At 41.6% G+C, this 144,179-nt stretch overlaps 1 protein-coding gene and 1 pseudogene across 3 annotated transcripts; one reads left to right on the plus strand and one right to left on the minus strand.

Annotated features, from left to right (window-relative positions):
• Positions 1-4,221: 4,221 nt before the first annotated feature.
• On the minus strand, positions 4,222-8,474 carry LOC309622865 (uncharacterized protein). Of its 2 annotated transcripts, XR_014241165.1 has the most exons (3): positions 7,970-8,474; positions 6,247-6,982; positions 4,222-5,259 (listed from the first exon to the last, which is right to left on the minus strand). XR_014241165.1 is itself a non-coding variant. In XM_082379152.1 (2 exons), the coding sequence occupies exons 1-2, from the start codon at positions 8,221-8,223 to the stop codon at positions 6,352-6,354; spliced, it is 885 nt and encodes a 294-aa protein (XP_082235278.1). In that variant the 5' UTR covers positions 8,224-8,474; the 3' UTR covers positions 6,222-6,351. The 2 variants fall into 2 exon arrangements, 1 of the variants encoding a protein (XP_082235278.1); XM_082379152.1 differs by lacking the exon at positions 4,222-5,259 and having other exon boundaries at positions 6,222-6,982.
• Positions 8,475-13,047: 4,573 nt separating this feature from the next.
• Positions 13,048-63,066, plus strand: LOC309622847 (myelin expression factor 2 pseudogene; annotated as a pseudogene). The gene has a single exon. The product of its transcript is annotated as a myelin expression factor 2 pseudogene (transcript).
• Positions 63,067-144,179: the final 81,113 nt, after the last annotated feature.

Here is a 144,179-nt window from a genome sequence, read left to right on the forward strand (position 1 = left end):
ATGTTCCGTTCCACAATGAGAGTTCCACCCACCGTGTTCCATGTTCTGCTCCACAATGGGTGTTCCATCCACCATGTTCCATGTTCCGTTCCACAATGAGAATTCCATCCACCTTGTTTGTTGCATGTTCCGTTCCACAATGAGAGTACCACCCGCGGTGTTCTATTTTGCGTTCCACAATGAGAGTTCCACCAGCCATGTTCCATTTTTCGTTTCACGATGAGAGTTCCACCCGCCGTGTTCCATGTTCCATTCCACAATGAGAGTACCACACGCCATCTTCCATATTGCATTGCACAATGCGATTTCCACCCTTCCTGTTCCATGTTCCATTCCACAATGAGAGTTCCACCCGCCGTGTTCCATGTTCTGTTCCACAATGGGTGTTCCATCCACCATGTTCCATGTTTCGTTCCACAATGAGAATTCCATCCACCGTGTTTGTTGTATGTTCCGTTCCACAATAGGAGTTCCATCTGGCGTGTGTGTTCCATATTCCGTTCCACAATGAGAGTTCCATCTGTCGTGTTCCATGTTCCATTCCACAATGAGAGTTCCATCCGCCGTGTGTGTTCCATGTTAGTTTCCACAATGATTGTTTCATCCGCCATGTTCAATGTTCCTTTCTACAATGAGAGTTCCATCCGCCATGTTCCATGTTCCGTTCCACAGTGAGAGTTCCATCCTCCGTGTGTGTTCCATGTTCCGTTCCACAATGAGAGTTCCATCCTACGTGTGTGTTCCATGTTCCGTCCGACAGTGAGAGTTCCATTCGCCGTGTGTGTTCCATGTTGCTTTCCACAATGCGAGTTCCATCTGCCGTGTTCCATGTTCCGTTCCACAATGAGAGTTCCATTCTCCGTGTGTGTTCCATGTTCCATTCCACAATGAGAGTTCCCTCCGTTGTGTTCCATGTTCCGTTCCACAATGAGAGTTCAATTCTCCGTGTGTGTTCCATGTTCCATTCTGCAATGAGAGTTCCCTCCGTTGTGTTCCATGTTCCGTCCCACAGTGAGAGTTCCATCCTCCGTGTGTGTTCCATGTTCCATTCCACAATGGGAGTTCCACCCGCCGTGTCCATGTTCCGTTCTAATATAGGATTTCCACCCGCCGAGTTGCATGTTCCGTTCTATTATAGGAAATTCACCCAGCTTGTTTCATGTTCCCTTCCATAATGAGAGTTCCACCCGCCGTGTTCCATGTTTCCTTCCAAAATGAGAGTTCCACCCGCCGTTTTCCATATTGCATTGCACAATGAGAGTTCCACCCGCCGTTTTCCGTGTTCCATTTCACAATGAGAGTTCCATCCACCGTGTTCCTTGTTTCCTTCCATAATGGGGGTTCCACCCGCCGTTTCCCATGTTCCGTTCTATTATGGGAGTTCCACCCCCTGTGTTCCATGTTGCGTGCCACAATTAGAGTTCCCCCTGCCATGTTCCATGTTTCGTTCCACAATGAGAGTTCCACCCGCCGTGTTCCATGTTCCGTTCCATAATGAGAATTCCATCCACCGTGTTTGTTGCATGTTCCGTTCCACAATGAGAGTACCACCCGCGGTGTTCCATTTTGCGTTCCACAATGAGAGTTCCACCAGCCATGTTCCATTTTCCGTTCCACAATGAGAATTCCACCCGCCGTGTTCCATGTTCCGTTCCACAATGAGAGTTCCACCAGCCATGTTCCATGTTCTGTTCCACAATGGGAGTTCCACCTGCCATGTTCCATGTTCTGTTCCAGAATGGGAGTTCCATCTGCTGTGTTCCAGGTTCTTTTTCGCAATGGGAGTTCCATCCGCCGTGTTCCATGTTCCATTCCACAATGGGAGTTCCACCCGCCGTGTCCATGTTCCGTTCTAATATGGGATTTCCACCTGCCGAGTTGCATGTTCCGTTCTATTATAGGAAATTCACCCAGCTTGTTTCATGTTCCCTTCCACAATGAGAGTTCCACCCGCTGTGTTCCATGTTTCCTTCCAAAATGAGAGTTCCACCCGCCATGTTCCATGTTCTGTTCCACAATGAGGGTTCCACCCACAGTGTTCCGTGTTCTGTTACACAAAGTGGGTTCCAAACGCCGTGTGTGTTCCATGTTGTGTTCCACAATGAGAGTTACATCTGCCGTGTGTGTTCCATTTCTCATTCCACAATGAGAGTTCCATCCGCCTTGTGTGTTGCATGTTCCATTCCACAATGAGAGTTCCATCCGCCTTGTGTGTTGCATGTTCCATTCCACAATGAGAGTTCCATTGGCCATATTCCATGTTCCGTTCCACAATGGGAGTTCCATCCGCTGTGTTCTATATTTCATTTCCCAATAGGAGTTCCGTCTGCTGTGTTCCATGTTCTGTTCCATAATGGGAGTTCCATGCGCCGTGGCCACGTTCCGTTCTATTATGGGATTTTCACCCGCCGTGTTGCATGATCCATTCTAGTACAGGAAATTCACCCAGCTTATTCCATGTGCCGTTCCAGAATGAGAATTCCACCCGCCGTGTTCCAAGTTCCGTTCCACAATGAGAGTTCCACCCGTCGTGTTCCATGTTGCATTCCACAATGAGAGTTCCACCCACCGTGTTTCATGTTCCGTTCCACAATGAGAGTACCACCTGCCGTGTTGCATATTGCGTTGCACAATGAGAGTTCCACCCGCCGTGTTCCATGTTCTATTTCACAATGAGAGTTCCACCTGCCGTGTTCCATGTTGCGTGCCACAATTAGAGTTCCCCCCGCCATGTTCCAAGTTTCGTTCCACAATGAGAGTTCCAGCCACCGTGTTCCATGTTCCGTTCCACAATGAGAGTTCCACCCACCGTGTTCCATGTTCTGCTCCACAATGGGTGTTCCATCCACCATGTTCCATGTTCCGTTCCACAATGAGAATTCCATCCACCATGTTTGTTGCATGTTCCGTTCCACAATGAGAGTATCACCCGCGGTGTTCTATTTTGCGTTCCACAATGAGAGTTCCACCAGCCATGTTCCATTTTTCGTTTCACGATGAGAGTTTCACCCGCCGTGTTCCATGTTCCGTTCCACAATGAGAGTACCACACGCCATCTTCCATATTGCATTGCACAATGCGATTTCCACCCTTCGTGTTCCATGTTCCATTCCACAATGAGAGTTCCACCCGCCGTGTTCCATGTTCTGTTCCACAATGGGTGTTCCATCCACCATGTTCCATGTTTCGTTCCACAATGAGAATTCGATCCACCGTGTTTGTTGTATGTTCCGTTCCACAATAGGAGTTCCATCTGGCGTGTGTGTTCCATATTCCGTTCCACAATGAGAGTTCCATCTGTCGTGTTCCATGTTCCATTCCACAATGAGAGTTCCATCCGCCGTGTGTGTTCCATGTTAGTTTCCACAATGATTGTTTCATCCGCCATGTTCAATGTTCCTTTCCACAATGAGAGTTCCATCCGCCATGTTCCATGTTCCGTTCCACAGTGAGAGTTCCATCCTCTGTGTGTGTTCCATGTTCCGTTCCACAATGAGAGTTCCATCCTACGTGTGTGTTCCATGTTCCATCCCACAGTGAGATTTCCATTCGCCGTGTGTGTTCCATGTTGCTTTCCACAATGCGAGTTCCATCTGCCGTGTTCCATGTTCCGTTCCACAATGAGAGTTCCATTCTCCGTGTGTGTCCCATGTTCCATTCCGCAATGAGAGTTCCCTCCGTTGTGTTCCATGTTCCGTTCCACAATGAGAGTTCAATTCTCCGTGTGTGTTCCATGTTCCATTCCGCAATGAGAGTTCCCTCCGTTGTGTTCCATGTTCCGTCCCACAGTGAGAGTTCCATCCTCCGTGTGTGTTCCATGTTCCATTCCACAATGGGAGTTCCACCCGCCGTGTCCATGTTCCGTTCTAATATGGGATTTCCACCCGCCGAGTTGCATGTTCCGTTCTATTATAGGAAATTCACCCAGCTTGTTTCATGTTCCCTTCCACAATGAGAGTTCCACCCGCCGTGTTCCATGTTTCCTTCCAAAATGAGAGTTCCACCCGCCGTGTTCCATATTGCATTGCACAATGAGAGTTCCACCCGCCGTTTTCCGTGTTCCATTTCACAATGAGAGTTCCATCCACCGTGTTCCTTGTTTCCTTCCATAATGGGAGTTCCACCCGCCGTTTCCCATGTTCCGTTCTATTATGGGAGTTCCACCCCCCGTGTTCCATGTTGCGTGCCACAATTAGAGTTCCCCCTGCCATGTTCCATGTTTCGTTCCACAATGAGAGTTCCACCCGCCGTGTTCCATGTTCCGTTCCATAATGAGAATTCCATCCACCGTGTTTGTTGCATGTTCCGTTCCACAATGAGAGTACCACCCGCGGTGTTCCATTTTGCGTTCCACAATGAGAGTTCCACCAGCCATGTTCCATTTTCCGTTCCACAATGAGAATTCCACCCGCCGTGTTCCATGTTCCGTTCCACAATGAGAGTTCCACCAGCCATGTTCCATGTTCTGTTCCACAATGGGAGTTCCACCCGCCATGTTCCATGTTCCGTTCCAGAATGGGAGTTCCATCTGCTGTGTTCCAGGTTCTTTTTCACAATGGGAGTTCCATCCGCCGTGTTCCATGTTCCATTCCACAATGGGAGTTCCACCCGCCGTGTCCATGTTCCGTTCTAATATGGGATTTCCACCTGCCGAGTTGCATGTTCCGTTCTATTATAGGAAATTCACCCAGCTTGTTTCATGTTCCCTTCCACAATGAGAGTTCCACCCGCTGTGTTCCATGTTTCCTTCCAAAATGAGAGTTCCACCCGCCATGTTCCATGTTCTGTTCCACAATGAGGGTTCCACCCACAGTGTTCTGTGTTCTGTTACACAAAGTGGGTTCCAAATGCCGTGTGTGTTCCATGTTGTGTTCCACAATGAGAGTTACATCTGCCGTGTGTGTTCCATTTCTCATTCCACAATGAGAGTTCCATCCGCCTTGTGTGTTGCATGTTCCATTCCACAATGAGAGTTCCATTGGCCATATTCCATGTTCCGTTCCACAATGGGAGTTCCATCCACTGTGTTCCATGTTCCGTTCCGCAATGGGCGTTCCATCTGTCGTGTTCCATGATTTGTTCCACAATGGGAGTGCCACCCGCCGTATTCCATGTCCCATTCCACAATGAGAGTACCACCCGCAGTGTTCCATGTTCCGTTCCACAATGAGAGTTCCACCTGCCATGTTCCATGTTCCGTTCCACAATGAGAGTTCCACCCACCGTGTTGCATGTTCCGTTCCACAATGAGAGGACCACCTGCCGTGTTCCATATTGCATTGCACAATGCGAGTTCCACCCGCCGTGTTCCATGTTCCATTTCACAATGAGAGTTCCACCCGCCGTGATCCATGTTCCGTTCCACAATGAGAGTACCACCCGCCGTGTTCCATATTGCATTGCACAATGCGAGTTCCACCCTTCGTGTTCCATGTTCCTATTCCACAATGAGAGTTCCACCCGCCGTGTTCCATGTTCTGCTCCACAATGGGTGTTCCATCCACCATGTTCCATGTTTCGTTCCACAATGAGAATTCCATCCACCGTGTTTGTTGCATGTTCTGTTCCACAATAGGAGTTCCGTCTGGCGTGTGTGTTCCATATTCCGTTCCACAATGAGAGTTCCATCTGTCGTGTTCCATGTTCCGTTCCACAATGAGAGTTCCATCCGCCGTGTGTGTTCCATGTTAGTTTCCACAATGATTGTTTCATCCGCCATGTTCAATGTTCCTTTCCATAATGAGAGTTCCATCCGCCATGTTCCATGTTCCGTTCCACAATGAGAGTTCCATCCGCCGTGTGTATTCCATGTTCCGTCCCACAGTGAGAGTTCCATCCGCCGTGTGTGCTCCATGTTGCTTTCCACAATGCGAGTTCCATCTGCCGTGTTCCATGTTCCGCTCCACAATGCGAGTTCCATCTGCCGTGTTCCATGTTCCGTTCCACAATGAGAGTTCCATTCTCCGTGTGTGTTCCATGTTCCGTTCCACAATGAGAGTTCCCTCCGTTGTGTTCCATGTTCCGTCCCACAATGAGAGGTCCATCCTCCGTTTGTGTTTCATGTTCCATTCCACAATGGGAGTTCCACCCGCCGTGTCCATGTTCCGTTCTAATATGGGATTTCTACCCGCCGAGTTGCATGTTCCGTTCTATTATAGGAAATTCACCCAACTTGTTTCATGTTCCCTTCCACAATGAGAGTTCCACCCGCCGTGTCCATGTTCCATTCCACAATGAGGGTTTCACCCACAGTGTTCCATGTTCCGTTACACAAAGTGGGTTCCAAACGCCGTGTGTGTTCCATGTTGTGTTCCACAATGAGAGTTACATCTGCCGTGTGTGTTCCATTTTTCATTCCACAATGAGAGTTCCATCCACCTTGTGTGTTCCATGTTCCATTCCACAATGAGAGTTCCATCTGCCGTATTCCATGTTCCGTTCCACAGTGGGAGTTCCATCCGCTGTGTTCCATGTTCCGTTCCGCAATGGGCGTTCCATCTGTCGTGTTCCAAGATTTGTTCCACAATGGGAGTGCCACCCGCCGTGTTCCATGTCCCGTTCCACAATGAGAGTACCACCCGCAGTGTTCCATGTTGCATTCCACAATGAGAGTTCCATCCGCCATGTTCCATGTTCAGTTCCACAATGAGAGTTCCACCCGCCATGTTCCATATTCCGTTCCACAATGAGAGTTCCACCCGCCGTGTTCCATGTTTCGTTCCACGATGAGAGTTCCACCCGACGTGTTCCGTGTTCCGTTCCACAATGAGAGTACCACCCTCCATGTTCCATATTGCGTTGCACAATGTGAGTTCCACCCTTCGTGTTCCATGTTCCATTCCACAATGAGAGTTCCACCCGCCGTGTTCCATGATCTGTTCCACAATGGGTGTTCCATCCACCATGTTCCATGTTCCGTTCCACAATGAGAATTCCATCCACTGTGTTTGTTGCATGTTCCGTTCCACAATAGGAGTTCCATCTGCCGTGTTCCATGTTCCGTTCCACAATGTGAGTTACATCTGCCGTGTGTGTTCCATATTCCATTCCACAATGAGAGTTCCATCTTTCGTGCTCCATGTTCCGTTCCACAATGAGAGTTCCATCCGCCGTGTGTGTTCCATGTTCCGTCCCACAGTGAGAGTTCCATCCGCCGTGTGTGTTCCATGTTGCTTTCCACAATGCGATTTCCATCCGCCGTGTGTGTTCCATGTTGCTTTCCACAGTGCGATTTCCATCTGCCGTGTTCCATGTTCCGTTCCACAATGAGAGTTCCCTCTGCTGTGTTCTATATTCCATTCCACAATGAGAGTTCCATCCGTCGTGTTCCATGTTGCGTTTCATAATGAGAGTTCCATCCTCCATGTTTGTTCCATGTTCCGTTCCACAATGAGAATTCCATCCGCCGTGTTTGTTCCATGTTCCGTTTCACAATGAGAGTTCCATCCCCCGTGTGCATGCTCCATTGCACAATGAGAGTTCCATCCGCCGTGTGTGTTTCATGTTCCGTTACTCCATGAGATTTCCATCTCCCATGTTCTATGTTCTGATCCACAATAAGAGTTCCATCTGCCATGTTCCATGTTCCGGTCCACTATTAGAGTTCCATCCGCTGTGTTCCATGTTGTGTTCCACTATGAGACTTCCATCCACCATGTTCCATGTTCTGTTCCACAATGAGAGTTCCACCCACCGTGTTCCATGTTCCATTCCACAATGAGAGTTCCACCTGCTGTGTTCCATGTTCCATTCCACAATGAGAGTTCCACCTGCCGTGTTCCATGTTCCATTCCACAATGAGAGTTCCACCTGCCGTGTTCCATTTTCCGTTCCACAATGAGAGTTCCCCTCACCGTGTTCCATGTTCCATTCCACAATGAGAGTTCCATCCGCTGTGTTCCATTATCCGTTGAACAATGAGAGTTCCTTCTCCCGTGTTCCATGTTCCGTTCCACAATGAGAGTTCCACCCGGCGTGTTCCATGTTCCGTTCCACAATGGGTGTTCCGTCCATTCTGTTCCATATTCCGTTCTCCAATAGCAGTTCCCTCTGCTGTGTTCCAAGTTCCGTTCCACAATGAGAGTTCCACCCGCCGTGTTCCATGTTCTGTTCTGCAATGAGAGTTCCACCTGCCGTGTTCAATGTACCGTTCTGGAAATAGAGTTCCATACGCCGTGTTTCATTTTCCATTCCACAATGAGAGTTCCACCTGCTGTGTTCCATGTTTCCTTCCAAAATGAGAGTTCCACCTGCCGTGTTCCATGTTCCGTTCCACAATGAGGGTTCCACCCACCATGTTCTGTGTTCCGTTACACAAAGAGGGTTCCATACGACGTGTGTGTTCCATGTTGTGTTCCACAATGAGAGTTACATCTGCCGTGTGTGTTCCATTTTCCATTCCACAATGAGAGTTCCATCTGCCTTGTGTGTTCCATGTTCCATTCCACAGTGAGAGTTCCATCGGTCGTATTCCATGTTCCGTTCTACAATGGGAGTTCCATCCACTGTGTTCCATGTCCCGTCCCGCAATGGGAGTTCCATCTGTTGTGTTCCATGATTTTTTCCACAATGGGAGTGCCACCCGCCGTGTTCCATGTCCCGTTCCACGATGAGAGTACCACCCGCCGTGTTCCATGTTCCGTTCCACCATGGGAGTTCCTGCCGTCATGTTCCATGTTCCGTTCCACAATGAGAGTTCCACCTGCCGTGTTCCATGTTCCTTTCCAGAATGGGAGTTCCACCTGCTGTGTTCCTTTTTCCGTTCCAGAATGGGAATGCCACCCGTCAATGTTCCACGTTCCGTTCCATAATGGGAGTTCCACTAGGCGTGTCCATGTTCTGTTCTATTATGGGATTTTCACCTGCTGTGTTTCATGTTTCGTTCTATTATAGGAAATTCACCCAGCTTTTCCATGTTCCGTTCCACAATGAGAATTCCACCCGCCGTGTTCCATGTTCCGTTCCATAATGTGAGTTCCACCCGCCGTGTTCCATGTTCCCTTCCACAATGAGAGTTTCACCCGCCGTGTTCCATGTTCTGTTCCACAATGAGAGTTCCACCCGCTGTGTTCCATGTTCCGTTCCACACTGAGAGTTCCACCTGCCATGTTCCATGTTCCGTTCCACAGTGGGAGTTCCACCCGCCGTGTTCCCTGTTTCCTTCCATAATGGGAGTTCCACCCGCCGTGTTCCATGTTCTGTTCTATTATGGGAGTTTCACCCGCCGTGTTCCATGTTCCGTTCTATCATGGGAGTTTCACCCACCTTGTTCCATATTCTGTTCCACAATGAGAATTCCACCTGCCTTGTTCCATGTCCGTTCCACAATGAGAGATCCACCCGCCGTTTTCCATGTTCCTTTCCACAATGAGAGTTCCACCCGCCATGTTCCATGTTCCGTTCAGCAATGAGTGTTTCACCCACCGTGTTGCATGTTCCGTTCCACAATGGGAGTTCCTCCTGCCGTGTTCCATGTTCTGTTCCACAGTGACAATTCCACCTGCCATGTTCCATGTTCCGTCCCGCAATGGGAGTTCCACCCGCCGTGTTCCATATTCTGTTGTATTTTGGGAGTTCCACCCACCGTGTTCCATGTTCTGTTTTATTATGGGAGTTTCACCCATCTTGTTCCATGTTCCGTTCCACAATGAGAGTTCCACCCACCGTGTTCCATGTTCCGTTCCGCAATGAGAGTTCCACCTGCCGTGTTCAATGTTCTGTTTTGGAAATAGAGTTCCACACGCCGTGTTTCATTTTCCATTCCACAATGAGAGTTCCACCCGCTGTGTTCCATGTTCTCTTCTACAATGAGAGTTCCACACGCCATGTTCCATGTTCTTGTCTACAATGAGACTTCCATCCGTCGTGTTCCATGTTCTGTTCCACAACGAGAGTTCCATCCGCTGTGTTCCATATTTCTTTCCACAATGATCGTTTCATCCGCCGTGTTCTATGTTCCTTTCCACAATGAGAGTTCCTTCGGCCGTGTTCCATGATCTGTTCTACAATGAGATTTCCATCTGCCTTGAGAGTTCCATGTTCCATCCACAATGAGAGTTACATCTGCCGTGTGAGTTCCATGTTCCGTTATATTATGGGAGTTCCACCCACCGTGTGCCATGTTCCGTTCTATTATGGGTGTTCCACCCACCGTGTTCCGTGTTCCGTTCCACAATGAGAGTTCCACCTATCGTGTTCCATGTTCCGTTCTACAATGAGAGTTCCCCTCGCCGTGTTCCATGTTCCATTCCACAAGGAGAGTACCACCCGCAGTGTTCCATGTTGCGTTCCACAATGAGAGTTCCATCCGCCATGTTCCATGTTCGTTTCCACAATGAGAGCTCCACCCGCCGTGTTCCATGTTCCGTTCCACAATAGGTGTTCCGTCCATTGTGTTCCATATTTCATTCCCCAATAGGAATTCCATCTGCTGTGTTCCATGTTCCGTTCCATACTGGGAGTTCCACCCGCCGTGGCCATGTTCCGTTCTATTATGGGATTTTCACCCGCCGTGTTGCATGATCTGTTCTAGTACAGGAAATTCACCCAGCTTGTTCCATGTTCCGTTCCAGAATGAGAATTCCACCCGCCGTGTTCCAAGTTACATTGCACAATGAGAGTTCCACCCACCGTGTTGCATGTTCTGTTCCACAATGAGAGTACCACCTGCCATGTTCCATATTGTGTTGCACAATGAGAGTTCTACCCGCTGTTTTTCATGCTTCATTTCACAATGAGAGTTCCACCCGCTGTGTTCCATGTTCCATTCTACAATGGGTGTTCCATCCGCCGTGTTCCATGTTTCCTTCCATAATGGGAGTTCCACCCACCGTTTTCCATGTTCCGTTCTATTATGGGAGTTCCACCCCCCGTGTTCCATGTTTCGTGCCACAATTAGACTTCCCCCCGCCGTGTTCCATGTTTCGTTCCACAATGAGAGTTCCACCCGCCGTGTTCCATGTTCCGTTCCACAATGAGAGTACCACCCGCTGTGTTCCATATTGCGTTGCACAATGCAAGTTCCACCCACTGTGTTCCATGTTCCATTCCACAATGAGAGTTCCACCCGCCATGTTCCATGTTCTGCTCCACAATGGGTGTTCCATCCGCCATGTTCCATGTTCCGTTTCACAATGAGAATTCCATCCACCGTGTTTGTTGCGTGTTCCATTCCACAATGAGAGTACCACCCGCAGTGTTCCATTTTGCGTTCCACAATGAGAGTTCCACCCGCCGTGTTCCATGTTCCATTCCACAATGAGAGTTCCACCTGCCGTGTTCCATGTTCCATTCCACAATGAGAGTTCCCCTCGCCGTGTTCCATGTTCCGTTCCACAATGAGAGTACCACCCGCAGTGTTCCATGTTGTATTCCAAAATGAGAGTTCCATCCGCCGTGTTCCATGTTTGGTTCCACAATGAGAGTTCCATCCCCCGTGTTCCATGTTCCGTTCCACAATGAGAGTTCCACCCGCAGTGTTCCATTTTCCGTTCCACAATGGGAGTTCCATCCGCCGTGTTCCATGTTTCCTTCCATAATGGGAATTCCACCTGCCGTTTTCCATGTTCTGTTCTATTATGGGAGGTCCACCCCCCGTGTTCCATGTTCCGTTCTATTATGGGAGTTTCACCCACCTTGTTCCACATTCCTTTCCACAATGAGAATTCCACCCACCTTGTTCCATGTTCCATTCCACAATGAGAGTTCCCCCCACCATGTTCCTTGTTCCGTTCCACAATGAGAGTTCCACCCGCCGTGTTCCATGTTCCATTCCACAGTGAGAGTTCCATCCGCCGTGTGTGTTCCATGTTAGTTTCCACAATCATTGTTTCATCCGCCATGTTCAATGTTCCTTTCCACAATGAGAGTTCCATCCGCCATGTTCCATGTTCCGTTCCACAATGAGAATTCCATCCGCCATGTGTGTTCCATTTTCCGTTCCCCAATGAGAGTTCCATCCGCCGTGTGTGTTCCATATTCCATTCCAAAATGAGAGTTCCAGCTGTCGTGTTCCATGTTCCATTCCACAATGAGAGTTCCATCCGCCATTTGTGTTCCATGTTAGTTTCCACAATGATTGTTTCATCCGCCATGTTCAATGTTCCTTTCCACAATGTGAGTTCCTTCCACCGTGTTTCATGTTCCATTCCACAATGAGAGTTCCATCTGCCATGTGTGTTCCATGTTCCGTTCCACAATGAGAGTTCCATCCGCCGTTTGTGTTCCATGTTAGTTTCCACAATGATTGTTTCATCCGCCATGTTCAATGTTCCTTTCCACAATGTGAGTTCCTTCCACCGTGTTTCATGTTCCATTCCACAATGAGAGTTCCATCTGCCATGTGTGTTCCATGTTCCGTTCCACAATGAGAGTTCCATCCGCCATGTGTGTTCCATGTTCCATTCCACAATGTGAGTTCCTTCCGCCATGTTCACTGTTCCTTTCCACAATGAGAGTTCCATCCACCGTATTCCATGCTCCATTCCACAATGAGAGTTCCATCTGCCGTGTGTGTGCCATGTTCCATTCCACAATGAGACTTCCATCCGCCGTGTGAGTTCCATATTCCGATCCAAAATGAGAGTGCCATCGGCCACGTTCCATTCCACTATGTGAGTTCCATCCGCCGTGTGTGTTCCATTTTGATTTCCACAATGAGAGTTCCATCTGCTGTGTTCCATGTTCCGTTCCAAAATGAGAGTTCCATCCACCGTGTGTGTTCTATGTTCTGTATCACAATGATAGTTCCATCCAGTCTGTTCCATGTTCCGTTCCACAATGAGAGCTCCATCCACCGTGTGTGTTCCACATTCCATTCCACGATAAGAGTTCCATCTGCCGTGTTCCATGTTCCGTTCCACAATTGGAGTTCCACCCGCTGTGTTCCATGTTCCGTTTTATCATGGGATTTCCAACCACTGTGTTCCATGTTCTGTTCTATATTGGGAGTTCCACCCGCTGTGTTCCATGTTCCGTTCCACAATGAGAGTTCCATCTGCCGTATGAGTTCCATGTTCCGATCCACAATGAGAGTGCCATCGGCCATGTTCCATGTTCCGTTCCACAATGAGACCTCCATCCACCTTGTGTGTTCCACATTCCGTTCCACGATAAGAGTTCCATCCGCCGTGTTCCATGTTCCATTCCACAATGAGATTTCCATCCGCATTGTTCCATGTTCCGTTCCACTATGAGAGTTCCATGTGCCATTTTCCATGTTCCGTTGCACAATTGGAGTTCCACCCGCCCTGTTCCATGTTCTGTTCCACAATGGGAGTTCCACCTGCCATGTTCCATGTTCTGTCCAACATTGGGAATTCCATCCGCCATATTCCATGTTCCATTCCACAATGGGAGTTCCATCCGCCGTTTTCCATGTTATGTTCCACAATGGGAGTTCCCTCCGCTGTGTTCCATGTTCCGTTCCACAAGGGGAGTTCCATCCACCATGTTCTATGTTACGTTCCACAATGGGAGTTCCATCCGCTGTGTTCCATGTTCCGTTCCACAATTGGTGTTCCACCCGCCATGTTCCATGTTCCGTTGCATAATGGGAGTTCCACCCGCCTTGTTCCGTGTTCCGTTTTATTATGGGATTTCCACCTACCATGTTCCATGTTCTGTTCTATATTGGGAGTTCCATCCGCTGTGTTCCATGTTCCATTCCACAATGAGAGTTCCATCCGCCGTGAGAAACCGGGGTGCATCACCTTGGGCCCAGGAGGAGGAATCTGACTAATCATCCCTTACACCAGTGGGTCTCAACCGGGGACAGTCCCTCCCCCCCTGCCCAGGTGACATTTGGCAATGGACTTAGACTTTTTGTTTTCACAGCTGGCAAAGGGGAATGGTATGAGTGTGCTACTGGTATCTCGTGGGGAGAGACGAGGGATGCTGCTAAATACCATAAAGAGCACAGGGCAGCCTCCACAGCAAAGAATGATCCAGCCCCAAATGCCACTAGGGCGAAGGTTGAGCTCCACTGCCCATACCCATCTGGTGATTTGATCTTTGTAACACATCGTGAAGCTGGATGAAAGGGAGCTGATACTTAATCAGGGTAAAAGGACCTCTTTTGTGCCAGGCATTGAATTAGGCTAGAGTTGGGATAATAGATTTTAATCTGCATGCCAACTTGATCAATTGGTAGGGGCTTCTTGGATCACTCTAGGGACAAGCATTCTGAGGCTCAGCAGGAATGCTCCCAGCTCTGCCACTTTTCAGCCACGTAGCACTGGGCAGTTACTTAACTTTTCTGTGCCTTAGTTTTCATATTTATAAAATGCCAATGATAATAGTATCTACCTCACTGGGTTGTCAGAGGATTAAATTAATATTCCTAATATACAACAGTGCCTCGTACACTGTTATCATCATCATCATCATCATCACCTTCACTATCAGGGACATAATCTTGCCATATATTTACCATCCTTGTTGTACTCAAATTATATACAATCTCTTAAGTAGGCAAGACTTGTATAATTGGTCCCATTTTTTAGGATGAGAAAATTGCATTGCAAGCTGGTTAGAGCATTCAGAGAGATGATTCCGAGTGTTAAAATATAGAGGAGAGCCTTTGCAGAGAGTGCCATCTTAATTCATGAAGAGTTTTGTCAACCAGCATTATCCCTTGCCCAACTCTGAAATGTCTGTACAGATCCTCAGGGGCTGATCTTTACTGCATGTTTGTACTGCTCAGGTTGGTCTGAGCTGTGTTCCTGTCGTTAGGCAATAAAGGGCACTTTGCTGCTTACTGATCTGACCTGCCCGTGGGGCTTCCAGAACAAGAGCAAAGTGGAATCACTGAGACCATAGGTGATAGGGGCACCTCTGGCTCACATATGGGCAGCCCACATATGGCATTATTTTGCTTGTTTCTCTCCATTTTTCTTAAATTTAAAACTTCGAATTTTCTTTGTTTTCAAAAACGAATTGACAATGGAAATTTTTTTTTAACATCTTTATTGGAGTATAATTGCTTTATAATGGTGTGTTAGTTTCTGCTTTGTAACTAAGTGAATCAGCTATACATATACGTATATCCCCATATTTCTTCCCTCTTGCATCTCCCTTCCTCCCACCCTCCCTACCCCACCCCTTTAGGTGGTCACAAAGCACCGAGCTGATCTCCCTGTGCTATGCAGTTGCTTCCCACTAGCTATCTATTTTACGTTTAGTAGTGTATATATGTCCATGCCACCCGCATGACGGGAATAAAGACACAGACCTACTAGAGAATGGACTTGAGGAAATGTCTTTTTAAAAAAAACTTTTAGCCCACCGCTGCCACTACTGTAGCACTCAGGGCCCCTCAACACAGGCGGCAGAGGCGGAGGCCTTGGCAGTGGGATGGCCGACGCGACAAGCCCAAGGTGCTTAGGGCCGCTGGCGATGACAGCCCGCATCCACAGCCCGTGGAGCCACCGGGGAAAACCTCACCCAGCCGCGCAGGAGAAGCAGCCGCCGCAGCACAAAGGCAGCTCCAATGGCGTTAAAATGGAGAATGGTGAATCAAAGAAGAGAAACCTGAATTAAAAGAAAAATCTGTAGGAAATAAGAGGGCCAATGGATTTCATCCTCATTCAAAAGACAAGAATTTAGGCACTGGAGAAAAGAAGGGTCCAAATCGTAACAGAGTTTTTATTAGCAACATCCCATATGACATGAAATGGCAAACCATTGAAGATCTAATGAGAGGAAAAGTTGGGTCAGGTTACATACGTGGAGCTCTTTAAGGATGCGGAAGGAAAATCAAGGGGTTGTGGTGTGGTTGAATTCAAAGATGAAGAATTTGTCAAGAAAGCACTAGAAACTATGAACAAATATGATCTTAGTGGAAGACCCTTGAATATCAAAGAGGATCCTGATGGAGAAAATGCTCGTAGGACATTGCAACCAACAGGAGGATCATTTCCAGGAGGACAGGTACCCGACGTGGAATCAGGATTGATGAATTTACCACCTTCCATTCTCAATAATCCAAACGTTCCTCCTGAGGTTATCAGTAATTTGCAGGCTGATAGACTTGGTTCCACAATTTTTGTTGCTAATCGTGACTTCAAAGTTGGTTGGAAGGAGCCAAAGGAAGTGTTCGGTGTAGCTGGAACTGTAAATCGGGCAGATATTAAAGAAGACAAAGATGGCAAGAGCAGAGGAATGGGCACAGTCACTTTTGAACAGGCAATTGAAGCAGTTCAAGCAATTTCTATGTTCGAGGGGCAGGTTTTCTTTGATAGACCTATGCATGTGAAAATGGATGACAAGTCTGTCCCTCATGAAGACTACCATTCACATGATAGTAAAACACCACAATTACCACGTGGTCTTGGAGGCATTGGAATGGGACTTGGTCCATGTGGACAGCCTATTAGCACCAGCCAGTTGAACATAGGTGGTGGAATGGGAAATTTAGGTCCAAGTGGTATGGGAATGGATGGTCCAGGTTTTGGAGCAATGAATAGAATTGGAGGAGGAATTGGGTTTGGTGGTCTGGAAGCAATGAATAACATGGGAGGATTTGGAGGAGTTGGTCAAATGAGAGAGCTATACCGTGGTGTGATGACTAGTAGCATGGAGAGAGATTTTGGACGTGGTGATATTGGAATAAATCGAGGCTTTGGAGATTCCTTTGGTAGACTTGGTGGTGGAATGGGTGGCATGAACAGCGTGACTGGAGGAATGGGGATGGGACTGGATTGGATGAGTTCCAGCTTTGATAGAATGGGACCAGGTATAGGAGCTATCCTGGAAAGGACTATCAATATGGATCGAGGATTTTTATCAGGTCTGATGGGAAGTGGAATGAGAGACAGAATAGGCTCCAAAGGTAACCAGATATTTGTCAGAAATGTCATGTAATGTTTGCAGAAATAAAAATGGAGAATGGAAAGTCAAAAGGCTGTGGAACAGTCAGATCTGATTCCCCAGGATCAGCTGAAAAAGGCTGCAGAATAATGAATGACATAAAAATCACTGGCAGAGAAATTGATGTTCGCTTGGATCATAATGCATAATTTGAAACCACAGTTGGAACATTCTTACGTCTGTTTTGCTGAATCTCCTAGTAAAAGTCATTTTTTAAAGTAATACTGTATGCTTACAGAAGTTGTAAAAATGTACTTTAAAAACTCCCACCAGCTTTTAACAGTGTAGTGTTAAATATACTCTGATTTTTGTTAATCTCAGGTTTGGATTTTTAAAGACAGCAAGTCTGGTCATTCAGTTTAAATGAATGGTTATGCTGTTTTTAATGAAATAAGCCATTTTCATGTTGTTTTCAGTTCTACGTAGTGGGATTTGTTTGTTCAAGTGTCCCCAGCTTTTATCAACATATTGTAAGGTAAAACATAGATGGTTTTTTCAAAACTTCTGTTTAATATATGTAATTGTCCTTGAAAAGAAAGGGCTCAGACAAATTAGGATATGATTTTGGTTGCTTTTAAATTACTTTTTTGTTGGTGTTAAAGAATTATTGTAAGTTTTAGATTCTAAAGTTCAGAATATTTTTTATTTGACTTAAATGAAGAAATGGAGTTTTCCTTCTCTACCCTTCCCCATAATTCACATTTTCCACATAACACTATTAACATTAACCTCCACAGCCCCTTATTTTATTATTTCCAATAATTCCAAGTTCATATAGAACTGATAATGTTGCAATACCCAAGTATAATAATAGGCAGACTACTCCCAACTTTCTGTCTAGTTTCCAGCCATTAAGGTGAACTGCTAAGAAAAGAAAAATAATTGAAATGTTGAGAAAGATGGTTATGTAAGTTAGTCCTCTACTGTTCACTTCTACAGGAGTGGATGCATTTATAAATGCAATTTTAATAAACCATGGGACACCTAGGCACAGCATATGGAACACGTTGGATCCCACAATGTTAGACATAGCCATATCTCCTTTGCCTGCAAAAAAAAGCATGTTGTTAAAATATGTATACCAATACTGTACTTTATTATTTATAAGCTTCATAAGAAAAAACACTGGATACTTCTTCTCTTTGTTTTGGAAAATTGTTGTATTAGAGCAAAAGTTACTGAATTTGTATTTTTGAATTTTGGGGGGGGGTTAGTGTTTGAAGTCTTAACATTTATTTATCCAATAATTATTTATTAAACCATTTTTCAATAAAGTATGTAGATTACTTGTTGCTTTTCATCGTAACATGGTTAATTATGATTTACTGCACATTTCAGATGAATATTATTTGGGGGTTTAGATTCAGTGAAATTAATCTGCTATTAAATAGTAAATCCTTCCTCTTGAGTCACTCCTTTTTTTTTCTTCAAAGTATGTTACTGAGGAAATAAATATTTTAAAGGTACCTTTGCTCAGTGTATTTCAGCCAGGCTTTTAAGAATGGGCATTGCAGCTTGACGGACCTACTTCTTATCTTTTCTTGGAACAAACACACTTGCGATCATGTCTGGTATGCTTGTTCCTGCTGCTAATAAAGTAAGACCCATTACTGTATCTGGAATTTCTAATGTTTCCCCTGTAATAAACATAGATATTACAAGTTCCAAATCTTATAGATTCACTAACTGTTCTCTGCAGATATTTCAGATATTTCTTTCCTGAAAAAGAAAATAGGCATATTTAGATTTCAGAACCAATATGTACTTACTTAGATTTTAGCTAGCAAAATATTTGAATAATATTGGTGAATTGGTAACCCAAGTAGCACAGATTTTTAATGGCAGATATTGTTATTTGATACACAAAATTCTACCAAGGAGTAATTTCCCTACCTGCTATGCTACCAGAAGTTTTGGATGTCCACTGTTATCAAGGCTGTTGCTTAAAATATGCTAATGAGATTGGTCATTTTCTCTTTTACTTTTTAAAAATATTTCCTAAAGAGGTCAGATTTAAGCAAATTATTTATAGCTGTTTTTAAGCTGTAAATGTGTTAACATGGTATGCATTTTTAAAGTCCCACTTTAGTGACAGACCTTAGTTTAGTGTTTTCTTTGGGAAATCATAAATCTGAGGAAAACAAAATAGGATTCTGCTTGAGTCTTTCTAACTTTATGGTCCCAGTTTAATACTTCTGTTAAATCTGATGTCAGTTCAACATTTTTCATAAACATATTCATTTTGGGAAACAGAAATAGAGGGAAGTTTAAAAATAAAAGTAAATGTAACTGCTCTTAATATTGTAATTGAAAACTTACTTTAGAATTTTTTTCTTAAAATGTTAATTAAAAGAACTTCAAGTAGCATGTTTATTGCATGCTTATATGTTGATATTGGAATTGCAGTTGGTTGTTAATTTTGTTACTGGTTTGCCAGAGTTCATATGTACATAAATAACACTAATATTTATCAAAAAAATTTTTTTATTTTATATTGGAGTTTAGTTGATTAGCTGTTGTGTTAGTTTCAGGTGTACAGCAAAGTGATTCAGTTATACGTATACATGTATCTATTCTTTTTCAAATTCTTTTCCCATTTAGGTTATTACAGAATATTGAACAGAGTTCCCTGTAATATACAGTAGGTCCTTGTTGGTTATCTATTTTATAGAAGTAGTGTGTATATGTCAATCCCAAACTCCCAATATATCCCTCCCCCCCAGCTTTCCCCTTTGGTAACCATAAGTTTGTTTTCTAAGTCTGTGAGTGTGTGTCAGTTTTGTAAATAAGTTCATTTGTATCATTTTTTTGAGATTCTGCATATAAGCGATATCATATGATACTTGTCTTTCTCTGTCTGACTTACTTCACTTTAGTATGATAATCTCCATGTCTATCCATGTTGCTGCAAATAACATTATTTCATTCTTTTTAATGGCTGAGTAGTATTCCATTGTATATATGTACCACATCTTCTTTATCCATCTATCTGTCAGGGGACATTTAGGTTGCTTCCATGTCTTGGCTATTGTGAATAGTGCTGCTATGAACATTGGGGTGCACGTATCCTTTCGAACCATGTTTTTCTCTGGATATATGCCCAGGAGTAAGATTGCTGGATCATATGGTAGCTCTATTTTTAGTTTTTTAAGGAACCTCCATACTATTCTCCATAGTGGCTGTACCAATTTACATTCCCACCAACAGTGTAAGAGGGTTTCCTTTTCTCTACACCCTCTCCAGCATTTATTGCTTGTAGATTTTTTGTCTCGTGTGAGGTGATATCTCATTGTAGTTTTGATTTGCATTTCTCTAATAATTAGCTATGTTAAACATCTTTTCATGTTGCTGTTGGCCATGTGTATGCCTTCTTTAGAGAAATGTCTATTTAGGTCCTCTGTCCATTTTTTTTTTTAAATACTACTCTTTATTTATTTATTTATTTTTGGCTGCTTTTGGGTCTTTGTTGCTGCGTGCAAGCTTTCTCTAGTTGCCGTGAGCGGGGGCTACTCTTCGTTCTGGTGTGTGGGCTTCTCATTGTGGTGGCTTCTCTTGTTGTGGAACACGGGCTCTAGGCACACGGGCTTCAGTAGTTGCAGCATGCAGGCTCAGTAGTTGCGGCATGCAGGCCCTAGAGCGCAGGCTCAGTAGTTGTGGTGCATGGGCTTAGTTGCTCTGCGGCATGTGGGATCTTCCTGGACCAGGGATCGAACCCGTGTCCCCTGCATTGGCAGGCAGATTCTTAACCACTGTGCCACCAGGGAAGTCCCCTGTCCATTTTTTTGATTGGGTTGTTTGTTGTCTCTCTCAATTTTTAAAATTTGAATTTGTGGTCAACATTTAAAAATCAAAAGATAGCTAATAAAAATGTAAGGTTCCAGTGTCTTTGAAAATGAGAATATCTGGTTATACTCAGCCCACATTACTGCATGGTAAAAATTGGCTGGGGTAGCCTCTCTCCTCCCTTCAGTTGCCAGACTTGCTAGTTTTCCCCACTCCCCACCAGGCCTCAGTCTGTTCCTCAACCCTGAGACTGAGTGGCAGCTGCTATCTGTTCACTCACACTTGGTCTGCTTTACTTGTTTCCATTGCCTACCTGGTCCTGCAGACATTGGAATTTGCAGCTGTTTGCACAGAGCTGATTATAGTTATACTCCTTACATTCAAAGGATGTGTTGACCTTTGCTACCTGTGAGGAAGTCAGGGCAGGGATTATTGTGCCCATTTTCCAGATTGGGAAACTGAGGCCCAAAGTAAAACAAGTTGCCCAGGATCACATAGCAACTTTAGCGCTGAGATGGGAGTAGTTTTATGGATTCTCAAGCTTTGCATTTGGTTTGTAATCTTTGACTATGAGAACATGGAGACATTTAATTTTTTCCCACTGGTCCCACAACTATAAAAAGAGAATACTGGTTTAGATTGGTAATTTCCAGACTTCACGGATTTCTGAAATTCCCAAAAAATTGGGGTACCCAAACACAGGGTTGTCAACATTGGTGTCAACTTACAAAACAAAACCCCAAACCAAGTACCATTTGCTACCACCACTATTTCATAAAAGAAGGGATAAATAATAACTATAAAAGAAGGAAGAACATAGTCTCAGAATAAAGGAGGTTTCTTTCAGGAAAGTGTCTGTACATATGTACAAATATTATTAAACATTTCCTTAATTTTTTATTTCACCATGGCAGATAGAGGCACTAGTTTTGGGGGAGTCGCTGGCTTGGGAGATCTTTAAGGTTATGTCTAGCTTACTCATTCTAGATCTTTCTTTTTTCCAGTGCTGTAGTGAGAGCCAGTTCACCAAGCCAGCCCCCAAATAAACATCAGAATATCTACAGTGTCCTGGGCAGTTATTTGGGCACCCACCCTTCTGGTTTCTGTTCTGCTCCTGTTTCCAGATCCTTTGGCCTTCATGAGTAGAAAGAAATCACCTGGTCCTTATGAAAAGATTATTCAAGAGTTGGGAGTTAGTTTCTGGTCACAGATGGAGCTTTCACCGAATAGAACCATACTAAGGGCTCTCTGAGGGGGTGACAAAAAAGAAGCTGGACACAGGGCCTGCCTGATCTCAGAAAGCACCAATTCTGAGAAAACAGTCTTAGAAAACTGGAGAAAAATAAGCTTTACAGGAGAGGTCGAGAGAGAAGTGGTTGAGTTCCAATTCTGCTAACAATTTACTGTGCAGCCTTGGACAATCCACCCCTACTCTGTGCCTGAGTTTCCTTCTCTATAAAGCAGAGGGATTGGATTGGATACTTTAAGTTTTCTTTTAGTTCCCATATGCTATGATGCAATGTAATTCAGTTCATAAAATCAAAATATAAATGAGGAAAGCCCTTACAGGTCATCTAGTAGAAGTACCCTTCTGTCTATTTAACTACATGCAAATGAAACCTCTCAGCCACAGCTTCAAGGGACCCCAGATGTCCCTTCCATCCCTCAGAGCAGTGCTTTGCTCTGAGAGAGGCAGGGAGGTGGAGTGGTGGAATTACCCAGTGTGCCTTTCGTGGGTTAGGAAAGGGCCTTCTTGTTTCATTAAGAGCCCAACTTTCCTGTCCCTGGGCTACAGGGCTCTTAGGAGGAGCAGTCTTCCTGTTCTGCTGTGTTTGTTGACTCCAGTTTACCTTTTCTTTTTATTTTCAGTTAGGAGCAAATTATGACCACCTCTGTGGGTTTACTTGCTGAAATTTTTTCTTTGGATCCTCAGGGAATGTGGGGTAGAAGGGGTGGGTGGGACTCACGGGTCCTTAGAATACCAGGGCTGGAGAGACACACAGAGAGGATCCAGTTTGGATCCCCAGCTGAAGTGTGAGTCACTCCAGTTACCTTCCTATCAAATGCTTATCCAGCCTTTCCTTGACTACCAAAGAGAAGCGCTCTGTATTTTGGCATAACACTGAGTGATGCTCCTTTTACTGAGCTGAAATCTCCTTTCTGTGATTTTTTACCAGTTTTTTCTGGCTCTGTCCTCTGCAGCCACTCAGGAGAAATCTGTTTCCTTTTTCAGTTCTGAGGTCAGACCTGTAGACTTTTCTTGCAGCTGAGCATTTCCTGCACCCTCACCCATTTCTCTTTTGATATAATTTGTAGACTTCCTCCTTGGGCCTCACCCTGATTTGCTTATTCAGTTTCTTTCAACAAGTGAGTAATTTGTATCATATAACAAATGAGTAATGTTTACTAAGTGCCTACCGTATGCTAGGTATTGTGCTGGGTGTTGGTGATGGAGTGGAGATTAAAACCCGCTTCCTGGCTTCTGGGATGTGGTGGGAAGAACATGCGTTGAGTGAGGAATTCGAAGTTAGGGTGGTTGGGTTTGAACTCCAGCTCTACCGCTTACCATTTCGTGCCATTGGACAAGTTGTTCAACCTCTCGGGTCCGCAGTTTCCCCATCTGTTGAATGGAGGGACATAATAATGACTACTTCATTAGGGTTGTTATTAGTAGTTAATAAATAAAAAGTGCTTATCTATTTTGATGATCTATCCCTCTGTTTCTAAATACTGAAGGATAAAATAATTCAATTTGCAAAAAAAAAAGTGCTTAAAGTCAAGCTTGGCACATTCTAAACACTGAAAAAATGTTAGCTCTGGTTACTCTGATGGAGCAGAAGACACTGAGGTGTATAGACTGAGGAATTCACTAAGCTACTTCACTAAGGAAGTAGCTTTTAAGCTGAGGTTTTGCAGGGCGGGCAAGAGGTGGTTAGGTGTCAAGGGAGAGGAGAGCAGTTCAGACAGAGGAAACAGCATGTGCAAAGGTCCTGAGGAGAAGATCTTGGCATGTGGCAGGAGGTGAAAGCAAGCCAACGTGGATGGCGCTTTGTTAGTGAGAGAGGGAGAGCAGTGGGGGACATGGGGCTGGAGTGGTGACTAGGGCTGTGTGATGCAGGACTGCATATGTCATTTGAAGTACTTAGGTATTCTAAGAGCAATGGCCAGTCAAAGGGCTTTAAGTGGTGGAGAAGCATGACAAAGATTTGCTTTTTAAGATCACTCTGGCTGCCCAATGGATTCTGAATACATGGAATTCTTTGGAATCCATGTCTTTTAATTTGTACCCTCTTATTAGCGCAACCAAGGATCATATTTGTTCTTTAGGCGGTCTTAAAAAAACAGTGGCTCATATCCAGGGTCTCATTACAGAGGCCTTGCTTTCACTTACTAGTCTTCAAACTCCCCAAAGAATTACGTGATAAAGACTTAAAGTATTATCCTATATAGAAAAGTGAAAATCGTTTAGGTTGGAAATCTTTAGATTACGGGAGCACAAATCCCAACTGTATGGGTTCAGGCGTTGTAACCGGTGGTGGCGAGGAAGATCTTCAGATAGTCCTGAAATCCCGAGGTGGTCTGAGCCCTCTGCTCTCCAGGCTTGGGTGCCTTTGACTGTGCACCATTTTGAGATGCCCATGGAGTTGAGTGAGGCCTTTGAACCAAGTCTTGGGAGGAGAGACAATTCTTTTATGAGCTACACCATGCCCCCACTCCTTTCCGGTCAATGGAACTAAAATAATAGGGCAAGAGTTAGGTGGATTGTAAGTGACCCATTGACATCAGAATGACAGATCAAATAATTTATTTTCTTCTAAATCTGGATTATGCTGCTATAACTCCCAGGAACTATTTTTAGCATCCATCACTCTTGTTCTACTTGTGAGCATTTGTTGAGGTGTGCACACACACACACATACACACTGCTTAAAGAGACACACACACTCACACAGCCTCAAACGGAAGCAGGTGTGAGCATGTATACACGAGTGACGTTGATCACAAGAGCACGTCCAGCCTCCCAACTCACAGGGTCTCCCCTTGACTTACAGACTCACACATCCCTGAAAGCACATCCCACACAGGCCTGCCATTAGATCTGCAGAGGTCGTTTGGCCATCTCCTGCTTCCTCTTGGGTCCTGGTTAACTGCCTGAGAAGTGGTTAGGATCTTGCTGCTCAGACTGATGTTGGTGGACCAGCAGCGTTGGCTGGCATCACCTGGGGGCTGTTAAAAAGGCAGACTCTCAGGCGCTACCCCCAGGCCTCCTGAGTCAGAATCTGTCTTTTCACAAGATCCCCAGGTGATTTGTATGCATGCTGAAGTCTGAGAAGCCCTGAGCTAAAATATTTGCCTTCTTTGGCAAACACAGCTGCAGCTCCAACCAGAGGAACTCTGCTTTTATGTTTTACGCCAATGGCTTCCACGGAGGATTTTGCTGGAAGAGAGGGCTCTCCTGCTAGGGTGAGTGTGAAACTGCCGCACCACACTGTGGGCTCTCAGGCTTGGAGGATATGGTCTCCTCTCAGAGCTGCCTCTGTGGCTGCATTTTTCTATATGGGACCTTCTCATAAACTTTTCCTGGTTGCTGGAACTTTCTCTCTCGCCTCCTCTCCCTTTGCACGGCTAAATCCCATGCAAGAGCAGATCTCTCAGTTTCAATTTAGCCATTTCATAGGCTCCCAGTTCACTGTGTGTCTCCTTCCTAATACTGAGCACACTTGGAATTATGTGCTCAAGTCCACCTCTCCAAGAGATTACAAACTCCATCAGGTGAGGAATTACATCTGTCTTGTTATCTGTATAGGCACACAATAAATATGCATTCAAAGAATGAATGATAAAGGTAGCTTATTCTAAGAGGAGTACGAGTAAAAGTCATTCATTCATTCATGCAGAAAACATTTCTTGAGCATCTACTGTGTACCAAGCAGTGTATGGAGTCCTGGGGACATACATAGCTCAGGTCTGAGTCCTGACTGTTGCTCATAGTAGGTGGAGATGGACGTGTAATCCCCTAGGTACAGGTGGAAGCCCATATCGGTTACCATGAGACACAAAGGAAGGAGGGGCTGATTGTATCTTGTCCCTGAGATGGTTTGTTAATATCTCAGCCAGGCTTTGAGCTGCTCTGTTTCTCTCTTAGTGAGGAACTGGCTATTCCAAGGAGCTTTCTCAGAAGGAACCCTTGGCTTAGAGGACATTCTAAATCTTGATTCTGAATTTTTCTTAATTTCCATGGGTAAATTTCTCAAGCATAAATATTGACTTTTAAAGAATAAATCTCTGACTTCTCTTTTTTTTAAAGCAGTGCTCTTCTATTTCAGTTTGCTGGGGGTGGTTCCCTATCCTTCCTTTCTCCCCAGAGGTCAGATGTAGAATCAACCCAAATATAAAGACAAAGCAAAGGCCTGAATAAGGAAAATCTTGGAGAGCTTAGGCAATTTCTTCTTTCTTTCCTGCTGTCTCTCTTTCCATCCCTCCATCCTTCTTTCTCCTTTCTTATGTTCTTAGGATTCAGTATCATTCACCTCCACACATGGCTTATCATCTTAGCGGAGCAAGGAGATAAATAAGCAGTGTAGCTAAGTGTGCCATATGTTCTGATGGGAAGAGCAAGTTGCTCTGAGGGCACACAACAGAAGTATCTGTCCTAGTCTAGAGTCAGGCTCCTGGAGGAAGCGACATTTCAGTTGAGAACTGGGGGATGAATAAGTGTTAGGGGAAGTGTCAGAGGTTGAGGTCAGTGTGAGGGCAGGGGGGCAGTCAGAGTGGTGGGAGTGTTGCAGGTAGCACAAAGCATGTGCAAAGGCCCAGAAGCAAGAGGGAGCACAAAATGTTGGGGGAGCTGAGAGAGGAGCAGCAGTGGCTGGGACGTAGGAGCTTGGAGGGAAGGAGTTTGGGGGTGATGGGGAGGCAGTGGCCTCATGGTGCAGGACTCAGTAAGCCACTTGCAGTTGTTTGGACTTGGTCCTGGGCAAATGGGGAGCTAATGAAGGGTTTTAGACTGAGGAGTGGTATGACCAGATTTGAGTATTGGTGAGATTGCTAGTATGGAGAACATATTCATGGGATAAGTCGGAAGGTAGGGCAGCTAGACAAGGGTCTGTTGTAGTTGCTCCGGATGAGCAAAGTAGTGAGTGTGCTCCTGGAGACGGGGCTTAATGGCATTAAAGGCCACCTTGACCCTGACCACCACTCAGGGAGCCCTTATCTTCTGCCACGTTTGTGCTAAGTGCTTTGTAATTTGGCTTCATTCAACCCTTGTGTAATACTGCCCAGCATTTTTACCTCCATCTATGAAAGGGACAAAGATCCATGCCTTGTGTTTCTTGGCCGGGGGGCGGGGGTGAGGGGGGAGAGTTGTGCGGTGGTTTGGCAACTACCAAAATAAAATGCCTTTTAGGAAAGTGTTTTAAAAAATGTAAGCTGCACTCATAAGGATGATTCTAACTGGGAAGTGAATTAATGACTTCCTATGACTCCAGGCCACCCTGGAGGAGGTCCCCAAATGGGAAAATAGGGGGTGAGTTATGTGGAGGGATTTCAGAGACCTCCAAAGTCCCTCTGCCCTGTACCACTTTCCCTCACATCCTGTAGATGTCTAAATTCTATCACTGACACCTTGGCTAACACACAAATCCAAATGGACCTGTACTATTAAGTTAAGGTGTAACGAATGTATTTATGTTGCAGAAAAACACTTTTTGTGCCTGCATGGATTTGGTCCTGAGTTCTTTCCCTTGCCTAAAATTCTCTGTCTGGAAATAATGGATTTTCATGTATTTTCTCCCATTGATCTGCAGTCCTCATAAAATCCATAAGAGGTGGGTGGAGAGGTCTGGGATTATTATTCCCATTTAACAGATGAGGAAGTGGAGGAAGGCTCCGGAAAGAAACTGAATTGCCCAAGGTTAATGGCAGAGTTAAGACCAGAGCCTGGGGCCTTCCTCCTGCAATGGCGTCCTCCCTACTCCAGACACAAGTCCAAGTGCAGAGTTAGCTGACCCAACCTGAAACTGGAGGAAGGGGCGAGCAGAGGGCTGGGGAGAGGAGAAGGGTGCAGGCATCCATCTGGTGGGAGCCCACCTGTCCGAGACTTTCTGGCGGTTCCTTTCCCTGCAATCTCTTTGGGCAATCTCCCAACCCAGGGACCTTCCTGTGGGCTCATTCATCCTATTTGCTTTCTGCTCTGCCAGTGGGATGGGAGAGTCAAAAAGCAATTGCTATAGGCTTTTATTTCACTTATTTACTTCTTAGATGAGTGAGGAATGGAAATGGATCAAGGGGGGAAATGTCAGGCCAGAAGAGGGGAGACAGGGAACATCACTGATAAAATATTAGCAGACCCTCTGCACAAGGCCTGTTAAAGGAGAAATAATGACATTAAATATCTTTGTGTCAGCAAAGTTCTTTATGGCCCAGAAAACGCTTCCATCTCCATCTTCTCACTCAACCCCTTTCTAGTACTTTCCTGGTAGGTTTGTTGAAGGGAAGAAATGAGATAGTGTCATAAAGTATGTAGTAGAAGTGCCCAAGTATCACGAACACCTCGTCTTCCTCCTTCATCCCTCCGTTGCACTGGGTACAATTTCAGTGATAACATTCAAAATTGCTTGCATTTATTGAGCACTTACTATAAGCCAGACACTATGCTAAGCTCCTTGCAGGCCTTATCCCATTTAATCTTCATAACAGTCTTCTAAGGAAGGGAATATGACACTTCTTTTAGAGATGAGAACACGGAGGCCAGAGAAGTAAGCCTGCTAGATAAGTCAGCACAGCTATATTGTGGAAGAGCTCGATTTTGCATCCAGGCTGTCTTCAAGCTCCTTGCTGCCTCTCAGTCAAAAGTATTGTCTCCTTTCTCCTCCTCAAATCTGTCTGAGCTCCCGCTACCAGCATCTTTGCCCTTAAAACAGTGGTTGTCAACCTTGGCTGCACATTGGAATCACCGGCAGAGATTTAAAAAACACTGATGCCTGGGTCCCACCCCAGATACCCTGATGTAAGTGGTCTGGGGTGTGGCCTGGGCCTTGGCATCTTAAAAGCTCCCTGGGTGAGTCCGTTTTGTACAGCCAGGGTTGAGACACAGCTGTAAAGTGTTTGTAATGGCATTTGCCTCTCCCACTTTTCACAGGTTGACTAGGTTTTTGCTTACTCATGGGACCTTAGATACCTACAGGGATCAGGCAGGTAGAAAGTTTAGTTGGTAGGCTTTTTTTTTTTTTAAACAACAAAGTGAAAGTGTGATAATAAAGACAATTGGGAGGATGTTAGGGAGTGGTGGGGACAGTGGTAAACTTAAGAGCCCTTACCCACGTAAGGAGGAACCACGCTACTCCAATCAGTTACTGCCATCTGGGCCCAGAGTGGCCAAGTCTTATTTTTCTCAAGAGAAGATGAAAGTCATTATTTATTATGGGAAATCTCCCGATTTTTAAATGTTGACAATCCCTTTTAAATTTTTTAAAAAATTTATTTATTTATTTTTAGTTTTGGCTGTGTTGGGTCTTCGTTTCTGTGCGAGGGCTTTCTCTAGTTGCGGCAAGCGGGGGCCACTCTTCGTCGCGGTGCGCGGGCCTCTCACTATTGCGGCCTCTCTTGTTGCGGAGCACAGGCTCCAGACGCGCAGGCTCAGTAATTGTGGCTCACCGGCCTTGTTGCTCCGTGGCATGTGGGATCTTCCCAGACCAGGGCTCAAACCCGTGTCCCCTGCATTGGCAGGCAGATTCTCAACCACTGCGGCCACCAGGGAAGCCCGACAATCCCTTTTAAAATATTAAAACACCGTCTGGGACTTCCCTGGTGGCTCAGTGGTTAAGAATCCGCCTGCCAATGCAGGGGACATGGGTTCGAGCCCTGATTCGGGAAGATCCCACATGCCGCGGAGCAACTAAGCCCATGCGCCACAACTGCTGAGCCTGTGCTCTAGAGCCTGCGAACCACAACTACTGAAGCCTGCGTGCCACAACTACTGAAGCCTGCGTGCCACAACTACTGAAGCCTGCACGCCTAGAGCCCGTGATCTGCAACAAGAGAAGCCACCGCAGTGAGAAGCCTGCACACTGCAACGAAGAGTAGCCCCCGCTCACTGCAACTAGAGAAAGCCCATGCACAGCAACGAAGACCAAACGCAGCTATAACTAACTAACTAACTAACAAAAAAACCCATAACACCATCTAGATTAAAGATGTTTAGTTTTCAGATGTACCTTGTGGGCCCCTGGTTCATGTTCGCTCTCTTAATATTTTTACTCTACAAACTACTCAGAACCCTGGTCCTTAGGGTTTATTTATCTGACCACAAATCACCTTGTGTTGTTAATTTACGTTAAATAGCTTATGATTTTTAAATTGATAAATGTAATACATGTATTCATTATAGAAAGTACAAAACATACACATAAAGGACAAATAAAAATCATCTATGTTCTTTCTACCCAGAAATAAACATGTTGTGAATACGTTCAGTCTTTACTTCTCTATCACATACAGATCATTAGATATGGAACATGGCAAAAATACAGATTCCTGGGTTCTGCTCTTGGGCCCATTCAGTAGTCCTGGGGGAGGCCCGGGAATCTGAATGTATAACATGTTTTGAGTTGATTATGATGTACAGCTGGCATTGTGATGCTCTTTTCTTAAAAAATAGGCTTTCAAAAAATGCTTTTCTTATGTCATTTAGTATTCTGTGTAATTAATGCTTATGTAACATTTTATCATTTGCATATTTCACAAGCTATTCTTTATCATTGGACATTTACAGTATAAACAATATTTTATATATTGAATAATGGTGAAATGAACATCTCTCTAAATAATCTTATATACCTGTTTCATTAGGATAAATTCCTACAAGTAGAATTATTGGATCAATAAATATGTATATATTCAGGCTTCTGATACAAATGGCCAAATTGTCTTCTGCAAAGACTTAAAAAAATTAAACAGTTTACATGTTTGTCTTCTGTAGAGAGCAGAGAATCAGTTTCTCTAAGTCTCTGTTAAAACTGGGCATTAACATTTAAAACTAATTCAGTAGAAGCAAATGCAGCTTATTTTTATTTGAATTTGCTTGTTGCATGCTAGAGAGGTTGAACATTTTTTTCTTTTTCTTTTTTGCCATTTATATCTCTGTTAATGATTGCTCCTTTCCTACTTATTCTTGTTTATATTAAGGGTTTTATATCTTTTTCTGTCATGTATGTGAAACCCCTTTTTCCAATTTTAAAATTTGCCTTTTGATATTAAAAAGTGTTTTTCATTCTGAAATTCTAATTCAGTATAGTCAAATCTGTAGATGTTTTTTCTTTATGTAGATATTTTTTTCTTTATGTGCGTGAGTATTTATATAATCTCAAGTTTAAAAAACTCACATACATTTTCTTCTGCTTAAGAACTACATTTTAAATTTCATTCTTAAACCCATTGCAAATCATTTTTGGCATATAATGCAAGATGCCATTCAAATTTTTATTTCAATTTCTTCCTTTGCTATTAAAATAGTCAAGTTTTTTAAATGTCTTTTTGAGTGAATTTTGTTGATTTATCTTTTCCTAGAAAATAATCTATTTCAATGAGATTTAAAAAATTTATTAGTGTTCTTTACACTGAAAAAGAAAATCTTTCTCATTTCTAATATTTTACATTCGCTTTAGATTTCTTCTCAGATTTATAGAAGTATTTATTAAAATTGGATGGTCCCTTGGATAATTTATTCAAGTCAACTTATCAATCAATTAAATTCATTACTTTTTGCTGTTGGATTTATTATTTTTGCTTACCTTAGTTTATTATTTTTCTAATATCTTCAATGCTTAATCCATTTATTTCCACTTTTTCTTGTTGAATAATGACACATGTGAAGTTATAAATTTTAATACATGTACAGCTTTGGCTACATCTCATATAGTTCGATATGTAGAAGTCTCAAACTTTATTATTCTTGAAATAATTGGTAATAATGATTTTCATTTTCAGTTTCACTCAACAGCTAGTATTTAGGAGAGTATTAATAATTTCTAAGTTGTTATTTTAAAAACTTAAATCTAATTTCTAGGTTTATTGCATTATGATCTGAAATGTGATCTATACATATATTTTTGCAGCTTATTGAGGTGTTTATTGTGGCTTAATAAATGATCATTTTTTTATGACTCTTTCATAAGTGCTAGAAGGAAGCTGCATCCCATTATTTTAGGGAAGCCCACTTTGTTAAATCATAATTAATTTACGTTATTTATGTCCTTGTCTTAATTTTTGTTCACTTTTCCAGTCAAAGATTTAGGTGTATTTAATGATCTCAGTACTAATTTTTCTCCTTAATATCTAATATCTATATAATGTTATTTATTTCAGAGAAATTTCTTGGTGCATAAAAATCTGGTATTTTTCACTATGCGTTTTATTCTTTCTAACATATTTGTTTTATTTTCTTTAAGGCTTCTTTTTTTGAACACTGAACTCAACTTTTCTGGTAACGATATTGTGATCCCAGTTTTTTTGTTAAGTTGTCTATCATGTCTTTCTCCATTTCTTTAGTTTTAAAACTTTTTCCAGGTGTATATTAGTAGGTTTTAGAGATGCTTTTCAACAAGATGGAATTTAGTTGTGTGTGTGGTGAGTGTTTACTCACTTTGAGAGTTGTTAGTTAAGAGAGTTGGTAAACCCATTTGTATTTATTTTTAATGTCTATTATACAGTCTTTTATTTTATGTTATTTTATACTTCATTGTTTTATTCTCTGTGTTTTATGGAGTATATGTTGCTATTTTTTTCCTAGTGTTTTTGAATAGTTATATCCTATTTGTGATTACTTAAAATGTTTGTGAGAACAATATATAATCCATATTTATCTAATTTCATCAAGAGCAAAACTGTATTTACTTTAAAACATTTATTACGTGTTTAGTAAACTTCTGATCTCTTACATGCACATCTCACTCTTTGTTAATATAATCTTGGGATTTAGATCTAGAGTATTCATGCTAAATTAGTAATTTTTATATTCTACTTCAGTAATAATTTTCACATTGTTTGTTCTAGAGTTGTAGTTATGGAGATTCATCTCACTACCTGATTTTAGTGTTTACTGTTCATCTTTTTATACCATCAATCCTCTATTTCTGAAGTCTTCCTTTTTTTTTTTTTCCTCCTTTCTTTGCTCTTTGGGGTATACCTTTAAATAATTTTCTAAAAGAAGTGAACACAGCATGTTTTTCTGAGCCCTAGCCTACCAAGTACTAATTGGCTGAGAGTGATTCTTAGGTTATAATTCATTCCAGAGTAGAAATATGAGAACTACCTGATTTTTTGTTCCTTCATAGAAATCCCATTTTTTTCTTTTTAAAATCACTGCATACATATAGTATTATTCCCTTTATTCATATAATTTCTAAAAAGATGATGGCACTTTTTTATATGAGGGTGCCTTTTAATTGATCAGGAAACCAGTGGACCTTCTCAGTATGTATATTCATGAGTCTTTTCTATCTGAGCACATTTCATTTTTGTGTTATCTTTGGTTATTGCCAATATTTCTTTTTTTCTAATGGGATTTTCAGAAATGCTAACTATCCACATATTAGCTTTTTATTTTCTTTCTTCCAATTTTCTCATGGTTTTTATCTTTTGCCCTTTCTCTTTGCAGTCGTGGGAGAGCATCTCACATTACTGTTATGATTTTCTACTTTATCAATTATGCTTATTTACTGCCTCTCCTGTGTAGTTTGATTCTGTGATTATATTTTTAGTTTTTGTTAAAACTTTCTAAAAATCTCATCCATTTTTACTTCATTCTATCCTTTTACCTTATTGGGTCATATCGTATTTATTACCTTTTCATATTGGCCATCTGTCCTCATGGCTTTCTGCTTACTTCATGAATGCTATATCTTTGTGTTCTCCGTTGAGAATATAAAAGTTTTCTCAAATTTTCTTCTGTATCTTGCAGTAGATTATTTCTGGGGTCTTTAGGATAATCTTCCTTTTCCTTTGTTCTGCATTTTTTCCCCCATGAAGTCTGTAACTTTTTTTCACACTAGTTATCCTTCTAAGTATCTCAAAACCTTCAGTTTGTCAACATTCAAGGATATAGCCTTCCCCTGGCTCTCATCCAAGTGTATTTCTGTGGTGATGGGTCAGCTTTACAGCTAGAGGGCAATGTGATGTGAATAGCTCACCATATGATTTCTAGTTTCTTAAATATTCATCTATGACAGTGGTCCTCAACTGAGGGAGATTTTGTCCCTCAAGGGGCATTTGATAATGTCTGGAGACACTTTTGGTTGTTACAAATTGGGGAGGAATGTGTATCTAGTGAATGGAGGCCAGGGATGCTGTTGAACACCCTATAATGTATAAGATACTCCCCACAAAATAAGAATTATGTGACCCTAAGAGTTCATAGTGTCAAAATCGAGAAACTCTGATCTATGACAGATCTATGATCTGTTCTGCTAAGGTGGCATTTCATCCTAGTCCCTCTATCTTTCTTTCTGATACTCTGAATCAATGGAACACATGTAAAATCCAATTTTCAGTGTCTATTGCTTCCCCAAATCCTTTTTTTTTTCTTTTCCAGATTGAATAACTTTATATATACAAATGACATGTTCCAGGATGCAGTTTACCATTCCCAGCTCTCCCTGCTTCATGCCCACAGAAGTGCTGTCTCTCAAAGGGTATAGAATTAGGGCGTTAGGAGTAGCAGTATGAGAATGGGTGGATCAGGGAAGGGCTTCTTCATTCATTTAGCCATTTAGCAGATATCAAATTAGTGTGCACTGTGTATCAAGCACTGTGTTATGGCCTCCTCAAAAGACAGCATCCATGTACTATCGAGATGGCTGTTTGGTGATTTGCTCGAGTCTCTGGGTAGGGCAGAGAGTAGGGAGATATGTTTTTAGGGTTTCAGGAGATGAAACCTGGTATCTTGAGGCAATACTTTGCTAAATTTTTCTCTAGCAAAATCAGTTGCCTCACCATTAGTAAACATTCCTACGAGAGTCTGTTTTTTATTTTTATTTTTATATGTTTTCCTCTATTGTCCGGATATTTTAGTGGGAAGTTGACAAAGACTGCATCAGGGGCTAATAAGCAGAAGCATTTTAGAGTTCTGTTTGATTTTTTAATAAGTACATATTATGTCTCCCCTACCAAACTCTTCCCTCCTTGAAAGAATGAGCTACATTTTGTCTGTCTTTGTAACCCTCATGGAATCCTGTGTAATGATATTTGGCAACTACTTGTTCAGTGATACGGTTTTATCTGCATTCATAACATGGGGACCAGAGAGAATTTACCACATACCTCTTTGGACTATATAGTGTGGCTGAAGTATGGGTTAGTGATTTGGCTCTAGAGACAGGGTTTGTAGAGAATCTGGACAGTGTCACCTGTAGCTCTGATGTGGACATTTTGACTGTCATCTCTGTGGAAGATTTTAAGCTGCTTTCCCCATCATCTGCAGCAAAGCCCGTATGTGGCCCAGCAGCAGCAGCAGTTATAGCTGCTTCCTTTTTGTATCTTACTGGTTAGAAATACATTAACTGCAGAACCATCTGGCCAGTAAGAAAAGGCCAAGGCAGGCACCATAAATATGGGGATAGATCATCTGTGATAGCCACAGAGTAACCTTTTTCTTTTGCTCTTAGCCATGTCTGAAACTCCCTCCCTTTCCAGGTGAGCCCTGCAGCAATTATATCAATGACATGAACATCTGGAGCCCCTCAGGGAAGCATGACATGGAGACGTTATATAATTCAATGGGCTAGACAGTCTTTAGGACATGTCTGCAAAGCACTTGGGCACGGAAGCTGAAGAAAGACAGCAGGGAGGATAAAGGGCAAATAAATATTTCTCACCCAGATGAAGGCAAGAGTGCACACCTGGTTATTCCAAACACCATTTTCCTGTGCATTTCCCAGTAAGAGGACTTGTTTTAGGGTCGAGGGTCACGTCCCTGTGCCATAATTTCCATTTATAAGTACCTGGCCTAGTGCCTATGACCTTGGACTTGGGTTTGGAAATCCTGGTTATAGTCCTGACTGCCCCTCATCAGCTGTGTGACCTTGGGTAAGCTCCTTTCCCTCTCTGGGCCTCAACTGCCTTATGTGTAAGTAAGGGGATTGGATAGAGAATCCACAAACTTCTGATTCTGTGACTTGGAGAGGCATTTCCTATCATTGTATAGGAATGAGTTTTTGGTCAGCAGCTTTGGCAGGGCTATTGAGAGTTTTGTCACACGGGTAAGCAGATGCAAGCAGAGGGTCACACCAGCTGCAGAATCTATGTATGAGAACAAAGCTGCTTCTTTTACTTTCTCTCTTTTCAAACCCCTTCCTTCCTTCTACCCCCAGCACATTGAACAAGTGACTGATTCCACCCACTGCCTCTTAAGCATTGACCTGCAAGTCACTGAAAATCCTGTCTGCCTCAGTACCAACCCTGTCACTTGATTTTTAAGGACCACAGTCATCCTTACATGGTGGGGTGTCGGGGCTAGTCACCATTATAAAGATAATACTATAAGGATGACACTATTATATATTTGGACTTTATAGTAAAGACCATCATTTATTGAATACTTATATGTATCAGGAATGGTACCAAGGGGTTTACTTAAATGACCACACTAATAATAGCTAATACTTATTCAGGCTTATTAGGTACCAGTGCCAGCCAGGTACCCTTGTAAATACTTTACATATATATTTAATCACTGAATCCTTATAACGATCAATTGCAGTAGGCACTGTTATTATTAGCATTTTACAGATGATAAAACTGAAGCACAGAGAGGTTAAGTGATTTTTCCAATGTCACACAGCTAGTAAAGAGTAGAGCTGGGCTTGAACCCATATAATCTGATGACAGAGTTCATGCTTTTAACCACTACATTATATAGGCTCCACTGTCTTTTTTTAGTTCTCTCAACCCTGTGAAGTATTGAAAATATAATTGCCCTGGTATTACAGATATACAAGCTTGGCCTTAGAGAAAGTAGGTAACTTGCTTTAGGTCACACAGCTAGAGCTAGGATTTAAACTCAGGGATGAGTGACTTGAAGCCCAGGTTTCTAATCACTGAAGCTTGTCAACAAATTCTTCACTGATGAAACAGCCCCATGAGCTAGCTCTGTCTGATCTTACCCTGGCCACCCATCAGATGAGAGAGTGGAGGCTCAGAGAAGTGAAGTATCTTACTCGGGGTCCCGCCGGACTCTATACTTCCTTCTTCAGTCCCTGGTCATTCATCCATACCTATCCTACGGCCCCAAAGAATGACCACGTTCCATTCGTCACTGAGAGATGAGGCTGGACATGAAGATATTTATAGCAGAGAAAATATGGTGACTGACATTCTCACTTTGCTGGAAAGGACAGATATGAGATGCCTTTTCTGAAAGCAGCCTTTGATAAAGGGAGAGGAAGACAACATGAAGACATCAAGTCCCTGGGTGGGAGGAGAAGACATGATGGATTTCAGAGAGTTTGCACCGAAGGCGGAGGCTCTGGGGGGTTGACGTCAAATCTGCAGCTGCACAATTTTAACTGGGAACGCGTTTCATTTAAGGTTGCACACCTTTTTCTGCATTGAATCACGTTTCTCTCTGTAAAGTTGGGTTTCCTGCGGCACAGATACTTTTCCAACCCAGCCTCATTGCCAAGAGTCCAGTTTCCATCCAGAGAAGAGGGAGGGGGTTGGATCTCCATCCATCTCGCCGAGGGCTATTGAGCAGCCCCAGCTCCAAGGCGAGTCAGCCGCGCAAGTGCGCGCCGGAGAGGACGCATGGGTTGGGTGGCGGCGGGGATGTCGCAGATGGAGGTCGCTGGGCTGCAGTTGGGGTCGAGCGGAGAGCTGAGTCCCCTCACCCCCGTCTGGCAGCCCTGCAGCCCTTGGTTGAGGCAGAAGAGAGTGTTTGGTTCTTCTGCTCCCAACGATGCGTGGTTTGGGAGACGGCGAGAGAGGACCGTCGCAATGCAGAGGCGGCTAAGGCAGTCCCCTGGGCTCTCATGCTGGAGGTGGAGCCAGGCAGAACAGAGAGGGTGGGTGACCTTTCAGGAGCTGGACAACTGGTCAGCAAGTGTGATCATTCAACCCATTTTCTTTTATGGGGTAGGAGGCAGGTGGGGGTGGGACAGAGCATTATTCCCGTAGATCTGGGATGATTCAGAATGAGGCAGAGGTCAAGGATCAAGCAAGAGCTGAGGACGTCAGCAATGGGTGACCTCCATGACTTGGGTTATTAGGGCATTTTCTAGTCGCCATAGAGACCCTCAGATATTTTGGATTGAAGGGTGGTGACAGGGAGGGGCAAGCATCCTTTATGTTTGGCGTCTGGGAAAGTGAAATAAGTGCCTTAAGAACTAAATTTGGAGTTAAGAGAATGAGGTTTGCCTTCTTGCCACTGCACTAATTTGCTCTGTGACCTGAGTGAATCATGTCACATCCCTGAGCCATCTGCAATCGGGATATTAGCTGCGCTGCTTCCTTCGCAGGGTTGACACAAAGATCAAGGCAAAGCACATCTCAAACAGAGATTTGGTATAACATCGTGAACGTGGCAAATCCCACACCTTGTTCTTTGTGGAAAACTGTAAAGTGACTAACAGAGAGGGCTGGGATCAGAGAAATGTCACACCTCCCCAAACTTGGGATTCACCTGTGCCCCTCATGAGGCATTGCATTGGTGGTGGGGTCTTATACAGGTAATGACAGAGCCAGAATGAATTAGCCAGATCCCACTTTGTGATGGGCAGTGACCAGAATCCCAACCTCCAGTCCTTGGCAATGGGGCTCTACCTGATAGGTAATATTGTCATCCTAAGCTCTTGAATAATGGTGAGCTTTTCTGCACCAGGGCAAACATTTCCTTGCTGCCCCTGGCACAGACAGTTGTTTGCCCTGGACAGCAGTCTGAGCAAGTGACTGATTCTCAATGACATGATGCTGATCCACAACTGACAAACATGACTGACCAGAAAATGGGCAATAGACCCGGGGAAGAGCGGGGTTGGAGGAGACTTATGGGTCACCTAGCCCAGCTCTCTCATTTTATTGTAAGGCTGGTTTCGGTGCATTCATCACTTACTATGTGCACGTGATGCTTGTGTTCTTCCCTTGCATTATCTCATGTAATTCTGTGAAGTCAGGACCTTTACTCCGTCCTCTACAGATGAGGGACTTGAGTCATAAAGAGGTGAAGTAAGATCTGAGGTCACACAGCCAGAAGTGGAAGAGACAAAATTTGAGCCCAGGTAGGGTGTGCTGTTGGCTAAGTGTATCCAGCCAGTGACAGAGCTGGGTCAGAAGCACAGAATTTCAGAGCTAGCAAGAAATTTAGGGCTCCTCAGCCTTCATTTCCTCCTTGTGTAGGTGAAGATACCGGGATGTAGAAAGGGTAAGGCTGTTCAGAGGTCCGTCCCCCAGTGAGTCACTGGCAGAACTAGGTTGTGAACTCACGTCTCCTAAAGATCCACCAGTGCTTTCTTTCACTTAGGCTCCCCAAGTCCAGATAATTCCAGACTCAGTGACTTCCTTACTCATTCACCTCCCTAAGAAACGAGAGAGCAAAAGAGAAGTGACAAATTCTCTCTTCTAAGGTCACATATGAGACAGCTAATAAAGGGGACTTTTAAAAACAGGTGAGTCTTTGAGCCAATCATTATGTGGGCAGAAACCTGTTGATACAATCCACTCTCTCAATGTGGAATTGCATCAGAGATCCATCTTGCAAACTGAGAAACATGCTTAGCCAAAACAAAGCAAAATAGTCAAAACGACAGTCACAACAACAATAGAGGCATACATGAGAAAACAACAATTTCAATAGTCAAGGCAACCTGACTACCATTCCCTCCTATGATGGAATGCTCTAGAGTACACATGAGATGGGAGATGTGAGAGACACGGGTTCAGCCGGTCTTGATTTCTACAGTTTCTCTTAGTGTAAACTTTGCCACACTAAGCGATATGCCAGTGGTTAAAGATTTGAATTTTTACATATAGCATGGTTGTTGCCTATACACATTATCATCCAGTGTTGATATAAAAGATCACATTTGCTATATTATATTTAAAGAGAGATTTATGGGGTTTTCAAAGATAATTTTGATTAATCATTGTTTTCACTCTTTTCTCTAACTTCAGAAATTAACTCCATCTGTGAGTATCCCAGAAAGACTTTCTTTGCTGCCCAAATGGCTCCTAAGCCAGACTACCCTGGTGTCTGATATTCCATTGCTATTCCCTTGTTTAAGGCAACAAAGACTCATGTGAAGAAAACCCTCGGGACGTCATTAATACTCTAGTATGGACTGATTTTCAAAAGAACTTGAAGCCTGAGGGCATGAGATGTGGTACAGATATATTTTTGATTATGGAGGATAAGTGAAGAAAGGGATAAAGAATATGGAAGACTAGATTAGGGATATCAAGCTAAAAGGGGAGACGGGAGAAGGCAAAACCCATATCCCCCATCTCATAGGTTGCTTCAGGGCAGCCCTACCAATGTCCCCTCCCCCAAATACTTTCTTTTATTTGGTTTTCCTGCTGTCCCGGAAATTGGCACCTGTTATTTGAGTCCAACTTCTTTCTGCCATTCCTTGTGCTTTAGGAAGTGAATTATTCCCTGTCACAGGCAATGATTCTTCACTTTCATTATCTACTCCCTTGAGTTTGTAATGAAAACTGTGGAATCTCTTCTGGGAAGTATGCACATATCTCTGAAGTTTACCTAGATATACAGAGGGTCCTTTGGCCCTTAGAAGCCTCTAGTTCATCTCGTGGAATGTATAATGAATGTAGAGTTAGGTGGTTAGGTCCTAGCCCTGGTTTTTACCAATTACCCACTATGTGTATTTGAGGAAATCCCTTCTCTGAGCATGAATTTTTCTATTTTTAGAATCAGGGGATGACTCAAGATGATGTCGATAGTGCAGTTCAAACCCTAGGCTTCAGAGAAGCCCTGGGAGAAGGAATTGGGGCAGGGGGAGGCTGTGGGTAGGGCTCCTTGCTCTCCATTCTTGAATCTGAGCAATCTCTGCCCATTGGAGTTCTGTCTGGTTACTGCTGGCAGTCAGAAGGGCTCAGTGTTATCTGGCTGGTCCTCTTAGCCCTTTATGCGGTGGGAGGGGGTAGTCAGGCTTCCCTTTAGGGTAAGTGACTCTCAATGCCCCTGGCCACGCTTGAATATTCATGGGCTTTCTTTTGCCCACTGCACTGTTCAGTCTTCCCAGCTGGCTTGTCTCCTGGGGCTGAGCCCCTGGCTCCTTTAGGAGAAGGTCAGGCTCTATTACTGCTGGGTGGAAAAGCTTGATTGTGTTTAATTGCTCCAGAAGAATGGGGCCCAGATTGAAGAGGCAGGAGGTGGGGAGAGACTGGGGGATAGGTGCCCTAGCTCAGCTGTGGCCCTTTTGAGAGATGAAAGGAAGATTTATGATGCCATTCGTCACCTGAAAGATGGATGGAGGGACCCAGACTGTGAGCTCGTGTTTGAAACAGGAGGTTATGGTAATAAATGGGGCCCCTGGAGATATAGCTGTTGGCGGTGGGGATCACCTCTCTTAACAGGGATGATTCCCAAGCCCCCTCCTTTCTCTCTCTCCCCTAATGGGCATTCTTTGTTCCTCTGCTGAGTCTGTCACTCTTTGAGCACAGCCAACTACTGATTGATTATCTGTGTTCATAAAGGGGAGTGCCATCATGCTGAGAAGAAATCTTTCATGTTAGTGTCCTGGAAAAATGGAACAATGAAAAATACAAAAGCAGTTTATTCTTGGGTTCAGAATCCTCATGCTTTGAACTATTGGGAACAGCCTGTATGCATATGATTGCCCCTTATTTTATGTCCACCTCTGATCTCCCTCCATTTAGCACTATCCAGTCAGGAGCTAGAGGATAAAGAGGACCTGGAAATGCTCTCAAAGAATGCCCCTAGAATGTTCAATGGGACGATACTCCTGGGAAAAGGGCTCTGAAAACATGGACACCAGGATCAAATACTCTTGGGAACCACTGTATACACATCATGGCCTTACAGAGTTAAAACCCACTCTGGCATATGAAAAGGTTGGGAAAGTCCTGTAGTGGAGAATACTGAGAATACAGTTTGAAAGTTTCCCATCCTTTTGATTACAGATCTTTTTTTTTTTTTTTTTTTGCATGACACTTACTAACCACCTGCAGGTTTAGTCTTATTCAAACCTTACTTTGGAAAGTGTTAATGTTAATAAGAAGAATTGGCAATAGCTAATATCCAAACCAATCCAGTCCTCCAAGTGGAGTGTGGATTAGATGTTTTCCAGCTTGGCATTGGTGTAGACTTGATGTATGACTTTTGCAAACTTGCCATAACTCATTTTTAAAATAATCCTAATATGTGGCGTTTATCCTGTTTAGAACGAGCCCTTACTGGACTGTGGTTATGAGTGGATTTGTTGTGGTAACACTTTTGTTTAAAACCTGAAGTATAATTGATATATAATAAACTATGTATTTTAAGTGTATAATTTGATATATTTTGCCATATGTACACATCTATAAAACCATTACCTCAGTCAAGGTACAAGGTGAACATATGTATCACCCAAAAAGTTTCCTCATGCCCCTTTTTATTATTTATTATTTTTATTTTTTGGGTGTGTTAGTTTCTGCTTTATAAAAAGGGAATCAGCTATACATATACATATATCCCCATATCTCTTCCCTCTTGCGTCTCCCTCCCTCCCACCCTCCCTATCCCACCCTTCTAGCTGGTCACAAAGCACTGAGCTAATCTCCGTGTGCTATGCAGCTGCTTCCCCCTAGCTATCGGTTTTACATTGGGTAGTGTTTATATGTCCATATATACACTACCACTCTCTCACTTTGTCCCAGCTTACCCTCCCCCTTCCCCGTGTCCTCAAGTCCATTCTCTAGGAGGTCTGCGTCTTTATTCCCGTGTTGCCCCAGGTTCTTCATGACCTTTTTTTTTTTTTAGATTCCATATATATGTGTTAGCATATGGTATTTGTTTTTCTCTTTCTGACTTACTTCACTCTGTATGACTGACTCTAGGTCCATCCACCTCACTATAAATAACTCAATTTCGTTTCTTTTTATGGCTGAGTAATATTCCATTGTATATATGTGCCACATCTTCTATATCCATTCATCTATTGATGGACACTTAGGTTGCTTCCATGTCCTGGCTATTGTAAATAGAGCTGCAATGAACATTGTGGTACATGACTCTTTTTGAATTATGGTTTTCTCAGGGTATATTCCCAGTAGTGGGATTGCTGGGTCATATGGTAGTTCTATTTTTAGTTTTTTAAGGAACCTCCATATGTTCTCCATAGTGGCTGTATCTATTTACATTCCCACCAACAGTGTATGAGGGTTCCCTTTTCTCCACACCCTCTCCAGCATTTATTGTTTCTAGATTTTTTGATGATGGCCAGTCTGACCGGTGTGAGATGATACCTCATTGTGGTTTTGATTTGCATTTCTCTAATGATTAGTGATGTTGAGCATCTTTTCATGTTTGTTGGCAATCTGTATGTCTTCTTTGGGGAAATGTCTGTTTAGGTCTTCTGCTCATTTTTGGATTGGGTTTTTTGTTTTTTTGATATTGAGCTGCATGAGCTGCTTGTTATTTTGGAGATTAATCTTTTGTCTCTTTCTTCATTTGCAAATATTTTCTCCCATTCTGAGGGTTATCTTTTTATCTTGTTCATGGTTTCCTTTGCTGTGCAAAAGCTTTTGAGTTTTTTAAGTCCCATTTGTTTATTTTTGTTTTTATTTCCATTTCTTTAGGAAGTGGGTCAAAAAAGATCTTGCTGTGATTTATGGCATAGAGTGTTCTGCTTATGTTTTCCTCCAAGAGTTTGATAGTGTCTGGCCTTACATTTAGGTCTTTAATTCATTTTGAGTTTATTTTTGTGTATGGTATTAGAGAGTGTTCTAATTTCATTCTTTTACATGTAGCTGTCCAGTTTTCCCAGCACCACTTATTGAAGAGGTTGTCTTTTCTCCATTGTGTATTCTTGCCTCCTTTGTCATAGATAAGGTGACCATATGTGTGTGAGTTTATCTCTGAGCTTTCTATCCTGTTCCATTGATCTATATTTCTGTTTTTGTGCCAGAACCATACTGTCTTGATGACTGTAGCTTTATAGTATAGTCTGAAATCCGGGAGCCTGATTCCCCCGGCTCCGATTTTATTTCTCAAGATTGTTTTTGCTATTCAGGGACTTTTGTGTTTCCATACAAATTGTAAATTTTTTTGTTCTAGTTCTGTAAAAAATGCCATTGGTAATTTGACAGGGATTGCACTGAATCTTCGATTGCTCTGGGTAGTATAGTCATTTACACAATGTTGATTCTTCCAATCCAAGAACATGGTATATCTTTCCATCTGTTTGTATCATCTTTGATTTCTTTCATCAGTGTCTTACAGTTTTCTACATGCAGGTATTTTGCCTCCTTAGGTAGGTTTATTCCTAGGTATTTTATTCTTTTTGCCACACAGACCATTTTGGAATCCCACTATTATGTTCTATGCATACAGCACATTTCTTCAGTGAAGGATCAGATAGGGTCATCTGCACAGTGCAGTGCCGTGTAAGAACAGAAATTTCAACACCACTAATAGCAGAATAACCCTGCATAAAGCTTACCCTCTACCTCTACCTTGAGTAAAGAAATTCATTACATGTCAGAGTTGGAGAAATTTTAGAAAAGAAATTTTAGACTTTAAGTCTGTGGGCCACATATTCATAGACATTTTTGTTTTGTTTGTAGAGTATTTTAAAATATTTAAATTGGTTGTTAATATTTTTAAATTGGGAGATGCTACACAAAAATGCAGATTTCCAGCCTCTCTTGTAGGAACAAAACAAAACAAATAGAACTGGAAACATTTCATTAGAAGTAAGGAGCAGCTGCCTCTTTTGAGTGGGTTAGGTGGGGCCTCAGTCTTCAGTTTGGTCTTGCCAACATTGAGGTTGAGTGGCAGTGACATTTATCATTTTGCATGTGCTTTTTTTGTAGTAGAGTTAAAAAGAATATAGTTATTATATATATTTCTTTATCACAGTGGGAAAGTGAATGATGGATTGAGAGGGGCTAGTTTTCAAGAAAAATGGGAGAACATAGATTATTTATGGAAATAAAGAGCAAATATTTAATTTGTGTGATAAATTATGAGTTAAGATGCTACTGCAGTAAAACTCAGTTACCTCATCCATGTACACTGCTTAGGCATTTGAGTTTGTACCATGCTCTTTAGAGGTCCACTAAGAGCTGGGACTAGGGATGAGATATGGACCTTTAAAACTTCTAAGTATATTTAGTATTTGTAGAATATCATGTTTCAAATATTTGCAATATAAACATTTGTTAGAAGTTGTGACACCCCACCTTGTATATCACAGAGTGGTATTAACATAATAGTTTATAAAAAAGGCAGGAATAGAAGCTGTTTTCTCACCAAGGACTAATATACCAATGTTCTTTGCTGGTCTATACTTCTACTCAGGCAGTGTCTCTGTGAATTTAAGTTGTACTTCACTGGAAGTGCTGGGCAACATGTTCAGTGCTATGGGAATATAAAGCTTAAGACCTGGTCTCTTCTTTTGGGAACTTATATCTGGTTGAGAAGACAAAGTATATGATAAGTGTACAATAAGTAGAACTGACATCATTCATTGCACTGAGTGGAGAACATCAGTGAGCTTAAGTGGTTTGCCAAGCCTTCCTGTAGAAAGAGGTAGGACTAGACCAGTATAGGATTTGTATGGACAGAAGATAGTCACATGAATAAATTATGGGAGGAAATTTGAGGGATAGTGAAATGATCTCAGATATAACCTAGTTTAATATGTTCAATTTAGAGATAAATCAAGGCCCAGAGAAAGTTAAGTGTTTCTCATGGATGAACAGTAAGTTTTTCCTAGAAGCGAGGTCTCCGAATTCCTGCTTCACAACATAGCCATGTATCACCCCCATCATAGGCCTTGCCAGTCTATGCTTTGCTTTTTATTATTGTCCTTTTCATTTTCTAATTCATCATGCATACTCTTTGAGAGAAGTGACCTTGTCTATCTTGGTTACTACTGTATTCCCAGTACCTAAAATACAGTCCCATCCCCGGCCCCAACACAAAGACACTTCCCAAGCCTTAAAGGAAAAATCCAGAGAATTAAGTTCTCACTTGATAAATTCTGAAATTCGTATGTGAAAAGGTTTAGATGTGGACAAAAATTTTAGGGAGCCGAGAACAAGTCTTAGACTTTAAGTCACAGTAATGCAACTCAATTATAGCCAATAAATATTCAGTCAAGTTGTTCTTTGGTATACATCAAACAATCTCATTACCTTAAGTATGTAAGAATGAAAGGAAACAAGATTTGTAAGTACTGGTTGGGAAAAAAAAAATCTAGCCCATGAAATGATGAATCAAAAGAAGAGAATTGGCTATAGAGAAGCCCTGGTTAAATGACAGGTGGTGAGCATAAATATAGAAAGAAGACTAAGTAACTGGAAATTGTGATTATAAATTGCAATAGAAATGCTACACACATTGACAATGTGAAATAATGAAACTACAAAAAATTAGAATGTGGAAGGGGACAATAAAGCGTAAGAGTGTGAATTCTGACATTTTTATCATAGAGACTCAGATGACACTATCCAAAATTAAAACGTGGTTGTAAAAAAAAAAAAGATCATAACTTCGAAATGATCTTTCATACTTTCCCAATTAAGAAAGATATTTTAAGAGATACCATTTCTTGGAGTAAAAAAATCTGTTTTCTATGGTTTAATAATTCCTCATAATTGCTTAATTATTTCTGTTAAATTCTAGTATAATTATACTTACTACACTTCATTTTAAACATAGGTCTATATTATAATCATTTTTATTAAGTTATATTCTATGCATATTATACATACACACACACACACACACAGAAAGTCATATACATATAGAAACATCTGGAATTATGTTCATCTAATGTTAATGATAATATATAGTAATAGTGGAGTTTAGGTAGCTATTTTTTCTCTAATTTGTTTTTACTATACACCTTGAATTTTTCATCATAATAATTACTAAATACAAAATTATTTTTTAAAACCACAACCCAGGGAAAATCAGAGTGTGTTTCCTTCCATTATCTTTTACATTCATAAACATATATTTTTACGCATTTTGAACCTTATCATATATATTTATATACCCACATTTGTTGTACCCTCATTTTTTTAAAAAAATAAATTTATTTATTTATTTATTTTTAAATTTTTGGCTGTGATGGGTCTTCGTTTCTGTGAGAGGGCTTTCTCTAGTTGCGGCAAGTGCAGGCCACTCTTCATCGCAGTGCGTGGGCCTCTCACTATCTCGGCCTCTCTCGTTGTGGAGCATAGGCTCCAGACGCACAGTCTCGGTAGTTGTGGCTCACGGACCCAGTTGCTCCACGGCATGTGGGATCTTCCCAGACCAGGGCTCAAACCCATGTCCCCTGCATTGGCAGGCGGACCCTCAACCACTGCACCACCAGGGAAGACCCCCTCATTGTTTTGGATATTATTCTATTATAGTCGTGTTCTGATATCACAGCCAATTTTCAAAATATTAACATTCCTTTTATATATCATAATTTAATCATTTCTTTAGGGACATTTATATTGCTTGTAAAATTTTGCAAATGTAGTTACAAATACTATAATAAGCATACATATTTGCCTATATCTCAGATGATTTTTTTGACACATATCTGGAAGAGAATTTATTGGATCAAAATATATGAAGATATTTAAAGCCGTTGAAATACAGTATTGAATTGGTTATAATGGTAATCTACAGGAAGGGTTTGGAAATGTAGATAAGAGCCATTTGGGGAAAGATGAATTAGATGAGTCATATCATGGGAGTGGAAAAGAATAGGCCTTACATGGGAATCAATTCTGTAGGTCATTTTGTATATTTTGGGAAATGAAATTTTGGTAGCAGAATGGAGACGTGTTCTTGAGGGACAAGTCAAAATATCTTGCCAGCTGCAAAGGCAAGTCAAATGATAACGTCTAAGGTTGCTTATTTGTTCTTAACCTGCGTGAAGACAGTTAGTCAGTCAGTCAACAAATGTGTATTAAATTCAGCTCTCTCAGAACTTTGTGGACCTTGCTGAAGTATCTTCTGACTTTGGATGGTTCATTAGTCTTATTGGGCCTCAATTCATGTCATTGGTGGCTGGATTTAAACTTACATTATTTTTTTTTTAAGAAGGACGTGCAGGTTTTGTACTCCCTGAATTCTTCCATGTTAAAAACAATTGCCTTTATACTTGAGGGATGAGTTGGTAGGATATAGTATTCTTCGGTCCTGACTTTTTTTTTTTAGAACTTTGTATATGCCCATTTATTAGCTTCTGGCAATGGATGTTGCTGGGGAGAACTGTTAAATGAGCTTGACTTTTTTTTTTTTTGTCTCATAGAAGAAAAAAAGTAGAAAGTACATTACATGTATTACATAACATTACATGTAATTTTATGTAATGTATATTTTACATAATATATATATGCATATACACATATACATTAACACCTGGGTTTTGATACGTATGCATCAATTTTTGTTTTACTCTTGTGTGTTTTTTCAGTATACGGATTTACTTCATCATTTAAGGAATAATTTTTGATTTTATGGTATTTTCAATGGTTGAATATCTTTTCAGGGATACTAGTTAGCCCCAAGTTAGATCACCTTTGTCCTCCATGTTGATTATCTTGTAATTGTTTTGATTTTGTTCTTTTTTCATTCATTGTGGTTACATTAAGCCTTTGTTTCATGTCAGTAATTCATTTTACAGCTGTGTTTATCTGCTTTCTTTTGTTTCTAATTTACTTAACAGTTTTTTTAATAATGGCATCTTGGCTCTTAATTTGTTTCCATAGCTATATAAACAGCCATTTAGTCTCATTCTGTTTTTTCATCATTTGGCATCTGAGTTCTTATTTTAAGTCTTATTCAAATTTTAAATCACATGAAGCACTTGTGGGCAATTTTCCTGTTTCATAGAGCATGTTTTCTTCCAGATAGGGTTCTTCAACTGTCTTTTGTATACCACCGTCCATTCTTTTAATATTTTACTGTAGCATATTTGTACATTTGCCATACTCTTTTGTTATTTTTAAAAATGTTGCTTATACTTAATGGGAGAAGTTCTAGTTAGTCTTCTAGTTGCTTGATATAACATGAATGAATTTTCCATGTGGAATATATTTTCCACAAATATAATCTATTTGTCCTTTTTGAAGGGTGGTGGGTCCAGTAATTTTTTTTTAAACATCTTTATTGGAGTATAATTGCTTTACATTGTTGTGTTAGTTGCTGCTATACAACAAAGTGAATCAGCTATACATATACATATATCCCCATATCTCCTCCCTCTTGCGTCTCCTTCCCACACTCCCTATCCCACTGCTCTAGGTGGTCACAAAGCACCAAGCAGATCTCTCTGTGCTATGTGTCTTCTTCCCACTAGCTATCGGTTTTACATTTGGTAGTGTATATATGTCCAGCCCACCCTCTCACCTTGTCCCAGCTTACCCTTCCCCCTCCTCATGTCCTCAAGTCCATTCTCTAGTAGGTCTGCGTCTTAATTCCCATCCTGCCTCTAGGTTCTTCATGACCATTTTTTTTTCTTAGAATCCATATATATATGTGTTAGCATACGGTATTTGTTTTTCTCTTTCTGACTTATTTCACTCTGTATGACAGACTCTAGGTACATCCACCTCACTACAAATAACTCAATTTCGTTTCCTTTTATGGCTGAGTAATATTCCATTGTATATATGTGCCACATCTTCTTTATCCATTCATCTGTTGATGGATGCTTAGGTTGTTTCCATGTCTTGGCTATTGTAAACAGTGCTGCTGTGAAGATAGGTTTGTGTGTATCTTTTCAAATTATAGTTTTGTCTGGGTGTATGCCCAGGAGTGGGAATGCTGGATCATATGGTAAGTGTATTTTTAGTTTTTTGAGGAACCTCCACACTATTTTCCACAGTGTCCACATCAATTTACCTTCTCACCAACAGTGTACAAGGATCCTCTTTTCTCCACACCCTCTCTAGAATTTATTTGTAGTTTTAAATGATGGCCAGATAGCAGAATGTACTCTTGGAACTGGAATTGTTTCTCAAATTTCTCGTGGTAACTTGAATCTTTTCTTCTGAAAAAGGAAGTTAACTCAGTTTTCAACCTCACTTTCCATCAATCATTTACATCAGTCCCCTCCATATTCTTTAAATCAGAAGGAGGAAAATAAGAAAAACTCTTTCACAGGATGGCAGGGAGGTTATAGAACTTTTTCCCCTTCCTACCACCTCACAGGCCTGGATGATACTCGTACCTTTTACATGTTTATTGATTTTTACAATTTTGGGGTACTTTCTAAGTATTAGAGGAATACTTTTTCTGCCATATCCACTTAGACTTCTTGGCTGTTTTATTTATGAATAATTTAAACATTAAAATAACATTTGTATGTGTCCAGGTGTTTCAAGATAAGCTTGTATTACTTTAATGAATTAATTTTTTAAATTGAAGTATAATTGATATATAACATTATATTAGTTTCAGGTTTATAACATAATAATTCAGTATTTGTATATATTTTAAAATGATCACCACAGTAAGTTTAGTTAACATGTCACCATATATAGCTACAAAAATTTTTTTTCTTGTGCTTAGGACTTTCAAGAACTACTCTCTTAGCAAGTGTCAAATATGCAATACAGTATTATTAACTATAGTCACCATGCTGTAAATTACATCCTCATGACTTATTTATTTTATAACTGAGAGTTTGTACCTTTTGATGCCCTTTACCCATTTCATTCATACTCTAACCCCTTGCCTCTGGCAACCACCAATCTTTTCTCTGTATCTATAATCTTGTTTTTTTTCCTTTTTAGATTCCACATATTAGTAAGGTCCTATAGTATTTGTCTTTTTCTGTTTGACTTGTTTCACTTAACATTATGCCCTGAAGGTCCAGCCATGTTGCAAATGGCAAGATTTTCTTCTTTTTTTTATGGCTGAATAATATTTCATTTTGTGTGTGTGTGTGTGTGTGTGTGTGTGTGTGTATGTACCACATTTTCTTTATCCATCAATAGATGCTCAGATTGTTTCCACATCTTGACTATTATAAGTAATGCTTACAAAGAACATGGGGATGCAAATATCTTTTTGAGTTAGTGTTTTTGGTTTCTTTGGATAAATACCCAGAAATGATATTTATAATTTTTTCAATTTTTTGAGGCACCTTCACACTGTTTTCTAATTAGTGGCTGCACTACTTTATATTCCCACCAACAGTACACAAGTGTTCTCTTTTTCCACATCCTCACCAATGCTTGTTATTTCTTGTCTTTTTGATAGTAGACATTCTAACAGATGTGAGGTTATATCTCATTGTGGTTTTGATTTGCATTTCCCAAATGATTAGTGACATTGAGCATATTATTATGTATCTGTTGGCTATCTGTATGTCTTCTTTGGAAAAATGTTTTTCAGATCTTCTTCCCATTTTTAAATCAGGTTATTTTTATTTATTTATTTTTTTGCTGTTGAGTTGTATGAGTTCTTCATATATTTTGGATATTAACTCCTTATCAGATATATTATTTACAGATATTTTCTCTCATTCAGTAGGTTGCCTTTTCATTTTGTTGATGATTTCCTTTGCCATGTATATTACTTTTATAAGTAAAAAGACATTTCACATATTTTATTTTCTGTCTCTTCTTCAAGGTCTACTTCAATTGCTATTCCTTTCAAAAAACCTTCTCTGATATCCCTCACAAAAATAACTTCTCTTTTCATTGAGTTTTCACATCATCTTTCTATTCATTTAAAATATATTTTATTAACTGCTATCATGGGCTGGGCACACTTTTAGGTGCTTGGAATATAATATGTAAAACATAATTTCTGTCTTCATGATACTAACATTTCAGTGATTGGAGGCTGGGGAGGGAGCTTAGCCTATCATCTTTTTTAACTCTTTGGTTCTATACGTTTTAGCTTTCTGAAGTTAGAGTATTTTATTCACTGATGTATCCCCCACACAATCTCATACAATGTACAGCACACAGTAGGAACTGATAGATACCTGTTGAATTAACAAACTCGAAACGAATGTCTTATTAGCTGGGATGTGGGAAGGCAGTGTTTCAGAGACAGAGGCAGGTAAGATTTTAGGCCTATTTGGCTAAGAAGATGCTTTCGTGGGCAACTTTAATAACCTCTCAGTGGTACAGGCATGTAAAAAATAATGCGAAGCTCAAGTGAGTGGTCAAGGCTAATAAATGATGGGTGCAGGGACTATTAATGATTCTTGGAGCAGAAGGAGCCAGGCCAGGTAGCCCTGAGAGAGTCCCTGGAGTAGGAAGTTTAAGCCATATTTCAATGTTCTACCCCCTCTCCAGGCTGTAAATTTTTGTCCACATTACTCAGCACAGAAAGTGCAAAATCATTTATAACTAACTCTCAGGGGGAAAGGCATGAGTGCACAGAGACTTAGAAAAAGTTGAATTCTCACAGTTAATTTCATTCTGGAAAAGCTAAGCTGGGAACTTTTCCCTTTTTTTATTATAAGGCTGCCATGTGGCTAGCTTTTGGCAAGATAGGGTTGACATTTTTCCAAAATAAGGATCTTCACAGCCTTCTCATTTAGAGCATTAAGTAATGAAACATCATTCTTTGTTATTATGTGGCCAAGAGCAAAAAGGAACCAGGCATGGGAACTAAAGAAACCCACAAGGCTGGGCTAATATAAGTCTTCCCTTATATTTTGCTTTTAAAAAAATTAATATCTAGGCTTCATGTAAAGCACTCTGTATAAGGCCTACTATATAGTTAGTGTTCAATAAAGGTTATAATTTTTTTATTCTAAAGGGAACTGAATATTTTACCATTGGGGATTTGTCAATATAGACAGCAAGAGAAAGTTTTAGGGAAGAAGAAAAGGACATGAGGAAGACCTTGAAATAAATGGGGAAAATGGACTCAGACCTCTGGAATGAATGCAGTTTTGAATAAGCTAATACATTTTGAAGACTATTTGACCATAGAGTTGAAAGGGTCATCTAGTCCAGTGTTTTGAGGAATGTGGTGATTTTAGTTAGTCTACAGTTGAATATCACTTTAATGATTGTGCATATACTTTGGAGTGTATTAGGGGAAAATCAACTCCAAATTCATTTATATGAAAAAGCAGTCTAATTTAAAGGAAATATTGAGTAAATAACAGTACTGGCAAAATTTAAAAGTGGAGATTATAGCTTCCAGAATAAAAGTGGAGGTTATGGCTTCCAGCAGCCTAGTGCTCTATAGAATGTCTCCAAAGGATATTAAATTAATCAGCCAAGGATTATTGTACATTTTCCTGAACATCTTTGAGCCTTTCTCTAGGGTGTTTGGATGGAGTTTCTATGATGAAATTGTAGCAGGCAAAGCACTGTTACTGTCATACAGATGGCAAGTGGAGAGACTCCAGATGGGCAGCATGGACTCAGCATCCAGAAGTCCAGTGGATTCTCTGGGAATATGAATACACGCTGGCCTGAGGATGGGGAGCTGTGCTCTATGCTCTGTTTAGAGAAGGCTTAAGTTGGTAGGAATGAAAAATCTGTTTTTTCTATTGTACTCTTTCAGAATCAAATGGCAGCCAAAAATCCCAGAATTAAAAAATGAGACCTCTCTTTAGAAGGATAATTGAGCAGGAGGAGAGCAGACCGAAAAGATATGGCAAGCGTACATAGTTACCAAGGTGAGGGATTCATCCCAAATTAAAGTTCATATTAGATGACGAAGATCACACACACACAAAGTGGGTCTTGAGTTAAGTGTGAGAAATGTAATCTAGACCAAAATCATGTTCGGTGTAGGAAGATAGTAAGCAAAGAATGAGGTGGGGTGGATGGATAGGAGATACCTCCTCACAGCATACATCTCTTCAGTATTAGACAACTCCAGTCCTTGTTAGAGTATCTGAGCTGTGTTGTTTTTCCCTTTAGGTCAAACATTCCTAATTCTCATTATTATTTCTGATTTGACATTGTCTTTATTGCCTTTACTCTGGATGATATCTAGTGATATTATCATAGAAAGATAATGACAGAAGGAAACTTAGGCATCACCTGATCTGGTGTTTATCAGACTAATAGCAGCAGAACCCCCTTCCTTATCTTTCTCCTCTTTTCAAAAGAAATTCTTTGTAGGACTGCAATTATAAGAGATAAGAAAGGAGCTTCCCTGGCTGAAGTGGGTGATGAGGAAAGCATAGAGCCTGACAGGCCAATCTATTCCCCAGCAGGGTTTTTTTGTTTGTTTCTTTGTTTGTTTGTTTTTGAATTCCACTGTTCTATGAAACACAGTCTGAAAAACATTAGTTTCCATTACATATTGCTTGTTGTTTTTGATTGATACATAAGCGATCCAATTTTTAGTGGCTTCAAGAATAATTTATTATTATTTCTCATGTTTTGTATGTTGACTAGGGTCAGCTGAGTATTTCTTTGTTGAGGTCTCTCATAAAGTTGCATTCAGACGGCATCTGTAGCTAGAGTCATTGGGAGACTTTTTCATTTTTATATCTCTGGCTTGAGCTGGGATGGCTAAAGGAGCTAAGGGTTGATTGGGTAGCTCTCTTTTAACCTGGCCTCTTCATATGACTAGACTGGGCTTCCTCACAACATGTTGGTCTCATCTTGCATGGTGGCTGGACCCCCAGAGTGAACATTTCAAGAGACCCAGACAGAAGCTGCAAGGTTTCTAGTGACCTGTCTTTGGAAATTACACAATATCAATTTCACCATTTTTATTTGTCAAAGAAATAATAGAACAGTCCAAATACAAGGGGGTGAGGGAATAAATTCTATCTTTCAATGGGGAAATAACTTGTGTATAGGGAGGGAAGATATTAATGGTAGCCATTTTAAGACAACCTACCATGGGTAATATTAAGCCCAGAGAAGGCAAAGGCTTAGCCACAGAGCCAGTAATGGCAGAGCCGGGATTAGAACAAAAATCATAAAAGATGAAATCCACCTTCCATCACAGTCTCAGTTCCAAATCCTTTCACCTGATACTAAAAATTAAAAATCTTCCCTTGCTGATTGTAGATGAGGGGAACTTTGTATTAAAGATGTCATTATAATTTGCATGAATTTGGAATAAAAAATTTACAAGATACAAAAATTGATAGGTAAAGAGAAGAAACCATTTATAATTGTATTAAAGAATATCAAGGGCTTAGAAACAAATCTAACAAAATATGTGAAAGGCTTATAAAGAGAAAATATAAAACTTATTAAAGACATATTAAAGAATACCTTAATAAATGAGATATTTATTTAGGAGAGATATACCACATTCATGGATAGGAATTCTTAATATCATAGAGTCAATTCTCCTAAACTTGTTCTACAGCTTCAATGGATTTCCAATGAAAATTACAGCGGGTTTTTTTATTTCCCTCACAAAGCTTGATTAAGATAATTCTAAATTTTATATGAAACAGTAAAGGGCTGACAATAGCCAGGACACTTCTGTAGAAGAAGAACAGAACGAAATGTAAAACAGTGTTCACAGCAGCACTGCTCATAATGGCAAGAAGCTGGAAATGGCCCAAAAGGCCATTTGAGGGAGTGTGTATGAATAAATGGTGTTATATTCACAGAGTTGAACCTTATACAATAGTCAAAGCAATGAAGTACAGGGACATGAAACAGTGTGGATGAATCTTAGCAACTTAATATAAAGGATTTGAAAAGCAAGTACTCACATTTTCTTGCAACTTGATAATCATTTTATAAAATAAAAGTAACTATAATAAAATACTTTTAAAGAATTCATGTAGATATTAAAAAACTGTGTAAAAAAGAAAGCAAGCGGCTTATGAACACAAGATTTAGGGTGATGCTTATCTCAGATAGGAGAAGAGAAGCAGGATAAGATGGGGTTCATGTGATTAGATGTAAGTTATATAAAATGTGTATTTTTTATTTTGAGTGATGGTTTGGAGATACTAAATACATTAAAAATATATTACAAATAACCAAATGCATGTCCTTTGGTCATTTTTTAAACTGGATTATTTGTGGGGGTTTTTTTTTTTTTGCTATGGTGTTTGTGAGTTCCTTATATATTTTGGATATTAACCCCTTATCAGATATATGGTTTGCAAATATCTTCACCTGAGTAAACATTTTTCTGAAGAAGACATACAAGTGGCCAGTAGGTATATGAAAAGGCACTCAAATCACTAACCATTAGGGAAATGCAAAATCAAAACCACAATGAACCACTTCATACCTATTAGAATGGCTATTATGAAAAAGATAAGAGACAATAGGTGTTGGTGAGGATGTGGAGAAGAGGGAACACTTGTACACTGTTGGAGGGAATGTAAATTGGTGCAGCTACTATGAAAAACGGTATGGAGGTCCCTAAAAAAATTAAAAATAGAACTACCATATGATCTAGCATTTCCACTTCTGTGTATGTATCCAAAGGAAACAAAATCAGTATATCAAAGACATATCTGTACTCATGTTCACTGCAGCATTATTCACAATAGCCAAGATATGGAAACAACCTAAGTGTCTGTTGATAGATAAATGGATAAAAAAACGTGGTATGTATATACAGTGGAATATTACTCAGTTATAAAAAAGAAGGAAATCCTGCCATTTACAACAACATGGATGAACGTGGAAGATATTATCCTAAGTGAAATAAGTCTGACAGAGAAAGATAAATACTGCATTGTATCACTTATATGTGGAATCTGGGGGAAAAAAATCCGATTTCATAGAAATAGAGAGTAGAATGGTGGTTGCTGGGGGGCTGGGGGAAGGGGAAAATGAGAAGTTGTAGGTCCAAGGGTACAAAATTTCAGTGATAAGCAGAATAAAATCTGAGGATCTAATGTAGAGCATGGTGACTATAGTTAATGATATGATATTGTACACTTGAAATTTGCTGAGAGGATCACACACATACACACACACAGAGTTAACTATACAATGTGATGGATGTATTGATTGAGGTAATTATTTCATAATATAATGACTATGTATATAAAATCATCTTCTTTTTATTTAAACTATATATACAGTTACATTTGTCAATCATTCTTCAATAAAGCTTGAAAAAATTACCAAATACATAGAAGCAGACCATGTTAGGGCCAATGATGAGACCAGGAATTATGATTAATCTCATTCTGTGCATTTAAGGTCTAACCAACCAACCAACCAACCCAACCTTGATAAGTATTGTTCAACCTAGATAATCTGCCCCCTCGATTGAAGAAGGTAAGCTGGCCTCTGGCAGAGTTATGAGATTGGGTAGCTTTGTCTTTGCTGCCTGCCCACTGGCAGAGCTTGTGCCTCTTTATTTCTATCTCATGGGGTGTAGAATGATTGACATTTGGAGTTGGAAAGGTCCTAATATTCCAAATACTCTCCCTGTTCTTTTTTTTTTTTTTTTAAACTTTGGGTGTTTTAAATTTATTTATGGCTGTGTTGGGTCTTCGTTTCTGTGCGAGGGCTTTCTCTAGTTGCGGCAAGTGGGGGCCACTCTTCATCGCGGTGCGCGGGCCTCTCATTATCGCGGCCTCTCTTGTTGCGGAGCACAGGCTCCAGACGCGCAGGCTCAGTAATTGTGGCTCACGGGCCCAGTTGCTCCACGGCATGTGGGATCTTCCCAGACCAGGGCTCGAACCCGTGTCCCCTGCATTGGCAGGCAGATTCTCAACAACTGCGCCACTAGGGAAGCCCACTCTCCCTGTTCTTAAGAGGAGGAAACCAAGGATAAGAGAGGTTATGTGGCAGTAAAATACAGTCAAGCCAGGACAATAATATAAATTATATTACTCCTTGTCTGACTTCATATTTTTTTATTAATCAAGTTTTAAATCATTGATGTGCCATTAATAGGTTTGTACAAGGAACTGAGTGCCAGAAAAGGACAGATCACTCATTCTATATACATATATCAGAATGATTACCTCCATCAGATTGGTAGGAGAGAAGTAAGTCAGGTTTACATTTATTAAAAGGAAACTGAGAAATAATTTTCTCATTTTGTAACTGAGGAAGGCCGCAGAGGGAGGAGGTATTTTGGGGGTAGTCTGGAGATAGCTCTAATTAATTATGAGAAGATGATGGACCGACTTGCTGTGACAACTTGGCTAGGCTAAATATTCAGCTATTTAGTCAAATACTAATCTAGGTATTTGAAGGTATATTTGAAGGTATTTTATAGATGTGGTTAACATCTACTATCAGTTGACTTTAAGGAAAGGAGGTTACCTTTGGCAATGTGGATGGGCTTCACCCAATAAGTGGAAGGCCTTCAGAGCAAAAACACATTTCCAGAGCAAAAACACAGAGGATGAAACTCTGTCTCAAGACTGCAACTCAACTCCTGCTTGAGTTTCCAGCCTGCTGGCCTGCCCTACGGATGTAGGACCTACTAGTCTCAGTGATTGTGTGAACCAAATCCTTAAAATAAATCTTTTTATGCACACACACAGGCCCCATTGATTCGTTTCTCTGGAGAAGCCTGACTGATACCCTTGCCTAGCAAGGAACAAGAGTACTGGAAACTGGAGTTCTTGTCTTGACTTTGCCATTAACCAGTTAGGTGAACTTGGTCAGTCTGTAGACTCCTTGAGGGCAGGGACTGCCTTTCCCCACTGATGTTTCCCTGGCACTTATGTAGTACTTGGCATACAGTGGTGCTCAGTTAAGTATTTGGTGGGTGAATGAATGATCTGTCTTTTTCTGGGTCTCAGTTTTGATTTCTGTAAGATGAGGATGTTGGTCTAACTAGATTCTCTGAGGCTCTTCCAGAAATGTAGAGTGGCAATTAAGAGACTGGAGTCTGGATTTAGGCATAGTGGGTTGGGATCCTAGCCTTACCACTTAATGACCTTGAGTGAGCTACTTTAACTAGTCTGGGTCTCAAGCTCATCACCTGCAAAATGGGAGTTTTAACAATGCCTTTATCATTAGACTTGGGGTGAGGATTAAATGAGGTGGTGCTTAGTGCTGAGTGCTGTGCTGGCCCAGAAGACATATCACTAGGTATTAGCTACTGTCACCACCACCACCAGCACCATCATCATCATCATCTACCCTTGTGATTCACTCTCTCTTAGGCATCTTTCTCTAGGGTTCTGATTCTCTGGAGAATGTTCTGACTGGGGAACAGGGATAGAAGAGGTATATATACAACTACCAAAAGTTAGAAGTTGAATCAGAGGGCCAATATGAAGGCTGAGAAGGACACAGCAGCCCAAGAAAGTTGGCATTCAGTGTCTCAGAAATTCATAGGTAAATTCTGGTAGTGTTGGATGTTTTATAAACTTCCTTCTATAGAGGGAATTCAACTCACTGTGTCATTAGCCCTGAGCCTGCAAGTACATGAATGCTTGGATGATGAGGATTCAGAGTGATCTTGCAGCAGAGATTGGTGTGGTTGAATTGAATTTACAGAGCATGTACAACTAGATCTCATAGTCTTGGGGCAAGTCTCACCATGGTCCCTTGCCATTCTACAGGAAGTAGAGAACCTGAGTATAGAGCAACATCATTTCCTGACTCAAGTTACCTAGCAAGTTGATGGAACAGCGAGAACTTGACCTTGCAGACTCTGATTGCTTTGTCCAATCTGTGCTGCTAGAGCCAGGACCTGCAAGACTGGGCCCTCTCTCTCTTTGTGGATAAGCCCTAGGAAGGCAGCGTGACATGTAGGATCCAGGAGCTGGTGGTTCTCTTTCTGACTATATGGTAAGGGCACTCAAGATGGCTGTTCTCGTGGTCTCTGTACACCCCTGCCCGACCGGGGCCTGCTGTACCTCTGCCCTACGCGCATGACTGACCTTCTTACATACTTGCCCCAGGCCCCAGCTAGTGATTGTTCTTATCAAAGGGGTGGTGAGGGGTGTGCCCCTCTGCTAGTTTCCCTGGTAACCAATGAGCCAACCTGACTTCAATTCCCCCTATAAATGGCACCCCCCACCCCCAGCAAAGACTGCCACCATGTCCTGTTTCCTGTCTGCCACACACGGTGGGGTGTTTCTCTAGGACCTTGCTTCAGACATGTAAGCTCCCTATCCATTAAACCATTGATGTCTCTGTTGTTAACTCCAGGCTATTTCTTCGGTCTTGAAGCTGGGCAAGCACAGGCCTTGTAGGCCTGCAGGGTACAACCCAACACTGACTCTCCCACTGGCTAATCCCTTCCCATCTCTGGGTCTCAGGTTCCCTACCTGTTTAGTGAGGACATGGGAGTAAATGATGTGTATATTTCCTTCTAGCTTCAAAAGTCTAAGCTCTTCTTGAGTGATACATGTGCCCTGACACTCTAAGTGCTTTAGATATGTTATTTTATTCCATTCTCACAATAGATTTGACAGGTATATGTATTATTCCTATTGCATAGGTGACGAATTGAGGCTTAAAGAATTAAATGAATGGCCTAAGGTCACACGGCTGATAAGTGGCAGTGCTGGGTTTCAAACCCAAATTTGTATGATGTCCAAATCCATGTTTATAAATATAGTCTCTCCAAAAGATTTGTCTAACGAAGATGTGAAGAACTCTGGATCAGGCTTGCTTGTGATGTTCATGGGTGAAACACTATTATTTCTGTTTATTCTCCCTGGAGCATATCCTGCTCTGTCCCAATACACTCAACCCTTCTTTTCTGGGCAAGGCAGATGGAGGGGCAGGAGCACGTGAGAGTCTTTTCAACACAGCAGAGACATCAGTGCTTCCTCCTGTTTTCCTTGCTGGTCTGGGTCACAGCCAAGTGTGCTGCCAGAGACATTTGGCAGACTAACCTCAGGTTCAGTTAGGTGTGTAAAGAATAAGTAAATAGATCAATGGGCAACATAACAAGGTCAAACATGTGAACTCAGCCCTCATATGTATTACACCCTGAGCAATGGGATTTGGTGTTAAATGGAGTTGGGGACATGCTGGGTCACAAGTAGGAGCTGGAACTCAAGCTTCGTTTCTCATCTCTGAAATGAATCAGGTTGGGTACCAGGGTCATAGGGATTTCCCATGAGGAGACACTGAACACTATTCCACGGGGAGAAACATAAAAAATCTGTCTAGATTTGATACTAAGTCAGAAACCAGAGTGGGAACCAGGCATCTAAAATTCTCCCAAAAGTCTGCTGCTGTCTCAACCAGCTGCATACTCTGTATCACGTTGTCCTATGTTATTGTCTTCACATCACCTAACATCACCTGACATTATTTTGTCCATTTATTCATTTGTGTATTTATTGTCTGTCTCTCTGACCAGAATATAAGCATTTCAGAGCAAGAACCTCCTCTATTTTGTTCACTGTTGGATCATCAGCTTCTAGAATAGTTGGTTCAATCCTTTCTCTAGGGGACATCTGAAAGGCACCAGGCAACTGGTAGAGATGTAGATTAGTTTTGTTCTTTTTCTTGGCCACTGACCAAACACCTTTCAAGATCATGAGATTATAGGGGAAAGGAAAAGTTTGGATAAAAATTGCTATAGTCCCTCTCTGATCTAAGCTTCAATACACTATGATTTATCTTCTAAAAACTCCCTTCTAGTGCTAGTCAGTGATTTTTTATGCTTAAAGTTACAAGTTTATGGAATTAATAGAGAGGAACCAGGGAAAAGAAGGTTACATTTTATTTTTTTTAACATCTTTATTGGAGTATAATTCTTTTACATTGTTGTGTTAGTTGCTGCTGTATAACAAAGTGAATCAGCTATACATATACATATATCCCCATATCTCCTCCATCTTGCGTGTCCCTCCCACCCTCCCTATCCCACCCCTCTAGGCGGTCACAAAGCACTGAGGTGATCTCCCTGTGCTATGCAGCTGCTTCCCACTAGCTATCTATTTTACATTTGGTAGTGTATGTATGTCAATGCCACTCTCTCACATTGTCTCAGCTTCCCCTTCCCCTTCCCTGTGTCCTCAAGTCCATTCTCTACATCTGTGTCTTTATTTCTGTCCTGCCCCTAGGTTCCTCAGAACCTTGTTTTTTGTTTTTGTGTTTTTAGATTCCATATATATGTGTTAGCATACAGTATTTGTTTTTCTCCTTCTAACTTGTTTCACTATGTATGGCAAACTCTAGGTCCATCCACCTCACTACAAATAACTTAGTTTCGTTTCTTTTTATGGCTGAGTAATATTCCATTGTATATATGTGCCACATCTTCTTTATCCATTCATCTGTCGATGGACACTTAGGTTGCTTCCATGTCCTGCCTATTGTAAATAGTGCTGCAATGAACATTGTGGTACATGACTCTTTTTGAATTATGGTTTTCTCAGGGTATATGCCCAGCAGTGGAATTGCTGGGTCATATGGTAGTTCTATTTGTAGTTTTTTAAGGAACCTCCATACTGTTCTCCATAGTAGCTGTATCAATTTACATTCCCACCCACAGTGCAAGAGGGCTCCCTTTTCTCCACACCCTCTCCAGCATTTATTGTTTGTAGATTTTTTGATGATGGCCATTCTGATGACTGTGAAGTGATACCTCGTTGTGGTTTTGATTTGCATTTTTCTAACGATTAGTGATGTTGAGCATCCTTTCATGTGTTGGTTGGCAATCTGTATATCTTTGGAGAAAAGTCTATTTAGGTCCTCCGCCCATTTTTGGATTGGGTTGTTTGGTTTTTTTTGATATTGAGCTGCATGAGCTGCTTGTATATTTTAGAGGTGAATCCTTTGTCAGTTGCTTCGTTTGCAAATATTTTCTCCCATCCTGAGGGTTGTCTTTTCATCTTGTTTATGTTTTTCTTTGCTGTGCAAAAGCTTTTAAATTTCATTAGGTCCCATTTGTTTATTTTTGTTTTTATTCCCATTTCTCTAGGAGGTGGGTCAAAAGGATCTTGCTGTGATTTATGTAATAGAGTGGTCTGCCTATGTTTTCCTCTAAGAGTTTTATAGTGTCAGGCCTTACATTTAGGTCTTTAATCTATTTTGAGTTTATTTCTGTGTATGGTGTTAGGGAGTGTTCTAATTTCATTCTTTTACATGTAGCTGTCCAGTTTCCCCAGCATCACTTATTGAAGAGACTGTCTTTTCTCCATTGTATATCCTTTGTCATAGATTAGTTGACCATAGGTGTGTGGGTTTATCTCTGGGCTTTCTATCTTGTTCCATTGATCTATATTTCTGTTTTTGTGCCAGTACCATATTTTCTTGATTACTGTAGCTTTATAGTATAGTCTGAAGTCAGGGAGTGTGATTCCTCCAGCTCCATTTTTTTCCCTCAAGACTGCTTTGGCTATTCGGGGTCTTTTGTGTCTCCATACAAATTTTAAGGTGATTTGTTCTAGTTCCGTAAAAAATGCCATTGGTAATTTGATAGGGATTGCATTGAATCTGTAGATTGCTTTGGGTAGTATAGTCATTTTCACAATATTGATTCTTCCAATCCAAGAACATGGTATATCTCGCCATCTGTTGGTATCATCTTTAATTTCCTTCATCAGTGTCTTATAGTTTTCTGCATACAGGTCTTTTGTCTCCCTAGGTAGGTTTATTCCTAGGTATTTTATTCTTTTTGTTGCAATGGGAAATGGGAGTGTTTCCTTAATTTCTCTTTCAGATGTTTTATCATTAGTATATAGTAATGCAAGAGATTTCTGTACATTAATTCTGTATCCTGCAACTTTACCAAATTCATTGATTAGCTCTAGTAGTTTTGGTGGCATCTTTAGGATTCTCTATGTATGGTATCATATCATCTGCAAACAGTGACAGTTTTACCTCTTCTTTTCCAATTTTTATTCCTTTTATTTCTTTTCCTTCTCTGATTGCTGTGGCTAGGCCTTCAAAACCTATGTTGAATAATAGTGTCAAGAGTGGACATCCTTGTCTTGTTCCTGATCTTAGAGGAAATGCTTTCAGTTTTTCACCATTGAGAATAAGGTTTGCTGTGGGTATGTCGTATATGGCCTTTATTATGTTGAGGAAAGTTCCCTCTATGCCTACTTTCTGCAGGGCTTTTATTATAAATGGGTGTTGAATTTTGTCAAAAGCTTTTTCTGCATCGATTGAGATGATCATATAGTTTTTATTCTTCAATTTGTTAATACAGTGTATCACATTGATTGATTTGCATGTATTGAAGAATCCTTGCATCCCTGGGATAAATCCCACTTGGTCATGGTGCATGATCCTTTTAATATGTTGTTGGATTCTGTTTGCTAGTATTTTGTTGAGGATTTTTGCGTCTATATTCATCAGTGATATTGGTCTGTAATTTTCTCTTTTTGTAGTATCTTTGTCTGGTTTTGGTATCAGGGTGATGGTGGCCTCATAGAATGAGTTTGGGAGTGTTCCTTCCTCTGCAATTTTTTGGAAGAGTTTGAGAAGGATGGGTGTTAGCTCTTCTCTAAATGTTTGATAGAATTCAACTGTGAAGGCATCTGGTCCTGGACTTCTGTTTGTTGGAAGATTTTTAATCATAGTTTCAATTTCATTAGTTGAGATTGGTCTGTTCATATTTTCTATTTCTTCCTGGTTCAGTCTTGGAAGGTTATACCTTTCTAAGAATTTGTCCATTTCTTCCAGGTCGTCCATTTTATTGGCATAGAGTTGCTTGTAGTAGTCTCTTAGGATGCTTTGTATTTCTGCGGTGTCTGTTGTAACTTCTCCTTTTTCATTTCTAGTTTTATTGATTTGAGTCCTCTCCCTCTTTTTCTTGATGAGTCTGGCTAATGGTTTATCAATTATTTATCTACTCAAAGAACCAGCTTTTAGTTTTATTGATCTTTGTTATTGTTTTCTTTGTTTCTATTTCATTTATTTCTGCTCTGATCTTTATGATTTCTTTCCTTCTGCTAACTTTGGGTTTTGTTTGTTCTTCTTTCTCTAGTTCCTTTAGGTGTAAGGTTAGATTGTTTACTTGAGATTTTTCTTGTTTCTTGAGGTAGGCTTGTATAGCTATAAACTTCCCTCTTAGAACTGCTTTTGCTGCATCCCATAGGTTTTGGATCGTCGTGTTTTCTTTGTCATTTGTCTCTAGGTATTTTTTGATATCCTCTTTGATTTCTTCAGTGATCTCTTGGTTATTTAGTAACGTATTGTTTAGCCTCCATGTGTTTGTGTTTTCTACATTTTTTTCCCTGTAATTCATTTCTAATCTCATAGCATTGTGGTCAGAAAAGTTGCTTGATATGATTTCAATTTTCCTAAATTTACTGAGGCTTGATCTGTGACCCAAGATGTGATCTATCCTGGAGAATGTTCTGTGCGCACTTGAGAAGAAAGTGTAATCTGCTGTTTCTGGATGGAATGTCCTATAAATATCAATTAAATCTATCTGGTCTATTGTGTCATTTAAAGCTTCTGTTTCCTTATTTATTTTCATTTTGGATGATCTGTCCATTGGTGTAAGTGAGTGTTAAAGTCCCCCACTATTATTGTGTTACTGTCGATTTCCTCTTTTATAGCTGTTAGTAGTTGCCTTATGTATTGAGGTGCTCCTATGTTGGGTGCATATATATTTATAATTGTTATATCTTCTTCTTGGATTGATCCCCTGATCATTATGTAGTGTCCTTCCTTGTCTCTTGTAACATTCTTTATTTTAAGGTCTATTTTATCTGATATGAGTATTGCTACTCCAGCTTTCTTTTGATTTCCATTTGCATGGAATATCTTTTTCCATCCCCTCACTTTCAGTCTGAATGTGTCCCTGGGTCTGAAGTGGGTCTCTTGTAGACAGCATATATATGGGTCTTGTTTTTGTATCCATTCAGCAAGCCTGTGTCTTTTGGTTGGAGCATTGAATCCATTCACGTTTAGGGTAATTATTGATATGTATGTTCCTATTACCATTTTCTCAATTGTTTTGGTTTGTTATTGTAAGTCTTTTCCTTCTATTGTGTTTCTTGCCTAGAGAAGTTCCTTTAGTATTTGTTGTAAAGCTGGGTTGGCTGTGCTGAATTCTCTTAGCTTTTGCTTGTCTGTAAACATTTTAATTTCTCCATTGAATCTGAATGAGATCCTTGCTGGGTAGAGTAATGGTGGTTGTAGGTTTTTCCCTTTCATCACTTTAAATATGTCCTGCCACTCCCTTCTTGCTTAACGAATTTCTGCCGGAAGATCAGCTCTTAACCTTATAGGGATTCCCTTGTATGTTATTTGTTGCTTTTCCTTTGCTGCTTTTAATATTTTTTCTTTGTATTTAATTTTTGATAGTTTGATTAATATGTGTCTTGGCATGTTTCTCCTTGGATTTATCCTGTATGGGACTCTCTGTGCTTCCTGGACTTGATTGACTATTTCCTTTCCCATATTAGGGAAGTTTTCAACTATAATCTCTTCAAATATTTTCTCAGTCCCTTTCTTTTTCTCTTCTTCTTCTGGGACCCCTATAATTCGAATGTTGTTGCATTTAATGTTGTCCCAGAGGTCTTGAGACTGTCCTCAACTCTTTTCATTCTTTTTTTCTTTATTCTTCTCTGCGGTAGTTATTTCCACTATTTTATCTTCCTGCACACTTATCCGTTCTTCTGCCTCAGTTATTCTGCTATTGATTCCTTCTAGAGAATTTTTAATTTCACTTATTGTGTTTTTCATGATTGTTTGTTTGCCCTTTCGTTCTTCTAGGTCCTTGTTAAACGGTTCTTGTATTTTCTCCATTCTATTTCCAAGTTTGGATTATCTTTACTATCATTACTGTGAATTCTTTTTCAGGTAGACTGCCTATTTCCTCTTCATTTGTTTGACGTGGTGGGTTTTTACCTTGTTCCTTCATCTGCTGCATATTTCTCTGTCTTCTCATTTTGCTTAAGTTACTGTGTTGGGGTCTCCTTTTTGCAGGCTGCAGGTTCGTAGTTCCTGTTGTTTTTGGTGTGTGCCCCTAGTGGGTAAGGTTTGTTTAGTGGGTTGTGTAGGCTTCCTTATGGAGGGGACTGGTGCCTATGTTCTAGTTGATGAGGCTGGATCTTGTCTTTCTGGTGGGCAAGACCGCATCCAGTAGTGTGTTTTGGGGTGTCTGTGAACTTCGTATGATTTTAGGCAGCCTCTCTGCTAATGGGTGTGGTTGTGTTCCCGTCTTGCTAGTTATTTGTCATGGAATGTCAAGCAGTGGAGCTTGCTGGCCATTGAGTGAAGCTGGGTCTTAGTGTTGAGACAGAGATCTCTGGGAGTGCTCCCACCAATTGATATTACGTGGGGCCAGGAGTTCTCTGGTGATCCAATGTCCTGAACTTGGCTTTCTTACTTCAGAGGCTCAGGCCTGACACCTGACTGGAGCACCAAGACCCTGTCAGCCACATGGCTCAGAAGAAAAGGGAGAAAAAAAATTAAAAAAATATTATTAAAATAAAAAAATAAAATTAAAAAGAAAAAAGAAAAAAAGAATAGAGCAACCAAACCAATAAACAAATCTACCAATGATAACAAGCGCTAATAACTCAACAAAGATAACCATATAAATCAGAAAGTAGTCAGTCTCATACAGCAAACCCCACGTCTACAGTTGCTCCCCAAGTCCACCACCTCAATTTTGGGGTGATTCATTGTTTAATCAGGTATTCCACAGATGCAGGGTACAAGGAAGGTTACATTTAAAAAATGAGTGTGTATGGTTTTATTCAGGCTATCCTTTCCTCTTCCTACAATAGCTGGGACAGAAAACAACCAGCCTTTAGTTTAGGGTTCAGAAATCTCTGCTCTATCCTTTTTTATGTCACTAGCTCTCTGGGTGAGATTGGGAAGCTTACTGTGCCTTTCTGGATCTTGGTTAATATTCACCCCATAAATTTATGTTGTGCCCTTACTGGATGGTGTGTGTCAATCTGGATGAAGGGGATACATCTATGGTGAGAGGGGGAACCCAGTCTTTACCCTCATGGAGTTTACCTGGCCAGAGTTGGGTGGGGGGGTGGAATAGACAGTAGAAATGTAAAGAAATAAGAACATTTAAGGTAGTGATAAATGCTACAGAATAAAAATATGGATAGATCATAGATAGGTAGGTAGATAGAGAGAGAGAGAGATAGACGGATGGATAGATAGAAAGGGAAGGAGGAGGAGGGAGGGAAAGCAGGGAGAGAGGAAGGAAAGAAGGGAGGGAGAAGGAGAAAGAGAAGGAGAGAAAGAAAGAAGGAGAGAAAGAAAGAAAAGCAAACCAAGATAAAAGATTACGTGGACTGAATAGGTAGTAGGAGAGGGAATGCCTCTTCATGGAAGCAACATAAGAGCTCTGAGAATTAAGTGACAAGAAGAAGTCAGCCAGAAAGCCTGGAAGAAGGTCTTCCCAGACAAGTCCAAAGCTTTTTTTTTTTTTTTTAATTAATTAATTTAATTTTGGCTGAGTTGGGTCTTCATTCCTGCACACAAGCTTTCTCTAGTTGTGGTGAGTGGGGCCTAGTCTTTGTTGTAGTGTGCAGGCTTCTCATTGTGGTGGCTTCTCTTGTTGTGGAGCACGGGCTCTAGGTGCGTGGCCTTCAGTAGTTGCAGCATGTGGGCTCAGTAGTTGTGGCTCGCGGGCTCCAGAGCACAGGTTCAGTAGTTGTGGTGCATGGGCTTAGTTGCTCCACAGCATGTGGGATCTTCCCGGACCAGGGCTCAAACCTGTGTCCCCTGCATTGGCAGACAGATTTTAAACCACTGTGCTACCAGGGAAGTCCCAAGTCCAAAGCTTTGAAGGAAGAATAAGTTCTACTTGTTTTAGTGACAAAATGATGTCCAGTGTGGCATAGTGAGTAGGGGGGAAGGCAGGGTATAAAGTCGGAGAGAAAGACAGGGTTAGATCACCTAAGGCCTCTAGACAAGGTGTTTCCATTTTTTTCTAGCTCCATGGTAAGTGACCCATTTTATATCTGATTGGTTTCTCCTTTTCCTTTACATCTTTTAACTACAGAGTATCCCAGGGCCCAGTCTGTGGACTTCTCTCTCCTTTTCCTATCCTGGCTCTCCCCCCAGGAGGTCTCATCCAGTTCCCTAACTTTAAGTACCATCCATATTATCTTTTTATCCCTGATTTTATAGCTGCAGAGCAGACCTGTCTCCTGCGTTACAGACTTGTATATACAATTGACTACTCAATGCCTCCACTTCAGTGTCTAAAAGGAAACTTAAACTTAACATGCAAGTCTGAATTCCTGATCATCTCCTACTGTCCCACAGTCGGCTTCACCCCACCACCTTCCCTGTGTCTGGGAAGGGTGAATCCACTTGTCCAGTTTCTTGGATATCCTTGATGTCTCAATCCCCAAACATGCACTCTGTTAGCAAACTCTGTTGGTTCTGCCTTCACATTCTATCTAGGATCTGACTCCTCAGCACCACACACATTACTTCCCCTTAGTTCAAGCCCCTTCATCCATATCTTTCACTAACCTCTTACCTGATCTTCCCGCTTTACCCTTCTTCACTGTATTCTCAACATAGCAACCAGAGTGTACTTTAAAAATGTAAATTAGGTCATATTGCTCTTAATCAGTATCCTCCAAGGTCTCCCCACCTCACTCAGGGGAAAGGTCAGAGTCCTCAGTATGGCCTACATGGTCCTATATGACTGGGCCTCCCGTTCCCTTCCTGAGCTCCCCTCCCACTGCTCTCTTCCTGCTCACTCTGCTCCAGCCATGTTGGCTTCTCCTTCCTGCTTCTGGAACATGCCAGGCCTGCTCCTGCTTCCAGACGTGTTGCCTCCATCTGGAAAGCTTTCTCCAGATGTCCACATGGCTTACTCTGTCACTTGCCCAGTTCTTTGCTCAGATGCTACCTTCCCCTTGAGGCTGTTCCCAGCTGTCCATATGAAAATTGCACCCCCAGCCCTCCCCATGATTTGTATATTTTCTGCCTCCCTAACTAGGATGTGAGCTCCCAAGGGCGGGCATGTCTGTTCAGTTTGTTCACTATTACTGTATATTCCTAACAGCTCAGACAGGACACCATGAATGCTGACTGTTGGATGAATGAGAGGATTTTGAGCAGGGGAGTGAAGTGATGTATTTTACAAAGATTGTTTGGTTGTTGTATGACAAGTGGACTGTAGGGGAGAGTGGGAGGAAGCTGGGACATCCCTTAGTGGCTACTGAAGTAATGAAGGAGCGAGGTGACGATAGTAGCTTATTCTACGATGCTTCAGGGGAAACTGCCAAGAAATGGACAGGTTTGGGATATATTTTGGAAGAGCTGGTAGGATTTTCTGATGAACTGATTGTAGATTGATGATGTAGAAGCAAGGACAACTCTTAGGTTTTTTACCTAAACAACTGGAGAGACAGTGGTACCATTATCCAAGATGAGGAAGATTGAAGGGAGGGCTGGCTTTTATTCATGATTTATTTATTTGAGGGTGGATTAAGAGTTCTTTTGGAGGCATATTCAAAGTCCCTTTATTTATTTATTTGGATTCAACACCTGTATGAATCTAGAGCTCATGGGTGAGAGCTAGGCTGGAGATATAAATTTGGAAGCATTAGCATGTATAAAACAAAGGAAATTGGATGAATATGTCATCCCCTACTCTGGAAGAGTGCTTTGGGGAGAGGCTAGAGGGGTGGGGAGAAAGTACATCCAAGTAAAAAGTAAAACAAGTAACAGAGAAATGGTACTGTCAGTCAGTCATCGAGGGACTTTTCTATGGAGCACCTGTAATGCACCATGCACTCTGTCCAGTGCTGGTATTCCTGGGGTAAATGAAATGGACGTGATCTCTGCCTTCAGGGACTTACGGGCTATAAATTCATCTGCTTACTCCTAGCTCAAGAAACATCAGGGCATAAGGGACAAGAAGACTCTATCATTTACTTTGATAGAATGAATGGATTTTCTTCCCACCCTGCTAGGTTAGAGAATTCTGATAATTAAGTTTGAAGCATGTCCAAAATTTATCTCGGCATAGATGCATGTGGCTATGCAATGATTCTAGCCAGGTGAATGTTGCACTCAAGTAATGGGATGATATCCCTGGGCTACCCGGATCTCTCTTAGGTCAAGGCCATGGTACAAAGTAATTGTCCTTTATTTCTAATTCTCTGTGATAAAGGGGAACAAACATTTATTGAACCCTTAGTGTGTGTTATGTACTTAATACCATTTACCTACATTATTTAACCCTCCCTGTAATGTATGAAGTAGGTGGCATTATCCCCATTTTGCAGCCCAGGAAACTGAGACTGAGATGCTTAGTAAATCTTCCAACATCAAAGAGTGAGGCATTGGTGGATTCAGTACCTTCCCTGAAATCTGACAGGAAACACTGTGTTCTTTCAACTCAAAAGCCCACAGGAACACACAATAAACTTTGTATTCCTTTCAAATTATAACAAATATTTAAATTCAGTTTACTTTTCCTTCCCCAGATGCCTTTCCTTGGGCTAAACATCTTCAGTTCTTTCAACGAATCTGTGAGTGACTTGTTAACTGTTAAAGTACTTGGCAAAGTGCCTGGCATGTAGTAAGTGCTTAACAACTGCTAGTTAATGTGATTATGCCACTTGAAATAGAAGGGAATAGAGCTGTTTGAAATGGCTAAGGAAAGAGAGTCTCAGAGAAGGAAAGGGACTCGCCCAGTGTGCCACACTTAATTGCCTGCTCCACTTCTAAGTCCTAGGCACAGCCTACCTTTATCAGTGTTTATTTCTGATATGCAGTCTAACTAGAATAAAGCCATTCCTCTCTCCCCCCTTATTCAGACCTCTATACTTCTTTTAATGTGGTCCTGAAATGTCTCAGATTTCTTTGGTTTAGTGCAGCAGTTTATTTATTCATTCACTTTCTGAAACTGGAGCTGGCTGGCTGGCAGAATTTAATCAGAAGATTGTGTAAGCATGGTAAGAGGCTGCCCAAATCCATAAGTATAATGAGAGAATGGGTGACAGGAGAATTGAGTTAAAAGGCAGCTTGCTTTGCAAAGGGGAAACTCCAACTCCCCCTCCTCTTCACTTCTCACTATTCACCTGTGAGAAGAAGAACCGAAACTGAAGGTGAAAATGTGGAGGGAGATGAGTCCTGAGTGACCCCAGGGAATTTCTAAAGCGAGAGGGTTAATTAGACACGTGGAGTAGTCTTGAATGATGGAGTCTCTGGAAGAAATGAGATGGGTATCACAATCAGCTTACAGAGAAGTGGAATCAAAAATGGGTTATGTCCAAGACTCCCTGAGAAGAACCCTGATTCCTCACTGCATTTTCCCACCTATTCTGGTGCCAGAGTTTTATCCACTTGGCAGTCACTGCTTTAGCTTAACAACCACAGCAATATACATGCAACACTTAGGAATGCGAAGTGCTATTTCATATCTGTCTTCTTATTTGAATCTCATAGAAATGTGAGGGGCACAGGGCAAGAAGAGTTGATCCAGTGCAGGAGATCTGAGCAAAAGTTTGGAGTCGAGAGGACCAAATTGTTATGGGGACCTTGCCATGGTATTAAATCTCTCCAACTTTTGGTTTTCTCAATGTAAAGTAGGTATAATAATACATATAGCTTGGGGGTTTGGTGAGGATTAAATAACATAATACAAGTAATAGTGCCTGGCATATACTAAGTACTCAGTTCATGTTTGCTATTATTATTATCCCCATTTGACGGGTGAGAAAACTGACAATTAGGTTTAGAAAGTGACTTGCCCGAGGCTGCCAGAGCTGGATGGGAGCCCATGTCTCCTGACTTCCAGCCAGCTCTGCCTGCTCCAGCCTTAATTCATCTCCCTTCACAGCAAGGACAGTGCCATCAGGGTGAGGATGCTGTCAGGTTAGAAGGGGAAACACTTTCTGTTTCTTCCTAAACCAGATTTTACTTCAGGGTCATTAAAATGCTGCTATGGTTTGTAAGATTCGTTGCAGTTTCTAAGTATCTTTTAATTGCTAAGCTCTGCTTGAAGCTTCAGGGCAAAGGTGTTTGGGTTTCTTTGTTTGTTTTAAACAAGATGAACAAACAAACCAGGAGGAACAAGATGTTCCGAAGAGGTTGGGCTGGCTGGGTGCTGAGGTTCTCTGAGCACTGACATCCTGGGCATCTTACTGCTCATCTGTCATTTCCCAGCATAAACCTGGTGGGGAATCAGTAAGTGCCCAAGGCCACACCTTCTAACTTTGTGTACCCAAACCACCCAGGGAAGAAAGCTAATCTCGGGGCCAGGTAGTGATTTGGTGTTTGGACTGTGCTCACTTCTCAGTAGGGTCCTTTAAGAGGATGGAGACAACCTGGAGTGGTTTGACCAAGATCACAGAGTGAAAGTTACAGAGGCAAGGCTAGAACTCAGGTCTTGGGCTTCTCAGGGTAGTGTGCTATCCGCTGCACCACACAAATGTCCCAAGAGCCCTCAGAAATGCTGAGTGTGTACGTGAATAGGTGTGTGTGTGTCAGGGGGTATTGCTGGAGGACTGGGAGAACAATGTCACACTGTGTGCCCTCTCCTGTTCTCCTCTCTAACATGTGTATGTTCCAGGAAATGCACTATTTGGTAGCATTGATGGCAGCCTTGGGACAGGATCCTTGTTCCTGAGAGGCGGGCTGCAGTCTGAGGCTTGCACATTCAGAGGTGAGGCATCTCCATTGCGTCACCTAGGAACTTATCCCCCAAGGTGTGGTCCCTGGACCGACAGCAGTGGCAACACCTGGGAACTTGGTAGAAATGCGGCATCTTGGGCCCCAGTCTGGACCTACTGACTGAGAATGCACATTTAAAAAAGATGCCAAGGTGATTCCTAGGCATGTTAAAGTTTGAGAAGCACAGACTAGGAGATGGTAGGGACTCACAAGTTGGCCACGTACGTACAGGCTGTAGTTTGCCAACTTCTGGTCTAGATGGGTGAAAACAATGTGTTTGTTTCATGCATAGCTTTGAGTTAAAATTTTCTTGGAGCACCATGTTGAGAAGTATTAATGGACTTGTCATGATCAATTAGTGACTTCTGCCATAGGTGGGGGACGGGGAATTGGATCCTGTGGGCTAGGTACTAGCCATCACTGAACTAGACTACATCAGAAGGCTCTTTTGTCTCTGACATTCTCTAACTTTAATACTGGCAAACCACTCTTGGGACCAGAGACTGGGCGATGTCTTCTGGAAGTCACAGAGGTTCTGATAGCTAGCTCCATGACCTTGGGGAAGTCACATACACACCTGGAGCCTCAAATTCCACATTTGCCCCTGCCAAACTCTAGATTCACTGGAAAGCTTAAATGAGATAGAGAATACCAATAAGCTTGTGAATCAAAATGTGCTGTAAAAATAACAGGTATTTTTATAATTATGATGAGAATAATGAAGACAAAAAAATCCCAGAAAGTATCAGTGGTTATTTCCCAAACACAGGGAGTTAACTGCCAAGTCAGAGCCAGAATTCAAGTCTCCTGATTCCCAGCTATACTGACTGCCTCTTGGGATCAGTCCTAGGTTCCATTACTAAACCTTTGAACAAAGAAATCATACAGATGAACACATTCAGATTTAGTGGTAGTGATGGTGATGTGGTAACTGCTAGTATTTATTGGGTGTGTGTTTTATACTAGACACTCTGATAAGTCTACTACACATATTATCTCTTTTAGTTCTTCCATCAACTCTTTGAAGCGGGTGTTTTGCATACCCCCCACTCTACACGAAGAAACTAAGGTTAAGTGTGTTACTTTTCATGAATGTTTTGCTTTTTAATGGGAGATTATGCTTTAAGTCAAAGGGATACATTTATTTAATGGTGGCGGTTCAGGCCCCGTGATAGGCCCAGTTGGGGGTGGGAGGAGAAGTATGTTTTGGGTACCAGTCGGGATATTCCAGTGCTCCTGAAATTGCACCACAGAAGTGGTAGCTGGCACTGCCAAGACAGCTTGGCAAGAGTTGCATTTGTCACCTTGTAGCAGTGCAAGATTTCCTGCCCCTCTCAGCCTGAAGACAATGTAGCTGGCAGTCCTTGGGCAGGGAGGTGCCCAGCCAAGTTGGAAGGCAAGACTTCAAGATGAGATGACTGGCCAAGGTGGGGCACAGAGCTGGGCACGACTAGGCTGCTGTGCTACGTGTTCACAGCATAAATCCCATCTCCAAATTAAATCTCCTGGACTTCTCACTTGGGGAGAGGTGAGGGAGAGCAAATCAGCAGAACAGAGGTGAGAGAACAGGAACCATCTTTCCATCCTCGAGAGCTGGAGGCCCAAGTAATCCTGAGAAGAGTGCGTTAGTTCTGAGTTTAAATCTAATAAATAGGGTCCGTAAATGGATTTTCTCCCACCATTAAGCAAAGTAGCATAGTGGGTAAGTGTTTGGGTCCTGAATCGTCGACCCAGGTTCACGTCCTCTGCCGTCATTTGCTACTTCTGTGATAATGGGCATGTTTATTATTCACTACACCTCAGCTTTCTCATCTGTGATGTAGAGATAACAACAGAACCTGCCTCATAGGTGTGTCAGGAAGATTCAGTAAGACAGTTGGTTTAAATTCATCACAGTACTTGACACAGCAAATATTCAAAACAGGGTAGCTTAAAAATATTGCTATTGTTAGCGTCATTACCATCATCATGATTATTGGGGTATATCCAAGGGGGTCCAACAAGTAGTGGTCCTTTTCCCTGTGTGTTCTGCATCAGTAATGAAATAAGACAAAGGAGTCAATCAGATGGGAAGCCAAAACACCACCTTTATAACTGGAGAGCTGACATTGGACGATGTGGCTTGTGCACAGAATTACAGAGCCTGACTCCCCCATCCTGGCCAGCACTCTCCCACATCTTAGGGGAACCCACTCCTGTATGATTCACTGTCCAGAGGATGGGGATGAGCTCCCTGCAGGTCACCTGGCTCTCAACAAGGGAGAGAGGAAAGTTAGAGATTCCTATACCTTTCCCTCAAATTGCTATTCAGATAAACCACTCCTCCTGCTGGAGGTGGGGATTGGGATGGGGAAAAAGGAGTGAGGAAAGGGATTTTACAATAATGAAAGCTGCTCCAAGTGGAATGAATATCACGAGTGGATAAGAGGGTGTCCCCAACCTTCACCATGTTAAAAAAAATAACCGTGGTGTCCTGAGCACATTTGACCTTTGGAGAAGATCACTTAAAGCCTCCTCCACCGTTAGACAACAGAATTACTTTCAGTAGTAACTATGTAATGATCAGGAATAATCATTGTTTTCTTGGCTCAATCTTTCGTTTTAAAACAACTGACACACAAAACAGAAGAGTTTTATTTTTAATGGTATTACTCAAACTTGGTAAAATATTTCACACCTCAACTATACTTTTCAGTTACCAAACAAAGATATTGCACTTTGCATTTTTCACTATTTTAAATTTTAAACTCTAATAAAAACTTCAAGTGGTTACCTAGGATGACAAAACTGAATGATCTGAAGTTCTGTTTTTCCTTCTTTTCATTCATTGTGTATTTCAAATCTACTGCTTAAACACAGGAATATAGTACAATAGGGGTTAGAGACAGAGTCTGTGGCTGTAGCCAGCTCAAGTGATTTCAAATTGTCACAGACTTATTACTCTTGAAATTAGTGTGGAAAGCTGAGCCCATGTGTTTCAAATTACTTATATATTATCAAAATTTGGCAATGACCTCAGCATTGTTTATAACTTAGACAATCCAAATTTTTTTTGAGGGGGAGATGTGTATTTTATCACTGGCATTGTTCAGAGTTTGAAGCACATGACAATGATAAGAAGTGAACTGATTTCTGGTCACTTTAAAAATTATTGTTTTAAATTCTCTACAGACAGTGCACGTCCTTACTGCCCATGCCTGGGACCGATTGCTCCCACTTTCTGGCCCTTGTTACACCACTGAGTAAGAACTACACTGGGTTGGGATTGGGAGTTAGAATTTCTGGGTGTTAGTCTTATCTCTGCCTGCAAGTGGCAATTCTCAGTTCCTAACTGGGAAATTCTCTTTTCCTCTTTGGGCCTCAGTTTCCCTAACTGTAAATAAAGGGGGCCGGACCGGGACGTCTCTCCAAGTTCCTTCCTGCTCCAAACTCTGGTTTGAGAAGTCATCTTTCACCAGGTAGAGGGAGACTGGGGAACACATTTGGAATGTAAATTTGTCTCTGTTCAGGGAGCTGTGCTGATTTACCGAGAGGAGCCAGTGAAAGGAGATCATCTGCCTTTGATTTACGTCAGAAGCATGAATGCTCTGGCTGCCGAAGCTCTTGTGCAGCTGAGAATGAAGTAGAGGGAGTTTCAGGGTTGGCTGTGAGAGGGAGGAAGAGGAGGAAGCTATGATCTGGTGAGGGTGGCAATGATGGTGCCTGCAAACATTTATTGAGTGCTTATTATATGCTAGGCATGGGATCATCATGACATAAGTATGATGAAGCCACTACTATTTATCCCTGCTTTACTGATGAAGAAATTAAAGTTGTTCTCAAGCTCATAGAGTTGGTAAATAGCGATCATGGGATATGAACCCAGGTTGTCTGGCTTTAGACTCCATCTTTTAATTGCTATGGTAGAGGATAGGGGTGTGAGTTGCTGTTCTTTCCTAGACTTTGTATCTCTGCTTGAGGCTGGTCATGTCTCTTCCGGCTCCTGGAGTCATAGACAGACACAGTCCCTGCCTTCACGGAGCTGATAGTCCAGTGAGGGGAAGATGTTAAATAAGCCACAAAATAGTTATTTAATTATACTTTTCATTATTTAACTTATATGAGCATTCAAGGGTATGGAGATTGTTTTCCTAATTATTATGGGTAGTCCAAAAAGAACTATGAACTCTTTTCTGACCATAGCCTTTCCCTGAAATTTTATATTTCAATTTTATGATATCTCACTTTGTTTAAAAAATGTGGCACATTTTACAGTACATTGTCAAAAATGTCGCATTGTTCTTTATCCAAAACAAATGAAATTTACCTTGTAACCAAGTCTCTCTTTCTGAAATAGCTATAGATCTGAGCAGAAAACAATAGAAGGTAATATATCTTCTTCTGTGATTGCCTTAACATTCATCACCTTTCTTCAATTTTTTTTTATTAAAAACTAAAGGTTAGAAAGTCCATTTTGTTTGCATTTCAGTCAAAGTTTGTTGAGGATTGCAACTGGCCGGGGGTTCCCTACATCTACATGTAATCAGTTATAATGCCTGGTAAATGTCATGGAGCTTTTTATTTTCTCTCTGGATGTTTCAGTTGTGGGACACCAATTTTCTAATTCAGCTTCGTAGTACAGTACAGTAATCCCATTTTACACAGTGAAACAAGTGAGGTGATGTTTCTCATATAACACAACTAAGAAAAGAACTGCTGACTCTTAAGTTGGGGAATCTTCTCACAGGTGATATTTATTCTTCTGAAACCTAGACAGACCTGAGTGAGAATCCCAGCATCTCCACTGTTATCCATCCATTCATCCAACGCATATTTATTGAACATCTTCCATAAGCCTGGCATCTTACTAGATGCTGAGAATATATAAAACAGATCAAGTCTCAGCTTTCCTGGAGCTTATATTTTAGTTGGGTTGACTACTATAAAAAAGTAAATAAATAAACATGGTAACTTGAAACTGTGATAGGGACAGTGAAATAAAAGGCCAAGGTTGTGGGAATAAGACGAAATTGGTGGTGGTGGTGGTGAGGGTCACAGCTTTCTTGAGGAAATGACACTTGAGTCTCAAAGGAAAAGAAGAAACCAGCCAGGTGAGGACTGGAGTGAGAGCACTAGAGCACATGCAAAGGCTCTGAGGTTGGAAATGGCTTGGTACATTTGAAAAACTGGAGGAAAATCAGGGGACATGGAGTCCGAAGAGCAGAGGTGGTGGTGGGGAAAGTGATGGGATGTGAGCGTGGAAAGGAAGCAGGTCACATCATCTGGGGTCTTTAGGGTGAGCAAGGGAGCTTGGACTTTATTCTAAGTATAGTTGGGAAACCAAGGCAAGTTTAAGGGAGTGATGATTGCATTTTAGGAAGTTCATTCTATGAGACAATTTAAGGGGAATAGAATTGAAATAAGGGAGGCTGTCACAATGGTCCAGGTAAGAGATGATAGTGACCTGGCCTAAGATGGTCAAATGGAAATGGAGAGATGGAAAGTTTCAAGATAAATTAAGAAGTAGGGCAAGGGAAAGAGAATTAAGGCTGTCTCCCTGACGTCTGGCATGGGCAGTTTATTAGTTGTATGCTTTGGGGAAAGATTCTTATCTTCTCTGAGCCTGAGGATTGGCTGGGCATGGCATGAGACCCTGGGCAGAGACTGAAGGCCTAGGTGAGATAAGCCCAGGTGGCAGTGAAGGAAAGACCGGGAATGGTGTGATTATCTGTGGAGTGGACTGGATCACTCCCTTCACCAATAATCATAAAATATCACTACCTGAAGAAACCTCAAAATACCAATAGCATCAGTTACTCAAGGAAACTGACTATAACATATATTGCTTCTGCTTATACCTACAATACCTAGTTAACAGAAATTAATAAAGACTTGTTTTCTGACTAAAATATGTATTATTCAACTTTTTGGATTACACATGAAAGGAATGCACTTGAGCTCATCAAAGCAAAAAGAAAATTTGATGGCCAACATAATGAGAAGACAAGGGGGTGGAGCGGAACTTCAGGCCTGGTGCGATCTAGGTGTTCATGTACTGTTATCAGTCATCTGCTTTTCTCTGAGGGCAGGATCTTCCTTCTTTTGTGTTGGCGTCTTTCTCGGGCAAGTTTCCTGAAGGAGTAGAAAAGCTGTCAACTCCTACTTCCAGGTTTGTATCTTAGCAGCTCCAACAGGAAGTAAGCACCTGTTTCCCAGTAGTTAGAACACAGTCTGGGTGTATGTTCTCTTTGACCTGGCTTGGATTACATGTTCGTCCCTGAAACAATCTCAGTGGCCAGAAGGCATAGTATGTAGATGGGCCAAGGTCTGGCTTGTGAGTGGGGTCACCCTCATCTGAACTATTTGGACAGAAAGTGGATGATTCCCAAAGAGAAACTGGGCTCCTGTTGCTGGAAGATGTCATCCATGCTGGAAAGGCAAAAACGACAGAACAATAAGAGTCCCCATGAAATCCAAGTAAGCATCTCACCTGCCCAACCCTCATGTCTCCATCCACCTACTGATATCCTTGGAGGTGGTCAGAATGGGGGAAACATACAGTCTTACAACTCTCAGAAGGCAGAAGCAGTGCTTTTCATGTTACCCATGGTTCCAAACCTGCAGGAAAGGTAGGGGGATACTTTGGACATCAAGCCCGGTACAGGAACCTTTGGAATCAAGAGTTGGGTAGCTCAGCTTTTTTTGGTGTGTGGGAGAAGGCCATGGTGAATGGCACTGAGGCAATTTTACTCAGCTCTCCTCCAAAGACAACATTTCTTAAATCTTCCAAATGCTTGTCAGCTTCCTTAGAAAGCATTTTATCACAGTATCATAGACTGTCAGAGCTGGAAGACAACTTAGAAATCTTTCAGTCCAAACTGGTCTCTATTTAGGTAAGAAAACTGAGGCTGAAAGCACTGAATCTGGAGAAAGATTGTGAATCCAGGCTTTGCGGTTTTATTCCTGTGAATAGCGTATGGAGTTTCTTATTGCTTCCCTTGGTGAATTTGCACGTATCATCTATCTTTTCTCCTTTTTCCTATAAAGAGAGTCTGTTTCGTTTCCCATGGGAAATAATCTTGGCCCGGGTTTCACTAGGTTTTCTAATTCTTGAGTTTAAAAATCCCTCTGAGAACCAAGGTTCTTTGGAAGATGATGGGTGAGTGACGTAAGTCACTTGTGAGACACTTTGAGCCCAAAGAACATAAGATCATGGACAGCCCTCTTGGTTCAGTGACAAACTCCATCCCTTCTTGACTCCTTGGGCACCCAGAACTCATTTACATCTGAACCTCTGAAAATGTCTTCTTATGAAGTGTCCCACACGTAGGGCTCATGATGGAGCATCTACTGCTGAAGGAGGACTTGCTGGGCTGGATGAGGAATGTGAATAGGTGTCCTGATTAAAATCTTGAATGCTAGACCCAAATAGCCTTGCATATGAATCCAGGCTCTAACATTTATACCTTGTGTGAGCTTGACCAAATTGCTAAACTTTGCTGAGCCTCAGTTTCTTTACATTTAAAATGAACAGATTCATACAAGCCTACCTCATTAGGCTGTTGAGAGGGTGAAATGAAACTAATGGATAAAAGCACTCAGCACACTGCCTGGGAGATTCTAAGCACTCAATGTATATGTGAGCTGGGGTTGTTGTTGCTGCCATTATTATTATTATTATTCCAGGTAACATTGGGTGAGGGTTTGAAATACTGTATAACTCATTCAAGATCAGTGGTGGTTCAGAGTAAAGTATGTGTAGTGTGGATTTATTGGAAGATTAGCTCTACTTGGTCCAACGCCCACACTGTCCATCTCTCTTTGGAGTCCCTAAATGTAGACATTCTACAGTTTCTGCCAGAACACCCCTTTATTTTATCACATAGTCTTGGTGACTTGTACATGATCCCCTGAATTCACTAATTCTGATACCTTCCTCTCCTTCAAGTCAATAGATTCTTCCTTGGCTTAATACCTCTCACTCCACAAGGACTCAATGAAATAATACAGGTAAAACACTTAGCCCATGTGGATGGCACACAGTAACTAATTATTAAATGTTAGCTACCAATATTACTCTTCTGACCACTCCTGGAATGATTGTCAGAACCAGGCACAGGGATAGCAATGAGAGTGAGAATGACGATGAGGGATACCTGGGGCCACCAGGATGCACTTCCTGTCTTTTTGAAAATGCTACGCCTGGTTCACATTCATCACCCTATTATTTTTTTTTTTTCTGGCAGGAGAAATAATTGATTAGATCAACTTCTTCTCATCCCTCTTTTTAAGGTCAGTTAATGTCAATTAAAAAAAGAATCCTTTATCATAGATCCCATTCATTACCTATTGTTCCCAATCATTTCCTCTTCACTAATCTGGTTTGGTGCCTGAAACAGATCTTAGAGGCCAAAAGTCACCCATTAGAGAGGCAAGATTTCCCACATACAAGTTTGATTTCTTCATCATCGTCAGTTTTCAGGGTACTTTATCAAATATCTTATCATTTAATCCTCAAAATAACCCAGGGCGTAAGCATATTGCTGTTCCTGTTCTATAGAATGGTGTCAGGGAGGAATTAAGTAACTTGTTCAGTGCCCAAGAGAAGTAAATGTTTAATCTTTTTGGATCAAAATTTTTTCTGCCACATCACAGGGGCCCTCGTGGGGTTTGGTGTAAGTTGTCAGCATGGGCGTGAAGTCATTACATCCATTCTTCATATTGGCCTAGGGACTAACGTGGGGAGAAAACAGGGCATCTCAGAGACACTGACATTCACCAGAGGCTGAGCATGTGGGCTGGACCATTAGCTGTAGGAGTTTAGTTGGCATCTTTTACTGTTACCCTCAAGGGTCCTTCCACTGGCTAAACTCACTGCCTTGTATTCATCAGGTTTAGTACTAATTGTACCTCTGTGTCACACCTGTGGTGGGTAAAGTAAGGACAAATCATGAGGAGTATTTTTGAAATCAGATATATCTAGGCTTGAAACCAGCCATGTACCAGCTATGTGACACTGGGCAAAGAAAATATTTTCTAAGCCTCAATTTCCCCATCTGCAAAGTGAAAACAAGAATGCTTGGGCATATTTTCTATGTTATAGGGAAGAGTAAGTTAAATTATCTGTTTTATGTAAAGTGCCCGGGAAATAGTAAGTCTGAATAAGTTCAGCTGACCATCATCACTGCCTTTAATATTTTATTTTAATATTTTAAAAAGGAGAGCCCTTGAAGCATGAGAGCTGAACAGGGAAATCTTAAGTTCTGCAAGCCCAATCATAGGCCCTTACATCTCACTTCTCGTGTGATCTTGTCATTGCCCTCAGATTCAATTACTCACTTTACACTAATAATGTCTAAATGTATATTTTGAGCCCCAGATATGCATATACAGCTACCTGATTAACGTTTCTTCCTCAATGCTTCAAATCCACTGCAAATTCAATATGTCTAAAACAGAACTCGTAATCTGCTCCCAAACCTGATCTTCTTTAGGTTTTCCTTTCTTGGTGAATGGCCCCTCTAGCTGGTTTTGCAGGCCAGAAGCCCCAGGCTGTCCTTGAAACACCCTTCCCAATCCATGCATCAGAAAGTCCTGGCTCTTCTGCTTCCTCCATAAACATTGAATCTATTTCTTGCTGTGCCCAGTACCGTCCTGGTCGAATGTACCATCATCTCTTGCCTGGACCCCTACAAAAGCCTCCCAGTTGGTTGCCCTGCATCTACTCTAGCCTCTTCCAGGCCAGCCAGAGTGATTTTTGGGACAGCAATGATCCCATGTCCTCCCCCATCCCACCATACCCCAAACACCTCTTTTGTAGTTTCACGTTGATTTTAGGGTAAAACATGCTCAAAGACCTGGCCTATAAGGTCTGTCATGATCTGCACCCTGGCTATCTTTTGGGTTCATTTTCCATCACGTTTTCTATGTGTTTTCTCTGCTTAGACTGATCTGCTGCCTGCCATGCTTCCCACTTACTGTGTTTCTAAAACAAGTGCTTTGCCCATGGTTGTCCTTCCTGGAGTATATTTCTGTCCTATTTTCACCTAAACTGTATCCATTCCTAATTTAGTTCTCAGACCCTTGTAACTAGTTCAAACCCCCCCTTTTATAGGCTTCTCTGTTATCCTGAATCTCTCTTTCATAGCACTTAGCAGAGTTGCAATTTTACTTTTGATTGCATGATTTTTGTTTCATATCTGTCTGTCCAGACTAGATTAGAGTCTTCACCAATTTTGCTCATCACCATTTTCCAGTACCCAGTTCGGTGCCTGGCACGGGTAGTCAATGACTATTTGTCCCATGAGTGAGAATCCCCAAGGAGGATCTCTGTTTCTGAACCATGAATCCAGAACCATTGTTCTGGTTCATGGACCTCTAAGCAGCAGTTTATATATCATTAGCTAACATGCCCAGTGCTTCACTGCTAGTAAGTGTCACAGCTGGTATTTGAAACCAGGTCTTCTGTATGAAAAGCAAGCATCTAAGAGTCTAACATGAGGTCTTACTCTTCCCTCTCGAATTCCGTCCAAGAGAAGAAGGGGTAGGGTGGGCTGAGGCCTTGCCCTGGGAACAGTTCTGCTCCAAAGTCAGTGATGTAGAACTGGAGGTTTAAAGATGTGAATGAGTAAATGGTTCATTGGGAAATGACTCAGAGCCTTCTGAAGACCTTAGGAAACATTCTTCTTACTTCTGGCTGGTCATGTATAGGACTTAGGAACAAATGGAATGATAATGGAATATATTTTCTACCCTTGTTTGTCATCAACTGAGTTTTGGTAAAATCTGCTCTTCTATAAAGGGAGGAAGTACAATTTATAGAGCCAGGGCAAAGTCGTATCTTCTCTCGTCCTCTCTACCGTCCCAGATTTATGTCCCTAACTGCTTACTCACTTTCCATGAGCAATGTTCTGGGTAGAAGCTGCATCCATATGCTTCTCTGATTTCTCTCTTCTACTGCCTTCTTACTGCCACCCTCACAAGATCCTCATCACCTCAAGCACTGGTCCTGGTTTGAATGTTGATAATGTTGGGGCTCAAGCATCAGGTTCTCTCTTAGCTGATCTATTTCCTACCTTAAGTGGTTTAATACTTCTTACGCAGATAAGCTCAAGAACCTACAGTGGCACCCTGTGACCTGCAACAACACCACGGAGCTCTTCTCCTTGGTCTTCAAGGGACTTCTTAATATTATTCCATTGTCCTCTCTCCTATTTCTCCTTGTCATGTGCCATGAGGATGTTTTTATTCCCCATTGCCTATCATTACTTAACTCACATATTTTTAAAAAAATGCTTACTGAGCTCTTACTATGTGCTAGGCACTGTATCACACATTGGGGTAAAGCAGTAGTAAGATATCAGTCATGGCACCTTCCCTTTCTTCATGGTTCCATATGAAGAGACAGACATTTAAATAACTCCATTCACCATTGCTTGTCTAATCAGAATGGTAACAAGTGCTGCAAAGAAGGAAGAGGTGCTAAAAGTGTGTTAGAAGAGACCCTCATTTAGGAAGGAGAATCAGGGAAGGTTTCTTTGGGAGAAATGGTACTGTTTAATCTTTTATACCTAGCTCTGTGTTTTTCTTCCCCCTAGGAAAAATATCCTTTCTTCCCTCTCTCTACCCAAAAGTTCTCCATTCCTTTCGAGTGACTTGTTAGGTGAGTTGGCTGAAAAACATGGTAGTTAAGAGCTCAGATGCTCCAATCACACAGAGCTGAAGTCACCTCCCAGCTCCATTATTTATATGCAAATTATTCACTTTGTGTAATATTTGCTCAACTGTCAGATGAGGATTACAGTGCATTCCTCTCAGGATTATTCTGGGTATGAAGTGCTTAGCCCAGTGCTGGCACTTACTAAATGCTCAGTTAATGATGGCCCAGGTTATTATAATGATTGACTTGTGGGTTGGTGGCCAGTACCCATTTCCTCCTCTCTTTTCCTTTCAGTCATTCTATAAATATTAGCCAAGTATTGTACCAGATATGAGGGATACATCAATAATTAAGACGGCCCTGCCCTCAACCCTGAAAGACCCCCTTTGATCTCTGCTCCACCCCCATCCTCAGGGCTAAGCCCACTCTCAGGTTCAGGTGGAAGAGCAGCCCAGGGCCCACAGTGGTGTGACTCAGCACCTATTCCCCCACCTGCTCTAGAGTTTGGTTGTGAAAACTGACACTCTGCCTGGTGCCCTGTGCCTGGATCCCTTCTAGGTTTCTCCCAGCCCTGGCAGCAGCCTTTTCCTTCCTGGCACCTCCTCATATCTGTCCCCACTCTGCCGCAACACATAGCAGGGATCATAGAAGGTGTCCAGGAAAGGCTGGTTCACTGGCTGTGCTGAGAACCAAGACTGACATCTGTTCTTAGCCACTATTCCCTTCTCAAAGGATCCCTCTGGTGCCTGGGGTTTTCACCAAGCAGCTCCTGTTGACTTTGTAGCTTCATTCCCCAGGTTCGGAATCACCAAGTGGATGTTACCAGTGCTGGCTTCTTCATTAGGCAAAACACACAAACTATTCTGCTGTCTCCAGCTCAGGCCCACCGCTCAAGTCCCTGGGTCTCCTGGTCATCCACTGATGAGAATTAACTCTGAACAGAGCAGATAGGCCTGAATTTTCCTTTTTGGGGGCAGAGCCCGTATGCCCTGACTTGGATATCCGTAGGGTAGGGGGTGATGGATTCTGCATGAGAACAAGCTTGGGGGTAGGGCAGCAGTATTTAAGTCTTACTGAAGAACAGAACCCTTTCTTTATAATGAACTCTTGGTTAGTGAGTCAAACTATACAGCAGATAAAAGGACTCTGTTCTGATTGAAGGAGGGCGGAATGGGATGCCTGGAATACAGCTCCCTTCCCAACCTTAGGCTGGACTTGGGACCCATCTTTGTTATATGCTAACTTAGGAGCTGGGGCAAACATTCCCCATCGCTTGACTTCAGGTTCCTCATCTGTGATGTGGGGATTCATTCACTCATCCAGCCGAGCTCTTAACACCTGATACGCACCAGGCACTGTGCTCGGGCTGGAAGCACTGTGGTATGCAAAACAGACATGTTCCCTCCCCTCACAGGGCTTCCTTGGGGGAGGGGGAGGAAGATGCAGATGAAGATGTGAAAATGGAACCCATGACAGAAGCAGTGAAGGAAGGTTTTGCTGCCCTGGGGGAGGTGTGGTGTGGCAGGGGCTGGTCTGGGGCGTGGGGCAAAGCAGGCCCTGGAGGCCAAGGAACAGAGTTCTTTGATACTTGCCCTTCTCACCTTCCAGGAATCGTGTGGCTAAATGAGATGGTTTGGTAACTCTTTAGCTTCACACACATGTAAAAACTGCTTCTCAGCTCAAGACCATCTCCTCTGACAGCTGTCCCTCATCCTCTACAGTCTAATGGAACCTCACGCCATTGGCTCTCATGAAATCCCTCTCTTCCTTTATAGCCTTAATTGCAATAATTAATTATTTACTTAGCATCTGCTTCCTCTCCTAGGCCAGAAGGACAGGCATCGTGTCAGTCTTCATCTGTCAAACCCCAGCCCTAAATATATCTGAGTAGATGCTCAATAAATATCTACTGAATAAATCAATAAAATGATTAGAGGTGACGCTGAGCTCTAGTGTGTGAAAATCATAGTATTCTGCAGATTTGTGAAACGTCTCAATTAGGGGTTTAGAGACTGTTAGACCGATCTCATCTTATGGATGGGAAAACAAGGCCCAGAGGGGGAAGTGACCTTAGCCGAGACACATAGCAAATTACTAGTTGCGTCCAGGTTGTGGTTCTCTTGGTTTGGGTTCTTATTCCTGTAGCTATGGCTGTTTCAGGTGAAGCAAGATAAGCTCTTAGAAGCAGTGTCTCATTTTTTAAAAAAATTAATTAATTCATTTTATTTATTTATTTTTGGCTGCATTGGGTCTTTTTTGCTGTGCCCAGGCTTTCTTTAGTTGTGGCGAGCCGGGACTACTCTTTGTTGTGGCGCGCGGGCTTCTCATTGCGGTGGCTCCTCTTGTTGCAGAGCACGGGCTCTAGGCGCGCAGGCTTCAGTAGTTGTGGCACGCGGGCTCAGTAGCTGTGGCTTGCGGGCTCTAGAGTGCAGGCTCAGTAGTCATGGTGCACGGGCTTAGTTGCTCCGCAGCATGTGGGATCTTCCAGGACCAGGGATCTAACCCGTGTCCCTTGCGTTGGCAGGCAGATTCTTAACCACTGTGCCACCAGGGAAGTCCCTAGAAGCAGTGTCTCTTGAGGTATAGGTCTTTGCGTCTGTATTAGGACTCAAAGCAAACAGAGAAGCTACCTTGGATAGCCCTCTCCACCAGAGGGCTCTCCACTGCTTCTGCTGCCTGGAACACTGCCGTTAAGGATTCGTCACATTGCGTGCAGTCGTGCACTCTACAAGTGCCTGTCTGAGAAGGCATGTGTGATTGGGAGATGTGGCCAGAACCTCATTTGGCAAAACATGTATCTAAGTGATTTGCTGCTTGGAATGCAGAATTAATATTAATGTGAATGTTTGTTTCAAGAATGCAAACACTGTAAATAGAGCAGCGTACAGAAGTGATAAGTGACGGGCAGGGAGGAGGCTGAGGGTACGTGAAACTCAGTGGGATGCAGGGGGGGCGCCAAACACACACGAAGAACCAAAGGAAGATGTTTGTAGAAATGCAACCTTGGCATGAACGTGGGCTGCTTCAAGTTGAAGGAGCTGCACCGTGTGGAGGAAAAGGAGGGTGCTGACGAATCAGAGGCCACGCAGTCATGTCATGTTTACATTCTCCAAACTGTTGTTGACTGCTGTGAGGGGCCCAAGCCTTGTGCTAACTGCCGGGAGTGTGGGGAGAGCCAAGAGGGATGGCCCCTCCTCCTGGTGCTTGTGGAGTAGAGAGCGAGACAGATCTTAAGCAAATGATCATTCTAATGGATGAATAAATAGAAACCGAGGTAACCGTGTGAAGGAATGGGATCTGTGAGAGCAAGTGATAGGGACTTACCCAGACTGGGGTGGGGGAGATGGAGGGGCGTGTGTGTGTGTGTGTGTGTGTGTGCGCGCGCGCGCATAGGGGGTGGTGGTCAGAGCAGGCTTTCCTGAAGACATAAATGTGAGCTCAAACCTGAAGGATGAATTGAAACTAACTAAATGGATGGGGCATGAGGAAAAGGGAGCGTTCCAACTGGAGGGAATAGTGTGTTAACAAGCCACGAGGCATAAGAAAGCGGGTAGCAGGTACCGGAGGTAGGTGAGTACAACAGCTGTAAAGGGAGAGAGGAGCCGACTCCTGTGGGATTGAGGCTGGAGACGTCAGGGCTCAGGGGAGCAGCGAGGGTAGATCTGGCTGGGTCTAGGTGCCCAGCGCTACTCAGCGTGGTCTATGCACCAGGACGCAGCCAAACTCTCATTTACAGATCTATGACAAGACAGGCACAGAATGGAGAGTGAGCTTTCCTTGCAATCTGCTGGTGATTTTATGTCTGTTAAATCTTGTGTTTTTAATGTCTGTTTATTCACTTTTCAAGCAATTCATTTTTATATTATTCAGGTTTTTCAATGGGATGGTATGGGGGAGCCATCCTCGTTCACGGTGGGATTGTGGTCTTTATCCGAAAGCCACTGAACGATTTTGACTAGGAGTGTGACAAAATCAGAGTTCAGTTCTGCAAAGATAGCTCTGGCTGCCATGGGAGCTTGGAGTGGAGAGGGGCACGGGAGGAGGCTGGGAGGCAGTGAGGGTGCTGACCCAGGGGCTCAGAAGACTGGCTCAGGCCAGTGAGGTGGCTGTGAGGATGGATTTGGGACTGAGCAGGACTTGAAGCCAAGGCAAATTTGTTGGCAGGGGTTTTTGTCAAGGCAGACAAAAGAGAACAGGGAAGAGGGCTTTGTTTGGAGAGAGTTTGGTGCTTTGGTGGCAGGAGGTATCCTTGCTGGGAGTGCAGAGGGACCTAAGTTCCCCAGGAAGAAAGGCCCTAGTTCCCGACCTGACCCGGGGGCTGAGAGAACTTATCTGTGCAGGCGGCCGCTGTGCATGGGCTGCCCACCTTGGGCCCATCTGGCTGTGTGCCGGGCCAGAGACAGGCACCAGGGAGGGTGTGACTCTTGACAGTGCTCACGAGCTCTCCACAGCCCTGCAGCTTCATTTCTTAACGAACTTCCAGCTTCCTAAGGCAAGTGGGTGAGTGGAGCACTCAGCAGACTGGGCTGTGGTCGAGGAAGACCAGGTTCCAAAGACTGAGCTGCTTTGGGTGAAGGAGGCACTCGATTCAAACCTTGACTGCAAAGCACCATCACTGAGACCCTTATCTTTGCATCCCGGGTGCCATCTAGCCTGTTCTAACCATGGTGTCAGGAGCAGTAGGGCAGAGGAGAGGCATGAATGGTGTGTGTACCTGAGTGAGTTTCACTGGCCTGATCTGCACGCCCATAAAAGGTTCCAGGAGGGACTTCCCTGGTGGCACAGTGGTTAAGAATCTGCCTGCCAATACAGGGGACACGGGTTCAAGCCTTGGTCCAGGAAGATCCCACATGCCGCAGAGTAACTAAGCCCATGCACCACAACTACTGAGCCTGTGCTCTAGAGCCCACGAGCCACAACTACTGAAGCCCACGTGCCACAACTACTGAAGCCCGTGCGCCTAGAGCCCGTGCTCTGCAACAAGAGAAGCCACTGCAATGAGAAGCCCGCGCACTGCAATGAAGAGCAGCCCCCGCTCGCTGCAACTAGAGAAAGCCCACGCACAGCAACGAAGACCCAACACAGCCAAAAAATAAATAAATAAAATAAAATAAAAAACCAAAAATAAACCAATCTTGTGATAGTTTCAAAAAACAAAACGGCTCCAGGAGAGTGGCTTCTCTGAACCCTTCTCAGGGAAGCCTCAGCACTTCTGTGGCTTCCACTCCACTCAGGGTTTTTTCTTTGTCAACGATTACACTGCTGTAAATCAAGATCACTTCCAGTCATAACCCTCAGGTAGTGCCAGTTGGGAAACCCATTCAGGTCTTTGACAGTTTGATCTCAGATCAGACCCGGTGAAGGCAAAGCTAAGAGGGTGACAGACCCCAGGCTGTCTCCGGAGCAGAGGGGGGCTGGTGCTATCCAGGGGGAGTTGGAGGCAATGGTTTGGGGGAAGACATGGTGCTCTCCCCACATTTCCCCTTTCACAACGCTTTTACTCCTGGTAGGGTATATGGACTTAGGGTTATAGAATCGTATATTATCTGAGCATAAAGATATCATAATGATTATCTAGCTAAAAGATGACAAAACCAAGGTCACTACACCCTTCTCTCTGTAGGAAAGACATCAGGAGTTAATCCCTGTATCCTATGCAGCCTCAGAAGTCTCCTCAACACACCCCTCCAAGAAGATACTGCCAATAAGTTGGAGTTAGCATGCAGTTTGAGGAGATGTGTATTAGCTTCCTAAGGCTGCCATTACAAAGCAGCACAAACCAGGTGGCTTAAAACAATAAAACTTTCTTTTCACAGTTGTGGAGACTGGAAGTTCAACACCAAGGTGTCAGTAGGGCTGTGTTCTCTCTGACAGCCCTAGCGAAGAATCCTTCCTTGCCTCTTCCTGCTTCTGTTGGTTTCTGGCCATCCTTGGTGTTCTTTGGCTTGCAGATGAATCATGTGATCTGTGTCTCTCTCTTCACATGGCTTCTTCCCTGTGTGTCTGCCTCTTTTTATAAGGATACCAGCCACTGGATTAGGGCCCACTCTCATCTCGATTGATTATCAAGATGATCTTAATTTGATTATATCTACAAAAATCCCATTTCCAAATAAGGTCACATTCACAGGTTCCAAGTGAACACGAATTTTTTGTGGAGAGGCACTAATCTACCCACTTCAAGACTTAATGCTATCCAGAGCGTTAAGGAGTCTATCTTCCTATGTTGTAGATGAGAAACCTGAGGTCCAGAGAGGAGAAGGGACTTGCTGCAAGTCACATGGCTATTAACAGTTGGTCCAAGATGAGAACCCAGGATTCCACACTGCCAGTCCAGTGCTTTCTGTTATATATTTGAATGAAGCATTAAAATCAATATTTTTCCTCTTCTGTGGGAAAGGCTTACATAATCTAGTTTCATGGCTTGTTTCTGTGAATCCTTAGCCAAAGGGAAAGCCAGCTGTGTGTGTAGAGTTGGTGATTCTTTGCTTTCTAGTTAAGATGCCTTCCATAAGGTCGAGTCTTAAAGGAATTGCTATGCGTCGAAGTCCCATGTGCTAAAATGACCCTAGCCTGGATCCCAGCACCACTCTGGACACACGAGAATAGATGCTTAATAATAGGTATTTGGTGAATTTGATGAGTAACAAATGTTTGATAAATGAGCAATCCATGCATTTGTTGCTTTTGTCTGTTTTGGATACAAGTAGAATCTTGGAATGAGAAAGCTGGTTCAAGAAAGGTGGAGAGAGCTGAAAGTCTCTCTAAACAGGGTTGAAGATGCAGATCAGGGAGAAATGTGAAGTGGCAAAACTGGGGACTGCTTCTACCTATTCGTTAATGACACGCTCATTAAGACTCCCGTTTCCATTGAAGGAGACAAGAGAGCAAGCACAAAACACTTTCTGTGGTGCTTTTGGGCTTTGTGTAAGGCGTAGTGTTTAGACGCTTTATAAATATCGCTTACCTAATTTTCTCAGTTCAGTGAGGTAGATGTTATTATGCCCACTTTATAGGCTAGGAAAAAATAATTAGGAAATTCCCTGGCAATCCAGTGGTTAGGACTGTGCACTGCCACTCCTGAGGGCCCAGGTTCAATCCCTGGTTGGGGAACTAAGATCCCACAAGCCTCGTGGCATGGCCAAAAAAAAAAAAATTAATTTGTTCAAAGTCACAGAGCTAATAAATTTTGGGGCCTGGATTGAAACCAATTCTTTCTGACTCAAACCTATTTTATTTTAAAAATTTACACTCAAGTGGAATGTGGGTCTTACTTCCATTTCAGAAGCAAGGTATGAGGAGCTCTAACTGTGCAACAAAATTTGGTTTGTATGAAGCTGTTTCTTTTGGCCACCTGTAGAAATATCAAGTATCATCTGAATATGTTTAAGAAATTTTTTATTTCCCTGTGTCCCTTAGAAATTCTCATAAGACAGTGCAATCATACAGCTTTCACCTTCATTAGATAGTGTGATCTTCAAAATTACATGGTGGGGCAGCAGAATGGGGGGGACGTGCCCATTTATTGGTGAGACAATTGAAACTCAGAGAATGAAAATGACTTGGATGAGGACACACTTGGAGATAGTGGAGAAAGTGGGCACTTGACCAGGTCATCGGATCGCCAGTCCAGTGCTCTCTCGTGTAATAATTGATGCCCCCTGTGCTTAGGTGTGTGCAATGGAATTGTAGTCCCCTGACCCCATTAGTCTTGCAAAGGAAACAGTGGGACTCACATTCACATTTTGGAGTAAATGACCCCATCCTTTTTTTCTTTTATGCATTTGTTTAGCCATCGATTCATTTCTCTAACCATCATTCATGGTATTTCATCTCCCATTACTCACTCAGTCATCCATCCAATTCATCTGTCCATCTATCTATCTTCCTTTCACTCATCCTTCGTCAAACCAACTGTTGATCCCTCTAAGCATCCTTACCCACTGTTCTCATAGTTTATAACAACATGTACAGTCTGACCTGTAATCTGTGGAATGAACCAAGGTACACATAAACAAAGGATGTCAAGGGAAGACACGTTCCTGACTTTCCAGATGTTAGTAGAGGATAGATACCTGTCTACAGCAATCTGTGCTACAAGGCAGACTAAGTTTACTTAGAGAGTTACCATGAGGTTTAGAGAAGGGAGTGCTTACTTATGGCTGGCAGGGCTTCAGGGAGGAGGGGCCATTTGATCTGAATCTCCATGCAGATAAGTGTTTCCGAGAGTGAGTTCCCCAGACATTGGAATCCCATGGGCTGATTATTTTAAAAAAGCAGATTTTTTCTTTTACTTTTACTGAATCAGAATTTCTAGGGGTAGGAAATGGAAAAATGCATTTCTTATACATGTCCCTTGGGTGACTTAAAAAAAGCTTTATTGAGGTATAATTTACATATTGTAAAACTCACCCATTTTTAGTGAACAATTCAATGATTATTATGATATTTACAAAGTTGTAGAGCCATCACCACAGTCTAATTCCCTAGTGACTTGTAGTTTGCACACTGAAATGGATCAATTATCCAAGAGGATAGGAGGGGTCATTCCAGTCCAAGGAACAACTTAAGTAAAGGTGTAGAGGGAGGTTGTAGAGATAGTTTGGGGAGGAGTGGATAACCCCATCTGGCTGGGTGTAAAATGAATAAAAAGAGGAAAAAACTTTAGAAAGAGGTGACGACAACGATCAGATCACTTCCAGACAGCTAGTTTGGTGGGGGGAGGGGACTGGGTACCTATTGTCTAAGGTGAAGGTAGAGGGGAGAGAGAAGGGATGGTTAGAGACACAATTCTTGGCTGCTCACTGTATTGCAGGAGGGACCCCCACAAGACCCCCAGACCAGTTGGATGAAAACCATTTTGTTGAATGATCGATTTACCAGATGAAGAATTCATCGTTGAGCTGAGGATATTTTATCTTGGCTTGCTTGGGGCTTTATCTGTGAATGGGTAGACTTTCTTTGATGAGAACTTCACTGACTCACTTGTCACTTATTCCCCAATCCTGCTCCCTATCCTCTGCCCATGTCTGGGCTCCTGCTTGTCCCCATGTATCTGCTCCTTCTGCCCACACCCTGGAGGTAAAATGGCAGTGGCTAATTCTCCTAGAGTGAGCTTCAGTCTTTGTCTGACAGCTTTGTGTGAATCAGTCCTTTGCTGAATTGATTTGCAATGTATTGGCTTTTGCCTATCTGCTCTCGAGCCCAGACGGTTGGCTTTGATAACTACTTCGCTGCTCTGTGATTTCCGCATCGACCTCTCAGTGCTTCCCTTTCCCCTGCGTGTAACGAGAAAGCCCTCAGCCATCCTCAGCTGGTCCCAGGCCTCAAGAAGGAAGAATTGTAATAACAGTTGTGAACCTCTTTGGCCTCCTTGAAAGGAAAGGGTGAGGTAAATGGAAGGCGTTGCTATAATTATTATATGATAGCACATATATTGGTTTTTCTCTCCAAATCATTGTCTGGGGCTCTGTTTTGAAGTTGGTTTTTACCCTGCTCGCTCTTATTGCAGCCTCCCATGCTCCCGTTCCATATTTAACTTTTCTGCAATTCAGCACCTGCTCTGTTAGTACACCTCCCTTGCAGGTTTTTAGGGTGAGGTACCTGCATTTAGATCAGCCTAAGCTGTGGGATGGTGTGGATGCCTTCACAGCCAGGCCTTCTAGACCTTCCCTTCACTTTAAGGAATAGAGGCTAAGGTACCTGGACCCCAGAAAGACCACTCCTCCCATCCTATTTCATGTAGTGATTAAGAGCCTGGACTCTGGAACCAGACTCCTGGTTTGAATCCTAGCTCTGCTACTTACCTGCTGTGTGACCTCAGACAAGTACCTTAACCTCTCTGTGCCTCTGTTCCCTCATCTGTAAAATGGGGGCCACACTAGTAGTAACCTCACAGGATTGCAAGAAGGATTAAGTGTGTGAAAAGCACCTAGGATATTGTCTGGCCTATAGCTAGCACCGTGGAAGTGTTAGTTAATGTTGTTTCCTAGCTGTTTAGTTTTATTTCCTTTTTGGTGTGTCAGGCTGGTGTTAAGGAGCCTAACTCTGTTCCAGGTACAGTTGCTAAGTTGCTGTGTGAGTCGGGTGTGTCATTTCTCCAAAATTCAGCTTCCTCCTCAATTAAATGAGACTCATAGTCTCTGCCTGGGGTTACTCTGAGGATGAAATGACATAATGGGCATGAATGGCTTTTGTGAACGTTAACACTTTGCCTGCTTGAATGGCGACAGGATGCTGGATGTTCTGTGAAGGGTCGACTGTGTTAAGATCATTTCTTGGAAGGGGCAGCTTGCTCTCCGGGAATAAGAGTCCAGCATGGAAACAGTGAGATCCTGATTATTCCAAGCCCCAGTTGGTTTAGTCCTTACATGTGGCACCATTTTGAGATGTTCTCTTCCTGGTGTCTCCTGGGAGAACAGTGGTTACACTACATGTCGGCATCAGCGTTCTTGGTTGCAAACAACAGAAACCAACACTTGCTCGTTTAGACAGTAAAGGGAGTTATTAAACAGTTTTGGGGTAGCTCACCGAGTGTTCAGAGCACCAGAAGACCAGGAGGCTGTGCAGCCAGGATCAATGTCCAAAGTCACACAGCAGAACTGATCTGGAAGGATGTTGTGGAAGCCACCGCTGCTCGCACACACATAGGGCAGGGCTATAGAATGCGGCACCTGGAACCAGGAGCTCACTATGGCTTCGAAATCTCTTATCACTGCTGCTCCCTGCAGCGTGGCTTCATTCTCTCCAACCCCTGACTAGCTTTTCTCTTGGTCAGGGATCGTGGCCACAAAGAGCTCTGCACCCACCCATCTCTTTCAAGCTCCACCATCTTCTTTTGGTTCCCAATGAAGAAGGCATTCCAGGAAAAGGATTGGCTGAGCTTTGGGTCATTGTCCATTCTTGGACCAATCATGATAGGCCTTGGTGGTGGGGTACCATTAATTGGCCAGCTTGACTCCCATGCCCACCCTTGGGAAGAAAACCATCATTGGCAGCCCTCAATGGGTGTGAATGGTTGGAATGGTGTGAGGAGGAGGGTGGATTTCTCAGAGGCAGGGACAGGGGATGAGAAGGAGTAGTCTAGGTAATGCTTTCACCTTCCAGCGCTACTGGGAGATTTGGGTTCTGATTCCTCGGCTCTTTCTGTCCTCACTGTGCTATTGCACTAGACCAGGCCTTCATAACTCCATGCTAGGATTATCTCCTTTTCTCCACCAGGCTGTCTGATCACATCTTTCCCGGCATAGAAACTTTCATTGCTTTCAGACTAGAGTCCAACTTCATACTGTAATATTTAAAGGTTCAATTATTCTTTTAAAAAACTTTTTTGGTAATGATAGATTTCAAATGTAAATATGATAATGTATTATGAACATTCATGTACCCATAATCCAACTTAAACAGATTTTAATATTTTGCCTTCTTCAGATTTTTTTAAAAAAAGAGTAAAAAATTACAAATAGATTTAAACTACTCCAGGAACCTCTTCTTAATCTTATTTCCCCTTTCTAGTCTCTGAAGTTTACCACCATCTTAAATAGAGTGACTATCATTTTCAAGCACGACTTTATGAATTTTCTACACGTTCGATTCCCTGTAAAGTGTCTGGCATTGCCTTGTATGTTTTAGAACTGTATAGAAATATTCATACTGTGCATATTCTTTTGCAGTTTGCTTTTTTCACTGAATGTATTTTTGAGATTTATTCACATTGGTATATATAGTTCTAGTATATTCGTTTTAACTGTGGTATACTGTTTTATTTCTCTATCTCCTATTGACAGATTTTACCTTTTGCTTTGTTTTTTTTTTTGCCACTATGAGCTCTACTGCAGTGAGCATTCTTGTGTAAACACTGGGGGGTGTACCTAGGAGTGGAATCACACTAGGGGAGAAGGACAGGGAAAAACAAAGTCATAGCCCAGCAACTTCCCCACTGTCCAGCGCTAGCAGGTGATTAAGCCCAGGAAATCCCTGGCAAGGCTGTTCAAATAGGATTTAGCAGCTTGTGAAATGGGACTTTATTTCTTTAACTAATCCCTTGCTGGGGAGAGGTCTGGGGTCTGATATCAGTTTGTTCTGGACTGGGAGGGGCAGGCAAGCCTAGACAATTGAAAATATTTGCTGATTATAGGACTGGGCCTTTTGAACAACAGGAGATTGGCAAAGTGTATCTTTGCTCCCCCTTCTTTCCTGGGAGTCAAGCCCCAAGTGGCGTTTACCTTGCTTGGGATAAATGCAGTGGTGAGGAAAAGCATAGAATTTGGAGACAGAGCACACCAAGTTTGCGTCCTTGGTTCTGCCACTTATCAGCTGTGTGACTGTGTTCATGACTTTTATTCTCTGAACCTCAAATTCCCTATCTGTAGAATGAAGCTCAGTGATGTCCTCTGCTTTCAGACTCAGAGTAACCACCATCCTGAATTGTCGGGGTTGCACTGTAGCCAGAAACTTTGGGCCCACGATGCCATGATTCCTTGAGTCAGATCTCGTTGGCAATAGACCCTTGTGTGACCTCTGAATCCAATACTCCCTCTTCACCCAGGACTCACCCCATCTGCCAGGACCTGAGTCTTTCCTTGGGAATCTATGCATGACTGGATACTATCTAGTATTTGCCAGGCCTTTCCTTGGTGAGATTGGACCCCAATTCTTACAGAGCCCTTCCCTCTGGCCCCCACTTTTGGACTTGGGGCTGTTAGGAACCCATATCCCATCCTCACCATCATGACCCAAATATTGGCAGCTACTCATGTGAAGCCCTTGCTCTAAACCTGGCAGTGAACCAAGCCCTGTATTTGTGTTTCCACGAAGGTTGTATAGGAAGGCTTTGAGAGCACACATTTGGAGCCAGATAGAGTCAGGTTCAGAGTCCCAGTTTCCTCAACTTTAGAAAGGTGAAAATAACAACACGTCTCTCCTGGGATTATTATAAAGAGTATAAATATAAGAGTAAAGTTTTTAGCATAGTGCCCAAGTCATAGTCAGCACTCAGTAAGTTATAAGTAAACGTGCTGTAAGATGTTGAATGCTCAAGGTAGAAGCAAGAGAGCAAAAGCGATCAGGGACATGGGCTCTGCCATCAGATGGCCTGAGTTTAAGTTCTGGATCCTCCACTTTTGTGTTGTAACCTTGGGCTAGGAATCAAGTTATCTAGCCTCTCTGTGCTTAGTTTACCCATCCAAAGAGGACAATAATATTGAACCCATATGCCTATTATTGTGAGAGATAAAAGATGTAATCTCTATAAAGCCATGAGAACAGTCCTGGCACACGGAAGCACTCAATAAATGTAGTTGCTACATTATGTCAGTTATTATTATTATTACTTTTAATATATATGTATGTATATAAATATATAGGTATATATGCCATGGACTCAGGTTATCAAAACATAACTTTATTTTCCCAAAACTGAATCTACTTTCCTTCTTGAGCTCCATTCTGTCAGAAGGCAGATTATATATTCTTGTCACTTCCAGCAGAACTCAGTCATTTTAGTTATTTGGGTCTTACGGGGGTAAACTCAGGAAACCTCAGGATTTCCCCCTCTCCTTCCTTTCCCTTGGAATTGAGGCTGCGAGGTGGCTTAGAGAGGGACACTCGTCCTGACCTGGGCTTTGGTCCCCAGCACCAGTGTTGCTTGACTGGTAGCACTGCACTGGGCCATCACTTGGTCCTCTCTGTCCTTGACCCTATGTGGCCCTCTTGTTTCTCTACTCGCAGAATGGCATAGGGTTTGATAGGATGGGTTGCCATATTCCCAGAACCCCAGAAGAAATTGGAAAGTGGGATGAGGATGGTCATGTTGGGGCACAGGGCCTGTTATTAGTGTCTGAGATTTCTCATTTTTCCTTCAACTGTTCTCTTCCCACTAAGGGTAGAGAATTCTATAACATAGTGGTAGAGTGGAAGAATGGGTGTGTGTGTGTGTGTGTGTGTGTGTGTGTGTGTGTGTGTGTGTGTGTTGACTTTCTTCCTAGCCTTTCCTGTATTATACTTGAAGCAAAGTCCAAAGTGAGAAATTTTGCTCTCTTTGTCCTTGAGTTCTTTTGTGAAACTTCTCATTCTTGGGATAGTCTTGACCTAATTGTTCCGACCCACTCAGTGGATAAGGGAGGATCTTGGACTTAGAAGGATGAAGGGGAAAAATCACATCATTTAGTATTTCACACACCATCCCACCATGAAGACAGTTTCACAACAAGCTGGTTAACTAAGTACTGTTACTGTTTATCCCATTTTCCAGATGAGGAAATAAACTCAGAGAAGCTAAGTAACTTCCTTAAAGTCATGCAGGTAGAAAGAAGTGGACTTAAAGCCAGGCGTGGGCTCCAACTCATGTCACAGTCTTTCTACTTTGCAGTGAGTCATCTGGAAGAAGAGCATCGCTTCTCCCTGACTGTGGGCACTGCCACTCTCCTGAGCCTTCCTTGGCCATGACCTGCTAGGTGGCCCACATTACTCCCCATCAGGGACTGGCTGAGCCATCCCTGAAATTGCGTGATGTGCTGGTCACTGAACATTGGACTGTGCAACTGCCTTGTTGCAGAATAACATCAATAACGATGTGAATTTTCTCTTCTCTTGTCTCATTCAGTCTCAGATTTGCCCATTTCCTGCTTATTCAAGATACTGTCATGTCAAGCACATGGAAGCATTCGAATTTTGTAAATCACTGTTAATCATGAATGAATGTGTATCAAAGGGCCTTCATCCTCTGGGGTCTGTGGTACAATGGGAGTCCTTAGTTCCTGGCACCCCAGCTGTCAGAATCATGGTCAGGGACCTCTCCAGTGATCTCGGCCACACTTGCTGCCCCTTCTGTGTGACCCAGAACAGAGCTCAGAGTCAGGTTGTATTGATTTCATAGGAAGCCAGGCCTGCATTTTATTTTCCTTTCACTCCAGGTTTGTTGGCTCCTGCCTGCGAGATGGCTGAAGGCCATCATTTTCGTGTGGAGGATTAATTAGAATAGATTCCTTTGACTCAGGCTGCCAATAAGCCTTGTGGTCCTCAGCTATGGATTTAGGAAGCTGAGCAGGAAATGATGGGTCCCCTAACAGGCCCCAAGAAAGCTGTGATGACAGGCATTTTGATGCCCAGGGGGTTCATTGTGGCAAACAGAAGAGAATATGAATGTGGGAGGAGATTTGGGGGGTAGGGTGGGGAAGGGAGATGGTACAAGGGCTACTGTGACGCAGTGAATGAGGGGAGAATCTCATTTCCTATGAACGACGTGGCTGAGAAATTGAAAGGGACATTTGTGAACTTTGGAGACCGAGATGATTGTGAGCAAATTAATAGCTAGATACCAGAGATGTTTGTTCTTATGCAGATAATTGAGTTCTGAAGAGAGAGGTCACTGGTCCTTCAACTTCCCTGTCGTCTCCGATTCCAAATCATGATAAAGTTCTAGCTCTTTCCCCCGAGATGACCTCTCAATTTAATTCAATTCAACAAACATTTATCAGCACCTGCTGTGATGGTGGAGGGCTAGGGCATGAAGGGTATACAGGAGCAGAAGACATGCCTCATTCTCTTAAGGGGCTTATCATGCACAAGCAGACATTTAAAAAAAAATAGACTTTATGTTTTAGAGCAGTTAGGTTCACAGCAAAATTGAGGGGAGGTACAGAGAGTTCCCATATCCCCCCTTCCCCACACGTGCACAGCCTCCCTCACTATCACCATCGTCCACCAGAGGGGCACGTTTGTTACAACTGATGAACCTGTACGGACATGTCAGCATCACCCAAAGTCCATAGTTTACAATGGGGTTCACGCTTGGTGTTGTACAGTCTTCAGTTTTGGACAAATGTGTAATGCCATATATCCACCATTATAAATATCACAAAGAGTAGCTTCATGGCCCTAAAAATCTTCTATATTCTGCCTATTCATCCCCACTAACCCCTGCCAACCGCTGATCTTTTTACTGTCTCCATAGTTTTACCTTTTCCAGAGTGTCACGTAGTCGGACTCATACGGTACGTAGCCTTTTTTTTTTAAACATCTTTATTGGAGTATAATTGCTTTACAATGGTGTGTTAGTTTCTGCTTTATAACAAAGTGAATCAGTTATACATATACATATGTTCCCATATCTCTTCCCTCTTGCATCTCCCTCCCTCCCACCCTCCCTATCCCACCCCTCTAGGTGGTCACAAAGCACCGAGCTGATCTCCCTGTGCTATGCGGCTGCTTCCCACTAGCTATCTATTTTACATTTGGTAGTGTATATATGTCCATGACACTCTCTCACCCTGTCACGTCTCACCCCTCCCCCTCCCCATATCCTCAAGTCCATTCTCTAGTAGGTCTGTGTCTTTATTCCCGTCTTGCCACTAGGTTCTTCATGACCTTTTTTTTTTATTCCTTAGATTCCATATATATGTGTTAGCATACTGTATTTGTTTTTCTCTTTCTGACTTACTTCACTCTGTATGACAGACTCTAACTCCATCCACCTCATTACAAATACCTCCATTTCATTTCTTTTTATGGCTGAGTAATATTCCATTGTATATATGTGCCACATCTTCTTTATCCATTCATCCGATGATGGACACTTAGGTTGCTTCCATGTCCTGGCTATTGTAAATAGAGATGCAATGAACATTTTGGTACATGACTCTTTTGGAATTATGGTTTTCTCAGGGTATATGCCCAGTAGTGGGATTGCTGGGTCATATGGTAGTTCTATTTTTAGTTTTTTAAGGAACCTCCATATGTTCTCCATAGTGGCTGTATCAATTTACATTCCCACCAACAGTGCAAGAGTGTTCCCTTTTCTCCACACCCTCTCTAGCATTTATTGTTTCTAGATTTTCTGATGATGGCCATTCTGACCAGTGTGAGGTGATACCTCATTGTAGTTTTGATTTGCATTTCTCTAATGATTAATGATGTTGAGCATTCTTTCATGTGTCTCTTGGCCATGTGTATATCTTCTTTGGAGAAATGTCTATTTAGGTCTTCTGCCCATTTTTGGATTGGGTTGTTTGTCTTTTTGTTATTGAGCTTCATGAGCTGCTTGTAAATCTTGGAGATTAATCCTTTGTCAGTTGCTTCATTTGCAAATATTTTCTCCCATTCTGAGGGTTGTCTTTTGGTCTTGTTTATGGTTTCATTTGCTGTGCAAAAGCTTTTAAGTTTCATTAGGTCCTATTTGTTTATTTGTGTTTTTATTTCCATTTCTCTAGCGGCTGGGTCAAAAAGGATCTGCTGTGATTTATGTCATAGAGGGTTCTGCCTATGTTTTCCTCTAAGAGTTTGATAGTGTCTGGCCTTACACTTAGGTCTTTAATCCATTTTGAGTTTATTTTTGTGTATGGTGTTAGGGAGTGTTCTAATTTCATACTTTTACATGTACCTGTCCAATTTTCCCAGCACCACTTATTGAAGAGGCTGTCTTTTCTCCACTGTATATGCTTGCCTCCTTTATCAAAGATAAGGTGACCATATGTGTGTGGGTTTATCTCTGGGCTTTCTATCCTGTTCCATTGATCTATATTTCTGTTTTTGTGCCAGTACCAAACTGTCTTGATTACTGTAGCTTTGTAATATAGTCTGAAGTCAGGGAGGCTGATTCCTCCAGCTCCATTTTTCGTTCTCAAGATTGCTTTGGCTATTCGGGGTCTTTTGTGTCTCCATACAAATTGTGAAATTGTTTGTTCTAGTTCTGTGAAAAATGCCAGTGGTAGTTTGATAGGGATTGCATTGAATCTGTAGATTGCTTTGTGTAGTAGAGTCATTTTCACAATGTTGATTCTTCCAATCCAAGAACATGGTATATCTCTCCATCTATTTGTATCATCTTTAATTTCTTTCATCAGTGTCCTATAATTTTCTGCATACAGGTCTTTTGTCTCCTTAGGTAGGTTTATTCCTAGATATTTTATTCTTTTTGTTGCAATGGTAAACGGGAGTGTTTTCTTAATTTCACTTTCAGATTTTTCATCATTAGTATATAGGAATGCAAGAGATTTCTGTGCATTAATTTTGTATCCTGCTACTTTACCAAATTCATTGATTAGCTCTAGTAGTTTTCTGGTAGCATCTTTAGGATTCTCTATGCATAGTATCATGTCATCTGCAAACAGTGACAGCTTTACTTCTTCTTTTCCAATTTGGATTCCTTTTATTTCTTGTTCTTCTCTGATTGCTGTGGCTAACACTTCCAAAACTATGTTGAATAATAGTGGTGAGAGTGGGCAACCTTGTCTTGTTCCTGATCTTAGTGGAAATGGTTTCAGTTTTTCACCATTGAGGACGATGTTGGCTGTGGGTTTGTCATATATGGCCTTTATTATGTTTAGGAAAGTTCCCTCTATGACTACTTTCTGCAGGGCTTTTATCATAAATGGGTGTTGAATTTTGTCGAAAGCTTTCTCTGCATCTATTGAGATGATCATATGGTTTTTCTCCTTCAGTTTGTTAATATGGTGTATCACGTTGACTGATTTGCGTATATTGAAGAATCCTTGCATTCCTGGAATAAACCCCACTTGATCATGGTGTATAATCCTTTTAATGTGCTGTTGGATTCTGTTTGCTAGTATTTTGTTGAGGATTTTTGCATCTATGTTCATCAGTGATATTGGCCTGTAGTTTTCTTTCTTTGTGACATCTTTGTCTGGTTTTGGTATCAGGGTGATGGTGGCCTTGTAGAATGAGTTGGGGAGTGTTCCTCCCTCTGCAATATTTTGGAAGAGTTTGAGAAGGATAGGTGTTAGCTCTTCTCTAAATGTTTGATAGAATTCGCCTGTGAAGCCATCTGGTCCTGGGCTTTTGTTTGTTGGAAGATTTTTAATCGCAGTTTCAATTTCAGTGTTTGTGATTGGTCTGTTCATATTTTCTATTTCTTCCTGGTTCAGTCTTGGCAGTTTGTGCATTTCTAAGAATCTGTCCATTTCTTCCAGGTTGTCCATTTTATTGGCATAGAGTTGCTTGTAGTAATCATGATCGTTTGTATTTCTGCAGTGTCAGTGGTTACTTCTCCTTTTTCATTTCTAATTTATTGATTTGAGTCTTCTCCCTTTTTCTCTTGATGAGTCTGGCTAATGGTTTATCACTTTTGTTTATCTTCTCAAAGAACCAGCTTTTAGTTTCATTGATTTTTGCTATTGTTTCCTTCATTTCTTTTTCATTTATTTCTGATCTGATCTTTATGATTTCTTTCCTTCTGCTAGCTTTGGGGTTTTTTTGCTCTTCTTTCTCTAATTGCTTTAGGTGCAAGGTTAGGTTGTTTATTCGAGATGTTTCCTGTTTCTTGATGTAGGCTTGTATTGCTATAAACTTCCCTCTTAGAACTACTTTTGCTGCATCCCATAGGTTTTGGGTCGTCGTGTCTCCATTGTCATTTGTTTCTAGGTATTTTTTGATTTTTTCAGTGATCACTTCGTTATTAAGTAGTGTATTGTGTAGCCTACATGTGTTTGTATTTTTTACAGATCTTTTCCTGTAATTGATATGTAGTCTCATAGCGTTGTGGTCGGAAAAGATACTTGATACGATTTCAATTTTCTTAAATTTACCAAGGCTTGATTTGTGACCCAAGATATGATCTATCCTGGAGAATGTTCCATGAGAAAAATGTGTATTCTGTTGTTTTTGGGTGGAATGTCCTATAAATATCAATTAAGTCCATCTTGTTTAATGTATCATTTAAAGCTTGTGTTTCCTTATTTATTTTCATTTTGGATGATCTGTCCATTGGTGAAAGTGGGGTGTTAAAGTCCCCTACTATGATTGTGTTACTGTCGATTTCCCCTTTTATGGCTGTTAGTATTTGCCTTATGTATTGAGGTGCTCCTATGTTGGGTGCATAAATATTTACAATTGTTATACCTTCCTCTTGGATCGATCCCTTGATCATTATATAGTGTGCTTCTTTGTCTCTTGTAATAGTCTTTATTTTAAAGTCTATTTTGTCTGATATGAGAATTGCTACTCCAGCTTTCTTTTGATTTCCATTTGCATGGAATATCTTTTTCCATCCCCTCACTTTCAGTCTCTATGTGTCTCTAGGTCTGAAGTGGGTCTCTTGTAGATAGCATATATATGGGTCTTGTTTTTGTATCCATTCAGCCAGCCTGTGTCTTTTGGTGGGAGCATTTAATCCATTTACATTCAAGGTAATTATCGATATGTATGTTGCTATTCCCATTTTCTTAAATGTTTTGGGTTTGTTATTGTAGGTGTTTTCCTTCTCTTGTGTTTCTTGCCTAGAGAAGTTCCTTTAGCATTTGTTGTAAAGCTGGTTTGGTGGTGCTGAACTCTCTCAGCTTTTGCTTGTCTGTAAAGGTTTTAATTTCTCCATCACATCTGAATGAGATCCTTGCTGGATAGAGTAACCTTGGTTGTAGGTTTTTCTCCTTCATCACTTTAAGTATATCCTGCCACTCCCTTCTGGCTTGCAGAGTTTCTGCTGAAAGATCAGCTGTTAACCTTATGGGGATTCCCTTGTGTGTTATTTGTTGTTTTCCCCTTGCTGCTTTTAATATGTTTTCCTTATATTTAATTTTTGTCAGTTTGATTAATATGTGTCTTGGCATGTTTCTCCTTGGATTTATCCTGTATGGGACTCTCTGTGCTTCCAGGACTTGATTAACTATTTCCTTTCCCATATTAGGGAAGTTTTCAACTATAATCTCTTCAAATATTTTCTCAGTCCCTTTCTTTTTCTCTTCTTCTTCTGGGACCCCTATAATTTGAATGTTGGTGCGTTTAATGTTGTCCCAGAGGTCTCTGAGACTGTCCTCAGTTCTTTTCATTCTTTTTTCTTTATTCTGCTCTGCAGTAATTATTTCCACTATTTTATCTTCCAGGTCAGTTATCCGTTCTTCTGCCTCAGTTATTCTGCTATTGATCCCGTCTAGAGTATGTTTAATTTCATTTATTGTGTTTTTCATCGTTGCTTGGTTCCTCTTTAGTCCTTCTATGTCTTTGTTAAATGTTTCTTGCATTTTGTCTATTCTATTTCCAAGATTTTGGATCATTTTTACTATCATTATTCTGAATTCTTTTTCAGGTAGACTGCCTATTTCCTCTTCATTTGTTAGGTCTGGTGTGTTTTGACCCTGCTCCTTCACCTGCTGTGTGTTTTTTTGTCTTCTCATTTTGCTTATCTTACTGTGTTTGGGGTCTCCTCTTCACAGGCTGCAGGTTCGTAGTTCCTGTTGTTTTTGGTATCTGTCCCCAGTGGCTAAGGTTGGTTCAGTGGGTTGTGTAGGCTTCCTGGTGGAGGGGACTAGTGCCTGTGTTCTGGTGGATGAGGTTGGATCTTGTCTTTCTGGTGGGGACGTCCACGTCTGGTGGTGTGTTTTGGGGTGTCTGTGGCCTTATTATGATTTTAGGCAGCCTCTCTGCTAATGGATGGGGCTGTGTTCCTGTCTTGCTAGTTGTTTGGCATAAGGTGTCCAGCACTGTAGCTTGCTGGTCGTTGAATGAAGCTGGGTCTTGATGTTGAGATGGAGATCTCTGAGAGATTTTTGCCGTTTGGTATTACGTGGAGCTGGAAGGTGTCTTGTGGACCAGTGTTCTGAAGTTGGCTCTCCCACCTCAGAGGCACAGCCCTGATGCCTGGCTGGAGCACCAAGAGCCTTTCATCCACACAGCTCAGAATAAAAGGGAGAAAAAAATAGAAAGAAAGAAAGAAAGAGAATAAAATAAAATAAAACTATTATAATAAAAAATAAGAAAAAAATAAGAATAAATTTATTAAGAAAAATTTTTTTTTAATTTTTAAAAATAGATTTATTAATTTTGTATAATAAAAAATAAGAAAAAAATTAAGAAAAAGTTTAAGAAAAAAATTTTTAATTTTTAAAAATAAAAAATATGAAAAAACTTATTCAAAAAATTTTTTTAATTTCTAAAAGTAGGAAATAAGGAAAAAATTATTAAGAAAACATTTATTAGGAAAAAAAATTTTTTTAGGTAAAAAAAGAAAAAAAAAAAAAAACAAAAACGGACGGACCTAACCCTAGGACTAATGGTGAAAGCAAAGCTATACAGACAAAATCTCACCCAGAAGCATACACATATACACTCACAAAAAAAAGGAAAAGGGGAAAAATTAATATATCCTGCTCCCAAAGTCCACCTCCTGAATTTGGGATGATTCGTTGTCTATTCAGGTATTCAACAGATGCAGGCACATCAAGTTGTTTGTGGAGCTTTAATCCGCTGCTTCTGAGGCTGCTGGGAGAGATTTCCCTTTCTCTTCTTTGTTCATACAGCTCCCGGGGTTCAGCTTTGGATTTGGACCCGCCTCTGCATGTAGGTCGCCTGAGGGCGTCTGTTCCCCGCCCAGACAGAACGGGGTTAAAGGAGCAGCTGCTTCGGGGGCTCTGGCTCACTCAGGCCAGGGGAGGGAGGGGTACGGAGGAGGCGGGGCGAACCTGCGGGGGCAGAGGCCGGCGTGACGTTGCAGCAGCCTGAGGCGCACAGTGCGTTCTCCCGGGGAAGTTGTCCCCGGATCACGGGAGCCTGGCAGTGGCGGGCTGCACCGGCTCCCGGGAGGGGCGGTGTGGAGAGTGACCTGTGCTTGCACACAGGCTTCCTGTTGGCGGCAGCAGCAGCCCTAGCATCTCCTGCCCATCTCTGGGGTCTGCGCTGATAGCCGCGGCTCGTGCCCGCCTCTGGGGTCCACGCTGATAGCCGTGGCTCGCGCCGGTCTCTGGAGTTCGTTTAGGCGGCGCTCTGAATCCCCTCTCCTTGCGCGCCACAAAACAAAGAGGCAAGAAAAAGTCTCCTGCCTCTTCGGCAGCTGCAGACTTTTTCCCGGACTCCCTCCCGGCTAGCACCGAAGCCGGAACCTCAGCTCCCAGCCCCCGCCCGCCCCGGGGGCTGAGCAGACAAGCCTCTCGGGCTGGTGAGTGCTGCTCGGCGCCGAGCCTCCATGCGGGAATCTCTCCTTTTTTCCCCTCTGCGCCCCTGTTGCTGTGGGATCCGCGCTGATGGCCACGGCTCGCGCCTGTCTCTGGAGCTCGTTTAGGCAGCGCTCTGAATCCCCTCTCCTTGCGCGCCGCGAAACAAAGCGGCAAGAAAAAGTCTCTTGCCTCTTCGGCAGCTGCAGACTTTTCCCCGGACTCCCTCCCGGATAGCACCGAAGCTGGAACCTCAGCTCCCAGCCCCCGCCCGCCCCGGCGGCTGAGCAGACAAGCCTCTCGGGCTGGTGAGTGCTGCTCGGCACTGATCCTCCGTGCGGGAATCTCTCTGCTTTGCCCTCCACACCCCTGTGGCTGCGCTCTCCTCCGTGGCTCCGAAGCTTCCCCCCTCTGCCACCTGCAGTCTCTGCCCACGAAGGGGCTTCCTAGTGTGTGGAAACCTTTCCTTCTTCACAGCTCCCTCCCACTGGTGCAGGTCCCGTCCCTATTCTTTTGTCTCTGTTATTTCTTTTTTCTTTTGCCCTACCCAAGTACGTGGGGATTTTCTTGCCTTTTGGGAGGTCTGACGTCTTCTGCCAGCGTTCAGTGGGTGTTCTGTAGGAGCAGTCCCACGTGTAGATGTATTTTTACTGTATCTGTGGGAAGGAAGGTGATCTCCGCGTCTTATTCTTCCGCCATCTTGCCTCGTCCTCCTCCGTAGCCTTTTAATATTGGCTTCTTTTACTTAGGTTCCTCCATGTATTTTCATGGCTTGGTAGCTTATTTATTTTTAGCATTGAATAATATTCCACTGTCTGGCCGTACCACAGTTTATTTTTTCATCACCTACTGAGGGACATCTTGGTTGCTTCCAACTTTTGGCAATTATAAATAAAGCTGCTATAAACATGGGTGTGAAGATTTTTGTGTGGACATAACTTTTTAACTCCTTTGGGTAAATACCAAGGAGTGGAATTGCTTGATCGTATGGTAAGAGCAGGTTTACTTTTGCCGGAGACCATGGGACAGACATTGTCAAACATATTTAGAATACAGAACATAATACTAGTGGGTGATGGGGGTAGCATAGAGATTGAGACCAAGAGGGGAGGGGGAGGAGTTTCCATGATGGGTGGCATCTGAGTACAGCCTTAAATAGGCAAAGGGTTCCAGCAGAGAAATCATCATGAGAAGTATGTACATAGAACTTTCTTGGGTTCTTTTTCTGGAGTACTACTGTGACTGGAGCTTATATATAAGTAGTAAAGATAAGGCTGAAAATGTGGTTTGTGGCCAAATCATGGGGGGACTGAAGAGCAGGTTGGGATTTGTCTTTGTAAGTAGCTGGAAGCTATTGCAAGTCTTTGAGGAGGAGGGGCCCATGATCAGAAGTGATCCAGGAAGCATAGCCCTGCATCCCATGCAGACAGAATTGGAGCAGCAAGAGAAGGGGAAGAAAAGATGCCGGTAAAGAGGTTATCCTAACAGTCAGGAGAGAAAAGGATATAGGTGTGATAGGGGAGGCAGGACAGTGAGGAGACCACTCAACCTCATCAGCAAAATGGGAATCTATTATTATTGTCTCTATGATTTGAGGACTGGTAGGCTTAGGAAATTGAAGGAAGGGGTGCATCAGAGATGTCTGTTAGTTTTGCATCCTGAGCTTCATCTTTCTTTCTTAATTCCCTTCTCTCTCTGGCCCTTTCTTTCCCTAGGGAGTTGGTGGCTGTGAGTAGAATGTATCTGAGACCTCAGGGTGCATGGCTGAGTGGGCAATTTGCAGGCAGGGGATTAGCCAAGTACTACTTTTCTGCCTAGGTAACTAGGCTAGGAGCTGCAGGAGAGCCAGGCAGTGTGGGGACAGGAAGAGGACATGTGGACAGAGTACCAAGAGGCTCTGCCGCTGATTGCTAGGTGACCGTGGACAAGTCATCCTTCTCTTTGACCTTCTGTCTCCAATGTGTCATTTAGGGATAACTTCCTGGCCTCAGGAGACTTCTGTAAGGATAAAAACAGGTCTTGTTCTTTTTTTTAGCATATAAAATGCTAAAAATGCTTAAATTGCAAGGGGTCATTACAACCCTTTTGGGAGGCAGCGTGATGTAGACAGACAGCCTGGGTTTGAGTCTTGGATCTATTACCAGCTTTGTGATGATGGAGAGTCCAACTTCTCCATTCCTTATTCTTCTTCGTAGTGACATGGGCCTAATAATGGTCACGTCTGATAGGTCTGTTGTAAGGTGGACTGAAATAATTCACAATGTAGTTGCTGGTGGAATGTTTGCAATGGTGATGATGATGCCATCACAGATGCCACTGCACTGCCAATGCCGGGCTCTCCGAATACTCCTAGCATATCTTTTGGCACCAGATAAGCCCAGCAAACCTGTGCTACTCCCTGTTCTCCTCTTAGCTCCTGCCCAAATTCATGTTCAAGCTTGGAGGCTCACTGCATCACAGAATGTCACAGCAGTTCAGCAAGGAAGGACTTCTGGGGACATCTAATCCAATATTTCAACTGTTCCTTGAACTACTGACCAGAAGTAACCTTACCTCCTGATTACAGGGAATGCTGTAGACAGCCCAGACTCTCTAGACAACCCAGTTCATGTGTAGATACCTTTGATGATTTGGAGTCTAGGTCTATTTATTATTCTTTGTGTGTGTGTGTGTGTGTGTGTGTGTGTGTGTTTGTGCGCACAAGCGCACATGCTAGACGCGCCAAAAAGAATAACTTCTAGGGCTGTTTCATTGGTATTTTCACTAATATAGGAAGTGAGTCCTTAATGAAACATAGACTGTTGACAGGAGAATAGTGATAGAAAAAAAAATAGTAGGACAAATATTCAAGATTTGGAAATGTAGATGAAGAAGGAAAATCAATTGTGAACAGCTACATCCATAATGAAGTACTTCTTTTTTTTTTCTCTTTAGATGAGGGATCTTCCAAATTCAGTCAGAGAAAACGAGCTTCATGCAGCAGAAAGGATTTGGATTAGACAGTCAAGGACCTTTTCCCTGGGAAGCGGTCAGAGGAAGGTGAGGCTTCTCTTGATGGCTCCCATGTTCTCTTATGTGGGCCAGGCTCTCTCTGATCTGGAGACAGAGGTGAATGAAAGAAACCTGGGAGGTGCTTTCATCCCAGGAATTTGCTAACTGCCAGAAGGGGAGGAAGGAAGGAGGAGAGGAAGAGTCTATTAAAATCCACTCTGTTACGGACAGGTTCAATAGAGAGGCTGGCCTCTGGTCTCAGAATGACTCATACCCCACCTGACGTCCTGACAGCTAGAGGGGCTTAGCTGGCTTGGGCTTCCCTGCTCGCATTGGCTCAGGAGGCTCTCAGAGGGGGGCCTCTGGACAGCTTCCAGGTGGACCTGGTTAGCACCAATATCCCCTATGATGGGCTGTGAGAGCGCTTTGGAAATAGAAATAATAGCAATATGTAAAAATCTTGGCTATCTAAAATGCCTCAGGAAATGAAGCATTTTGGATAGTGGACTTTTCCATAAAGCTGAAGATTTTTCTATATAAGTAGAGACTCTTATTTTTGTGTGTGTGTTTTTTTTAATAGATCGATTGAATCAATATACCATTTCTGGTTTACTTGGAGACAACAAGTGAATGATAGTTGTTCTATGCCATTAATATAGTCATTCCCTAGGGGGTTAATGAACTACACTGTTTGCTCCAAAACTAAATGCTGACACCTTTGTGCTTATTGAGCTCTTCTGTCTGCTTTTCCGTTTTTCTGACCCTCCTTGCTTCAAGATATCTTCGCCTCTCATTTCTTGTCAATATCAGTGCATCTGATTCTAGTGGTCTCATTTTTTCCTTTGCATTTGTCTCTTTTCTTTCCACTTGTAGATCATAAGCTACTGTTGATCTTACCTAACTTTGCCCAGTAACTGGTATCAGACCAAAGTAGAGGCTCAATATTTATATTAATTTATTTGTTCAATAAACAGGTATTGAGCGTTTACTCTGTAGTAGGCAACATGGTAAGTGCTGAGGATCTGATGACGAAAAACTCAGATGAACCGGCTGGCTTACTGTCATGATTTGGGAATTCACTTCTAAAGGAGGCTTTGGCTCAGCCCTTCCTGCAAGTCCGCTCTTCTCTCACCATCCTCCAGCCTCGTGGCTCTCACACTGCATGTGCCTCGGAATCACCTGGAGGGCTTGTTAAACACACATGGCTGGGCTGCACTCCCGGGGTTTCTGACTCTTGCGTGAGACCCAAGAACGTTCCCTTCTCAGAAGTTCCCACGGGATGCTGATGTAGCTGGTCTGGGGCCGTCGCACCTGAAGCACCACTATAGCCACATGACCTTCACTCTGCCGCTCAAATGCTCAGTCTTGCTTCCACACCCAGGCACTTGCCTTTGCTGTGCCCTCCATCCGATCTTGGCCCTGGCGGCCTCCTTTCATCCCCTCCTCAGAGAGGCCTTGCTCCAACACCCAAGTGAATGTTGTTTTCCCCTTCTCAGGCCCTCGGTGTCACATTTCTCTGTTTCGTTTCCTCCTTAGACTTCTGTCACTCTCTGAAATTACCTTTGTATGGTTGTCTCAAGGATGACTGTGACTGATAAGAGATACTAACACACCTGGGCAAAGGACGCACGTTTCTTTAATATAATTAAAAGACGTAAGAGTTTCAGTGCGTGAAGACAGCTACACAAAGCTGGGGAGGGAGCAGTGGTTTATCTGTTAGAAGTCACAGCCCTTCAAGTCCCTGTGGCTGGTGTGTCAGCCTGTTGAGGTGAGGATCCCCTCTGTCCTCAGGGAGCTCCGACTCATCCGTTCTTAGGGTCCTGTCACTCTCCAGACTCCTGTTTACTGATCTGCAGACTCAGTGTTTCCTGCAAGCTCACTTTCCCAGGTGAAACATCTTCTAGGCAGGATGGAATTTCAGACTTGCCTGCATCTATTCCTGCGATCTTATATTTTTTGGGTTTTTTTCTGTCTTATCTATCTTATTTATTTGTTTATCTGTCTCTCTCCTCACTAGTGTATAAGTACCATGGGGTGGGGGGCATTGGCTTTCTTCTTTACCAGTGTTTTCTCAGCACCCAGAGCAGAGCCTGGCAAGGAAGCGACATTTACTACCTATAAGCTCCCTCCTCCTTTCCTTCACCTAATAGGGAGCTAAGTATGTGCCTCTTGAATGTAATTTAATTCTTTCAGGGATCCGAACAGACACACTCCCGACGACAGCCTCTTCTGTTACCCTGCAGCTTATTTCAGAGAGCGCCACAGAAGGAGAAAGGTAAATATGAGCGAGAGGATACCGTCCTCCCTCTGTATCTTCATGTAGCAAGAGCTCTCAGGCAAGAGCCTTCTGTTCACGTCCAGCTTTTTCTCTTCCTCTCATTTCCCCTGTTCTCATGTGTCGCTCTGACTTCGGAGCTATAATAACAAACCCATTACTGAAATAAGGCGCCAGAAGGGGAAAATGAGACTAAGTTACCGAGGAAGAAAGAGACGCGGCACCAGCCCAAAGCCTAGCCGTAGAGCCTGCGGGCTGTTGAATAAGGGATGTCTGTTTAATTGCAGCCTTTCCCCCTTGGTATGGTCGAGATGCATCTGTTCTTTCCCTCTCTGTGTTATCTATTAGGTTCACACATTATTTTGCCATAAGATGTTAATGGTGTCTGCAAAGATGAAGCGTAATTTTGGAGTTGCTATTCTTGTGCGTTTCTCCCCCAGCCCTAGTAGCTCCTCATTTTAAAGGTTTCTCTAGCCGGATGAGAAGCTTTTTGAAGACAGGGACCACATCTTGCTGTGGGTTACCTGATGATTCTGTGTTCCTCTCAGAAGCATGTACAGGGTTGGCACATCAAACACATCTGCAAATTCCCGTGGAAGCATGTTGCCCATTTCTTCTCCTAGCCCCTTTTCTTTTGTCTTTGTTGCTTGACTCAACTGAGGGAGGTGATGAGTGAATGCTGACTTCCCTTTCTTGCTTTTCCCGAGGAGGGCTGATGCGTAAGTGGTGATTCGTTCATTTACTCAAATATATTTACTGGAAACCCTGCTAGCCATCAGGCTGTGTGCCAGGCATGGGGAAGATAATGGTGATGAAGACAGACTCAGTGCTCACTGTCTTGGTGCTTACATTCTAATAGGGGAAGCAGACAAAAACAGGTTGACTAATAAGTAGTTATAAACTTGGTAAAAGCTGTGAATGAAAACCCAGGTGAAAAAGATAATGGATAGTGAGAGAGGTGACCTCCTTTCCATGAGGTGGTTAGGAAAGGACTCTCTGAGAGTTAATCTGGGACCTAAAAATGGAGAATCAGCAAGCTGTGTTGAAGAATGAGGGGATAAGCACATGCAAGTGTCCTGAGGTAAGCAATGTCCTGTTGGAGGAACTAAAAGAAGGCCCCTGTGGGAGAGGTAGAAAATGGCATTAATCTAAGTTAGAGGGGCAGGCAGGGGCTAGATCATGGGTTGTATGTTCATTTTGCTTAAACCCAGGATTCTGCTCTACTTCCTGTCATTTACATCCTGAAGAAGCCATAGATTAATTCTTAAACTTGAGTGTGTAACAGACTCTCCCAGGGAGCTTATAAAACTGAAACACTTGTTTAGAGCTTCTGTTATAGTATGCAGGCTAATTAGGGCTCATTCTGTTACAAGTAATAGAAAGCTAACTCAAACCAACTTAAGTAGAAACTAAACAACTGTTAATGGCTTTCCTACTTGGGAAATCAAAGGGGTGTGTTGGCTTCAGGCATGGCTGGATCTAGCAGTTAAATTATGTCATTAAAGCTCCCTCTCTCTTTTTTAAAGTTCTTCTTATGTATATATTGGCTTCATCCTTAGGGAGGCTTTCTCCACATGGTGGTAAAAATAGGGATAGGAACTCTTGGCTTGTATCATTGATACAAGATATTGATCACAAATATTGATCCCAGAGGAAAGAGTGCCAGAGCTTCTCTTTCAGTTTCATGTCAACTCCTAAATGGACTCTGATTAACCTTGCTTGGGTCACATGCTCACAAGAGGTGTCCAAAGAGATGGGGTACACAAGTTGGCCATCTGAGTAGTAGAGAAAGCAAGATCACTTGAGTGATTAGCATCACCAGAATCACTTAGGGGGTGGGGAAGGAAAGTGTCCGTGAAGAAGAAATACAGAAGTCAAGAAGACTGAATGTGGCAGATATTCACCACAGAAGATCTGGGCAGGGCAGGATTCTGATTTCCTAACACTAACCCCAGCTGGTGTTTTGAAACAGACATTGTAAAACATTGCCAGAGATTGCTTTGCAGATTGAGAACCTGAGGCTATAGAGAATGGGGGTGTCACAACAATGACAGATGTGGATGCTATGAAAATTGCCAAAAGCCTTACAAGAGTATCATAGTCATTGCCCTGGTCTCTAGGTCTCCTTTCTTAAATTTTAGTAATGTAATTCATGTTAGTTATTTTACCCTTAGCTATAGGAAACAGAAACCAACTTGCTTGTTTTTATAAAGGGAGGAAGATTCATTTGAAGGATATGATTTGTCAAATTTCTTAGAAAATTCTCCTGGAATTTTAATTAGAATTACACAGAGTTAATAGATAAATAAGGGGAAAATTAACATCATTACAAATGTGAAGTAATTGCATCCATGAACATAACTCTCTCTTTCTTCAATTCTTTTTTTATGCCATTAAATATATTTTAAAATAATAGTGGTATACATTCTTCCTTTATTGCTCTTAGCTATTTTATCATTTTTGTTCCTGATGTAAATAAATTTCTGTTTTCTATTGGTTATTGCTGGTGTAGACACACGCTATTGCATTTTATAAATTTATCTTAAATCTGGCAATTTTACCAAATTCTATTATTAGTTCTTTTAGTTTGTTTCTTGATTATGTCAGTTTTTAAAATACAGATGATTATATCATCTGCTAATAATGACAGTTTTGTCTCTTTCCTTCCAATATTATGCTTTTATCTCTCTTTTTTAATATAAATTTATGTATTTATTTTATTTTTGGCTGCTTTTGGTTCTTCGTTGCTGTGTGTGGCTTTCTCTAGCTGCAGCGAGCAGGGGCTACTCTTCGTTGCGGTGTGTGGCCTTCTCATTGAGGTGGCTTCTCTTGTTGCGGAGCACGGGCTCTAGGCACGCGGGCTTCAGTAGTTGTGGCACGTGGGCTCAGTAGTTGTGGCTCATGGGCTCTAGAGTGCAGGCTCAGTAGTTGTGGCACACGGGCTTAGTTGCCCAGCAGCATGTGGGATCTTCCCAGACCTGGGCTCGAACCTTTGTCCCTTGCATTGGCAGGCAGATTCTTAACCACTGTGCCACCAGGGAAACCCCTATCTTTCTTGTCTTATTGAATTGGGCAAGGTTTCCAGTATTATTTTGAATGGTACTGGTGATAGTTGAAACCTTAGCTTATTCTTGATTTAAAGAAGATTTGAAGATTTTAGAAGAATATATCTAAAGGGTTTTCATTAAATTGAATATTCGATGTAGGTCTATGGAATATAGCTTTTATCAACTTAAGGATAGTTCTTTCAACTCCTAGTTTTCTGAGCGTTTTTCATAATTAAATAAGTATTGAAATTTATAAAATGCCTTTTCTATAACTATTGAGATAAGAATGTGGCTTTTTCTCCTTTTGTGCATGATTGTAGAAAATGATATTGATGTTTTTTTCTTATGTTTAACCATATTTGCTTTTCTTGAATAAATCCTACTTGGTCATGAGAGATTTTTTCCAAAAAATTAAAAGCTAACATTTTACTCAAAATTTTCATATATATGATTAAATGAATAGTCATATAATTTTTCTTATAATTTTCTTTCCTAGCTTTTGGTAAAGTTTTATAAGCGTCATAAAAATAGATTGAAAATCTCTCTTTCTCTCTCTCTCTCTTTTTAAAAAACAATTTGTATAAATGAGGGATTGTTATCTCTTCCTCAAAAGTTTGTTAGAAGTCTTCTATCAATTCATCTAATCCTCGTGCTTTTTTTTGGAGAGAAGGAAGGACTTTTATTATCTTCTTAATTTCTTTAATGACTAATTAGATTACTTAAATTTTATATTTATTTTTGTACCAATTTTGTTAATTATGTATAGTTTAAGAAATTTACATATTTCTTTTAGATTTTCTTGTTTTATTCACATATAGTTTATAATTTAAAAATAAAAAAAATTATATTTAATATCAATCTGTGGTTTTAAAACTTTGCATGGTATCTTCTAAACTTTTAAATCAGTCATTCCAGAGTTTGCCCACATTATTACTATTTTTTAAGCCCCATTTTGGATTTTTTTCATTTTCTTTATTATTTTTTATTTTTATATTAATTTGTTTCTATATTTTTCTTTTTTTACATTAAACATTTTTTTAATTGGGGTTTAGTTGCTTTACAATGTTGTGTTAGTTTCTGCTGTACAATGAAGTGAATCAGCTATATGTATACATATATCACCTCCCTCCCATTCCCCCATCCCACCCATCTAGGTCACCCCAGAACTCCCTGTGCTATACAACAGGTTCCCACTGGCTATCTGTTTTACACATAGTAGTGTATAAATGTCAATCCCAATCTCTCAATTCATCACACCCCCTCTCCCCTCCCCCATGTCTGCACGTCCATTCTCTACATCGGCATCTCTATTCCTGCCCTGCAAATAGGTTCATCTGTACCATTTTTCTAGATTCCACATATATGCGTTAATATATGATATTTGTTTTTCTCTTTCTGACTTACTTCACTCTGTATGACAGATTCTAGGTCCATCCACATCTCTACAAGTGACCCAATTTCATTCCTTTTTATGGTTGAGTAATATTCCATTGTATATACGAACCACATCTTCTTTATCCATTCATCTGTTGATGGACATTTAGGTTGTTCCATGTCCTGGCTATTGTAAATAGTGCTACAATGAACACTGGGGTGCATGTGTCTTTTTGAATTATGGTTTTCTCAGGGTATATGCCCAGTAGTGGGATTGCTGGGTCATATGGTAGTTCTATTTTTAGTTTTTTAGGGAACCTCCATACTCTTCTCCATTTTTCTTTAATTCACTGTATCTTTTGGTGTATCTTATGCTCTTTTATTTTGTTGAGTTGAACACTTAGCTTGCTCCTTCAATTTTTTTTTATTGTTTTTGTTAATTATATTTAAAGCTAGAATTTTTCTTTTAGTACTGCTTTGCCATTTTCTACAAGTTTCGATATGCATTGATTTCCTTGTTTTTTGATTAGAAGAGTTTTATAATTTCATTCTTGGCTTTCTCTTTAACCCACGGATTATTCAGCAGCAATATTTTTGTTTTAGTTTGCAGATATATTGAATTTTTAAGCTGTCATTAAAATTGTTAATTTTATTCTGCTGTGATCAAAGAACAGATTCCACATGATGTTGATTCTTTGGGATATTTGGAACCTTCCTTTGTGTCCTTTATTTTTGTAAAAGTTACAGTAAGTGCTAGAAAGCGTTGGTGTTCTTCATTTGATGGGTGCCAAGTTTCATATATTTTACTAGGTCTAGGTTATTCATTGCATCAAGAATATCTTCTATATCTTTATTTTTTGTTTACTTGATCTATCAGTTTTGAGAGGGGTGTGTAAAATCTCTCATATTTCTCTATATAGTTCTGCATGATCCAACAGTGAAATATAAAGTCCACTTTTTGAACATTTTGTTTTTAAAACCACTAGAGCCCTTTGTCGCATGAACTCCTGTATGGAAACCCAGTTTAAATATGCATAAAAGCAGAGGCACCCGGGTTGGAGGGGTGACACTGTGGGGGACTATAGTCAATCCTTATCATCTTCCTCATTCTGTAGGGGTTCCCCCCAAACTCTGCAAAGCTCCAGCACCACAGGGAACTGGCTTTTAAAGCCACTGGGGAAGAGAAGGAAGAACAGACTTGAACTCAACCCCTCTTCTGTTTTTAATTAGTTTCATCCTCTTAACCAAATTATTTTTCCTCTCCTTAAAAATGAGACAGTTGAGACAGGTGTTTTCTGAAGGTAAGATATAAAGTTCTCTCATTCTAAATAGTTAATGATCATCTACTGAGTGCCCAGCACTATAATAATATTTGCTTATGTGTTAGCACTAATAATGTCTACACTTTGTCAAGGGGCTTTTCTTCCATTATCTCATTGAATCCTCACATCAGCCGTATGGGATACACTGGAGATACAACAGGGAGTAAGATGGGTGGTCCCTATCCAGAGCTCTCTGTCTCCAATCCATTTGGAATGCCTATCAGAAGAGAGAGGAAAAACTTGGCAGTTAAGACTATGGGGTTTGGAATCAGGGCTCAAATTCCATCCCTGCTACTTATTAACTGTGTGTCCTTGGGCAAACTACTTAACCACTCTGAGGTTGGGATTTATTTTCCTCATCTGCAAGATGGTGATAATAATGGTGTCTAGCACTGTGCTTGACACAGGGTAGATGGTCAATAAGTATTAAGGAGTAATCCCATAAGACGTAGAGATTCTAGGGAATTCCCTGGCGGTCCAGTTGTTAGGGCTCTGTGCTTCCACTGCAGTGGGCACGGGTTTGATCCCTGGTCGGGGAACTAAGATCCCACGTGCCACGTGGTGCGGCTTAAAAAAAGAAAAAAAAAGAAAAAGAAGAAGTAGAGATTCTAGCTTGGGAGAAAGAAACAACAGATGGGAAACACACTGTGGAAGATTGCTGTGCTCAAGCATCAGGAGAAACGGGAGCTGGGCTACCTGATGTCTAGGCTAGATGTGTTAAGTCTCAGATGCATTTCCCTGGCACCTCTGGCCTTTGTGTGTATGAACCACCCTCAGCTCTGAGGCCTGAGTTTCGATGGGCGAGAGAATGACACAGAAACTCCAGAGGCTCTGGCTTCTGGTCTGTCTGTGGGTCTGCTCATCGCACACCCTGCCCAGGTTCATTACGCAGTAATGAGGAGACCCCGGTAATGAGCTGACCTTGTTAGAATTAATGGATAGTGGGGTAATGGGTCTGTGTGACTCATTAGATATAGAAGAGGGATCCAGCTTTCCTACATTTAATTTAATTGAAACTCTAAAACATTTATTACTTTGGGCACATGATAGTAACTTGCGTTTTTAAATATCAAAGTGATAATTTCAGCTGTTTCCAAAAGGGAAAATGGGGCCGGAGGGGGCAAAGCAAGAAAAAAGGGGCTCTGGGGAAGAAGTTGTTGCCCAGAGAATGGGAAATGGGAGGCTTGGGGTCTGTTTTGATTGAGTTTTGGTGAGGGACTTGGACAAGTCTCTTTACCTCTTAAGGCCACAATTTACTCACGGTGAGACAGAGACTCTTGGAAAGGCCACCATCATTACCACTGCCTCTCCAGTTCATAGGTGCTGAGAACATGTTAGGTATAGCCAGCCATGGCTTTATTTATGTGTAGTGTAGGTACTCTGCCTACTGCCAATTTACTGAGGAAGAAATAGAGGCTGAGAGGGGTTAAATCACCTGCCTGAGGCCACCAGAGGCTGTAGAGTGCAGGTAGGATTTGAAGGATGGTTGGCCTTAGTCCACAACTCTTGCACTTTCCCCCATGCCGTGTACCACCGTCCCCTCTAAGGCCTCTTCCTGCTTCAATGTTCCATGAGTTCTGTGGGCAGAGGGCTATTCTGGGCCCCCTGTTTTAAGAAACTGTCATCTGCTTATTCCCTGAAAGTTTATATACCTTGGAATTTATTGAACCCTATTAAGGAGTTGAGATTTAGGTGTAGGAAGAAGATATTAGCTAACATTTTGTGAGAATTTCTTCTAGGCGCCTTCTCACTCCCCCATCCCTCATTTTTTTTGGACCACAGTTGAAAGTATATGTATATGATCTTGTATCCTTTTTCCCTTCCTAATTTAAGAACATTAGCATTTACAAAAGTTATTAAAATTCCTCAGGATTATCATTTTTAATTTCTGCCAAGTGCTGCCTCATAAGGAGGCATTGTCATTTACCTAATCAATCCCTTATTTTTGAACATGGAAGTTATTTCCAGTTTGTCGTGATTATAAATGATAATATGAACATCGTTGGGCATAAAGCGTTTAAAAATTTTAGGTTATTTCTTTAAGATTGACATCTATATTTTAAAATATTTTTTCTTGGTTATAAATATAATACAAAGGTATTTTAGAAGGTTTAAGAAGCAAGGGAAATTTAAAGAGGGAAAGAATAACAGTTATTATTATTAGCTAATACTTATACAGGGCTTTCTAGGTACCTGGAACTATTCTAAGCACTTTACATAAATTAACTTATTAATTGCCACAACAACCATTTGAGATACATACATAAACATTTTTGCTATTTCTTGATTATTTCCTTAGGAAAGCAAATTTCTTTAAAATATAGAAACATTTTTAAGATCCTTCAGCTGTATTACCAAGCTGATTTTCAGAGATATGGTAGCTGTTTATCCTCAAACCAATAGGATGTGAGTGTGCCCTTCTCTCTGCACTTTCACCAGCACAGTGTTTTATCATTTTAAAGGGTGTTTGAGTCTTGAGTGTTTTCTACTGCATCATTCTACCTCGAAGGACCTTTGAAGCTTTGGACTGATGCATCATAGATCTCCAGCTGATAAAAGCTCAAGAGCTGCTTGTGGTGGCTACTAAGATATTTGTATACTTTGCTGGTATGGAATCTGAGAGCTGAGTTGAGGACAGGATGGGATCCAGGAAGCAATGTGTGTGTGCACATCTCTGGTGTCATGCTGGCCAAGGATGCAGAATACAGGATCCTCCTGTGTCTATTCCTCTAGGGGAAAACTCCAAAGAGCTCTAGGGGGATGAGAGGCTCACGTATCAGACAGAGAAAGGTAAATATGGTAGGCAAATGAGTTTTACATTTGTGATTCAAGGGAGATGCCATAGACATTCAATTTGGAAAATAAAAGTTCATCCTGAATTGTAGCAACAAAGAGAGTCTTCTCTCTGGACCCCCTGGAACCTGGCAGACTCTGAAGGAGGAGGGAACAGGTAATTCAGAGTCATGATCTATTAGATCAATGTCATGCCTAAAATTCCTGATATCCATACAGAACCAGGCATGATCCTGGAAGCTGTGTAGACATATAAGGCTTCCATCTACTTTGGTCAAAGATCACAGATCTTTCTTTATCTTTTTTTTTTTTTCCCCTTTCTTCTCCCCTTGTCTCCCTCCCTCTGTCTACTCCTTCCCTCCCTCCCTTCCTTCAGCATTACTGGATTTTTCACATTATAAAAGTAATGCATATTTATTTTTATCATATTAAACAATTCAGAGGTGCATGAGGGTAACAGTAATAATCTTCCTCTTTATTCCCATCCTTTCCAGATAACCAATGCTAATAGTTCGGTCTGTATTTTTCCACACATTTTTAAAATGCTGCTACAACTATACAAATTTCTTCCCCTTTTTCTTTTTTAAAATAAAATAACTAAACCCAAACTCTATACATTATTTGCTTTTTTGACTTAAAGACATATCAGAGAAAATGCTCTAGGTCAGGATATAAGTCTCACTCAAATAATAATAGCTTCATTTAAGCACCATTGATGACTATCAAAATGAGTAAGCCACATGAGGCTACTCAAAGGAAAAAAAGTATAAACACTTTATGAATAGAATCGTAAAAATAAATAATAGCTTCATAATATTTCATCATATGGATACACCATAAAATTATTTGGCCAGTCCCCTACTGAACAGCATTCAAATAATTTTCAAACTCATTCTCCTTTTCCTTTCCTCTATCCCTTCCTGTACCAGCTGATCTGTAATAAACATCCTCATATATAACTCCTTTCATACAGATGCTTATATTTTTATAGGATAGAGTCCCAAAATATGGGATTATTAGGACAAAGGAAACATTAAACTTTAACCTTCAATAACTTGTCTTGCCTCTTTTAGTTACTAATTTTTTGTTGAGCCCTTTCACCTATATTATTTAACTTGATGTTTATGGCACCTTCATGCAGTAGGCAAGGTGAAGGGCATTGTTTTTACCTTGCAGGTGAGCCTCAGTGAGATTAAGTGACTTGTCTAAGGTCACACAGCCAGCAAATGGCTGAGACTGTCTTAGAGCTCTTCTGTCTCTGAGACTTGTGCTTGATCCATTAAATATTTCTTCTCTACTCCTCCTTGGTTATATTTTTCAAGATTCCCTAGGAAAAGGAAAGGAGGCTCCATCAGAAAGATGGCCCCATTTATTTAAAGAGAAGGATGCTGCTGATGAAGAAGATATTGGCCTATAATTAAACATTTGTCAAAGGAGAGAGAGAAGAGGTTTCCTCAAAGTTTGGTTTTGGGTTTTCAAGAGTAGTTTTTAAGTTTTAAGAATTTTCAGTGGCCCTGCACTGTGCAGGTGATTCCCTGCCTCTGGTCTTCTTAGCCTAAATACTCAGCAGAATGAAGAGACAAAAGCTGGCCTCTGGCCTCCTCCGTCTTCTGTCTCTGAGTCCATCTCCCTCCTGATGCCTCCCCTGTGTCTAGTTTCTCATATTCAAGAGGCTGTTGATGAGCACCTGATGCTCTCTTATGGGCTGAAGCCTCCTGGGGATGCTCAGTTTCTAAGCAAAGAGTAATATGAGGCTCTCAGGGGAATCAAGCCTTGATGTAACCTTGAGAAAAACCATACAGAACATGCCTCCAACCTCACTGCTCTGCTTCCCCCACTAGATGTGGCCCAATTTCTTTCCCTGCCTTTTGTGCCTTGGGACCTCGTCCTCTTCTCTCTGTGAAAATCTGCCTGCAAAAGAGGATCTTTTCGTAGTCTTTATTTTTGAGCATTGACTACCAGCCTGTGGTTCTTTCTCCCTGAAGGATTTGCATTTTCAGACTCACATCTTTTGGGGAAAATATTTGTTGTTAAAGAATTAATAGATGAGGAAGGGATTTGGGGAACAGGAAGTCTTTTCAGTGTTCCTGAAATAGTTATCAGGATAACTAGCATTTACTGAGCACTTACATTGTGCCAGGAACTATTTCATCTTCACATCTACTCTATGAAGCATTTAATATCCCAGTTTTACCAATGAGGAAACTGAGGCACACCCTGGTTAAGTGACTAGTACAAAGTCATACACAATGCTTTACCAATTTGGTAAGTAATTAATGGTGGCATTAATTGTAAGATTCACCATTATTTTATTTACACTAAGAAAATAAATCCTGCCAGTTAAACTAAGAAATGACTTTAGGAAATGATAAATGTGAAAAAATACATCTTAGAATCAATGGCTCTATGTGACAGAGCTGGGATTTGAAGCCCAACAGATCAACTGCAGTATTTAATAGCTTTTCTACCATGTTACTCATGCCACAGGCAGAGTCTTTTCTTTTTTTTTTTGGTCTGTGCCGTGAGGCATGCAGGATCTTAGTGAAGCGTGGAGTCTTAACCACTGAACCACCAGGGAAGTCTGGGTAGAGTAATTTTTGACTACTGTTTTACCAAGTCAGCATTCCTCAAAATGTTTTGAAAGAGTACTGGATATAATGGTGGAAAATGTGGGCCAAGTGTGTTTGGGAAAGGCTGCATTAAATAGATTTTTCTACTGTAGGACTCCTTCAAGGACTTTAGTATCAACATGTGTTTTGTACTTTTACGTGAGGGAGATAGAATATGCATCATTTCCCAAACTTTTTTTTGGTGGTGGAGCATTTTATGGAACCTCTGTCCTTTGGGACACATTTTGGAGTACTTAGTGGTAGGTCATGTCTCTAATCTGACAACAAATGTGTACAGAAGTTCAAGTTTTGTTTTGCTTAATGAATCCAGTCTTTGTGGGCAATTATTGTATATCAGGCATGGTGGGTCTATAATGACAAGTTTGAAACTAAGCCGACATATCTAGGCAGTTTTCCTCACATCTGGTCCACATCTTTCACTCAATATTAATTTAAGAAACATGTTTTAAATAGCTAATATAGTGTTTTTCAAAACATTGGTTATTTATGGCAATGGACTCCAAACTTTTAAAATAAGGCATCCCCACCAGAAAACAGAAACTTGTTTTAAGCCAACATCATGGTTACTCTGGGCCTGACTGAATGTACTGATGAATGTAAAGGTCCCCTTTGCAGAGTGGGAGGCACCAATTTCCATTGCTTGATTAAAAGAAAAATGTTTTGCAGAAACTTTTTGTATAGGTTACAATTGCTTTTAGTTATAAATAACAATAGCATCTACCTGATGCTTAATCTAATGATGTTTAAGCAATAAAGATATTTGGTTGATTAAATTCCTAAAAGAGGAAGAAGTTCAGAGGTAGCTGGTCCAGGGTTCAGACATGTCACGAGTGACCTAGACTTTTCTTCTTTGCATCCCCTGCCCCCTGCAACCCTGCAGTGCTGTCTTGATGCCTCATGGGCATAGGATGTGTGCTGCAGTCCCAGGCATCACCTCTCTGTCCAAAGCAGAAAAAGGGCTAGGGTGGCACTAACCATACTTTTCCTTTTTATTAAGAAAGCAAAATGTTCCTGGAAGTCCCCAGCAGCTGTCTCCTAATATCTTACTGGCAGAACTGCTGATATCCATGACCATACCTGATTGCAAGGGAGCTGTAGACCAGGACTGTCATGATTAGTTTTGGCCAAGTGATTCTCCAAGAGAGGTCTTTGGACCAATAGCATCACCATCACCCGGGAACTTGCTACACATGCTAATTCTTAGGCCTCACCCCAGACCTACTGAATCCGAGCCGCTTGGAGTAGGGGCAGTGACGTTTGCGTGTGTTATTGAAGTATAGTTGATTTACAGTACTATATTTGTTTCAAGTGTACTGCATAGTGATTCAATATTTTTATAGATTATACTCCATTTAAAGTTATTATAAAATATTGGCTATATTTCCCTGTGATATACAATATAACCTTGTTGCTTATTTATTTTATATAGTGGTTTGTATCTCTTAATCCTGTACCCCTGTATTGCCCCTCCTCCACCCCCCTCCCCACTGGTAATCAGTACTTTGTATCTGTGAGACTGTTTCTATTTTGTTATATTCAGTCATTTGTTTGATTTTTTAGATTCCACATATAAGTGATAACATAGTATTTGTCTTTCTGTGTCTGACTTATTGCACTAAGCAGAGGTTAGTAGACCCTCTAGGTCTACTTATGTTGTTGCAAATGGCAAGATTTCACTCTCTTTTGTGGCTGAGTAATATTCCATTGTGCGTGTATGTGTGTATTTCTACCACATCTTCTTTATCCATTCATCTATTGATGGACATTTAGATTGCTTCCACGTCTTGGCTATTTTAAATAGTGCTGTAAAGAACATTAGGATACACATATCTTTGAATTAGCGTTTTCATTTTCTTCAGATATATACCCTGGAGTAGGATTGCTGGATCATATGGTAGTCCTATTTTTAGGTTTTTGAGGAACCTCCATACTGTTTTACATAGTGGTTGGGAGAGGGGGTGAACAGGGTGTTGTGAGCAAGGCACACAGAGCACGCAGAGCTCCTAGAACAGAAAACTCCTAGAAGAGAAAACTCCTAGAAGAGAACGTAGGCAGAACACTCTTTGACTTAAGTCATAGCAATATTTTTTGGGGATTTGTCTCCTCAGATAAAGGAAACAAACTAAAAATAAATGAATTGGACCTAACTAAACTTAAAGGCTTTTGCACAGCAAAGGAAACCATTAACAAGATGAAAAGAAAACCCACTGAATGGGAGAAAATATTTGCAAAGGGTATGTCCAATAAGCGATTTGTATTTTAACAAACTCTCTGGGTAATTCTGATATGCTCAGTTTTGAGAACCACCGGCTCAGATCAATTATTTATCATCTATGATTGGGCTTGTTGTTGCCCTGAACAGAACGGAGATTCCGTTTGTAACATGAAATTTAGGGATGGATATTGGGCAGGTGTATAAGTGTCTAACAAGGTATATTAACCTTTGGCTGTCATATATGTTGCAAACAGGAATGATTATTATTAATGTGAAAGGCTTGCATAGGAAGTCAGCATCCATAGGCTTGAGAACTGGTGCTTTATATCTGTTTGCTCTGTGATCTTGGGCAAATCACTGAACCTTTCTGAGTTGGCTTCCTGCTGTTTTAAGGAGAGATATCCTTGCAGGGCTCCTATAAGAATTAGTTAATACAGTGAATATAGAAGGACCCTGAAAAACCCTAAGGCTTCATGTGCTGCCTGTTCCCATGTGTGGGCAGATCACTGTCTTTCTGCTCCATAAGCATCTGGTTCAGCTCTCTCGGCCTGACCCAGACAGTCCCTGAGCAATACTAATAGGGGCCCTGTAGGCACAGCACACCAGGTTCCATCAACGAAGTCCAGATCTCCCACTTGCTCGAGGCAGGGGGTAATGTCTTGGGGAGAGAAGTGGAAAAGGAGAGGGAACATTTCTGTAATGTGCCAGGGTAAGCCTGTGTTTATTGTTGCTTCGATTGTTTTTCTCGCTACTTCTTTTTTTTTTTTTTAAGGGACATTTAATAGTAATATTTTTATATATATATATATATATATATATATATATATTATTTTTGGCTGTGTTGGGTCTTCGTTTCTGTGCGAACGCTTCCTCTAGTTGTGGCAAGCGGGGGCCACTCTTCATCGCGGTGCGTGGGCCTCTCACTATCGCGGCCTCTCTTGTTGCGGAGCACAGGTTCCAGACGCGCAGGCTCAGTAGTTGTGGCTCACGGGCCCAGCCGCTCCACGGCATGTGGGATCTTCCCAGACCAGGGCTCGAACTCGTGTCCCCTGCATTGGCAGGCGAATTCTCAACCACTGTGCCACCAGGGAAGCCCTCTCGCTTCTTCTTACATGAATTTCTTGAATTTAACAAATTGGGGTCTTTCAAAACAGCTTGCCAAATAGCTCACAGCCAAACAATGACAATAAAGAAGTTCAAGATGGGGTACTGATAGTGGACATGGGTAGGTAATTCTCTCCCACCTTCCAGTGCCCTGGCACTTGCATGGCAGGCGGAGGTGGAATGGGATTTCTTTAGGATGTGCTAAACGTTTTAAACGGCTAGAAGCTGTTTCTCCCAGTCTGCGTGCATATAACATTACCCACTGTACTGTAATCTCAAGCATATTTACAAGCTCTGAAAGTATTATAACCATAAAGACCACCTGAGCATAGCTCTCCACAGTTCAATTAATTCACTGGCAAGGATTTGTGTAGTGCCTGGGAGAGGGCACACACTGGCATTCAGGCCAAAAAGGGCACAGCGGATGATTATTTTGATATGTTAGCTGGTTGCTGATACGTCAGTGGTCGCCTCCCTACTGGTTGTAAGAGCCATCCTTGCCTACCAGCCACGAGTGGCAGGCAGTAGAAGAGAGAATGGCAGAGCCCAGAGAGCCAGGGACTCCACTGTACAAAAAGCCTTTGAAATACAAGGTGTCAATTTGAGACAAGGATGATCTTGTCAGGCTAAGATGTGAGGTTGTTTTGGAAAGCAGTTTGGTGAGTCCAATTCTTACAGCAGACAGAAACCCCATGAAGCTCCCTCTCAAGAGGGAGTCAGAAGTTATGAACCAAGGACCATGATCATAAATGTTTTGTGATTCTGGAATTCTTACAAGTTTTGTTAATTCCTGCATGTGTCCACATAGCAATTAGCAGTCATCCTTATGGAGAAAGGCTTTTGGGTTTTTGTTTTTGTTTTTTCTAGTAGGAAAAGCTGAGGGACCAGCAAGGAATTAGGCAGAGGGTGGATTGAGGAGTTAGTGGTAGCTACTGGCAGAGAATCAGCTGGGAAAGACTGGAGGAGGGTATCAGGAACTAGTTTGCACTTGAAAAAGATTCTTGAGTGTGAGCTGTAGAAATTCCCAGTGGAATCCCCTGACAATGAGATTACTCATTTTACCCTCAGGGTTCAGTGGAGTCAGTGTCACTTTCCTTTCATGATACTATAGCAGATAAGGTTTGGAAACTTGTCTTATACCATTTACCAAACCTTGGACCAATAATTCATTTATTCAGTATATATTTCATGTTTATTGAGTACCTACAGGTGCTGAGTGCCATATGTAGTGTTGTTACACAACGATGAAAAAGCCTACAAAATGTATGCCTCATGGAGGTTATATTCTAATAAGGAAGACACACAAAAACTCCACAAATAAATAATTATAACTCAACATAAGTCACATGAAAGAAATAGACCAATGAGTGAGAGGGTTACCAGTGAGGCCATGTTGAGCAGGGTGGTCATTGAGCCGCTTTTGAAGGTACACATTTGCACTGAAAGTTGAAGGATGAGAATGAGCCAGCCATATAAGGAGTTATCAGGAGAGCATTCCCAACAGGGAAGCAACCAACACAAAGGCCTGGAGGTGGGGGAGAGCTTGGCAGATTCTAGGAGTAGAAAGAAGGCCACTGTGTCTGAAGCATGGTGAGCAAAGGCAGGGTGGGGAGAATGCTGTGAAAAAGGGTGGAGAGTTGAGGAGGGTCCAGGTCATGAAGGACTTTGTAGGGCATGGTAAGGAGTTAGGAGTTTAATCTATGGGCAATGGGATTTTTTTTTTTTTAAATTGAAGTATAGTTGATTTACAATGTTGTGTTAGTCTCTGGTGTACAGCAAAGTGATTCAGATATATATATACATATATATATATATATATATATACACACACACATATATATATATATATATATATACACACACATATATATATATATATACACACATATATATTCTTTTTCAGATTCTTTTCACTTATAGGTTATTACAAAATATTGAGTATAGTTCCCTGTGCTATACTGTAGGTCCTTGTTGGTTATCTATTTTATATATAATAGTGTATATATGTTAATCCCAAACTCTTCATTGATCCCTACCTCACCTTTCCCTTTGGTAACCATAAGTTTGTTTTCTATGTCTGCGGGTCTACTTCTGTTTTGTAAGTAAGTTCATTTGTATCATTTTTTAAGATTCCACATATAAGTGGTATCATATGATATTTGTCTTTCTCTGTCTGTCTTACTTCAGTTAGAATGGTAATCTCTAGGTCCATCCTTGTTGCTGCAAATGGCATTATTTCATTCTTTTTTATGGCTGAGTAGTATTCCATTGTATATATGTACCACATCTTCTTTATCTATTCACCTGTCAATGGACATTTAAGTTGCTTCCATGTCTTGGCTATTGTAAATAGTGCTGCTATGAACATAGGGGTGCATGTATCTTTTTGAATTAGAGTTTTCTCCAGTATATGCCCAGGAGTGAGATTGCTGGATCATATGGTAGTTCTACTTTTAGTTCTTTAAGGAACCTCCATACTGTTTCCCATAGTGGCTGCACCAATTTACATTCCCACCAACAGTGTAGTAAGGTTCCTTTTTTCCACACCCTTTCCAGCATTGATTGTTTATAGACTTTTTGATGATGGCCAGCAATGAGAAATTATTAAAGAGTTTTGAGCAGTGAATTGATAAAGACCATTGATAAGAGTTATTCTGGCTGCCAAGTGAAGAATGGATTAAAAGGGTCTAAACGAAGGAGAGAAACAAATCAAGAGTTGTTGTTGTAGTGCTGTGAGAAGGTATGGTGGTTCAGAATGGGTGGGACAGTGAAGGAGGAGAGACATCGCTGGATGTGAGAGGCTATGCAGGTAGAATGACAGGTGCCCTGTAAGAAGTTAAGCAGGAGGTGAGAACTACTGACAGAGAGTCTTGGGGAGGGGACCATTAGGGAAGACCTGAAAGGAGATATGAGGAAGTGTCCGTACTTAAGAAGGGTTCTTGAGACTGAGCCCTAAATGGTCCAGGGTAGAATCCCCTGGCAATGAGTTTCACACCATCTCTCACCCTCAAGTTTCACCTGTGTCATGTGTCACTGTGGACACAGGGATGGATTGGCTATAAAGAGATAATAGCCAGTAATATTAAGAGTAATAACTGTGAATTTACTGTGCCCAACATTGTGCTAAATTCCTAAATTCTCACATTAAAATGTCTGTTATTGAGTCCAATTTTTCAGTTGTAGAAACAGGCTCAATGGTTAAGAAACTTGTTCCAAGTCATACAGGTAGGAGGTGGTGGAGTGAAGAATTGAACCCAGGTGTATCCAACTATAAGTTCATGCTTTTATTACTCTCCTCTCAGTTTTACATGCTGTACTTGTCATAAAATTAATCAAATAAGTGTTTCCTGTGGATACCCTGCCATGTGTTGTGTCTAAGTGAGAGAAGGGACTTGAGTGCGATGCGGTTCCTGTTTTAGACTTGTTGCTAGAGCAGAGGGATAAAGTGTGACTGCAGATGACTCCCCCCCTCCCCCCAAATTAAAAAGTGATGTGTAACACACAAGAGGAAGAAACAAAAGACTTTTAGGATTCAAAGAAGGAAGAGAATTTTCCCAGCATGTGGGTAGGGAGATGCAGAATCAGAGACTGTGTCATAAGAAGGCAACAGTTAGGATGGGCCTGGCCACATATATCCAGAGAAAACTCTAGTTCAAAAAGATACGTGCACCCCTATGTTCATAGCTGCACTATTCACAATAACCAAGACGTGGAAACAACCCACATGTCCATGGAGAGATGAATGGATAAAGAAGATGTGGTATATATATATATATATATATATATATATATATATATATATATATATATACACACACACACACACACACACACACACACACACACACACACACACAATGGAATACTACTCAGCCATAAAAAGGAATGAAATAATGCCATTTGCAGCAACACGGATGAACCTAGAAATTATCACAGTAAGTGAAATAAGTCAGAAAGAGAAAGACAAATACCATATGATATCACTTATATGTGGAATCTAAAATATGGCACAAATGAATTTATCTACAAAACAGAAAGCGACTCATAGAGAACAGACTTGTGGTTGCCAAGGGGGAGGTGGGTGGTGGAGGGATGAATTGGGAATTTGGATGCAAACTATTATATTGGTATATAGAATGGATAAACAACAAGATCCTACTGTGTAACACAAAGAACTGTATTCAGTATTCTGTGATAGACCATAATGGAAAAGAATATGAAAAAGAATGTATATATATATATAAATATCTATAAATAAATATGAATCACTTTGCTGTACAGTACAAATTAACACAACATTGTAAATCAACTATACTTCAATAAAATAAGTTAAAAAAGAAAAAAAAAAGATGGGCCTGACTAGAAGCTCAGAGAGAAGGCCAGGGCACAGCAGGAAAGTACACAGCTATGTGTTATGTGATTGGTTTAGGGCAGAAATTCTCAAAGTATAGTCTGGGGACACTTTGATGTGGGAAGCTATTTTCATTATTTACCTTTTTCAGTCTCATTCCCTCATGGGAGTACAGTTGAGTTTTCTAGAGGCAGTATGACTTATGATATTGCAACAGACTGAATACAGAAGCAGAAATAAGAATCCAGCTGTCTTCTACTAAACCAAACATTAAAGAGATTTGCAAAAAAGTAAAACAATCCTGTGCTTCCCAGTATTTTTGTGTGTGCATGCTTTGGGAAACACAGTTACTTTTTGTAAAAATATGTTATTTTTGTTAATAGGTTTATTGTTAGGTTGTATTACAATAAACATTTTTTTTTAGTTCTCAATTTGAATCTCTAATTCAGTAAATATTGATAGATATAACCTACATAAACCAAAACTCTTTCAGATCTTCAATGATTTCAGAGAGTGTAAAGGAGTCCTGGGACCAAAAAGTTTGCAGTCTGCTGGTCTGATGTAACAGTAGGCACTAGCGTGTGTTGGCTTCAGTGCTTCCAGGCGTGGGGAGAGCCAGGCTCGTCTCTGGCCCTTGGTGGGACTGTAGGACTTGGTAGGTTTACATGCGTCATAGTGTGGTGGGATTCGCTTGTTTAGCTCCAGACAGGCTTCTCTGCCACTGTCTCCTCCACGGTGGTGAGTCCTGAAGGTGGGGCCGCTCTAGGCAAGAGCCAGTTGGAAACTAGACCGTACCTCCAGGCCTGGGGAGGGTTGCAGAGTGAACCGCTCTCACTGCCTTTCTCGCTTTGCTATCTGGGCTGTCTTAAAGCAGAGGCTTCTTGTATACCTTAGTTGAAATCCTTAGTTGGAGTCCTTCACAAGAGAGGAGCGCTAAGTTCTCTTAGTCATTGGGATAAGGCACTGCACTGTGATTAAGTACATGAGCTTTTGTATTAACCATCCTGGCTTTTAATCCGTACACTTCGATTTATTGTCTTCTTGTGCTAGTTATTTAACCTCCCTGTTCTTTCTTCATTAGTCAGTAGAGATGATGACATCTACCTCATAGGTTTGTTGAAGATATTAAATGAGAGAAGCTATGTAAAGTGTGTAGCTTAGTGACAGGCACATAGCAAGGTCTCAGATGGCAGCTGTTAGGGTAGAATTAGGACTAGCGGGTTGAAACCATAGGCAGGCAGATTTCAGCTCCATGAGAGAATGCACGTTAAGACAGTAGTACAGTGCTTGGCATCTAATGATCACTTGACAAGTGGTAATTGCTGTTACTGATATAATTATTTAAAATGTGAGTTTAAAAGTTGTATGATATAGAACTTCCTTTTGCTCAGAGCTATCCCTGAATAAATTTGGATGTATTATATTGGATCGTTCGTTTGTTTGTTTGTTTGTTCATTTGATAAACATATTGAGTGACTTAACAGGTACTACATGCTGGGATTAAAAATTGATTAAAAGAATTGGAAGAATATAAGTAAAGAGTGGGCAATGAGTCATGGGATACTGTAGAGGAGACTCATGCATTGGGTAAGCCAGGGTAGGACTCAGGGACTTTGGAGCAACTCCCCTGCCTCTTGACTTACAAAACTGTACTCTGGTATGACATTAACATTGCAGTGTCAGAGCTGATATTCTACAATGACATTCAGGCTCTAGAGATCACTTAGGCTGAGCTGTTCCTTGCACATATGGAGAAATTGAGGTACTATCTCCCAGTCCAGTTCCTGATAATATTCTCTTTAATGCTCACCATCCCCAAATGGTTTAGATGGAAGGGTATGAGAAAAGGGAAGGATGATGAACTTTGGGCAGCTTTACAATAGCCAAATTAATCACTCAGTGAGTGGAAGTGTGTTGGGGTCAAAACATCCAACATAGCCTTGTGTGCCACTAAGGAGGCAGTGAAGCCACATGGTTAAGAATGCCTGGTAACACTCTCAGGTCTTATATTTACTAAATGTGTGACCTTGGGCAGTCTTTTTAGTTCTCTGGGGTGAAATTTTCTCAACTGGAAAATGGGGTGTATAGTTAGAAATTACATTCAGCTGGTAGAAAGAAGAAAATCCCGCAAACGATGACAGCAACAAATTAGGGTTTTATTTTTCTCACTTAAAGAGGTCAGCGAATAGGCAGACCAAGACTTGTAATGGCAGTTACACAATCTAACAGTGACTCAGGATCCTTCTCCCTTTCTTCTTTGCCTTCCTTAGTGCATGGTTACTTTCTTCATTCTTAATGCATGGTCACAACATGGCTGCTTCAGCTCCAACTATCACATCCAGGTTTTTTGTGGGAATATAGAGGAAACATGGAAGGGAAAGAGGTCAGTTCTCTTTTAAAGAATGTTTCTCAGAAACCCTGCTCACAAACTTCTTATGTCTCATGGCCAGAAGTTGGCTATGTGACCATCCCTACGTGCAAGAGATGTTGAGAGATAGAAGTTTTGTCTGGGTCCTTTGCAGCTCTGAATAAAACTGGAGTTGACTTAGTAAGGAAGAAAGGGATAATGGATATTGAACAGGTGACTAGCAGTCTTTGCTATAGAAGCCAGATAATATTACCTATCCTCTTAGGTTTTGTGAAGATTAAATGAGATGATACATGTAAAGCACTTAGCTCAGTGCCCAGGCATATAGATAGGGTTTATCCAAGAGAAGGTAATCATCCCTATCGTCAATAAATTTGTCCTTCTACTGGGGAGAGAGACAGAGATGATGAAATAATGACACGGTAATTTACTATAAGACAAATGTAAAATTCAGTCACTTCACTGGATCACCTTGAGCACTTCTCATTGAGATTCTTTCTTCTTTCTTTACATGCATGATCTCATTTGCCTTCAAGCCAACCCAGTGTGGGTGGGTGATGGGAAGTAGGTACTTTGATGGGGAAACTGAGGTTCTATGAGATACATGACTCGCCCGAGTCACACACTTATTAGAGGCTAGCTGGGAGAGGAATCCAGGTCTGTGGGACTATGAATCCGGTGCCATGCACTAGCCCAGGCTCGGCTATCCCCATCCCTGGGTCCTCAGACAAGTCCTGTGCCCTCTCTGAGCCTTAGTTTCCTTTTCAATAAAACACATTGAGCTAGATGAGCTTAGAGGTAGTTTCTGGGACTCTCTCCTATGAACTATTAAAAGAAAATTAAAAATAAAAGATAAAATCATGATTCTTGTACAGGTATAAAGATAAACTCGTGTTAAAGATTTTAGTTAACTCCTTTAATGAGGAAATAGCTGTAATATTACAACCAGTTCAGAGGAGAATCCAAAGAACAGGAGCATTTAGAAATCAGAAATATTGAAATGAATTTGCAAATGGAGACAAAACTAGTTTTTTCCCCCCACAGGGTGGGGACGCTTCTTCCCCGACTAGAGAGAATTCATTTGCATGTCTACAGGCAAGAATTATTTGGCACTGTTATCAGTTATCTACAATGAAAAAAAAATTCCCAGAGTCTGATCAGATAAGGCGGAAGGGGGTGCTATGGACGATGCCTCATTTTCTGTTGAAACGCACATTTTCCCCTGCAGAACCTTCAGTAGAAGACGTCTAGTCCAGTCAGGCTGATCCTGTTTCTGCCTCCCTCAAACATGTACCATCCTCGTCTCCCTGCTGCTTCATAGACACCTGTGTCTACAATGTTGTGTTAGTTGCAGGTGCACAGTAAAGTGACTCAGTTATACGTATATATGTATAAATATATACTTTTTAAAACATTCTCTTCCATTATAGGTTATTTATTTATTTATTTTTAAACATCTTTATTGGAGTATAATTGCTTTACAATGGTGTGTTAATTTCTGCTGTATAACAAAGTGAATCAGCTATACATATACATATATCCCCATATCTCCTCCCTCTTGCGTCTCCCTCCCACCCTCCCTATCCCACCCCTCTAGGTGGTCGCAAAGCACCGAGCTGATCTCCCTCTGCTATGCGGCTGCTTCCCACTAGCTATCTACTTTATATTTGGTAGTGTGTATATGTCCATGCCACTCTCTCACTTCATCCTAGCTTACCCTTCCCCCTCCCTGTGTTCTCAAGTCCATTCTCTACATCTGAATCTTTATTCCTGTCCTGTCCCTAGGTTCGTCAGAACCATTTTTTTTTTTTTTATATTCCACATGTGTTAGCATACGGTATTTGTTTTTCTCATTCTGACTTACTTCACTCTGTAGGACAGACTCCAGGTCCATCCACCTCGCTACAAATAACTCAATTTCATTTCTTTTTATAGCTGAGTAATATTCCATTGTATATATGTGCCACATCTTCTTTATCCATTCATCTGTTGATAGACACTTAGGTTGCTTCCATGTTCTGGCTACTGTAAATAGTGCTGCAGTGAACATTGTGGTACATGACTCTTTTTGAATTATGGTTTTCTCAGGGTATATGCCCAGTAGTGGGATTGCTGGGTCATATGGTAGTTCTATTTTTAGTTTTTTAAGGAACCTCTGTACTGTTCTCCATAGTGGCTGTATCAATTTACATTCCCACCAACAGTGCAAGAGGGTTCCCTTTTCTCCACACCTTCTGCAGTATTTATTGTTTGTAGATGTTTTGATGATGGCCATCCTGACCGGTGCGAGCTGATGCCTCACTGTAGTTTTGATTTGCATTTCTCTAATGATTAGTGATGTTGAGCATCCTTTCCATTACAGGTTATTAAAAGATACTGAGTATAGTTCCCTGTGCTCTACAGTAGGTCCTTGTTGGTTATCTATTTTATATATAGTAGTGTGTATATTTTAATCCCAAACTCCTAATTTATTCCTCTCCCTCCCCCCACCCTCTGCTTTGGTAACCATACATTTGTTTTATATGGCCTGCAGTTTTGTTGCTTCCAGAAAGTCTTCATTGATTGGTCCTACTCTCTTTGAATGGATCAGGAAAGCCAGCTGGAGGGCAGGGCAGTGGCAGGGATCACACTTGTGGGGTGATCGAACCAGGAGGCCACACAACAGGAAGCTTCTCCATCTAGTCTGCTTCCAGGGCCTGGCTCCCTTAGTGGCTCTGTCGCCAACTGGTTAAGTAACCTTGGGCAAATACTTGACTTTGAGTTTATCTGGAACATTCCAGAACTCCCCACATAGACTGAGTTGTCTTTGAGAGCTGGGAAAAGGTTTTTTCCTCTCTTTCAGAGAGACATTTGGGAGGCCACATCATACAGCTGAAGTGTCCTGAGTTTAGTGTTAAGGTTTGATTTCCACGTAGTCTCTGTTACTAGCTATGTGACCATGGATTAGTCTTCTCACCTCAGTTTGCTTATCTGCAAAATGGCAGTTATCATCCGTGTCTGTGGTAGGCTGAAAAATGTCCCCACAAGAAGACATTCTCATCCAATCCTTGGAATCTATGAATGTTACCTTATTTGGAAAAAGGGTCTTTGCGGATGTAATTAAGGATCTTTAGAAGAGGAGATTATGCTGGATTATCCAAGGGATGCTAAATGCAATCACAAATGTCCTTATAAAAGAAAGGCAGAGGGAGATTGAACACACAGAGAAGGCAGTGAGCTGAAGATAGAGGTGAGATTGGAGTCCTGCACCTAGCAGCTCAGGAATGCCAGCAGCCACCAGAAGCTGAAAGAGTCAAGGAAAAAACGTGTTCCTAGAGCCCCCAAAGGGAGCATGGCCCTGAGGGGTTTCAGACTGATGGCCTCCAGAACTGTAAGAAAATACACTTCTTTTGTTTCTAAGGCACCAAGTTTGTGGTCATTTGTTACAGCAGCCCCAGGAAATTAATACGATGTACCACTGGCCTTACAGGATTGCTGTGAAGCTCAAAGGGGAAAGAATCCAATAGTGCTTTAGAAATGGTTAAATTCAAACTACGGTTAACGTAGGCAAATAATTGGTAAGTAATATGTAGATATCCATTCATAGTTTGCATATTCATACAGAACTTTGATCAGTGACAATGAAAATTGCATGAAAAAATAAAAGAAATAACTTGTCAAGTAAAAATAGTATTTCAAGCAGATATTCCCCGTTGACCTCACTTTATGTTGGCCTCCTATTGTCAGGGTAAAGGACAGAGATCACGGTCTCTCCCTTTCAGCTGCCCTGTCCCTGGGGTTATGGGATAGGCTGTCAGAGGATGGATCAGCGCCTCCCAAGCACCACTGGCTACACTGAAATAGTGTTGTTACTACCAGGAGGCTTCGAGTGACAGCGAGAACAAGTGGCTGTGGTTTGGTGGGTCCCATCTCAGGGTGAAAACTGACACGGCAGAGAGACAGTTGGATGGAGATGCCTTTGCCCTGCCAGGACTCAGCACAGCAGACCACAGCAGCTGCGGTGCAGCACCATGGGGCTGAAATGCAATGGTGAGGCACGGCTTGCCCACGCCAACTGCATTCCAGTGGTGCAGACGCCAATCTGAGGCGGGTACAGTGCCAGAAGCAGGTGGAAGAACTCAGCTTTGCCAGAACAGAACTGTGTCCACGCTCCACTCCCAACACACACACACACACACACACACACACTCTCCAACCAAGGTGCTCTGTAAAGGGCACTGGTCCAGCTTTGCCAATGCACCTCATGGACCTTTCTGGGATGTGTCTTGCTCTTGTTTTTTCCTCAGTACTTAAACCAAGACACTCTACTTGCAACGCCTCTTCTTTGTCCCCTAGACCAGTCCTATATTCCATTTCTTCTCTCTGGCCTGTTCCCAGCTGTATGCTCTGGGAACTACAATGATCACACCAGTATTTAGTTGTTAATTAGTTAATTAACCGCTTACTGGGCATTGACTGCCTACTATAAGTCAGGCAGAGACATGCTGGTCATATGGTCAACAAAGCAGACCTCCAGGGAGTATGTGAGCAGGGGACAGTCTTTAAGAAAACGATCACATAGGGAACTCAATAATTGTAAACTATGAGGTACTATGGAGAGAAATATAGGGTCCTAAAAGAGAATTTTTCAGTTTGGAAGAACGGGGAAGGCCTCTCCGAGGAAGGGATTTTTATCTAGAGGTTTCACAGATGAGTAGGAGTTCATCTGGTATACAGTTTGGGTTTGGTGGTGTGTGTATGTGTGTGTGTGGGTGTGTGTGCTTCCAGGAAGAATGAACAATGGGGACAAAAGCTGACCTGCATCTGAGGGACTGGAAGGAGGTGAAGTGGCTTCCTTGGAGTGAGTGAGGGGACAAAAGGTTGGAGACAGGGGCAGAGGCGATTTTAAGCATCTTTGTCTTTATTCAAACTATGAAGGCATCTGCAGAGGGATTTGAAGCAGGAAAGTGACATGACCTGGTTTGGCTGCCGGAAGAAGAATAGGTTGGAGAGGGCACAGTGAAGCTGAGATGATTAGGAGGCTATCCCGACAGAGAAAGACCCTAGGAGCCGCTGCGTCCAACCTTTCCCTTCACAGATGGAGTTGAAGTGGCAGCCAAACTCCCCTAGTGAGTTGGCAGATGAGGCAGGACTTGAACCCTGGTTTAGTGACTTCTAGGCCAATATACTTGACACTGCACCACACTACATTTAAGTAAATGATTTCCTTTTCATAGGGATAGCAGTAATGGATGTCTGTCCTTCAATGGCAGCTTAAGACATTTTGTGGTCTTATTACAGGTATTTCATGGAGAGTGATAAAGGAAAATTCAGCACTTAACTTTTTATTAACTCATAACCTGACTACATGGATGACCACTTTAGGTTCCCCATCACGTTCAAGGCAGGATAATATGGTGGATATAAGACTTAGGATCTCAAAGCCAGACATACATGGGTTCAAACCCCAGATCCACCGTTTATTAAGCTCTGCCCCCTTAGCAAGTTACGTTACCACTCTGAGACTGAGTTTCTTCAACTAAACTTGGGTGTAATAATGGTAGTTTCATATCATGTTGTTTTATTAAAAGCAAATATGTGTCTGGCATATAGTAAGTGCACGATAAATGCTGGTTATTAACATGGTGAGGATGATAATGTTGATCTACTTAGTCAAAGACAGAGTGTGTCCTTTCTAGAGTACTTTTAGAAAAGAGTTATTTAATTTCACTTTTAATTGATCAGTTCTATAAAACTTATGGTCTGTTATATACAAGGGTCTGTCCTAGGCATGGTTCACATCCCCAAGGTGATTAAATGGAGGGATTAGACAAGTCTACAAATAATTCTAATAACGTTTCCTATTAGAAATCCTAAGTGAAATCGAGGTTCAGTGACAGAGGTGTGCCCTCCAACTGGCAGAATTCTGAAAGTCTTTGGGAGAAGATGTTTCCTGAAATGTTGTCTGGAGGATGAGCAGAATTTTATTCTTTTGAAAATGGGGTAGTTACCATTTTGGATATTTTCCTTTGTACTGCAAAAGTTATACTTGATCTCTTTAGAAAGTTTAGAAAAAAGTCAGTAAACAAAAGGAGGAAAAATCAAAATTCCCCCGTGATTCCACCAGCTGAGTTACCATTGGGTTGTATAATTTTAAAACATATTATTATGCAATATATATGCACACAGTTATACAAATGGGATTGTGCTAATCTAGAGCCAGTTTTTTCTTTTTATTTCAAAACACATTTTAAAATAATTTTTCATTCCACTGAATGTTCTGTTTTGTATTCTTTTACAAGGTGGTCAGTCAGGTGTGGCCACAAGAGGGGACACAGAGGGGTGCAGAAAAACAAAGTTTATCATATTCACAAGTCCTGGAGAGTCACTGCACGCCATGAGGGTGAGGGTAATGCATGGGGGAAATGCCGGGGGATGGGGCTCCACCAAACAGGTAAGGTGTCAAGAAAGAGCAAGGAGCCATGAGCAAGCATCTTTACTGGGGATCAGGATGGAGAATCCAAGCAAAAGGCATGGGGGGATTTCATGGGTGTGTTTGAATGCTACTAGGTCACAGTCAGGAGAGGACAAAAAGTGACCAGTGGCAGGGGTCAGCTTTCTCATACTGGCGCACTTGGTGGCCTGGCCACTGTACTCCCAGCCTGTTTGTGGGGATGTTGAGGCAGCAGGAAAATATATTTTAAAATTTGCAACACGTGGTCTTAGACTTTTTAATGGTTACATGGTATTTGACTCTTGGAGATCCTATGGTATATTTAGCCAAGCTTCTATAGTTGAACATCTAAGCTGTTTCCTGGTTGGTTTTTTGGTTTGTTTATTTGTCATGTGTACAAACACTACCACAAACACAGTTGTAGCTAAATAATGCAATCACACATGATTTATTTCCTCAGGCTAATTTTTTAGCAGTAATATTCCTGGGCCCAAAGGGAATGCCCTTTAAAAAAATTATTTTATTCTCTAAGTTCTGGAAATGGTGAGTAGGCATGCACTTTAAAAAGGCACTTTATTTGTGTTTGTTATTTAAATTTTTATTAACCTCAGAATATTATATTAGTAATAATTCCTTACATTTTTGTATCATCTTCTAATTTTGAAAGCATGTTAATATACTTTCAATTTGATTTGATTCTAGCAGCAACTTTGGAGGTAGGCAGGTAGACACTATTAGTCCTCATTTTTCAGATGAGGAAAACAGGTCTCAGAGAATGAAGTAATCTGTTTAGGGTAACAGACTAGTTACCCTAGTAACTAGTAAATGACAGAGCCTTCTGACATGGAACCCTGATGCCCGTTTGCATTATACAAGGCTGCTGGCCTCACTTCCTCCCCAGTGACTATTTTATCTCTCATGATAATAGCCTGAGAGAGATTATTAGACCTATCATGCTCACTAGACTTGTTTTTTGAAGTTTTATACCACTTTACTCATATTATTTTTAAAAAATGCGACCATGAGACATTTTTCTTGGCATTGTACTGCGTTCTCAGGTTATGAATGGGTAGGCTTTTAATAGGCAGTGGAGAAGGGGAGACTATTTTATTCAGTAGGAGTAAAGTAGTAAAGGAATAAAGACATTAGATCAAAGGCTTAGAACTAGTCTCTGTCAGGCTAAATTTGGCCCAAAGAAATATGTTGTTTAGTCTGTAGCATGTTTAAAAAATTATTACTTATATTTGATTATGAGGATTTTTCATATCCTCAATTCTCTTTATTCAGAAGCTCTGGTAATCCTGAGCCTGCCTTCAAGCTGGGCTGTGATTGTTTTTTCCAGATTTATTGAAATATAATTGACATATAACATGGTGTAAGTTTAAGGCATGCAATGTGTTGATGTGATATATTTATACATTGCAAATGATTACCACAACAGCATTAGTTAACACCTGTATCGCCTCACATGATTGCCACTTCTTTTTTGTGGTGAGAATATTTAAGGCCAACTTTCTTAGCAACTTTCAAGTATATAATAGAGTGTTATTAACTATACTAATCACTATGTTGTATATTTGGTCCCCAGAACTTATTTATGTTATAACTGATAGTTTGTACTCTTTGACCAACATCTTCCTTTTCACCCACTCCCAGCCTCGGTAACCACCATTCTAGTCTCTGTTCCTATAAGTTTGGCTTTTTTAAGATTCCACATATAAGTGAAATCATACAGTATTTGTTTTACTCTGACTTATTTCATTTAGTATAATACCCTCAAGGTCCATCTGTGTTGTTGAAAATGGCAGAATGTCCTCTTTTCTCAAGGCTGTATATATACACCATATATTCTTTATTCATTCATCTCTTGATGGATACTTAGGTTGTTTCTATATCTTGGCTATTGCGAATAATGCTGCACTGAATGTGGGAATGCAGATATCTCTTCAAGATCTTGTTTTCATTTCCTTTGGATATGTATCCAGAAGTAAGATTGTTGGATCACATGGTAGTTCTGTTTTTAACTTTTTGGGGAACGTCCATACTGTTTTCCATACTGGCTGCACCAATTTACATTCCCACCAACAGTGCACAGGGTCCCCTTTTCTCTACTTCCTCCCCAACACTTACTTATCTTTTGTCTTTTATGACAGTCATTCTAAAAGGTGTGAGGTGATACATCATTGAGGTTTTGATTTACACTTTCCTGATGATTAGTGACATTGAGCACTTTTCCATGTACCTGTTGGCCGTCTGTGTGTCTTCTTTGTAAAAATGTCTATTTATTTCCCCTGCCCATTTTAAAATCAGATTGTTTATTTGCTATTGGGTTGTATGAGTTACTTTTATATTTTAGATATTAATCCCTTATCACATATATGATTTACAAATATTTCCCCCTAATCTGTAGGTTGCCTTTTCATTTTGTTGATTGTCTTTTGCTGTGCAGAAGCTTTTTAGTTTGTTGTAGTTTCATTTGCTTATATTTGCTTTTGTTGACTTTGAGTTTGGGGGCCACATACAAAAAATTGTCACCAATACCAATGTCAAGGTGCTTACCCACTCTGTTCTAGGAGTTTCATGGTTTCGGGTCTTACATTCAAGTCTTTAAACCATTTTGAGGTGATTTTTGTGTATGGTATAAGTTAAGGGTCCAGTTTCTTTCTTTCTTTTTTTCTTTTTGAATGAGGTTATCCAGTTTTCCCAAAACCATTTATGGAAGAGACTATCCTTTCCCCATTGTATGTTCTTGGCTCCTTTGTCAAAATTAATTGACCATATATGTATGGGTTTATTTCTGGGGTGGCTATTTTGTTCCATTGATCTATGTGTCTGTTTTTATGCCAACACCATACTGTTTTGATTACTACAGCTTTATTTAATACAGTTTGAAATCAGGAATTGTGATGCCTCTAACTTTGTCCTTTCTCAAGATTTGTTTGACTATACAGGGTCTCTTGTAGTTACATACATATTTTAGGATTGTTTTTTCTCTTTCTGTGAAAAATGCCATTGGAATTTTGATAGGGACTACACTGACTCTATAGATTGCTTTGAGTAGTGTGCACATTTAAACAGTATCAGTTCTAATCAATGAATATGAAATACCTTTTCATTTATTTATGTCTTCACTTTCTTTCATCAATGTCAGATCTTTTACCTCCTTGGTTAAATTTATTCCTAAAAATTTTATCCTTTTTTAAAAAAAATTTTATTCTTTTTGATGCTATTGTTAAGTGGGATTTTTTTTCTAAATTTCTCTTTTTGGTGGTTTGTTGTTAGTATGTAGAAATGCAACTGAATTTTATATATTGATTTTGTATCCTGAAAACTTGACTGAAATTGTTTATTAGTTAGTTATAACAATTGTTTTGGTGGAATCTTTAGGGTCTTTTATATATAATATCATGTTATCTACAAATAGAGACAATTTTATTCCTTTCCAATTTGGATGCCTTTTATTTCTTTTTCTTGCCTAGTTGCTCTGGCTACAAC

The sequence above is a fragment of the Balaenoptera borealis genome (assembly GCF_965194805.1).
Source record: "Balaenoptera borealis genome assembly, chromosome: 2".
Lineage (NCBI taxonomy): Eukaryota > Metazoa > Chordata > Mammalia > Artiodactyla > Balaenopteridae > Balaenoptera > Balaenoptera borealis.

Bases quoted from the DNA above. Each gene is read 5' to 3' on its own strand.
- LOC309622865 (XM_082379152.1), bottom strand. From the start codon at position 8,223: ATGGAACACAGCAGGTGGAACTCTCATTGTGGAATGGAAAATGAAACA. The intron at 6,983-7,969 runs GTGGAACTCTCA...GGAACACGGCAG, and splicing joins CGGAACATGGAACACGCCGG to ATGGAACTCCTATTGTGGAA.